This window comes from Netta rufina, assembly GCF_964035555.1.
Source record: "Netta rufina genome assembly, chromosome: 14".
Taxonomy (NCBI): Eukaryota; Metazoa; Chordata; class Aves; order Anseriformes; family Anatidae; genus Netta; species Netta rufina.
Genome location: NC_140137.1, coordinates 1,845,644 through 1,989,822, shown reverse-complemented (window position 1 = coordinate 1,989,822; position 144,179 = coordinate 1,845,644). Strand labels below are relative to the sequence as shown.

At 39.8% G+C, this 144,179-nt stretch overlaps 2 protein-coding genes across 2 annotated transcripts; both read left to right on the top strand.

Annotated features, from left to right (window-relative positions):
- Positions 1–4,494: 4,494 nt before the first annotated feature.
- On the top strand, positions 4,495–5,190 carry LOC311214684 (protein GVQW3-like; the record flags this gene model as incomplete). Its single annotated transcript, XM_084295410.1, has 1 exon — positions 4,495–5,190. One exon carries the CDS (start codon positions 4,495–4,497, stop codon positions 5,188–5,190), a length of 696 nt encoding a protein of 231 aa, XP_084151536.1.
- A 56,784-nt stretch (positions 5,191–61,974) lies between these two features.
- Positions 61,975–118,178, top strand: ATP10B (ATPase phospholipid transporting 10B (putative); the record flags this gene model as incomplete). The annotated part of the gene is made up of 24 exons (XM_084295409.1): positions 61,975–62,249; positions 63,162–63,356; positions 65,150–65,455; positions 75,718–75,922; positions 78,939–79,024; positions 81,959–82,065; positions 86,391–86,522; positions 88,776–88,903; positions 90,068–90,320; positions 93,774–94,009; positions 99,933–100,112; positions 100,678–101,263; positions 101,803–101,909; positions 102,604–102,730; positions 104,234–104,418; positions 108,007–108,319; positions 109,533–109,609; positions 109,982–110,107; positions 111,457–111,657; positions 112,484–112,564; positions 112,677–112,781; positions 113,214–113,401; positions 116,638–117,124; positions 118,059–118,178. 24 exons carry the CDS (start codon positions 61,975–61,977, stop codon positions 118,176–118,178), a joined length of 4,806 nt encoding a protein of 1,601 aa, XP_084151535.1.
- Between the last annotated feature and the right edge of the window lie 26,001 nt (positions 118,179–144,179).

The window sequence follows — 144,179 nt, the reverse complement described above, 5'->3', positions numbered from 1 at the left end:
TTTCCTTTTTTCCCCATTTGTTTGTTTTATGTTCAGTGAAAGATAATGAAACTTTTTCTAAGTATGTATCATTTTGTAGGTTCTCATTGCTACAATATTTAATTGCTGAAATATTTTAAATTAAATATTTTAGCTAAAAATTGCTCAAATATCTCATTGCTACGATATTTAATTGCTATTAATTGGAAAAAATTAATCTTGAAAATCTGATTTGCAAGGAAAATATGTTTATTTGGCATAGAAAGTACATATTGGGTTTAACTGAATTGGAAGCAACTTCTGTTGATAAGCAATATTTTATTGTTGGCTTCCTTTAACATACTAATATCTTGTATTAAGTCTTTACATTCCTCTGTATTGTAAGTTGCTTCAAATACCTATGCCTCATACTATGGAGAACTATTCTATTTTTCTCGTTTTAACAGCAGGTGTTAAAATTCTATTTTTCTAATTTTCTCAAAAATTCTATTTTTCTCATTTTAACACTAGAGGGGTGAATCTATCCCTCCAGAAGTAAAAGTTTTCCAAGGTCCTTAATGTCAGGCTTAAAGTTGTTTAAACAGGCTTGTGCTGTGAACTCAGATAAAGCTTGTCATCCATACATACATATATCTGTCATAGGTTTTAAAAGGACAGAAAGGTTCCCTGGGCTCAGTGGCTCAAATTTCATGTGGAAGAAGGCACGTGTATCAGATGGGTGAAATCAGCCAGCAGAGCCTTTGTATCAGAGTTCAGAGAAACATTACGGCAATGGAGTTCAGCTGTCGAAACTGGAGTTTCCATTGTTTCTTGTGACTAATCTAAATGGACTTTACTTCATGCTACCGTAACTGGAAGGAAGCTTTATTTCAGGCAAGTGCTGTCCACTTCAAGTAACACTCATAGAGAGCAAGGAAACAGCTGGTCAGCCATGTCTGTGTTCTGCCAGGCTCTCAGGAATACCAAGATATGAAAATAGTCCTCTAAAGACACTGAGACAACTTGGGTAGTAAGTAGCACTCTAACATGCATAACCAGGTACTGTCACAAGATGTGTCAGTAAACCAAAAGCAATCATCTCAGCAGCATTGTTTGATAATCCATATGTAATGGAGCTTAGTCCTTCCTATTTTGGTGCACTCAAAGACACAATAAATAGCATGCGAATTAGCCCTTCACCTCTTGAAAGTGCTACAGTTTCTCATCCCAAACAAAGTGATATTAGAATTGCAAATCATTTTGAATATCATCAAGCAATCAAAACCTAATATATACAGAGATAAACCTATATACAGAGATAAAGCAGATACTGCATTGTCTACATTTAGTGAAAAACATCTGTTACTTTTGTGGTTAGACTTGATCTATTTCTCAGGGTTCTTTATGATGAAAAATCTGAACACTATAGTTTATACTAAAAAAAAAAAAAAAAAGATTAGATGTTTTGTAAATATCTGTTACAAGTTGGTCACAGAAGTATCTCTGTTTAGAATCTGTTCCCCCCCCCCAAAAAAAAAAATATTGTATGCCAAACTTCCTTTTATATAATTTGTCCTAATTTAGAATTACTTATTAAACAACTCATACTGTTTTATTTTCTTTTTGTTTGTCATATTTCATGTCTCAAAAAAAAAAAAAAAAAGCTTCCTACATAACAGTAGAGATTTTTTTTTCATTATTTCTGAAATGGAAACAAAACAAAAACATTCTAAAGCTATTTTAACATAAGTACAGGTGTTCAAAAATAATAAGCCTCTAGGAAGCAAATGTTAGTGCCATATGAGGAATGAGCACCTGGCTATGCTATTAAAAATAAGTAAGTTAAATATTTGTTATTTATTGAGCCTCATTATTTTATAGTCATGTAAAAATTACTACCACTCTTTTACTCTTTCACAACAGAAAAAAAAATAAATATAAGTTGACACTGTATGTTGTTAACTCTGAATAACATTCTAGAAAAGTAAAATATTATCAGTTACCTGTTTCTGAAGTTGAGGAAAAAGGACTGCAAATGCATGAGATCTCAATGTTTTAACTGAACTTTCAGTCATGTTATTTTCATCAGTTAATATGTCCAGTTTACATATGTCTTTGTAAGCTATTTTTCTTGACCAGGTCCTTCACAATAACTTCTGAATAAGTTTAGTTTTTCAGACAGTTGCACTTACATTAGTGAAAATCATGGTATTATTAAATGATAACTACTCACTTAAGTTGTTTGTTACCGTTGCATATGTCCTCATCCCATTTCAAGCTAGCACATTACCATACATTGTCAGGCTGGTGCTCCTTTTACCAAGGGAATTGCTTTTCTTACCCATAAACCACTGTGTTTCTAGTCCTAAAGTGGTCTTGCCCCATTTTTTGAATATTTCTGTTTCTTAGTTTAGTAAAAAGCAGAATTCCCAGTAGGCCTCTCGCAAACTTTATTCTTTTTAATTTGTAGACTTCCATCAGAAATAACAGTTACAGACTTCTATACAAATAAATAAGGTGCCATAAGGTGCAACTGTGTTAGTATAGGTACCACTGTACTGTGAGAGTCTACAAATTCTAAGCCATAGTAATCAGTCATTTAGGGAATCATTTTCTGCTTGGAAATACTGAGGTTGTAGTATTTCTCTTATATAAATTAAAACCCAATCTTTCATTTTCATCTGCTTGCCAATTTGACAACCTTGTCTGAGATAAGGTCCTTGATAGGATTTCTGTGTGGCTGCCTTCTAAGTCTTTGTTTTCCTTGGGAAGCTTGGGAAGCTTCCTTTTTGGAGTACAGACCTAAAACACTTGTGTTGCTTAATCAAACTGGTTTGTGTTCATTTCTTGAGGAGTCTTTTCAAATATAAATGTACTATGGCTCTAGGCCACTATTATGGTGGTCACTAATATGGTCAGTAGTGGGGTTCCTCAAGGCTCCATTATAGGGCCAGTCCTCTTCAATGTTTTCATAAATGATTTGGATGTAGGACTAGAAGGTGTTCTGAGCAAATTTGCTGATGACACCAAATGGGAGGAGTTGTGGACTTGGATGAGGGTGGAAAGGCCTTGCAGAGAGATCTGGACAGATTGGAGAGCTGGGCGATCATCAACCATATGAAGTTTAACAAAAGCAAGTACCAGGTCCTGCACCTGGAATGGGGCAGCCCTGGCTTTACGTACAGACTAGGCGACAAGATGCTGGAGAGCAGCCCTGCAGGGAGGGATCTGGGGGTTGTGGTTGACAGCAAGTTGAATATGAGCCAGCTGTGTGCCCTGGTTACCAGGAGGGCCAACCGTTTCCTGGGATGCATCAAGCACGGCATTGCTAGTCGGTCGAGAGAGGTGATTGTCCCGCTCTGCTCCGCACTGGTGTGGCCTCACCTTGAGCACTGTGTGCAGTTCTGGGCACCACAGTACAAAAAGGACATTGAACTGTTGGAGAGTGTCCAGAGGAGGGCAACAAAAGATGGTGAAGGGCCTAGAGGGGAAGACGTATGACGAGTGGCTGAGGGCACTGGGCCTGTGCAGCCTAGGGAAGAGGAGGCTGAGGGGGGACCTCATCACAGTCTAAAACTTCCTCCTGAGGGGGAGTGGAGAGGCAGGTGACCTATTCTCTGTAATCACCAGTGATAGGACCTGCGGGAACGGTATTAAGCTGAGGCAGGGGAAGTTCAGGCTGGATACCAGGAAGAGGTCCTTCACCGAGCGGGTGGTTGCACATTGGAACAGGCTCCCCAGGGACGTAGTCACTGCACCAGGCCTGTCTGAATTTAAGAAGCAATTGGACTGTGTACTTAGGCACATGGTCTAAACTTTTGGGCAGACCTTTGTGGTGCCAGGAATTGGACTTGATGATCCTTATGGGTCCCTTCCAACTCGGGATATTATATGATTCTATGATTCTATGATAATAACTAATAGACAATATGAGTGTAGTCCCAATGAGAGATTTATATTTAAAGCTATTTGATCACTTAAACTTAAAACTTTTCCTGAACTGGTAGACAATAGGTAGTCTGATTCACTTCCACAGCAGGGAAATGTGTGTTAAAGTTGTGTTGAAGATTATAAGGGTATTGGTTTACATTAATTTGTGTGTTTACGGTGCTGTTAGATATCAAGGCCATAGAGGGTGAACAGTCCAGGTTCTGCAGGGAGGTAAAGGCCGTGACCAAGGAGCTCAAGAGTCAATTCTGGCCAAGATACAAGCTCCTGCCAAATGAGGAGCTTATGCTCCCCTCTCACAGCAACTGAGCCTCATTAGGGAGATGATACCAAGCAGATGAAGAAGCAAAGCAGATCCCTGCTTGTATGAGGAGAGAAAGGTCTGTTCTGAAAGTAGTAGGACTGGCTTTTTTCTGGGCGAATGGGCGGACGAGAGGCGGTCTGTGTGCACAGGATCGGTGGAGGGGGATATTGGGAACTCTGGGAAAAATCGGCAGTCGGCTGTTGGCCGTTGAAGAGAGCAGGTTGCTTGTACTGTGAACACCTGTCGAAACGCCTAGTCTCCATGACGCCTCGTCATGGAGAATCATGGAGCGTTTACTGGAGCAGCGATACACGATCAAATTTTGTGTAAAGCTTGGTAAAACGGGCAAAGAGACACACGACATGATTAAGGAGGCCTACGGTGATGCTGCCATGGGTAGATCATGTGTTTTTGAGTGGCACAAGCTTTTCCAAGAAGGTAGGGAAAGAGTGGAAGACGACGACCGCTCCGGACGCCCTTTGACCAGCAAGACCAACGAAAATGTGTCACGAGTGAAAAATGTACTGAACCGTGTTCGCAGGATGAGAATCAGAATGATTGCTGATGACTTGAGCATTCCTCAAACCCAAGTTTTTGAGATGGTGAAAGAAAACTTAGCCATGAGGAAAGTGTGCGCGAAGTTTGTGCCGCGAGTGTTGTCAGAGGAGCAAAAGGCCAACCGGAAAACAATCTGCCAGTATCTTCTTCATCATGTGAATGAGGAGCCCGACTTTTTGGACAATGTAGTGACCGGTGACAAGACGTGGGTGTTTGAATACGACACGGAGAGTAAGCGGCAGAGCACAGAATGGCACACCCCTGCTTCCCCACGCCCCCAGAAAGCACGAATGAGCAAATCCAAGCAAAAGTCCATGCTCATTTGCTTTTTTGATCGACATGGAGTCATCCACAATGAGTTTGTACCACCCGGACAAACAGTTAATGCAGTTTTTAACATGGAAGTCCTCACAAGACTGTGAAAACACATTGCTCGTGTCCGCCCAGCCATCGTCAACAATTGGCAGCTGCACCATGACAACGCACCGAGCCACACAGCGTACCGCGTAGTGGAGTATCTTGCCCAGCACAAGGTGGCAACACTGCCTCAGCCCTCCTACAGCCCCGACTTGGCCCCGCCAGACTTTTTTCTATTCCCGAGAATAAAATCAACACTCAAGGGGAAGCATCACGCATCGGTAGAGACGCTTCAAGAGGCCGTGATGAGGGAGCTAAACAGCATTCCGGTCCAGGCATTCGAAAACTGGAAAATTCGATGGCAGCAGTGTGTAGACGCGGAAGGGTGCTACTTTGAAAAAATTGTTTGTTCTATTCTCATGAATAATTTTTTTTTTTTTTAGATGAGTCCTACTACTTTCAGAACAGACCATGTATGTACAAAACAAAGAAAAAAGAAGGCATCAGGGAAATAACTTGAATTAAAAATAATATATTTAAATTATGGTTCTCTTCCATCTGTTTCAGGTCATAGCTTTTCCTTCTCCTTACATCCATCCATCATTGTGTTTCATCTTCTCAGCCTTTGAGCTATTCTTTGATTGTTACTCCTCAGTCTGGAATGCAGATGTAACGTTGTCATTTATTCTTATCCAAAGTGTTCTTTCAAGCTTTCTTGCTGTCCAGATTCACTGATGTGACTAGTTAAGCACTGTTTGCTTATCAGTTGACTGGGCACCAATCATCTGAGTGGCATTTTAAAGGATATGACTGATCTGAACTTTCTTAAAAGGGAAGCAGTGGCTGAAAGATATTTAATGTACTGTACAGTTGTAATGTAATGGAGATTAAATATCTGGTTTAGCGACAGTGATCAGTGAAGTCCAAGCCATGATGTTAATAAGCTTTAAACCACCTATTTCATTGCAATACCTGTCATATAGCTGGGAAATGGTTCTTGTTCTTCAATGAAAATGAGCACCTTCAGAAAGAGGAATAAAAGTGATCTGCTGTTGACAAACTTGGCTTGGGGATAAGCCTCTTATAGCACTGGAGAAGTAATTTCCTCACTATCCTTCTATATCCTTTTTTCTTACTCCATTATTGCTATTATTTTGTTCAGTGAAATTGTTTAGACACTCAAACACTAACTTTTTCTTATTTTCATAAGTTACACGTCTTGACACAAGAAAGATCTGATTGATGTAGTTCCTTGCAAAGAAACAACGGGCTTAACCACACACCATTATGTCATTGAATCTTGCACATGCATGTTCAGCATTGGACTTTCAAAATGCATGGCAAAAGTGTCATCTAATATGGCAGATGAATGGTCTTTCAGAAAATAAGTAAATGTAAAAGGTTCATGTTCTGACCAAACCAATACAAATTATGTTCTGTTTATTAAACATAAACTTGGTAGGCAAACTAAAATTTCCTGCAATTAAAAATCAAAAGAAAAAGATATATAGAGAGAATCATAGAATCTTTTAGGTTGGAAAAGACCTCTAAGAGCATCAAGTCCAACCGATAACCACTAAACCATGTTCCTAAGCTCCACATCTGCATGTCTTTCAAAGACCTCCAGGGATGACGACTTCCCTGGGCAGCCTCTGCCAATACTTCACAACCTTTTCTGTGAAGAAATTTTCCTAATATCCAACCTAAACCTCCCTTGACCTGACTTAAGGATATTTCCTATTGTCCTATTGTTTGTTGCCTGGGAGAAGAGACTGACTCACCACCTCACTACAACCTCCTTTGAGGTAGTTGTAGTAGTAGTAGTAGTAGTGTGTGTGCACGTGTGTGTATACACTAGTTGTGAATGTGTGTGTGCATATTATATACATATATATATATAAAATGAAGGCATTGCTGGCATCAGCAGTCTAGTTTTGTTGTTGGAGGTCTTTTTTGTTAGTTTGGGTTTTGTTTTAACCAGTTTGTTGACTCCACTTCTATCAGAACACAGTGACAGTGATGTTCTTTGAGGCCAGTGACTCAGGATGCTTGAGTATCTTTTCTCCCATAATAGCTGGAAGCTGCAAGAAATCCTGTAGTGACTAATTATGAAATTACCAGTCTCTAAGGAAAATTTCTTCTTAACTGCATGAGCTGGCTTATTCCCTGAAGGAAGAATGGTTTGTATTCCTCATGTAATTACACAAGGGAGCTTAGAAATTGCTGAAAGAAATACCTTTTTTTAAATAAGTGGATATAAGAAAATTATAAAATCCTTTTTCTGTTGAACAGTAGATGAAAAATAACTAATGTGGAAAGCAGATACAAGGTGGAAAAAAAAAATTCTTCTGCTTTTTTTTTTTATTTGCTGCTTTTATTTGAAAGTGTGGGTGTGGATTGAGTACTCTCTTTCAGAAACAGTTCATAAGACTGGGTTTCATACTGACTGCTGAGAACAATTTGGAAAATAAGACAGGCATTGCATGGCCTCTCCCATGCCTAGAACTACACTTACTTGGTGTAACCTGCTGTAGACTTGTACCAGCAGGACAAAAACCCTTTTCAGCTAATCTGAAACATGAGAGCTTTAAAAAAAAAAAAAAAGCCACAGATTTCTTCCAGCTATAAAAACTCTATTAAGTTTATAGACAGTAATATAAGTTAATTGAGCATTGCTGTCCCACAGAGACCATATAAAAGCATAACCAGAGTTGAGTCAAAGACCTTCTGTGGTTTTGAGCCTATCAGTTTGCATAGCATAGTTCATACCCTGAGGCTGGGCCACAGTTAATAATTGGTCTAATTAATCACCTACTAAAACTGTCCAGTTATGGCATGGGGCAGGGGGGAATATAAGCAGACAGGGCACAAACCAGTGTTTGACTCTGATCCTGAGAGGCCGCTATTAAAATTATAATAGGAAACCCTGCTTTGCTGGCCAGCACTGGCAAACCCTGAGAGAGAGCAAGCACTGTTTGGCCTCTGCAACAAGCAGCAGATGTTGAATGGAGTAAAATTTTCCAGCTGTTTCCATGCTTAACTTGATGCTACTTCTGTCTTTTTATTCCCTGGCCCCTTCCTTTGAGGTGACCCTGGGGTATGGTGAGAAGTTTAGTGCTGGAGCAGGGATGACGATGTGAATCTGGAGTATTTAGCTGGGTCTTGGTCTACAGCTGAAACCTGATCTTTGTCTCAAAGCCAAGGGAACCTGACTCATGAGCAACACTATACATGTGGGATGGAGGATTCATAAGGTTGTGACAGCCAGTCATAGCTGGGAACACCACAAGAGCTTGATAACTGCCTGCACTTGTCTGTAGGGGTACTTAGTCACTTTAGTTTGGCTTTCATGGGTCCTAGATGGTATTTTAAGAAGGTGATCAAGTGGATCAACCTTTCACATAGAGTAGAATATTTCAACAGGATGATGGAGGTCTGGGGGCCTTTCAGCACACCTCAGTTTTAAATATTCTGTGACTGTTCTGGCAGCAGTTACTATGATCAGACACTAGGAGCAGCATGCACACATCTGTTCAGAAGTGTCCTGCACAAGCAAGGTCAGAATGATGGACACCTTTGAAAACAGGATCAGTAAACAGCCTATTACTGACTGCAGACATGATGTTTATGATATGAAAGAGGTATGCTGTATTTAAAGTAGTAGAGTACATTTAACAACATTGTGGGGGTTTTTTGTTTTTGTTTTTATTAAATGTCATGCACAGCTTAGAACAGCTTTCACAATGTTTAAGTTATAACTATGATAACAACTAAGATTATAATGAAAAGGTGGAAGTCTTCACTAGGATTCAGCAACCACAGGGCTATCAAAATGTAGCTTTGCTTTGCAAAATGTTAAGTTGGCATACCTAAATTATTTAGATAATTTCTGAGCCAAATGTCTGCAAAGGTACTGAGGTTGCATATAAATTCTGAAACACAAGGGATACTGCTGGAGACAGGTACAGAGCAGTGGAGCGTAAGAAATGCAAACTGAATTGCATAGCATACAGGCAGCATTAAAGTAATGTATTTCAGCTTCTAGTCAGTGAACCCAAACATGTTGTACATTATGCAGACTGCTTAGCAATTTGCATAATTATAAACTCCCCTTGAAACAGTAAACATTACTGCAGAATTCAGAAATACAAAAAGCAACATTAATAAGCATTGCTGCTTTGACTTCTTAATATTTCTAGGGTCTTCAAAATCACCCAGGTTATTGAAGAGACAGAATAGAGTCTTTTTGAGTGACACATTGGAAAGAAATATAAAGAAGTATAAACCTTCAGTTTTAATACAGAAAACTTGCCTTGATGACTTTTGAGGCTAATGTTTCTGTTTTACATTTAAGATGCATACTTAGACTTCTCTGAAGAGTAATCCGTTAAACCACAGACTGCCAATATGCGACGGGGTTCAGAAAAGATCATCTTTATTGCTGTAGATAGCAGGCAATACGGTTATGTTAAGGTACTCTGCTGTGTGACTCTGAAGCAGAGGAACTGAATTAGCAGAATACTAATATTGGTAGTACTTCATGAAAGATGGTAGAAGAGCTCTTTCCAGGGAGATTCAGAAAGGCAATATAGAAGTTTAAATATGAAAATGATAGAATTCTCATCGAGGCATGAAAAGAAATTTAATCTTTTTGTTAAAAAAAAAAAAAAAAAAAAAGAAAAAAAAAGAAAAAAAAAAAAAAGAAGAGAATACTGCACTGGGAATTTTTGTGAACTTTATATCTGGTTCATATTTTAAAGAAAATCTGGTTTGGGAAGTAGTTAAGGAGGGGAGCTCATGCATTTGTGTGCATCGGCTGTTGTCCTGTTCATATTCCAGTATCATCTAAAATAGCTTCACATAAATATAGTTTCTCTTTTTTTTTTTTTTTTTTTTCTGATGGAGGGGGATGTGGTTGGAAAGTGGAGAGTAAGAGACCCCACTGATGCAAAGGCTGCAGGGTACATTCAGTCCCTGTGTTAGGCACCAAGTGTAACTGGGAGGCAGCCACAGGAAAGAGCCTTATGGTGGGGTCGCTCAGAGCAGTGTTTCACAGAGGTTGTCTCCTTATTCTGGTTTAAGAACTGAAAGATTAATTTTTAGAGAAAAAAATAATGCAGAGATGGACTTTTTGCCAAGCCTAAAAAAAAGAGTTCAAAAGAATGCACGGTATGTTAGTAATGCTGGTGCGTCAGCACTCTGCATATTCTTTTGCTCTCAGCTATTTCATTGCAGGGCTATTGTGTCAACTTTGAGAAGAGCAGTGATGTGTTTGCATTTACCTCTGTGAGCATGTTGAATCATTCTAATCATTCTTTGCCATTCCCCATTCCAGAGGAATAATATCCTTAACACTGGTCTTTTTTTTTTTTTTAATTATTTTTTTAATTTAATTTCTAAAAGCTTTTTTTTTTTTAAAAAAAAAAAAAAAGCTTTTAGAAATTAAATAAATAAAGCAAACTGTATCAATCAAACAAAACAAAAACTGTTAAGTGTCTCTGCAGAGGAAATAATTACCCAGCAAAGAAAGCTATCTCTAATCTCTTCTAGCAAGAAAATTGATATAACAATAAGTAATATGCAATCTTACTTGCTTTCTGTTTCTCGCAAAACAAAAAGCTGCTAGCTCAGGCAGAGAAGGATCTAGTTAATTTCCTATACCCTCGGGCCAATTAGACACGTTGAAAAATCAATCTCTGTCAGGCTTGTCTGTGGGTATAGGTTGTGGGGTGGAGGAGTGGTTGTGATGGCTAATGGTAATTTGCTTCAGAAAGATAAGTACGTTAATGCTATATTTTGTCCATCTCTGCAATAATATTATTAAGATTTCTGAAAGGTTCATTTTAAATACTGTTTTATAGTATCATGAGAGACTCTATTTGCTATTTGTTTCTCTTATCTCTTTACAATCTTCCTATTAATGTAACCGGTAATGAGGTTTACCTGCAGGTGATCACTAACTGGCTAAATCCACAGTGACACTTTATTTATATGGTAGTTTCAGGAGGATTTGTGTGGTGTGGACTAGGAACCTGTACCCATATTTGAATATTGTTGCATTTCTGAGAACTAAAATTGACCACTAGCACAGCTGATTGTTCTTCCCACATTTTGTTCCTTGCAAATCTTGTATGGGTTTTCTGAGCCATTGAGCACTGGTTAATGCAGATAGTGAAGCGGTAGGGTAGGGGCTACAAAGCTTCCTGACCCCAAGAACCATTTTCTAAATTATTTAATGTTACTAATAGCCATATCCTTTTTCTATCTTTTTTCTAAGTCTCTATGTCCCCTGTATTTCACAGACCAAGACCTTATACCCCGTGGTCTCTGCACCCATCACTGTTCTGAATCAAAGCTAATCTTGTCAGATTGCTGCTATTATATTTTATAATGGAGACCTCTGGGCTCTGTTGAGTGAGGTTTGGTTTGTTCGTTAATAAGCATACACGTTTTCTGCTGAAAAGCTTTTTCTTCCTATTTCAGAGATGTGCCAACATTGGGATAATGTTATTTTGGGAATTGCCTCTTCTCATTTCTTCAGCTTGTGCCAACCTCAGGTTCTGCAGCAAGTGCTCAATCTCCTGCCCTCCCACACCTCTGACTGCAAAGACCTTTGAGTTATTCTGTACTTTGGCAGGTTTTTCTCTGAAACTTTGCAGACAAGTATCTCCGTACAACTGCCCTAATTTGAGGTTATCTAATTCTGAGTGGTCTCAATAACTCTGGGAGCATGCTTTGAGTAGTTTTTCCTCCAATTACAAAATTGAAAGTAATCCAGCTTTTTTTTTTTTTTTCTACTTGTTTTTGTTAGCCACTTGCAAGGGCTAACAAAGGTGATACTCTACATACATTTGCTGGTACTCTACATACATAAGCAGAGATTACAAGCCTTAAATTTGCAGAACGACAAATGCTGTTTGTTCTTGGGAGGTGATGCATTTATTCCTGCCTTGAGTTCTGTGCAGCATCACTGCGAACAAACCAATCAACACCATTTTTCTTCTCAATTCTTGCTTTTGGTAAGCATTTTAGTTATTTGTGTAGACAGCCATATTGAGTAGTCCCAGTTGTTCAGAGGTGCAGAGCTGCACCTCTCTCTCCACTCGTGCATGTTGGGTTTGTGCTTGTCTATTCAGTTCTCAGAGGCATTCTTTAGGCAAGTTTAGAGCCTTTGCTAGGTACCCAGAGTCTCATTTAGAAATAAACTTTATGTAACGAGTAAACCAAAGGAGACTGTTTTTATTGGTTTAATAGAGTTTATGTGCCTCGATGAAACAATGTAATTAAGAAACAATTAAACAAAACTGGGTGTTTTCTTAAGCATTCTCTGGGGCACTGTCAACAAGTATATTTTGCTGCCTGCAATCTGCCTGTTACCAGTTGTTACCTTTTACCACAGGTATTCTTTTATTTCCCTGCCCATTGTTTTAGTTACTTCATGGATAAAGAGAATTTAATTTGCCTCAATCTCAAAGCTACTGCATTTTTAAGTAATTGCAACTGATGTGGGACTATCAGAGCTTAGTGTATTATAATATGTATTAGCTGCTCCAGACAGCTCCTGTAAACAACCTCTTTCAGTAATATTTCATTTCTATGCAGCTGGAGGTTTGCCTGAGCATGCAGCATACATATTTTAGCCTGGAATAGTTAAAAATACATTTAAAAAGCAGAAATTCATGTAGATAATACTTGCATAGACTGGGTAGTGTTAATGTTGCTGTCACACTGAAACAATTTTACAGCCTCTTATTTAAAATTAATTTGTGGATTTGAGTCCTGCAGGAAACTTGTAAATAGGCTATTCCAGATTAGACAGCAAACTGCTAACACTTACTGAAGAGATATTAAGGAACAGGTAAGGATGGAGTCTTTTTCCCAAGCCATAGTTCCTGTGTTTTGTCGTTCTGCATCTTGTCCTCCCTCCATGTGCAGTGAATCATTTCTTCATTAGCATGATTAGGAAGATGATTTATTGCTATCTTAAGAAGTGCTCTTTCCATGTGACATGTACAGGTTGTTGTTTGTAAAGTAAAATGTGCCTAGGTGGGTGATCCTCATTATTCCTTTTTACCAACTTAATATGTTACTTTGCCAAAAGGCTGCTAGGTAATTCTACTAGGAATTGCTTATAAAAGCAGCCAGTGCAGAGAGTAGAGAGATAATACAGTAATTTTCTACCTTGTCTGGAATTTAATTAGCCAGACAGAGGTTTGGGGAGTTCTGCAGCTTTCTGAGCAGCGTGGCCAGTAGAATCTGGGCATCTGTGTGTGTTAGCGTACATGGTTTCAGGCCAAACTCCTCTCTGATTTCTAGTCAGAATTTTTTTTTTCTGATTTTAAAGATGTGAGTTGGCAAGAGTTGCAAATATGAAGGCCAAATATCCTATTAAGTACATGCACCTCTTCTTTCTTAATTTAGCCTTTTGGCACATTGAATAAGCTTGTATCAAAGCACTTGAAGGACATGAATCACTACTTTTAGCCACCTTTGGGGAAAAGACGTATTACTCACAGCTGGAAATCTGACCTTAAATAGTTGTTAAAGTACATAAATCAAATAGGTACAGAAGCTGAAGGTGTTCTTATTGTAGTTTTGCAGGATCACAGCCTTTATTATTTGACTTACAGTTGTGCATTTGCTCTATGTACTTGCATGGTGTCTTGTCAGAAGCTCTCAATCATTCGCAAACATTAATTAAACTATTCACCTTTTTCAAGGTATGTGGAATTAAATTTGTTTTGTTGAAAAATGAACGTAAGCAGGAAAGAAATTAACACGATTTCCTATCAAACATAAGCTTATTGTTGTTGGAAGATCAGGTTACTGTATGTGCCTTAAAACTGCTCCTCTTTGACATTTTTTGGGGTTGTATCTTTTCCATATTCCTGTGTCAGGCCTGTCTGGGAGAGAAATGGGAACATGTAGGTCTTCTCTGCAGTGGTCCCTTTTTCTTCATTCTCCTTCTCTTGCATCTGCTGTGGTTGGCTAGCAGCTGGCAATTCGGACACCATTTTTCCCTGACATGAGAGAAAACGTAGGTGATGCGACAGCTATGTTACTCCCACAAGTGGTATGATGGTGCCAGGAAAAAAAAAAAAAAAAAAAAAAAGAGGAGTATTTTCCCTCACTTTGTAATATAATCTCATGAGACACAGGATCTGTAAGAAAAAAAAAAAAAAAAAAAAAAAAAAAAACTTAATGTTTTGACTATATTTATGAGGAATAGCAGTGTTGTAGCAGAAGTCTAGTCTGAGTATTTTGTTACTGCTTATTGTGAGCATGTTGTTAAGAGTGATCAAAACAATAGGAGACAAAACAGTCAGGTTAACGATGAGTTTAATAAAATATTTAAGAAGTCTTTGGTAGTGCAATCTGACCCTGAGGACTGAGTTTTCTAGAAGAGCATCCTTCATGTTCTGTACTCATAGGCTATACTATTTTGAGTTGTTTAATGTTTTTTGTACCCCAAAGACTAAATAAAATGACAAATACCTAAAGTTCTTGTATGGTGTGTTTTATTTGCTTTGCTATTTTGGTTAGCAGCAACTTGTGAATATCATTTCCTGTTAATGGGAGAAAAAAATATTTTTGGCTCAGTACTGTCTTAGGGCAACATTACTATTGAAACTGCCATGGTTTGTGCCCAGGGGCTCCAAGCAAGATAGGTTGAAATAGTGCCTGTGTTGCACTTGCTGTTGGTTAACTGTTTCCAACACTGTGAAGTAGTCAACAGGAAGAAAGAGAAGATAATTTCTTATAAAAAAGCTTGTCAGAGAAAATAATATTCAAGAATTACTCTTCCTAGCTTTTTTGGTCTTAATAAGTGAGGTAAGAGGGTCTTCTGAGAAAATTCTGCATTTCATATGCTTAGTAAAAGTCATGAAATAGTTTCCTGCAAAAGCACTTTCGAACTGTCTCCTTACAGTTGGATTTTTTCCTTACATTCTGATTCACAGTTAAAAGCGCAATAAAATCAATTCAATGAGATCAGAAGGTTTTTGTTTCTGGTTTATATGGTAGCGCTGAGAGAGAGAAAATACAACTCCCAAGCAAAGGTTTATCGATTCCTACCGCCCTAGAACTGATCTGTGACTTTTCACCTTAAATTCCGTGACAGTTGCTAAATAATCATTTTGCAGTATAAAGGAGAAAAGAGTTTGCCTTCTCTGGTAATAAAGCCAATATCTTCTTCAGACTATCTAAATATTATTAAAACCCTTTCTTTAATACTGGAGATACCCTCTTTCATCCCGCACTGCAGAAGCAAAACCAACCAGACAAAGACAAGAGAAGCAGAAGAAGGGAGCAGGAAAAGCTGTCCCAGACCCCTGCAGTAACACTGGTCTCTCACAAGCCAATTAAGACTATAACGCAAGCTACCACCAGCTCCTGTTTTAACTTGGAGCTACCTGAAGATCCTCTCAGCCAAGCTTTCTGCCTCTCTGTAAATGAAGCTTTTGGTAGCTGAGGGCATTCACGCTTGATGTGAAAAGATATTTATTTACTTATTTATTTTAAAGTACAGTCTGTTTGTCCCTAGTTTCTGCCTTCGCTACCTGTGAATCTCTTCAAGGAGTGGGGTGGTTTCTGAAGGTCCAGTTCCTGAACACAGTTGAAATCTCAGTGCTGTCCACAGCAACCAAGTAAGCCATACATAATTTAAATACCCAACCTATTTATCCTGCTACCGTACACGATCGTGCAGTCATTCTTGATAGATGAATGCTAGTGATTCTTGTTACATAAGTTTTAAAAGCTGCTAACCTCAGCTCTGGGTCACTGGAGGGTAAAGGAGTCAGAAGGGAGGCTCACTGATGCTGCCCCAGAGCAGTTTTCTGGTTGGAGCCAAGCCCTAAGCTGGTGCCCCAAGGCACTGGAGGTGTGGGCACAGGCTTGTGTTTGGTGATGAGGAGAGGTGGCCTCTGGCAGAAAAGCTAGGCAGAGAGCTCAGGGATGTGACCTGCTGAATCACGACTGCAAGATCTGCCAGTTTTCAATCAGTCTTCAGCTAAGATATGTGAGTAAAATTATTAAAGTACCTATTGTAATTTGGGACTTTTTCTCTGTGAAATCAATGGCACAGGTTCGTAAGAGGTTGCTGGTATGCCTTGGCTGGCATACAACTCAACATGAGTCCTGTCTGAGACAGAGGCTGCATCACAGCCATGTTAGCAGGCACTGAGTCCAGGCCATTAAATCTTGTGTCTCAAAGGGGCTCATTAGCTCAGGCTCAGTACTTCTAACCACAGATGCACAGCTTTCTGCTTTGGAGTTGATATACATCTAGTCAGCTCAAAATATGGGTTGAGTGAACTTCTGTCTGCAGATAAAATAGTAAGTAGGCAAACCACAGAGCCACATTGGCATGTCTGACAACATTCATCTTTGAGACTATGATGCTCTGATGACTTCAGTAAGAAAAAGTTACCAAGTCTGATAGTTCACTGCTGTTATCTATTTAAGCAAATATTGATTCTTAAAGTGAGACAATTATTTTTGGAGCTTTTCTTTGTATGTCCTAGGACTAAAGACTACTTAAATCACCCTAGACAACTTTAAAGAACATGCGGGTGATTCTCAGCTTTTTAACCAGAAAACTGTTCCCAAAATATTGATTGTCTGAAACCATAATAGTAAGATCCCAGCTAGAAAAACTTAAAAGACACTAGCAAGCTCTTAGACTTTGCAAGTTTTTAAATCCCTTCTCCAGTAACGTTTGGAAGTTGAAGGCGGGAAATTGTGCTTAACAGTAAAATTTCTTCTATTTCCACTCTGAGTTCATTGTCCTGTTTGTTTCTGTGGACTTAACTATGAACAATACACTTTTTTTTTTTAAGGAAATTGAAATATTTTCATTCAGTGTTTGGCAGTGGGATTCAGCAGGGGAACATCAGCTTTTATTGTCTCTGGAATGGTGACTATTGTGATTTTTAAAAACAAAGAATGCACTTTGCAATTGACATTTAATTTCTGTAAATAAAAGCCAGTCAGATGATGTTTTAAATGTTTCTTACCAAACTTCACTTCACTTCACTTACCAAAACTTTACTCTTGAAAACAAAACTGTGGTATTTTGACAGAAGCATTTCTAGATCAATTTTTTTTTTTTAAGGAAAAATTTGTTGCAATGCAGTGTTCTCAGCTAGCTCCTCCTTGTATTGCAGAGACTTTTTTTTCGGGTCGACTTACTCATTCTTCTTTGGGTGCTTGATAAAATATCTGTACTTATTTTATAAAATGCTTTTTTCAAAGGTACAGTACTTTGCAACAAAAGATATGAGGGATACTCTTTGCATTTCTGATTTCTTACGACAAAGATAGGGTAGTGAAAGACCCCATGCACCATTTAGGTTATTAATTAATCTCTATAAAATAGCCTTCACATTTGACAGCTTGTTTCAGTTACAGCTATAAAACCTTGCAGTTTTTAATCACTGTTTCAACCGCTTGGATCAGACAGAAAGAAAAGTTCCCCTCCTGCAAGAAGTTTTCCATTTACAGTCTTATTGTATGTCTTTGTTATAAGCAAAGAAAGGTTTTTAAATACTCGAAGTCCAGTTCATGGAAGCTGAGATGGAAATTCTTCTTCCTTTATAAAAACAAACTCTGATGAATATTTTTTTATCTGTTTCATCACATTTTCTTATTAAATAAGATTCTTTTTTATTTTAGTGCATTTTTTCTTTCTAGCTTAACATGCATTTGTGCCTCTAAAAATGGACTAAATTAACTTTCAGAACTACTTAAATATGTTGCCATGTGATATCTCTTTTGTTAATGATTTTTCAGCCTCTGTTTTCATGACATAGTCTTCACGCATTGTGGAGCTGGCTAGGGAGGCAGACCTTACACTTCAAGTCCAATACTCCAGACCACAAACTGAAAGGTGTGCTTGGCTGCTGCTTTGGCCCCACCATGGGAGCTTGGGAAAGGCAGTGGGGAAAGATTTGTGTTTGTGGTGGGGGATTCTCGTTGCTGAGTAGGAGGCAGTTCTTGTTTCTTCTCCATGCCTATTACTGCATGATCAGGGAGATGAGAGCTGATTTTGATGTGGTGAGATCACTGGGACTGGTTATTCAAAAAAAGACAGAGATACTTTCAGTTTGGAGCTGCAGTACATAGTCACATCTCAAATGTGTGAATACAGGTTAAAATAGTGTGAGAGATTGCATGTGTATACTGACATACATTCATGTACTGCTTTTTCTTTCCAGAAGGAAAAACAAAAAACAAAACAAGTTTCTGTAGCCTTCTGAATTCTAAGGGACCTCAGTTTTGATTGACAATATGCTACTATTATTATCAATATATATATTGATTATTTTCTGGCAAAAGTAAGCTACCTGAGGTTAGCCACAGACTTCAGTAAGTGTTACTTAATCCATTTCTCTGCAGTCAGGTTGGAGTAAGCAGTTGCCCTATGGTCTCCCATGACAGCCCAAGACTGATGAATCCCTTGGCATTACTTCAAGTCAAATGTTATAAACCTGATGATATTTATTCAAGGTCTGGTGGTTCAATTGAATACGGTATATCAGTCAACATAATGGGGTAATTAGGCAAATATTAAAACTAGAAGTTCCTCTTCCATTCCTACAGTGACATTTAGATGACCCTTCATCCAACAAGCCCTGTTGTAGTTCTTCACTAATGCTTTCCACAATTTTTCCTCATTTTCCCTTTCAAGCTGAGCATTTCCAATTTTGCAGCTAGCTTCCCACGTCTAGTTTTCGAAACATTCTGGAGCCTTTGTAATGCATCTTTCAGTTCACAGTATCTCCTCTGTCAGGCTGCTTTATAACCCAGTAATTCATAATTCACTTTGGAACACCTAGTACACAGAAACACTGTCTGAAACAAAACTTTATTCACTCTCCTGTTCAAGTAAATTAGCACAGCAAGCAATTTCTTCTTCTGCCCTTTATCACAGTTTGTGTGGGAACTTTTTTAAGGATTTATTGTCTTTTTCAACATAACTTGATGAAGGATGGAGACTAGACAAGCCTGTAATTTGTATACTATGTCAAGATGTCTTCATTTAAAAAAAAATAAAAATCTAACAAAGTAGGACTTGAAATGTTATAATTGAATGTGCTCAGAATGGCCTCTAAAAATGAGTACTGTAAAATATTAAAATATATTAAAATATATTAAATATATTCAATATATTAATATAAATGTAGAAAGTTTAAATGTAGATGAATATATTGCTGTTGGGAGGAAAAAAAAAGGAAAATAATTATGCTGACCCCTAAAAAAAAAAAAAGTTGGGAAGTCCTCAGGCATACTAAAAATTTATAGTTAACCTAGTTCCTCAAAAAACTTGTCATAGCGTTCATGTTGTTCTACTTTAATAAATAATTCAGTTTACAGAAAGTGATGATGGATACAGGATTTTTGAAAAATACAAAGTGTGTTTTATCCATCACCTGACAGTAAAGAGATGTTTAGCACAGTATGGAACAGAACTCAAGTCTCCATGATAGACACCTTGGGCATGTCCCTTGGGTAAAGAGGTAGGAGTGAGGTTGTCATGTCATGGTGAGGAAAGCAGTTAAAAGAAAATGAAAATGCCTGAGTAACTATTGAAAAGCTGCAAGCAAAGCTTGACTTAGCAAAAGGTTACATAGAAAGGAAGTTCAGGACTGTTGTAGGCAGTGTAAGAGTTAGAATATATTCTGAAAAGGAAGAGACACAGGGTTGCAAAGAGGTTCAAAAAAGGCTACAAACTCTTTCTTATCATTACACATTCAGTTTCCTGGAATGTTTGCAGTCCTTCAGATGGGCACATGGTACTTCAGTGCTGTGATTTAACCTAGCAGGCAGCTAAGCACCATGCAACCCTTCAGTCACTCCCTTCACCACACAGTAGGGTGGGAGAGAGAATCAAGACCCAAAAAAAAGGTAAAACTCGTAAGTTGAGATAAAGACAGTTCAATAGGACAGAAAAATAAGGGAAAATAATAATTATGACAAATGAAAATACAAACCAGGCAATGCACAAAGCAATTGCTCACTTCCCACTGACTGATGCCCAGTCAGACCCTGAGCAGCAGCCACTGCCTCACCCCAGCTCCCCCCAGTTTTACTGTCCTGCATGGTATGGGATGTCCCTGTGGGCAGCCTGGGCCAGCTGTCCTGATCCTGTCCCCTCCCAGCTCCTGGTGTACTCCCAGCCTCCTTGCTGACAGGGCAGCAGAGGAGCTGAAATACTCTCAGCTTTTTGCAACAGCTTAAACATCGGTGTGTTATCAGGATTACTCTCATCCTAAATCCAGAACACAGCACCATATCTAGCTACTGGGAAGAAAATTAACTCTATCTCAGCTGAAACGAGTACATTCAATAATGCACATAAGTCCATGATGAAATGAGGACAGGGTAAAATGGATGTAAGGTTATCTGCACAGAAAATGTGAAGATTTTCCTTTTTCAAGTAACAAGGAATCACAAAATCACAGAATTTCTAGGTTGGAAGAGACCTCAAGATCATCGAGTCCAACCTCTGACCTAACACTAACAATCCCCACTAAACCATATCCCTAAGCTCTACATCTAAACGTCTTTCGAAGACTTCCAGGGATGGTGACTCCACCACTTCCCTGGGCAGCCTGTTCCAATGTCTAACAACCCTTTTGGTAAAGAAGTTCTTCCTAACATCCAGCCTAAAACTCCCCTGGCACAACTTAAGCCCATTCCCCCTCGTTCTGTCACCAGGCACGTGGGAGAACAGACCAACCCCCACCTCGCTACAGCCTCCTTTGAGGTACCTATAGAGAGCAATAAGGTCGCCCCTGAGCCTCCTCTTCTCCAGGCTGAACAAGCCCAGCTCCCTCAGTCGCTTCTCATAGGCCTTGTTCTCCAGACCCCTCACCAGCTTCGTCGCCCTTCTCTGCACCTGCTCAAGCACCTCAATGTCCTTCTTGTAGCGAGGGGCCCAAAACTGAACACAGTACTCGAGGTGCGGCCTCACCAGAGCTGAGTACAGGGGGACGATCACCTCCCTAGCCCTGCTGGTCACGCTGTTCCTGATACAAGCCAGGATGCCGTTGGCCTTCTTGGCCACCTGAGCACACTGCTGGCTCATATTCAGCCGACTATCCACCATCACTCCCAGGTCCTTCTCTGCCTGGCAGCTTTCCAACCATTCCTCTCCCACCCTGTAGCTCTGCTTGGGGTTATTGCGTCCCAGGTGCAGGACCCGGCACTTGGCCTTGTTAAGCTTCATGCAGTTGACCTCAGCCCATCGGTGCAGCATATCCAGATCCTCCTGCAGAGCTTTCCTACCCTCGAGCAGATCGACACACGCACCTAGCTTGGTGTTATCTGCAAACTTACTGAGGGTGCACTCAATGCCCTCGTCCAGATCATCGATGAAGATATTAAAGAGGACCGGCCCCAGCACCGAGCCCTGGGGAACGCCACTAGTGACTGGCCTCCAACTGGACTTGACTCCATTTACCACGACTCTTTGGGCCCGGCTATCCAGCCAGTTTCTAACCCAACGAAGCGTGCATTCCCTTCAATGTCATAGCTGGATTACATGACTGCAGATCAATGCAAAACAAAATCACTGCTAGTCAGGAAGGTTTCTCTTGTTTTCCAGACTGAAATTAGCAAAATATATAATGCAGTTTGTCCTTCATGGCTCATTGCCTTGGTTGACTAGTTGTGTAGCATTATGTTTAGTGCAGAAAGCTTAATGACCCATGGTTCTAATTTATAAGCAAGGCATTAGTTTTTGAAAAAGGCAATCTGCAGAGCAGTCTTTAGATTTGCCTTCATAGACCTTCTACCAGTCACATCGTGATGGCATGTTCTGATACCACTTGTCACTATTTATTCATTTATGCAGTAGAAATACAATGCCAAGAATTATTAGCCCCGTAAACAGGAGTGCAGAAATGCTTGTATTCATTTCTGGCTCATGCAAAACGCATCCTTTAGTTGTGTACGTGCATGCATGTTTTCAAAAAGGAAAAAAAGATGACTTTTTTCAAATGCTCATTGACCCAATTCTTGATGTGTTAATAGGGGATGGAAAGTTCCACTCCAGTGAAAAAAATTCTGTACAATTATTATTAGCATTTGGATGAACTCCATTATTGCTCATGGTGGCAAGAAGCCAGAATCCATTCTATGCCACCATATTGCCTTTTGATTAATTGCTTTTAGTCTTACTAGTGTAAACATTATTCATTCGTCTTGATATTGTAATTGTTTTTACTGCACAAAGGAGCAGCTGCTATACAGACCTTAACACCATAACTGCATTTTGTATTGAATCTGCCTCATCAATATGTTGTTGATTGTGTTTTTTTCAACTGGAGCCAACTTTTAAACAGCCTCCATGTCAAAATAAATAAATAAATGGATAAGGATTGGTGCTTGTCTTTTTTTTTTTTTCCTAATGACATTTCACAGTTTTGTAATGATTTTTCATTAGTTGTGGGGCTTTTTTTTTTTTTTTTTCCTGGAACTACACAGATTTGGGGGATGTTTTCAAACCACTCAATTCCTGTGCTGTCCCCCATGATAAACATCTAAGACAGGTTACAAGAGTTTCTTCTCGCCAGGAGAAACATATTGTGTATTAAAACAAAGGTGTTGATATAGGCAGAAAAGATGTATTTATGTCAATCCAAGTCCTCCTCCACTGAATGTGAATGCATGAGTCTCAGCACCGTGACAGAATTAAGCTTTGAAAATAAAGGTAGTTAAATTGTCTGAACTCTAAAATAATTGAAAAAAAAAATCAGGTTTGTGTTGCTTTATGTATTTGTTTCCACTGATCCCTATAACTGGCTAAAATGATTGAATAAAAACATAGAAAATCCTGATTGAAACTTGCAAAATAGAAGGGGAGAAAATAGAATACCCTGTCCCACAAGGCCTTGTTGCTTTATGGAATAGCTCCTCTTCAGCACCCTCAGTGTTCAACCTACATTCAGTTAGTCATGCACATGTTTTTGTCAGTTACTTGTGCTGCAGAGACAGGATCTTAGATTTAGTTTTGTCTTTGATATCGACATTGACACTTGAGGCTATAGTCCTCCTGATTTCCAAATGCAGTTTTCATTAGCATGTAGATTGTAGGAACAAGGGTGTCTTTCTGCAAGATGAAAAAAGAGGGGTATTTCCAGAGTTGTTATACGTTTCAGTGTTCAATGCTTTCTCAAAGGCCTTTATATTTCTAAGGTTGTTTTGTTTTGTTTGCAAGAATAAATTATGAGTGAAATCTAAAATGTTGCTGGGGGCAGTAGCTAGGTTCCCTGTATCAAGAATGGAGAACTCTTCTATCATAGTATATTTCTTGGGTATGCTACACTGTTTGCTCATCATTGTCTAAAAACAGTTAACAGTGCTTGTCCTGTTCTGAGTTAACTGATGTTGTGTTAAACCAACTCTCTTTAAAAAAAAAATAAAAAAAAAATTAGTGCTTTCAGTCTTTTAAATACTGGAATTTTCATACAGGACTATCATATCAGACATAGAGCATGACTGATGTGTCTCCTTTTCCCACTGTTCATGATAATCATTTGCATGACTTAAGTACTATTTGGTCTTGCATTTTTCATATCCAAGGAGGATGGAGACAGCAACAACTCATAGCTCCTTTTGATATTTGAAAAAGTAGTGGCAATCTTTGGATCTAATTTAGTCCTTACATTATATTTATGTGTAGAAGTTATTTTAGTAGTTTAATATTTTTTCATTAGTTTCTGTCAATAAATCTTTTTGTTGCGTACTGATAATGAAAAGCAGCAATGTGCTGTACAGACAGTGGCAGTCCATTTGTCAAAATGCAAATAGCATCAAGAGCATACCCTTTAAAATTATGTATTGTAATTAGACATTGACACCTGGTATGGACTATGAACGCTTATTTGTACACATGCAGGCTATTTGATATGATGAGACCCAAAGTATCCGGAGAATTTGACTCTAGATGGAGTTTAGTGATTTAATTTAATATAGCAATTGTGTGCAGAATGTATTGAATTTGTAAGTATTGTAATATTTGCATGCCACATAGGTTCTGTGTTCCTAAAAGCAGTTCATTACATAAACAACGCTTTCCTCCTCCTGCTGATTTTCATAATTGACTGAAAAGTAAAGGGGTAAGCCTGGCAATATTAAAATCTTGGAGAGTGGAAAAAGTTTTATTGAAACCCACCTTGATTTATAATAACATTTTAGACTTAGAGAGGACTGAAATGGTTACCTATGAAGCAAATATATTGTACAGCATGCCTAAGGTATACGTGAGGAATCTCACATCAAACAGCCTAAGGATAGAGAAGTTCACTTAATATTCATAATTATTATAATGACCTTGTTTGTTCTGGAGTTCAGTTTAATGTGCAGACTTTAAATTAAAAAGAATTCCCATGCCTTGGCAAAATACTGTTTTAGCCTACTTTTAAATACTGAATGAAAGGATTACAGAATCATGAAGTTAAGGATTGCATTACCAGTTTGCTCTAGCAATATTCCAGAATGTGTGATTCAGTGTCATTCTGTACCACACTCCCGTATCAGAAAATTTCTCTCCTGAGAAATGAGGACCAGGAACAAGACTTCTGCCTTTTGTTAGTGGCTTCTCCTGTCTTAAGTCACACGTGTTCTCATTTTTCTCATTGTTGTATTGCTTTTAGGTAGAGGAAAAATCTGAAACTTGAAATGTGAGACAATTATGTACAAGGAAGAAGAATAAAAAGTTACTTTCTCCCAGAAATGCTACAACTTAAGTGGCGAGGGGTATTCATTGTCCTCATAAAGGACTTTGTTATAAGTTTTTTTTTAAACTTCCTTGTTGCACCCACTAATCTCAAGCATGTAGTCACTGGTGCTTCTCCTTCAGCTACTGCAGCCGTGCATGAAGAGGGAGCTCTGTGTAAGCAGCAGTGACTACTGGAGCTGTGTCACACTGCAAGACCCTTTCCCTCCTGGTGTGTACATACCCTGTGCAAAATCTGATACTTTGCTGCTCGGAGGGAGCCTGAAGCACTTTTACCTTGGAGTCTTAGTCCTCTGTATCTGATATGGACTTTGCATGTTTATTTACTCACCCATGGGCATCTGATTTTTTGGATTTGCAGAGCAACAACCTATATATCTGCAGTTCAAATGTATAACCTGTTTTCTAGCTTTGTATCATCTGGAAGGACTTATACCCGGTCTCTAGTTCACTTGCTTTTAGCTTCTTTATCAAGAAAAATCCATTTTACTTACAGACTCATTTGATTGAAGAAAAAAAAATACAGCACACATTGCAATAGTGTCATGAGTTTGTTACCGTGAAGTAATATGGCTGAACAAATGATTGGAATCTTGAAATAAAATTAGCATCAGCATTAGAGAAGTTGATACAGGTAGGAGAGACAAGAGTGGGACTGCAATAGTTAAAAAAAAAAAAAAAAAAAAAAAAAAAAGAAAGATTTGGAGGGACCCTAGTCTTGGCAGCATGTTCCGAGATGAAGAATTACCATCCCAGCAGATATGATCTACAGTTAATCATACATGCAAATGCTATATCATTGGTGAATTCTTTCTGTTTCATTTTCTTTGCCTACATGTTTATGAATGGTAAATACTTCCTTTCAGTTTCTTACCCTTTCTTCAATAGTGTTAGATTCTCCAGTTACATTGAATTAATTAATTAATGTGTCATGATCAAGATTTTCAGAATATTTTTTCCCCTGGAAATTTTGAAGACTACTGAAACAGTTGCAGTAATCAAGTAAGAAGGCTTTACTTGGCTGATGTGCTGAGAGAGGCTTTGCTTTGTATTCTGCAAGTCCACTGTGTTCTGCTGCCTTTGTAGAACTGCTGTCAAAGGAAATCAGCATAACAGAATTCAGTCCATTCTCCTTATTCAAATTATATGACTATCATTTCTTCATTTTCATATGATTGCCCTCTGCTATCTTTGTGACAACTATATGTCCTTGAGTATAATAATGGGAAATGAAATGTAAAAGTGCTTGTTTTCCTAACACAGAAGGAAACCGTTTCCTGTTTCCTAACAGATTGTCATTTGGCAAACAATGCTTTTAAGTATACTGCTGAGAAAATTAGTATTTTTGTCAATGAAAAATGTGGAAAAAAGAATTAATATAAACTCTGGTTTTATTTTTGTTTCCCAGCTACTGTATTTTATAATAGCATCAGAAAGAAGTGTTGGGCTTTCTCCTTTGAGTATTGATACAAATCGCCTCATCCATAGGAAAATAACACACCTATCACTATTAGTCTTTTGACCTCCTTGTTATATATCCTATATCTGCAGGAAGGAAGTGTAACAAGATTGGGAACTTAGGCCTTGTCTCATCATAGGTAGGATGATCCTCCCTACCCCCAGCAGAGGCCCTGACAGCTTCCTTCCAAGAACATTGCTCTTTTTCACTTTCTTCAATACCCTGAAATTTGGTCAGCTAATTGAGCAGTTTTAACAAGGTCAGTCAACTTGTTCTGTAGATCTGCCTGGGAAGAGTAGAGGTAGATGTAGGAGTGCAAGCTGGTATATATCTGATTTTGTTGAGTTTAGCCCTTGATTTATTGTTTGTTATTGTATAATTGGGTTTCAGTTTCTGTCAAACCAAGTGCTGTAAGCTAGAGCCACACATGTACGAGCAAAGCAGCATTTCAGAACCAATTGTACAAAATTCATCTGTCTTTCAGTTGTAACTCCTTCCTGGCATATCACACACTTATGGGTTAAATAATTGATTAATGAAGAAACATACCCATTTGAATAACTAAGAGAAATGCAGTATCCTGTTGCAAAAGCAAGTAACGAGCTACTGATAAAAAAGGAAGCCCTCTGTGATCTCTGGATATTGCTGTCTGTGATAACACAATATTAATTAAATGATGGTGGAATCATGGACAGCAACTGCTTATCAGAAAAAATTGTCTTTTCATTTCCAGTTGGCACTGAAGGGATTCAGAATGATTTGCTGTGCCATGAATGAGACGACAAATTTGCATCTCAGACATCCAAAAAGGGCAGAAACAGTTTTATTCATCTTGTATACAGTCTCCTTCTTGTACAAAGCAAGGCATATCTTTTGTCAGATAGGCTACCATATGGTATGGCCACAAGGATAGTCTTGTCTCATCATTTAATGTTATTAGTTTTGCTCATTTGTAAGTACAGGATACAAAAACGAATGGGCACCTTAACACCTGTCCATCATGGCTCATGAGAACCTGAAAAAATGCTTTTTAAATAGCCAAAAGTGCTTGAACACCACTTAGTTTCTTTTGTCAAGTTCTCCTGTCTGAGCTGAATACAGAATATGTTCAGAATAGAATAGAATATCAGAATAGAATATGACTATGGATACATAGAAGACGTTGATCTTAGTAATGAGAGATCAGAGAACACAGAACCAGCATAGAAGTAGGTGAGTCCTGTATGAAGCTAAGAGACAATAACTCTATGTGGCTGAAGTGAAATGCTATTTCTATATATTCCTTGGTAATAAAAGGTATAGTAGTGTCTCCTTTTGCCTTATCTTGGAACTTCTAGGGATCTCAAATTCATAATTTAACAGTATAGTGACATAAGAAAGGGTTAAACAAATATAAAAGTTTCAGCTAAGGGGCTGATCTGGTTCATGACAAAAATCTTTCCACCAAAAATATTGATTCAGTAGAGTATGTTAGCATAGGTGAAGTCTTCCAATATAGAGAGCGGACCAAATGTAAAGCATGGTTAAACCAGTTTCATAAACATCCGTGTAACTTCAGAAGGGAGATGTAATCAGAGCAGAGCTGCCCTGCAACATGCTAGATAAATGTTCAAAGCAGTAGAGAACAAGAGCTATAATCCAGAAAACCTCTCATTTTAATAGGAGAGTTGTCAAACAAAAAATGCAATGCTCATTGGTACATGGAAGAAGAGCAAAAAAGGAGGAATCTTGTTATAATTCATGATAAACTTAGAACGGATGTTCAGCAGTTAATGACTAGCTAAATTGTTTTTTATTTTTTTAATTCTAGAATTTTAAGGGAAGGGTTGCAGTAAGTGTATTTGTTATTAGTCCCTGTTGGCATACTTGGAATAGTAAGTCATGCCTAGATCTTACAATCTAGATGGATATCTTTAAAAACATGACAAAAGGATGCAGGTCATGTCACAAGCCTGTGGCAGAACGAAACCTAGAAAAGGTCTCCCAGACTGAACCCAGTGAAGATGTCCATTTTACACTGACTTTCCCACTGCTGCCAGGAGGTATGCATGAGAACAAGATGCCAGTAACAATGCATGTTTTCATGATTAGATTACCCCCTTGGGAACAGAAAAGACAAAGGAAACCTATACTTATCTATAAATCTTATAAACTTAATTATATTTTTCAAGTGTATTAATAAAAACCTAATTACAAATGCATTGCTTCTCCCTCCCATTGAACTGGAACTATATCAGAAAAATAAATAGGCTGGCAATGGGAACCCAGAGTTTAAAAATGATGTTATAGTCAATGGCTGTGAGAAGAAACCAAGTAAATTCTTGCTGCTGTTTTGTGTCTTTATTTTTCAGATCTCTTTTTTTCTTTTCTTTTTGTCAATCTTCCTATTCCCAATGATCAGTTCTGCACAGCAACTTTATTAATGTGTTTAGCATTTCATTTCAAAGACTAGACTTGTACCTTCTGTGTCGCTCTGCCTCCCCTGAGGGAGTCTGCCTTTCCGAGCCTAAATGCAGGCTTGTAGCTAATGTCAGCTTCAGCATCACTAGCAGCTTTGATAGTCTCTGGTTTCCTTCAGCTTCTGTAATACTGCACTTTTTTCACCCTCTGGGTTAGCAGTAGCTCTGAAGGGTCATGGTTGCTATAAAATAACTGGCTGGCCAGCTGAGTGCCTGCAGGTCAGTGATTTCTCCACAGGAGCATTGACCTATGGTGTATGCTACTGTGAGAACATGCGAAGCCTCTGGCTACCAGTAATGAAAAGTTCATTTATGTAATTGGCTAACATAATGTACTTTGTGTAGCTGTAAACCTGGGTTTGACTTGGGATTTATGGTCCTTGTGAGATAGAAATCCACCTTGTCTAACTTTATTGTGTGCTACGTCAGAGTACTGTTAAGTGTATACCTGTGTCAGTAGCTGCAAATTTGTGCTTTGGAGAAAAGATGCTTAACAGTTAAAATGTTTAACTCCTTCTCCTCCCTTTAAAATCCTGGTCAGGTGGGCAAATGGAAACTGACATGATTTACCCCAGAAATGTGCCATCTCGTCTCCTGTCTCCCTCACCAAGTAGTTCAAGGCCTCCATCAGTTTGGCATACTTTGGCAGGTAAATGGCCTGCATAACGTGTGTTTGTACAGGTCCTTTTTAAAGCTGAGCACAGCAGTGGGAAGGAGGGAAAAGGCGGCAAAGCCTCCCATGTTTTTTCTTGCTGTACTGTTGATCCCGTGAGTCAATCCACTCCTGCTTTCTAGGTAGTTCACCCTTTGTATGAGTTATCCTTCTGTGTCACTGAGTGATATTTCAGGAACCAAGTCAAACATTAAAAATAACTATTTCCTATCATTTAATTTTATGATTTTGTATTATTTTAGGCAGCAATTACTGGTTGACTCAGTCACTGTCAATGGAGAAATGTCATTTTAAGTAACTCAGGCCACGATTTGAACAAGAATGAGACTATTTGATAAGATGTCTACAAGTGAAGGTTGTAGCCTTGTCAGTGATGACATTACAAGTCCTATCATGTCCTGTGCAAACTGTCATAACCTCTAAATGGGGGCTTTGACAAGGTGAATCACTTCTGTCAAATGAAGGGATGGGTCAGAGCTAGGCTGTAATAATAAATGGAATGTTCAGTGGGCTTTTATTTTGTGGAGCCTTAAATTGACTTGAAGGATTTAATTAATAAATAAAAGATCTCATGAAAATTGTAGTGTAGCTTTTTTGACTAAAGAACCTGACTTCGGGCCTTGAAGACACATAGATAAAGACATAATTTTAATGGTTCTGTGTGCTGTGCAACTTGCCTTTAAAAGGCTGAAAATTCTAGATATCAATATAGTTCAATGCATGTTTCTGGACTGATTAAAAATGTCATTAGGTTATGGTAAAATGGGTAATGTTGTATACAGTTATAAAGGTAGAGAGAGTCACATCCTCCCTGTGTTCTCACTCTTCTTGTACTTGTTCTTGAATTGGCCCAAATGTCTTTATACTATAAAACACTTCTGCTGATGAAATAATTTCTCAGCTGACCCCACCAATCAATTATTTCTTCATATTTTGATCAGGCAGTAATGGCTGAAGTGCAAGCAGAAGTAAATGCATAAACAAATGGCCTGATTCATGTGTCTGATCTAAAGACAAAAAAAAAAAAAAAAAACAGTGCACCAGATGATAAAAGCCTTCTGCTTTGCAGAAAGGCAGTTGAACTTCACCCTCCGTGTTCACAAGGATGTTAAGTTGCAGACCTAAACCACCTCCAAAGTGAGTGGAATTGGCCTGAGGGAGGGTGCAGCCATGACATGAAAAGAAATGTGCAACAGCTTTCCGTAGAGGCAGAAGTCTTACAAGGAATGAGGAGCGGCTGAGGGAGCTGGGATTGTTCAGCCTGGAGAAAAGGAGGCTCAGGGGCAACCTTATTATTCTCTATAGGTGCATTAAAGGAGGCTGTAGCAAGGTGAGGATTGGTCTGTTCCCCCATGTGCCTGGCGACAGGACAAGGGGGAATGGGCTAAAGTTGCACCAGGGGAGGTTTAGGTTGGATATTAGGAAAAATTTCTTTACCGAAAGGGTTGTTAGGCATTAGAATGGGCTGCCCAGGGAAGTGGTGGAGTCACCATCCCTGGAGGACTTTAAAAGATGTTTACATGTAGAGCTTAGTGATATGGTTTAGTGGAGGACTGGTTAGTGTTAGGTCAGAGGTTGGACTTGGTGATCTTGGAGGTCTCTTCCAACCTAGACAATTCTGTGATCTTCTCTGAGCCATTTAAGTTCTACCTCAGAACCAAGCATTACCCAGGTATGTTCTGTGCAAAATAGTCTGTGAGAAGAACATAACTGAAAAAAAAAAAAAAACCATTGAGAAGCTGACAGGAAAAAGAGAACAAAAAATAACAAGGTGTGCACATTTAGCCAGAGCATAGGAGTTACAACAGCCATTCATTTGTAGCTGTTCATATACATACAGGTGACAACAGCTATTTACTGTCTTTGTTAACAGCTAGTGGGCTTTCACCTTTTTCCTGTAGAGTGAACCATTCTTTTGTAACTGTAGATGTGGTTTAATAAATTCTACGTCACTCAGATATCAGAATGGTATCTTATGTGCTTTACAAAGCATTCTCTTTACAAGGCTTTTAAAACCTGTTTTTATATTTGTTCTTTGATGTAAGAGACTTTTTTTCCACCTAGCTCATAATACATGAAAGGCAAAAAATATAACAATAATTACCAACTGAGAACATTCAACGGGAAACAACAGCTTCTTTCCCAAAAAGAATATGAAGTTTTTCATATGGATTTATACTAATGTCTTTTAACAGATCTGTCTTGTATTAAAGGTTTTAGAGGTAATATGTGTGTTATATCAGAATACGCTGTCAGACACTTTGAAAGGTTCTTGTCAAGTTATCATCACTTTGTGAAAAATAATAAAACAGATCTTTTTTGTTTCTTTCTCAAGGTATTTCATAAAAATGTCCACCTTGATAAATCTCCTATAGAGAAAGAGTCTTTAGTCAAGATAACAGTGACCAACTTCTGTGACAGTCACTCCAGGTGACACACACAAAAAGTGGAGAAATAGCTGGCAGTGCCCTAGTTAACAGTCCTTACAGCTATTGTTCACCTTTCCTGTCTGCTGTGCCTATTCTTTTTTTCTGGGATGTTATATTTTTCTTGAGGTGTCCTTTTTTCACTCCTACTAGCTGAAATCCATACTTGTCTTTATCTTTGGGCCACCCAACAATAGTTTTGATAGTTTTCAATGTTGTTGTCTTCCAAGCCTCATCTGAAGAATAGCTTCATGTTCTTAGGTCTCTCTCTGCCTTAAAGTTTATTACTTCTTTTTATGGTAGAGGAACTGAAATTAGCTGAAATTTATTATTCTTCTGCTGATGCTCCAGGGCAGAAGCACTAAATCTCACTCTCTCCAAAGCCTTCTGTTACACCTCCCTTGCTTCTGTTTTATCCCCTCCTGCACCTGGGGTAGCCTAACCATGGTCTGCGACCTTTGGCCAATGTCATTCTTTGCCTTTGTCATTGCCAATGTCATTCTAGTTTTGCCTTTGCTGCTCAGTCTCAAGAAGTTGTCAGATACCCTGATGAGGAATGAGGCAACAAGGTAGCCTGTTCTCCATGATCCTTTGGGAGGCCTCTCAGCAGTGGTCCTGAAATAATTGTGCTGCAGGAGAGGAATGTAGCTCTGGTTTGTGCTGATGGCATCTACCAGAACTGCTCCCTGCCCAGCATGACCAAAATGCGAGTGATGTACCCTCATACGATATGTCTAAACAATAGACTATGGAAGTTGCTCCATCTTAAATATTTGAGGGTCCAGAACAGCAAATATAATTGTTTTTTTTCCTCACATGGTTACCTGTGTGTCATACCTTGCATTCACTGACTGTACTATTTTATGTTAATAGAGTCCTTCTCCTCAAAAATGTCACTCAGGTGGGGATCTGGATCAACTAGTTGTTTAAGCCCTGTTGATATTTACTCCCTATTCCCAGTTGTGAGGGTGATTATCCTTTCCCCTTCCCAATACAGAAAATTTGCTGAGCTTTTGATGAAGGGTTACAATAGTGTCTGCAAAAAATGAAAATCAAAGAAAAGCTCCTTCCATAGGAACTCTTCCTGCCTCCCTGCCTTGTACATGCTCTCATCTGTCCTGCTCTTTGTAATAAGCCTCAGGCTAGTGAAATCCCAGGAGACTGGACTGCTCAGGTTGAGGTAATACTGCATAGTTTGCCAAATTAGTCTGTAATAATTACATTCTTAAACTGGTCTGTTCTCATGGTTAGTTTGGCTGGCAGAAAATGAAGAAGCTATTTTTGCAGCATATATACACCATATGAATATAATTGCTTGGAAGCACTGCAGACTCTAGGACAGAATGCTTTTTTATTTTTTTATTTAAAAATAAAAAAAAAGAAAGAAAGAAAGAAAGTATTTCTAATGAGCTTGAGGCACGCTGTGCTGTTGGCAGTTGCCTGGGTAACCACGACCAGACCTTTACCTGGATCATTCTGTGGAGGAATATACACTAATTCTGATATTTGGTTTCTACCCTATTTTATGGAGATAAGGTCAAAAATATATCTTTAAACATGCCCCTAGTGCATGCATCAGAGAAAATGATCAAGCTATTGATCCCTTACACAGGAGACCTGTGTGTGACTGGAATAGCAAGCAGCTAGTTCCCTTTGCTTCTGTATCTAATTGCAAATTCTGCCCTGCAAGGACAGAAACAAGTTACAGCATTGTGGGTGTCTGAACTGAGTCTGGATTTTCAGAAGCAGTTGTGAACCCCAAAGACGGGGATGGCAACATGTTTTTTCTCCCATCTACACAAGTCAAAAGGTCCATAGACCCCACAGTGGGAACCCAGGCTTTCATGGCCATCAGCCTGCGTTGCTGAATGGGGCTGACTCTGCAGAGCACTCGAAGATTTCAGTTAATGCAGACAATGTCTGTCTGCTTTCACAGTGCTGCTTCCTGCAGGGAACATATCATCTCTGTGCAATTCAATGAGCTGCCTGAAATTCCTAAATTACTTGTGTCCCTGTAACCTTGGAGACTACATTCCTCCTACTGCTACAGCAAAATTGTTGGAACCAAAGTTTAGCGGCCTTTGGAGCATGCTGCAAGGTTGATTTATCTGGAGGTTTGAAAAAGGGAGAAGGTTTGAAGGTGAAAATGGGAAGGTGGTACAGCAGTACCTCCTAGGTGTGGTAAATAGGAAGGCAAATTCAATCCCTGATGCTGAGATATATTGCTTAAGGCTTGTATAAATACAAAAGAGAGGTACTTGCAACTGGAGTTAGAACGTGCAGAGGATGGATTATCAAAAAATCCACCTTTTAGCAGGAGGCAGAAAATATGGCTAACAATTATAAGAAACAGTAAGGTAAACTTTAGCTTGTTCCTTTTTTGATAATTTTGTCTAAAATTAAGGGTAGAGTATTAATAATTATAAACATGCTGTTTTTCCTGTGGGATAGCATTCACAGGAAAATTATGTAATTAATGGTGGAATAGGTATGCTGCTACAGCTTGAAGACTAAATCTCCCTTGCTGCCAAATAGACACAGAAATCCTGAAGTTATTGCTGCCTCTTTCTGCTGTGGGATGTTTTGAAGTGGTCTAAAGATTAAGAATATAAAATGGATTTTAAAATACTTAATCTTTTAAATGGTGCAAGGGATGAACACAGAGCCTGAGACTTTTCTTCTGATTTAAGCCACGAGTTTTAAATCTGCTGCTTAAGAATAAGATCCCTTTTCTCTAAACAAATACAACAAACTGTAACTCTGAAACATCCTTATTTGCAGCCTCTCTAAACTGATCAGTCTGTCTTTTAACCTGTTATTTTTTTGTTAAGTGCCTTTTTCTAGCTGCACCTGTAAAACTGTGATTGTGTTTTTCAGATTATTTTAGTGAGGGAGCTTGAGGACAGTCGTGCCAGATAACAAGAAAAAAAATGTATTTTTTGCAGGAGGATGAACAGTGTCCATATGACATAAATCTACTGAGACACAAATCTTCATGTCAGAAAAACAAAGGAGCATCACTGCTGTCATCTTCCTTCCTACCTAAGAACATGCAATGGGGTTTTTGCTTAAAAAAAAAAAAAGGCTGTTAGTGAGCCTTGTATTAACACTTTTCAGATGAATATATATATATGTGTATGTGCAACACAGGAGCACAGATGAATACATCAACAGATGACCACAAAAATGAAGTGGCAACCGCTTGGAAGGCTATCCTGTTTGCAAGTTTGCTTTTATTGATCTGAAGTACCTTTTTCCTCTGATCTGCATCTGGAGAGCTTGAGTACTAAAGGAACTACTAGGGAGCACAGATTTCACAGAGAAAATAGGAAAAGGTCAGGAAAGCTGTTGCCATTCTGTATGTTAGTTTCTCATATCTGCTGGTTTCTGAAATCATTGGAGAAAACAGAAAGGAGTAAATTATGAATAATCCCTAACAGGTCATCAGTTCTCTGCTGAGTGTAACCTGGAAAAACTTCTGGAACCCAACCTCTTTCCTTTAACTTTTTTCTAAGCATATTTGGGCTGATCTCTGGTGGATGGTGGTGACTGACTAAGGGATTACAAATCTTTTCAGAAAAACTCTCTTCCTTGGGAAGCTAACAGACTGTCAGGAACTTGTTTTAGACTCCATTCTGGGCTCTTTTGAAAATCTGCCTGGTTTCTCAGCAAGAGTGACATGTTGCCAAGAACACTTGAAAACACAGCCTCAGCTATAGGTTGCTGGTCTCCTCAAATGCCTGGCTCTGCTGAAACCTGATTCACTACAACCAGTACAGCAGCCAAAGATAGGCCTTGAGATGCCCTGTGAGCTTCTCAAGCAGCTGTGAGGCTGACCTATGACATCTGGAGCTCATCCCCAGCACAGACTTCCGTCCGTGCCAAATGATGCTGCCATTTGGTGACCCAGTTCCCTAGGTTTGTAAACAAGAGCTTCTGTGCAGTCATGCTTACTGAGTGACCTAAGCAATATTTGACCCCTAGGGCTCTAGATAGCAAGTGCTAATATAGCGTTTTGTCCAGGGGCATTGATGGGGGGGGGGAGGAAGGGAGAGGAAGAAAAAAAAAAAAAAAAAAAGAAAAAGCTGCAAACCAAAACCAGAAATAACTGGAAAGTTTATCTTGCATTGCTACCAGCAATCCTTTGTTGTGTTTCAAACACATTGCTTGGCTGCAAGCCCTTCTTTCCATTTGAAAGCCCATAGAAAAAATCTAAAATGTTTAGCCTGACTTCTGTGACAGTCTTGGCTGCTAAATGAATATATTACTTTGCAATCAGAAGTCTGAAAAATGAAAATATCATATAATGTTTTGCTTCCTTCCACTTAGCCTGTCCTTTAAATAAAATCTAATAATAAATGACAGATGGGATGATTGATACAGAAAACCACATAAGAAAGTTTTCTACATGTATTTTTATTTTTTTCTTTCAGTGGCATGGACATTGCTGGTATTAGTGGACTTGATAGCAGTCCTTCCAGGCAAACAACGTAACATAACTGCTTTATGATGTTTTGCTGTCTTTAAACTTGGTCTGCCCTCATAGTTTTCAAATGTGGGCTTCCTTCAAAGAATAAAATAAATCATTTCAATCAGAGAGATGGTGGGCAGTGAGGAGATGGTGGTGCCTGGTTTCTGCTCAACTAGCTGGAATTGTCCAAGGAGCAAGGGAAAAGATTTCTGCCAGAAAATGACAAATGTACTGCTGCTGTAGTTCAAATAATTTATCTAATATTCATGAATGTATCTATGGTTCTTGTTTGCTGACAGTCAAATAACAGCTTAAAAAACTTCAAACTATTTACTGTGCACTTATGGGGGAGAGGGACGGGGAGGGTACTTCATTTTTAATCCTTATCCTTACTATGATCTCATAGGAACAGCTCACAACTGTAATACAGCTTAGAGCACTTATGCTGTAAGGCTCCCCTCAAGCTCCCCTTAGAGCTTTGGCATCTCTCTTGCAACACTTACCCAAAGCTCTCTGCTAAAGGTGGATGCCGTTGGTGTGACTGGAACTCCTCTAATCTTCTCTCATCAGGCCTGGACTCATCAGTCATCATTACAGGACCACAAAAATGTGGTACAACAGAAGAAGGTTCAGCCTCAAAATGTAGTCTTGACTTTTCTGACTGATTTTTTTCCAGTTTTGTCAGACCTGCACTCTACGTCAATCTGATTCTGATTGTATCCTGATCTGAGTATATAGTTTGAGATCTGTTGTATCCATTACCTGAGCTTTAGATTAAACTCAGAATTAAAAATTTAGCAGTCTCCTGCAAAAAGCAGAATCTTTTTAGTTAATTAAAATGAAAATGGTGTCAAATGAGGTGCACTAAAGACATTTCTGCAGCTAATTTCTGAATGAAAAGAAATATACTTTCCTGGTTGTTAATTTTTTACTGCATAAATCCTTGAATCCAACTAAACTGTGCTGAATCATTATGCTATAGCTTAACTACTTTGTGTTGGAAATAACCTAGGTGTTCCGTTTCTGATGCGGTAGCTAATTAAAGACATTCTGTCAAGGTTGACAGGCCTGAAATGTGTGTTGCACTGATAATTAAAAAGCAGAGCACCCTACCCATAATAAACTAGAGTCATGTTGCAATCTGGCTACAGAAATGTTTGCCCTGTAATCTGTGCTTCTCTGAAGCATGGAATGGATTCTCAATGCAGAGAGAAAAGTACCTTATTTTTCCTCATCTACTTTTTCTTCTACTTTGTCCAATTTTCTTTCACTCTAGTAAAAGTGCCTATAAGAGGATAACTTTCAGTTCATGCCCACCTCTCCCAGATCAGCCATATTTTGCAGTTTATGTTGTGTGTGACTAGCTTTGTTGTTTGAGGCAGAGAGGGCAATGTGTTGTTGGGGACATTTCTAAATATGTTCACCAGTGTCATCTCCGGACATTTATAGTGCTACAGTGATAGTCAAGGGTGCTACTTTTCCAAGGTTTTCTTGATATTTAAGAAATTGTTTTTTGTCTTTTGTACATTTGCACTTCCTAAACATACACTTAATTTAAAACATTTTGCTGGTAGGCTTATTTCCCTAGACAGCTTACATAATTAGAAGAGAAAGGCTTCTTGTATAGATTGTCTCAAATCAGCCTTTGCAGAACTCTCACCTTTCCTTTTAGCTAAAGGAAGATTAGAATCTGAGTTTAGGTATTTTGGCTGTATCTCCCTAGAGCTATTACAGTCACAGACAAGAATCACTATCCTTGTCAGATCTCTGGTTTGCAAGTCTTTGAATGTCTTAAATGTAAGTACAGCCTCTGTCCTTGGAAATATGCAGAGCTTGTGTGGACGAGGCCCTGAGTAACCTGATTTAACTCTGAAGTTGGCCCTGCTCTTCAGTGTGGGGTTTGGACCTTCAGGGGTCCTGTCCAATCTAAATTATTCCGTGAGTCTAAAAGTGACAGCAAAACCTTGCAAGAGATTCCAAAATTTTACTCTCTCAATTCAGACCCAGCTCATCCCATGAAAATCAAGGACATACAGAACGAATCATACAGATCTTATATTTTTATAAAGGAAGTGATTAGGAATCTCATTTAGTCATAAGAAAAGTGTTCCAAGTGTATTGTACCTTTTCTCTTATGAATCTCTGTTTTTCACAGAGCAGTCTTCAAACTCTAACCATTCCTTGAAAGATAAGATATTGAGAAAGCAGCAGAAATCACTTATACTGTGTCTAGTAAGTCAGTAGGGAAAATAGTTCAGGACCTGGGGAGGGTTTTACTTGCTGCACTTTCTACTATGTCGTTCTCTTCAAAATAGTGCTTGAACAGACTGGGTGAAAAGAACATCACTGAGTACAACACTAACTAGGTGAAGTGATCTGGATGGACTCTAAGGGCTTCTTTCCAACTCATCATGCTAGTATGGATAATATGCTTGTCTTCTGAAGTGAATAGCAGCATGGAAAATCCGGTAGTAGCAGGAAAACAGAATGTGAGCATGTGCCCAGAGGACTGTAGATGGCCCGTTAAGTGCAGAGAATGTAGCTTCAAGTGTGTCTTGTTGAAAAGATCCAATTCAGTTGGCACTTGTTTCCAGCTTCAGCAGCATGTCTGGAAACAGAAAGCTACTGTGAGCCAAAGCACAGATATAGGCTGATCAGAACAGAGAGGGGAAAGTACCCTGTCGGTCTGCTGGAGCTGTGTGAGGTTCCCCAGGGGCTATATAAATAAAGGAGCTGTCTGGGCGGGAGGCTTGAAAGGAAGCCAGATGGCTGCAGTTGCTTGCGAGAAAGTTGATATGCCAAATAACTTTTTACATATCTAATGTGTGAAAAAGGTTTTGCCCTTGACTTCAAAGTAGCAGAGAGTTTGTCACGATGCCTGATGCTTCTCTGTCTTTCTTCTTCCCAGACAGCAGGGTTTGCTATAACCATCCTACAAATAGCTCATGAGGTACCTAGTGGTTTATCTGTGATCGGCCTAGCAATTACTGCTGTTGTAAATTGTGGTGATGCAGTGTTACTGAGATTGGCAGCAAATGCAGAGTTTAGAGACTTGTGTGTATCTGGCTGAATTCCAAATGGATAATTACATTCTGCCTACCTAAAACCCCCCTTATGACTTCTCAAAATCCCTTGCTCAAAGCTGTTATTACAATGTTGCTATTGGCTCTTAATTGGTGACTACTTTCTACTCTACAGGAGACAGTTTTTCAGTGACAAGTGAGGTGACCTGCTATGTACTGCAGTTTCCCCATCATAAATCTATGTGGAAAAAATGTATTTTTTCACGCACCCCTCATCCCAGCTGCTCTCTCTCCAATGATACGTTTCTGCAAAGAGTACTTGTACTCACCTCCAGTTTACCTAGAAATATCCCCTTATCAGAGATTTACTACCATACAGTTACTTTGGGAAATAATTCTGTTACTTTATTATTATTATTATTATTATTGTTGTTGTTATTATTATTATTTCACTGTGCACAAGGCATCACTGACCTATGTCCCTTGTGGTTAAAGTGACCTGAAACTCAGCAATGAGAATTTGCCGAGGCGATCGGCTCCGGGGCAGACGCGTTCTGCAGCGGAGCGGGGGATCGGGCCAGGCAGGGCTAATTTTTTCCGGCATCGAGCCTACTTGAGGGAGCCGCCAGGACCCGGCAGCCCTCGTGAGGGAGGCTGACGAGGCGAAGGCGGAGCCAGCAGCGCCCCCTCCCCAGCCATTCAAAAGCTGCCCCTAGGGAGCGCGGCGAACAGGGCGGGCAAACAGGGCGTGGCGCGGCAGAAGGGAGTGGCGCGGCAGTTCGCGCAGGCAGGGCGCGCAGGAACGGCAGAGCGCTCCCCCTACACACAAACAACACCTCGTTAACAACAGCCGTAGCTAGGCGATAATGGTCGCCACCAGGCACGGCGCGCTCTCCAGGAAGTCGGTACACACGCAGACCGACTACCCGTTAAAAAATGCCGCAGTTCAGGTCACCGGATGCAAGGAGTGTCTGAGCCTGTTGCTACCATCGGCGGGAGGCAGAGAAACTGCGTGCGTGAGGTGCGAGCAGGTGGATGATCTGGTCCGCATGGTGGCGGAGCTCAAGGAGGAGGTGGAGAGGTTGAGGGCCATCAGGGAGTGTGAGCGGGAGATAGACTTCTGGAGTAACTCCCTGCAGGGCCTCAAGGGGAGGTGCCGAGGTGAGACTCCTGAAATGGGGGCGGACCCCCTGCCCTGTCCCCGTCGGGCAGAGGGAGGGGATCTGGGAGCTGAGGAGGAATGGAAACAGGTCCCTGCTCGACATCGCAGGCGATCCCCTCCCCTTCCGGCCCCACCTTCCCAGGTGCCCTTACGCAACAGGTTTGAGGCCCTAGAGATTGAGAGGCCGGTGTGTGAGGAAGAGGTAGCAAATGTTCCCAGGAGGATGCCTGGGGTGAGGAGGTCGACTCCGCGCCTCAGGACTGCCTCCACCAAGAAAGACAGGAGGGTTATTGTTGTTGGTGACTCGATTCTTAGGGGAACAGAGGGCCCTATTTGTCGGCCTGACCCTACCCGTAGGGAAGTCTGCTGTCTCCCTGGGGCCAGGGTCAGGGACGTTGCCAGGAAGCTTCCTAACCTGGTACGCCCCTCTGACTATTACCCCTTTTGATAGTCCAGGCGGGCAGTGATAACATCGAAGAGAGAAGCCTCAAGGCTATCAAAAGGGACTTTAGGGGACTGGGTCGGTTAGTGGATGGAGCAGGAGTGCAGGTGGTGTTTTCGTCCATCCCTACGGTGGCAGGGAGGGGTTCAGAGAGGACACGGAAAGCCCACCTGTTAAACACGTGGCTCCGGGACTGGTGCCAACGCAGAAATCTTGGGTTTTTTGATCATGGGGCACTTTACTCAGCACCTGGCCTGATGGCCGCAGACGGGTCCCTATCTTTTAGGGGAAAAAGGATCCTGGGCCAGGAACTGGCAGGGCTCATTGAGAGGGCTTTAAACTAGGTAGGAAGGGGGATGGGGCTGAGGCTAGGATTGTTGGGGCTGTGCCAGGGGGAACAATGGTAAGGCCGGAGGATAAGGCAATGGCCCAGCTGTAGTGCATCTACACCAATGCACGCAGCATGGGTAACAAACAGGAGGAGCTGGAAGCCATCGTGCGGCAGGCAGGCTACGACTTGGTTGCCATCACGGAGACGTGGTGGGACCAGTCTCATGACTGGAGTGCTGCAATGCCTGGCTATAAACTCTATAGAAGGGACAGGCAGCATAGAAGGGGTGGTGGTGTGGCTCTCTATATTAGAGAGTCTTTCGAGGTTGTAGAACTTGAGGTTGGGAATGACAAGGTCGAGTCCCTTTGGGTTAGGATCGGCAGGGACAACAAGGCTAGTGTCCTGGTCGGGGTCTGCTATAGACCGCCGAACCAGGATGAGGAGACGGATGAGGAATTCTACAGGCAGCTGACAGAGGTTGCAAAATCATCAGCTCTTGTACTCGTGGGGGACTTCAACTTCCCTGACATATCCTGGAAGCACAACACAGCCCTGAGAAAGCAGTCTAGGAGGTTTCTGGAGAGCGTGGAAGATAGCTTCCTGACGCAGCTGGTTAGTGAACCTACCAGGGGTGGTGCCCCGCTAGACCTTCTCTTCACAAACAGAGAAGGACTGGTGGAGGACGTGATCGTCGGGAGCTGTCTTGGGCAGAGTGATCACGCAATGGTGGAGTTCACTATTCTTGGCGAGGCAAGGAAGGGGACCAGTAAAACCGCTGTATTGGACTTTCGGAGGGCTGACTTTGAGCTGCTCAGGACACTAGTTGGTGGAGTCCCTTGGGAGGTGGTTCTGAAGGGCAGAGGGGTCCAGGAAGGCTGGGCGCTCTTCAAGAGGGAAGTCTTAATGGCGCAGGAACGGTCTGTCCCCACGTGCCCAAAGATGAGCTGGCGGGGAAGAAAACCGGCCTGGCTCAACAGAGAATTGTGGCTTGATCTTAGGAGGAAAAAGAGGGTTTATAAGCTTTGGAAAAGTGGGCAGGCCACTAAGGAGGACTTTAAAGAAGTAGCGAGGCTGTGCAGGGACAAAATTAGGAAGGCCAAAGCTCATCTGGAGCTCAATCTGGCTACTGCCGTTAAAGATAACAAAAAACGTTTCTATAAATACATCAACACAAAAAGGAGGACTAAGGAGAATCTCCATCCTTTACTGGATGCGGGGGGAAACTTAGTTACAAGAGATGAGGAAAAGGCGGAGGTGCTCAATGCCTTCTTTGCCTCAGTCTTTAGCAGCAATACCGGTTGTTCTCTGGATACTCAGTACCCTGAGCTGGTGGAAGGGGATGGGGAGCAGGATGCGGCCCTCATTATCCATGAAGAACTGGTTGGTGACCTGCTACGGCACTTGGATGTGCACAAGTCGATGGGGCCGGATGGGATCCACCCAAGGGTACTGAGGGAACTGGCAGAGGAGCTGGCCAAGCCACTATCCATCATTTATCAACAGTCCTGGCTATCAGGGGAGGTCCCAATCGACTGGCGGCTAGCAAACGTGACGCCCATCTACAAGAAGGGCCGGAGGGCAGACCCGGGAAACTACAGGCCTGTCAGTTTGACCTCAGTGCCAGGAAAGCTCATGGAGCAGATCCTCCTGAGAGTCATCATGCAGCACTTGCAGGGGAAGCAGGCGATCAGGCCCAGTCAGCATGGCTTTATGAAAGGCAGGTCATGCCTGACGAACCTGATCTCCTTCTATGACAGAGTGACGTGCTGGGTGGATGAGAGAAAGGCTGTGGATGTGGTCTACCTTGACTTCAGCAAGGCTTTTGACACCGTCTCCCACAGCATTCTCCTCAAGAAACTGGCTGCTCTTGGCTTGGACTGGCGCACGCTTCGTTGGGTTAGAAACTGGCTGGATAGCCGGGCCCAAAGAGTCGTGGTGAATGGAGCCAAGTCCAGTTGGAGGCCAGTCACTAGTGGCGTTCCCCAGGGCTCGGTGCTGGGGCCGGTCCTCTTTAATTATCTTCATCAATGATCTGGACGAGGGCATCGAGTGCACCCTCAGTAAGTTCGCAGATAACACCAAGTTAGGTGCGTGTGTCGATCTGCTTGAGGGTAGGAAAGCTCTGCAGGAGGATCTGGATAGGCTGCACCGATGGGCTGAGGTCAACTGCATGAAGTTTAACAAGGCCAAGTGCCGGGTCCTGCACCTGGGGAGCAATAACCCCAAGCAGAGCTACAGGGTGGGAGAGGAATGGTTGGAAAGCTGCCAGGCAGAGAAGGACCTGGGAGTGATGGTGGATAGTCGGCTGAATATGAGCCAGCAGTGTGCTCAGGTGGCCAAGAAGGCCAACGGCATCCTGGCTTGTATCAGGAACAGCGTGACCAGCAGGGCTAGGGAGGTGATCGTCCCCCTGTACTCAGCTCTGGTGAGGCCGCACCTCGAGTACTGTGTTCAGTTTTGGGCCCCTCGCTACAAGAAGGACATGGAGGTGCTTGAGCGGGTGCAGAGAAGGGCGACGAAGCTGGTGAGGGGCCTGGAGAACAAGTCCTATGAGGAGCGGCTGAGGGAGCTGGGCTTGTTCAGCCTGGAGAAGAGGAGGCTCAGGGGCGACCTTATCGCTCTTTTTAGGTACCTCAAGGGAGGCTGTAGCGAGGTGGGGGTTGGCCTGTTCTCCCACGTGCCTGGTGACAGGACAAGGGGGAATGGGCTTAAGTTGAGCCAGGGGAGTTTTAGGTTAGATGTTAGGAAGAACTTCTTCACTGAAAGGGTTGTGGGGCACTGGAACAGGCTGCCCAGGGAAGTGGTGGAGTCACCATCCCTGGAAGTCTTCAAAAGACGTTTAGATGTAGAGCTTAGGGATATGGTTTAGTGGGGACTGTTAGCGTTAGGTTGGAGGTTGGACTCGATGACCTTGAGGTCTCTTCCAACCTAGAAAATTCTGTGATTCTGTGATTCTGTGAGAAGAGGTGATTCAAGAGCTGCAGACCCCCTGGAGAAGTTACCACGCATCCAGAATTTGAACATAATACTGAATTGTACCGTCTAATCAGACATGAGGAAGAGGTACAGAAGTAGGTAGACGGTATCAGGATCTCTCATATTGTAGGGGATGTTATTAACTCAGTGGCTGTGCCTTCTGCATTATGTGTGAATGACATTTCCAGGGCCATTTGAAAGCTGATGCTCAGAGTGCTTATCAGAGGAATCTCTGAAGTGGCTAGTGCCAGCTGCAGGTAGTGAAGGCTGAATTATACATGTTCTCCTATATTTAACTGTAATTAAACAGACTACTTGAGCATCCACTCCTCGAGTTTGTGCTTTTTTACACTTGCCATCACTCACTATGCTTACTTTATTTTTCACTTAAGGTATGCACAGGGAACTAAAAATGTTAAGCTGCGCAAGGTAGATATTATATTATTGTTGCATAGATTTTTAAACTCTATGTGTTTAGATGCCATTTCCATCATTTTTCCTGAAGCCTCCTCTAAAATGAAAAGAAAACAAACAAACAACAACAACAACAACAAAAAACTCCATTTAGGAGAATGTGTTGCTCACTGGCAAAGAAAAGAAAGTGGAACAAAGCCTGTGGAGCACACTGGAGAGTTGCAGACTTGTTCTCACCTTTTGAAAACACCATAATGAGCCTCCCACTTACGGATCTGTAGCTGGGAGAGAAAAAAAAAAATAAAATAAAAATGTAATGTTCCTGCTAATAACACCACATTTCAGTAACCTGGATAATACCTGCATAGTGTTTACACTCTGAAGGCTTTGTAAAAACAAACAAGTCTTTGCTTGAGCAGTGTAACTTTTAAAGCCTAGTTTGCAAAAGAATAAGTCTGCTGGTTTTATCAGCCACTGTGGAGAAGGACCTGGGCTCCTGGTGGACACCAAGCTGACCACGAGCCAGCACTGGGCCCTTGTGGTCAAGAAGGCTGCTGGTATCCAAGGCTGTGTTAGGAAAAGCATGGCCATCGGGTCATGGAGGCGATCCTACCCCACCAGGCAGCCCTGCTGAGGCCTCGCTTGGAGTGTGGTACCAAGCTTTAGTGCCTCCAGTGTGAGGGGATGTGGAGCTCCTGGGGAGAGTCCAGCAGAGGGCAGCCTCACGTTGGCATGGGAGGTTCTCTCACATGAGGAGAGGCTGAGTGAGCTGGGCCTGTTCAGCCTGGAGGAGAGAAATCTCAGGGGGGTTCAGATCTATGTGTATAAGTACCTGAAATGAGGGTGTCAAGATGATGAGGCCAGGCTCTTTTTGGTGGTACCAGTGATGGTACAAGAAGCAACAGGGACAAACTGAAACACAGGAAGTTCCATCTCAGTGTGGGGAAAAACTGTGAGGGTGACAGAGAACTGGAACAGGTTGCCCAGGGAGGTTGCAGAGTCTCCTTCTCTGGAGAGATTCAAAATCTTCCTGTGCATCTGGAAATGATACTGTGCAATGTGCTGCAGGTGGGGGGCAGATGGGATGATTGAGCAGGCGGGTTGGACTAAATGATCTCCAGAGGTCTCTTCCAACCCCAACCATTCTGTGCTCCCGTGAGTAACATGACCACATGTGCATGGCAGCCTTTCATTCAGGGGAGGCTATCTTGGGTCTCTCTGTAGTCTGGCTGGTTGTTTTTGCAAAAGCTGTGGGGCATTGATGTCTTTGAATTTGAACTTAGCTGATCCAAATGTTCTTGCCAGGTAAGGAAAAAAGAAATGATAGACATCATAATTGCATATGCTTCCCTTTGCATTCAGACTGAAAGAAACATGGTGCCTATACCATAATCTTTCAAAGTTGAGCTGCATTGCCATTCTTGTGCATTCCTATGTTTGTTATGAGGAGTCCCATTTCTACTGTTTGTCCCTGTCCCCTTTAGAGTGTGATTTAGTCCAAAGGTGCAACTGCCTTTGCTTTAGACTGGAAGTCCAGGAAGATGCAGTGTTGAAAGAGATGAAAAATCACTGCAATATCTACACTCATCTTTGATAAGCTACTCTGTTATATTTTATATAATCTAAAATATTTTGTTCTTGACTCATTATTTTGTTGAACTTTGGTTTAAATATGGTATGTTCTTCAGACAAACTGAAAAAGGCAGTGAGTGGCAGTGCTCTCCCTGATTCCTGGCACAGGGAGCAGTTCACGTCAGTCATTCATATCTGCAAAACAAGCATGCTAGGAACAACACACATTCTCTCATAAGGCTGAGATATCTCTTTCAGCTCTACAGTTAGTGCTGTGGTCCAGCTGCCAAGTGACTTATTTATTTTTAAATCTGGACAGTTCAGCTAATTTCCCCTAGTGATGAATCAGTTGCTGTGAAGCCATCTGGGCTACAAGCGAATAACTGCCAGTTTGTTATTGTTCTTGTTCATATAATACTTAGATCATCTGACTCTTCTTATATTGCTAGCCTCAAAGCACAGCTATGGAATTATAAATATTATTAATAGTAATATGTTATTAAATATGATGGGGAAAATTATACATCAAAAAGGAACAGTGTACAGTACACTGCCCATTCAGTCCATATGTATTATCGAGATCTGAATTCTGGTCCAGTGCTTCAACACTGCTGTCATTTAATTATAACCGACTCTACTTTAGGTTTCATTTAGGTTGCGTTCAGATTTCTTTTATTTTTTCACTTGTTTATCCTATTGCCCTCCTTAGGGCCATTGGAGTTGTACTTGAACATGGGGAGAAGTAGTGGTGTTCAATCTTCCACGTTACTTATCTGTTCTCTGAGAGTGTATTTCTGCTGGCAGGCTGTTTGGTGAACCGGATTGTATGATTTAATATTTTGCAGGAACTGTAATAACAAAGTTAGCAGAAGGGGCCAAAATTGTGCATCTTCCATTTTGACCCATAGGTGAAGCCAAGGAGCTTTACTGCATGGAAATACTTCCATCCTGTCATTAATAAAACTAAAGGTTTGGGGTAGTACTGTGTGGTTATTTTTCAGTGTAAATTTATGAGGACACACTCAGGAAGAGTTGTTTTTCTTCACCTGGTTTTCTTTTCCTCTGAGTGAATGATGGTTGTGCTGCTTCTGGCTGCAAGGTGAGCAGAGAGCAAACAGTTCATAAATGTAACTGCCTCCAGGAGAGCTCTTCATGTGTACAGCAAAGTGCTCTAATAGAGGGAGCAGGCAGGCAGGGTGGTCAGGTTGTAAAATAAATACATCACTACTTAGAAAGTTGTCTTTGTTCAGTTTATACCTCACTTGCTGCCTGATACAGACTGAGTGGAAATATTTTCAGTGCAGGTATCTGGGAGCTTTTACTTAGACATTTCTTCTGCTTTTCTTTTATGTGCCATGTCAGCCATCTACTCCTTTTTTGCCTGTTCCGTTAACCTCTACAGTGCTGCATAATAAAAAAATGAATCTGGGCTTTGAGCAACTAATAAATTCATCAAAGATGTATCTAATTCTAATTCTCTGACATGCTGTATAAAAGGAAAAATTCTTACTATTTTTCATTTGTCTCAACACATTACAGGTCAGGAAATTTGTTTTGTTTTGTCCTTCTATAGTTCAGGAAGGGCTCCTGACAGTTCAATTAGGAAAAAAGGAAAGATGTTAATAAATTTATGTTCAAAACCTATGGCTTCTTTTTTTTTTTTTTTTTTACCGGGGGGGGGGGGAAGATGTTTGAACTAAATCACTTATTTGTTTCTAATAAATGGCACCGACCTTATTTAATGCTGTTATCTTTGTGACTGGGACAAAATAATATATTAATCTCTCTTTTAAAAAGGGAATGGCCTGAACAGCTAAAATCTATGCACACTGAGAAAATATATTATAGGGAATAGAACCTTGAATTCACATTCTCTGTGTTCTATTTGCCTTTAAAACATAGTGCTTTTTAGGAACGCAGCCCTGAATTTGCAGTTCTCTGTAATCTAGCTGATGTGAGTTAACCCAATGTATTCTACGTAATTCTACATTTATACAGGCAATTGCTTTGCATCTGTCTATTTACAGTGAAGTCCTGTTGGGATGTTGTTCCTGAAGTTTTGTTCTTGCCGTGACACTAACAGCCATTTTCCTATTTACAAAATGGGTGTCTCATTTACATCATCAAATCTTTACAACGGCTACCTAGTTAATGATTGCAAAATAGACGGAGGGCTTTAAAATAAGTAGTAAACTATTTCTTATTCTGTTCTTCTGTTGATCAGAGCCAGAATGCATTGTCTATGGCACTGTTTAAGATTTGACTACTCTGCCTGTTTGTTGGAACTGTCACTAGTTACCAGTTTAATTGTGGACTCATAATTCTAATCCAGTAACAGGCTCTCAGAGGCTTCATTTGATCAGGTACCCAAAATCACTGCTTCTCTTGTGACAGATATCTTGAGGAGAACTGCCTCATGTTGCATGACTACTCCCAAGAGCCACCGCCACCAGCTGGCAATGCTCTTCATTTGTTGTCTGCAAAAGGTGGAGCTTCCTACATAGTGGTCTTAAAATTGTGTTTGTTTTTTTCAAATTACTGTAGGAAATCTTCCAGAATGTATCCCATTATTTGTGTTATATACCCATATTTTATGAAATTAAAAACATAAAAAATATGTTTTTTGGGAAAAACATTATTTATTGGTGTTATCAAATCCAGAATTGCATTAAACACTGAATTTTACTCAATACAGGAACAACTCAATAAAAGTATTGGCCAATATTAATAGAAAATCAGGCTAAGTAATCTTATGGCTCAGATAGTTTCAAAACTGGAAACTTTGACACTTTATTTTAAAAACAACTCACTTTTCTCTTACCAAGGGAGATACAGCTCCTCATAAAGCTTCCTGATGTATATAAATTGTCTTTCATATTAGTATTCCCTTAAAAATGTGCTGAAATGTTACAGGTTAGTCTGTTGTATAATGGCAAGATTGACCAATTTGACCTGTGCGTTTTGGCCAAGGGCAGTTTATTCCTGAAAATCTTTTATCAAATGCAAACAATACCTAACACGCTATGTCTTGAAGCACTGAAGTACATTGATGAGTGAGATTATATGCTAACTTCAGAAATATATGGTTTTGCCAAAAGAATTTGTCTTGTAACTGCTAAGGAAAATGGTAAACTTGCTCTGCAGTAGCTTCTGGTTTAGGACAATGTATCCACAGATTGCAGTGGTTATGTTATAACCTTCATCCATTCAAGCAATGGTGTCAATTAAAGTAACTACGTGCAGCCTGTGAATGTCACACCTTTATTCTAGGAAATGCAACTTCCAGCATCCTATGATATTTAAAACTTCACCATATGCTGATGTAATAAAAGACAGGATCTACATGCGTGACACTCAAGATACAGAAAATACTTAAGAAATAGAAAATAAGAAGAAACACAACTTTGAATCCGTCTCTCTGAATTTGGAAGAAAATATTTTCCATTGATTTCAGCAGTAGACCAGCTGGGCTTATGGAAGATAATTAATAAATGAGCAAGATTCCAGGAAGATAGACTGACTACTTCATGGGCTGGTAGTATTGTGTGTTCAAAGCTAAGCTGATAAACAATTCCAGTTTCTATCATCCACATTAGAACTAAAAGTAGCTCAGTTAATAACTGGAGAAAGATGTCTGAGTCAAGTACCATGTGTAACAACAGGTTGTAATCAACTTCAGAGTGAAGATATAAATTTCATTCAGATGCTTTTAAAAGCAGAAAAAGTCAGCTTGAAATCACTAATGAGCAAGCTGACTGCTTTGACAAAAACAGTCTCTGGATGCAGTGGAGAAGCTCTTTCACACACTCTGCTGACAGTTGTAACATTTCAATTTTTGTTAAGAGTTGTTTGCAAGTCTCTGTTGAGCCAACAGTGTAGCAAGAGGAGGAAGGTAAAAACTTTTTGACCTCTGACTCAAAAACAGACTCATGATCTAACGCAATTTCAATGGAAATTATTGTATGTAAAAAGTCAAGAAGTGAAGTCATTTATACATCAGATTCAAACAGCCTTTATGCTTACTAACACTTTTTGTTGTGTTTGACTTTAAATGTCATCTACTTTGGGTTATAATGAAATAAATGGAGTGCTTTGAATAACCAGTCTTTCAATTTACATCAGAAATCAGCCACAGTCATACTTTAAAGGCAAGGAAAAAACTTTTTTTACTTTGGCTATAAATCATCGCAATGACTGTATACTTCATGTTCTGTTTTTTAATTACATAGTTTCATCAACCTGAATTTTATGCCAGTATTTATGATTGTATAAAGTTCTTACATACAACAATCAAATAGCCCTCAGGACAGGTGAACAAAACAGCCTTTCATGTGTTACAATTTAGATTCTAACAGTTTCTTGGGTAACAGTTTCTTGGAGAAAATAAATCAGTAATAATGGGAAAAATAAGTCATTTAAGGCATTTCTCCAGGAAGTCACAGTCTGATACATAACATTCTGCTTTACAGGTACATTTCAGACTTAGGCAATCTTCAGCAGAAATAAAATTTCCTCAGTTAAGTAGTAATTAGGAGCACAGGTGAATATAACTTAGTGTCTGATGTTGCAATTGGTAGCAGAAAGGTTTTACAAGGAGTGAAGTTCACCTTTGGAATTAGTTTTCTTAAATTTCTTGTGGTTTCAGTCTTCACACTTGCTGTTCTGACATCATTTGTATCCTGCTCTGCCTCTTATTTTTTTGGAATCAGTCAACTGATTGCTCATTATCATAATGATTTTGCAGAAGATGCAAAGCAACAAAAAAGCAAACCCCGGAAATCTTCAGGATGAATGTTTTTTTCATTGAGGTTTCACATGAGGTTTCAGAGTTTTCCACAGTCTACTGTTTATTTCTTTATACCAGATTTTGTGTTAAACCTTCCTAGAAGCATAGCACTTGAATGTAGATTGGGAAAGAACGTTTGTATTCTATGTCTGTGCTCCTGAGAGGTTTTGGCTAGGAAGTACCTGTACCCCAGCAAGAACAGATGCTCAGTCAGGATGCTTGCCTCAGTTATGCCCAAAGTAGTCACTGCATGGACTATTATGGCTTTACATTTCCTGTCAGCCCATTTTTCTTGACAAGTCTTTGCCTTGCCTAATTTTCAAAAACTGCACTGCAGAAAAGCAAACAGTTGCTTCATGGGGCTCATCACAGTTCTGCTTAATAGTGTTAATATTTAAATATAATCACCATTTTCTTTATATGTCTCCTAAGTAAATGGAATAAAATTCATTTTCTTTAATTTTTCAAGACTTCACTTTTATGTACATTTGAATCTCTATTTGTGCTATCTCACTACAGTACATCTGATATGCTGTAAATGTTTCTGAAGTGACTGGGTTCTTTTCTCTTGCTATGGGTATGTATTTTTCTGCAGGAGTACAATGTAAACTTTCCCAAGATTGCTTAATGATTGTTCCCTTGCAAAAGGTCTTGCTTGAGTCACAGTACAAATGTAATCTTCTTTCGTCTCCATGGAACATTGCCTGTAGGCCATTGCTTCCTGATTTCTTGCTTTGGAAAGAACCAGAATAATTTAACTCATTTTAGGCACCTGGAATAAATTGCATTGGCAGTGCAACGGTGGTTATTCCTTACCCTGTTCTCCACCATTTTCCCTCATCACTGTTGCCTATCAGAAGTGACTCATTTTCTTTGGGACAAGGGGGCATTTCCCAAGGTTGATGTTATATCACTGTAACCTGGCAGGAAGAGGAAAAGAAAAATCACAGAGGAAACGAACTGTAGATAAAACATCGTGGTTTGCTAAAAAGATACTGTTATTTAGTAAAAATAGCCTTGACTTGACATATTGTAAATTTTGGTCTTTTAGATTTTATTAACACAAGGTTGAAGGGAAATACCCCATAAAGTTAACTTTTGTATAATACTTTGTTGTGGTCTTATAAAAGTCATTGTATTATCCTATTCTACCTAGTTTAATTAAACGTAAGTTGTACGTATCAGCTACCTTAGTCTGGGGGAAGATGAAAGAGAATAGGGGAAAAAAAAAAAAAAAAACAAAAAAAAAAAAAAAAAAACAGAGAGAGAGAGAAGACTGAAAGGAATTTTAGTGCTGTTTTAAGAAAAGGAATTAATGTTTCCAAGGAGCATTTCAGAATGAGTAATGCCTATTATGCTCAGATTCTTGTATGGAAATTCATTCTTGTTTGAGGCCAAGGAAAGCTGTGCCTGAGCAGGAAAGGGAGATCGATTTCCTGCATCATAACACAGTGCCATCCTCCACTAGCTGGCATGGTTCCCTCAGTTCTCCTGATGCTCTTGACATGGTGCACTACTGCCAGGATTACTTTTTTAGACTGAGTGCATTTTCACATTTTTCTGTCCAAAAAAAAAGTCCTGAAAAGCATTATTCATAACTGAAAATGAACAACTTTATCCTGCATACACACCTGATTCACTAGCCAGGTGCCACTGGAAATTCCTTGAACAATCCTGTGTGATTAGATCCTGGTTAAGCTTTCCCTTGTTCTTTGATTGACGTGGAGCTGTGCCCTACTGCATTGGCAGTTGGTTTAGGCTTTCTGTTTTTTCTTTCCATTTTGTATAAATAAGTAACTATTCTCTTTGGGACACTTTAGTTTAATATTCAGATTTGGAAAACTGAAATTAGAGTCAGCACATTCTGACAAAAACATAGTTGCATAAAAGGTTTTTACATATAAAGGATCTTCTGGTCAGTTTCCAGTTTATCTTTATTTTTTTCTGCTTTTTTTTGGACTTTTTCAGCATTGCTGAGTTCCCACATGAACATCTGCAACATAATTTTGATCATAAGTGCTGTATAATCATATATGCTATAAATATTAGATTGTTTTTTAAAGGCCAATTCACTTTGATTTTGAATATTAAGTGGAACAAACAAAAAAATATATGTTATTCAGACAATTGCTCTAATTTCAATGTCCTCATTTCTGGGCTAAAATGCAAGTGAATTCTGCCATTGCCAGGGTTTGAAATGCATAGTCTTCTAATTAAGTAGTATGCAGAACCACTCGAAGAGCTAGCCGTAGAGGCATACAGAGGATTGAAACACATAGCAGACTCTTTTGCAACTGCAAAAGATTTCTGAATTAGGTGAGTGAGACTATAAGAGAGAATTTCCCTAGTTTGGGACAATTAGAATGTTTCTCATGTGATATATTCAGAAAAAGGAGAGACAGCTATGCAAAAAGCCCCCCTGACAAGTGTAGATGTGAATATTTGAAGTTTACCAAATAAGCCTTTTCTGATCAAGTGAGCTTCTAGTGGGTGTAAAATTTGCCTCACCTTACCTTACCCTAACCTTGACTTGCATCCTAGACCTAGCATACACATCTCTTGTTGCCCATTCATATTTTAAGTGCATTTTTGCCCAACACTTTATTTTTCTCCAGGAAAGCTGCTCTGGCTATGCCAAGTGCCACCTGGGTCGTGTGTGCCATGGAAGTTACTTTGCTAGCAGAGTTTCTGTAGTCATGCTTAATTTTATGTTTTAGAGGTCCTATTGCTGTCACATGGAGATGTCAGGTCCATTATTCCAATACTTTTTTATTACTAACTGCTGTGGGCCCAACAAGAAAATGAGTAACAGGGCACAGGATTCTTCAGTACTTTTTAAATCCTTGAAGACAAACTTTTCCCCACCATGGGCAGTCAGAATTGTAGGTGATAACAGGTTGCTGCTGATTTATCTGATTACTGGTACCATATTAGGACATAGTTGAGTGTTTTTATAGATAAATAAAGCAGTATGCAAGTAAGTATGTAAGAACTTACATAGAGGCTGCGTCCAAAGGACAGTGGTATGGGCACATATCTTTGTTTATTTTGTTTTGCATATAGTTCTGTTTATGCCAATGTATGGTCATACGGTATAGAATCTTTTTTTTTCTATTATTTAAAGTGAACTGTAATCTCGAGTAAGACTTTGTAGACTCTGTTTTTCGTAATTTCTGGATAAGAAGAATAAAGAAAAGATATTTTCTGATTTCAGAGAGCATCTGTATTTGATATGGTACCTTCATGTGTATCCTTAAAAACTACATACATGCTAAGATGTGTACTTCTAACCACTTTCACTTCAGCACTGGGCTGAAGCTTGCAGATTTGTGTCTCGTGCTTTTCAAGCAAGTAAATACATGCACCTAAAACATTTCTGGGAGATATAATGGTATTCACTGCCCATATCTGGGCACCAACTTGTAAGGGAAACCTCCAGAACATCTCTGAAGTCATGAAAACCACAGACCTGCCCTTTCAATCTGTTGTCTCCAAGTTAGACATTAGGGACTTGATATATAAAAAAAATATGTGCAGGTGTCTCTTTCCAGTACGTCCTAATCTGAAAGTGTGAGTGAACAGGGCAAACTTAATTAGAAGGTGGTAAAGATGCAGAATCTACCTCTGCGTACACTCATGGAAAGTGCAGTGGGCCCAAAAGTAATAAAAGTAAATCACTGTAGTGTTTCGGCATGCTGGCAGCAATGCTCGTTGTTCCAGTTAGACAGATAATTTCAGTCTAATTCTTCATTTAAATGAGCATGTAATATGGGGGACCAAAGCAAACTGCTTACTCATGGAGTGAAACTTAACACAGCATCCAGCATCACTATTTGCAAGTTGGCAAATTCCTTCTTGAATAACATCTGATAATCATCCTTGCCTATGTGACCTGTATGTCAGCATATGCAGAGAGCACATTTATTTTGAAACCAGTCTAAATAACACAGCTGCAGCCCTGGAGAAGATTGTGCTGCCTGAACATGCCTCTGCACTGCTCAAGCTAAAGGGAAGTTCTCCAGCAAGCAGTAAAATCTAGTCTGACCTGGGGAAAGAGTCATAATTAACCTATTATTGCAAGATTTTTGGATTTCTTCCCTAAGGAACGAATCTAGTTGAGACATGAAAAACGTGTCAATCTAATATAATAATAGAATAGTGAAGCTCTGTGGTCCAGTGATGCATTAGATTTATGAAAAGCTCTTTTCTGTTTATCCAATACAAACACAAACTTGCTCTCAAAAACATTATATAACTGTTAATCCATAATACGTTTATCTTGTCAGTTGAAAGAGTGGTCTGCAGTAAATAGCATTTTTTGGATGAAACAGGTCTTTATGGTTCTTTTTTCCATTTCTGGCAACTTTCTTTCATACTGCAAGCATTATTTCTCTGATATAAAATGTTACAGCATAATTTTAGGCTGTGGCCTATATCCTGCTAATCAATGTAATTGCCTTCCTTGTTCCTCCCCGTCTCCTTTCCTTTTTCCATCCATGTTAACCACAAAATATTTTCTCTGAACTGATGTGACTGAGCTGGAATTTCTGTACAGTATCACCATTAAAAAACAAACAAACAAACAAACAAAAAAACTTCCTGGCAGATAATTACAAAGCAGATAACGAACTTTGTGACTGAGATTTCCATAATACTCAGTTTACTTTGTAATGTTAATCTCCCCAGTCAAACCTTCCCTGGAATGGCTCTTTTCAGTGAATCAGTGAATTCCACATTGTCCATATAGGACATCAAGGAGAAAAATTCCTGCTTGCTGCTTTCAATTAGGGGAAAAAAAAAAAAAAAAAAAAAAAAAAGTTTTATAATAACAGAATTAAATAATTAAATATTAGAGGGGATTTGTGTTATTTGATGCCTCTTTGCCTGGCAGGCAATGTCAAAATGAAAATTTCAGGTGAAAATTTGGAAGGACATTTTCTTAGTTGTAGTTCTTGATAGGGCACATATCTGCATGTAAGTGCTACCACTACATTTTCTCACAATGCTGTTTTTCAGAAATAAGCTCTACCCTGTCTTAAATTTTGTGCTGAAGTCAAATTTTCAGAAATACACAACCAACTTTTGAAAACAAGGTATAGACCTCATCTTGCTTTGATAGTTCTGCAAGTTGCTGCTTTGTATTGATAACTTCTGAAGGCATTTTTTCACATATGCCTACAAGTAAGATATATATATAATTTTTTTTTTTATGGATCTATCATCTCCTTTAATATAAATTATGCAAGGTGAGATTGTGTAAAAGTTTCCTGTGCATAGGCCGGAAAGACAGGATTCCTGTCTCCAGCTTCAGAAGTCTGTAGCTAAACCTGTCACTTGGCAGGAATGAGGTAACTTCAAAAGAGAAAAAGTTGGTTTTTTATTGCTGACTTTCTGATGAGCTTTCTCTTGTAGTCAACAACACTTTTTTTTTTTTTTTCTATCTACACAAATCTTCAGGTGAAATAACATTTAAAAGAATACTACTAAACTATGTCACAGATAATCCATTAAGTGCATTGGCATGGCTCTCTAATGCAGTCTGTTTCTATCCTATAAAGATAGAATGAGTTTAAGCAATAACAGAGAGGTTGCTAGTAATATAGGCTGTCTATGAAAAACCAAGGGCAATTTTCCCATTGTCAGCAAAAGGATACAAGAGGAGAACACCTGCCATCTGTGGGCTGTAGCATCTCTTTTCCGGTAAAGGGAAATATTTCCCAAATGTTTTTGCTGGCTGCAATTGCAGCCCTCTCAAATAGAAGATAGACTTGAAACATGGAGGAAAAATGCCAAATTCTACCAACTGTGTGCTGGATGTTGGAGTGCCATCTTCCATCTTGTTTCTTTCTTGTTTTAGATATGTCTTTTTGTGGGAAAATTCACCTCTGATATAAGAATGCCTACATATTCCCACCATAGTATACTATATTTAAAAAAATAAGCATAGGTCTGCCTGAGAGGGCTTGATATAGATAAGTAAATGGTAGTTCATCTCAGGTACACTGAATCATTTGAACATGTTGAACTATGCACTTTGAAAGGACTCAGCAGCAATCCTTCGGTATCTGCCTTCCCAGGACAAATTTCAGATCTTCATTCCACCCAATAAAACATAACAAAAAAAAACCCATAATTATATTTTGAAAACATAATTATATTTTGAAATACTTTCAGATCCCTGGATACCTTACATTCTAGATACAAGATGTTAAATATAAGACAAGCTAGATACAAGCAAGGGCTGTCTCTCAATGCTTACCACAATATAGGCTAAATTGTGAGCACTCTTTGACTTCCCAGAATTTGTTTAGGACAGAAACATAGCACTAGTCTTAGCAATGGGGACAGGTTCATTCACTGACGAAATGCAGCAATAAAATAAATGAGCCTTTCAAAACATGAAGAGTAGCCTTAGGATGTATGAGATATAATTAATGGCTGCTTATTGTAATAAATACATCGCTGTAGTGTTTACAGCATATGTAAAATGCTCTTTCTGAGGCAGAAATAGTAAATAGCAGTAGCAGTCAATAGCATTTCACAAATAGTATCTTCTTCAGAGTACCATTACAAAGCCGTTAGGCAAAATACGTTTCTTTTCCATGAATACTGTGGAGCACTCTTTTTAATTACTAGAAGTTGGATATTTTAATCTATGTTCCAAATGGCAAGGAAAAAATATTTACTGACATTGTCCCTTTGAATCACCTGATAATGTTATCAAATTACACCACATACTGCAGAAAGATTATTATTTCAGTTTTCCTTTTGTAGCAAAGAAGTTCTGATTTTTTTCAAAGAAAAAAGAAGTCCTGATGACAGTGTGAATGATACCATTTCAATTTACGGGGTATTGTTCACTTCAGTCTTTCATCGAACATAAGAAACTTTCTCAAACTTACATTCTATCATATTTTTATAGGAGATGTGCAAAGGCTTTCATGCTTTGCTTAGTGCTTTACATGTTTCAGAAACTTTGAAGCAGGGCTGTGAAATAATGTGACCACTGTGTCTAACCTCCTATGTTAGCACCAGCTACGCATTTCTCATCTCACACCTGAATGTAACTTGTTGTCTGATTGACACATTTCTGTACGGTTGTTACCTTTGCTGTAAAAAGATTTTAGTGTAATCACTTATGTATTGCTTTCTGCCCTGTTTTTGTTTTTGTTTTTTTTCCAAATGCAGGAACTCAGAAACAGAGATATCTAAATATGCATTAACTTTTTGCATGTCTTTTGAGACCATAATGTCTCCATGTGAAGGTCAGAGTGGCAATAGTTCGGACTGTGGGAAGGAGTGCCATTCCTAAAAGGAAGAATAAGATAGGTAACAATTCATTATAATTTCATATAATGAATGTATGCCTGTAGCTGTGGGAACCTTGAATGGTATGTACACAAGGAGGGAGCAGATTTGTCCCTGGCTAGATTGCCCAATGTTTCCCCTGGAAAACTGTTTGGGAGTTATCAGGGTGAAAATGTGTTTGCCCCATTGAGAGCTGCCCACTGACACTATGAATAATGGAATGAAAAGGAAGAGGGAAAACAGCTTCTTAGGCCTCCACAGGAATGGTGGTAACAGTATTAGCAGACGGCAAGTTCAGAAAAGTCTGGATGATGAGACACTAAAACCTTATGCTGCTGTGATTATATAGCAATAAAGGCAATCTGTCATGGATATTCCTCTGTATTCCTGAACCATTTCTCCAGGCTCTAGCTTTGGGAATTTAAGGGCATGGTGGGATTCTTTAAGTCCCCTCGTTTCAAAGTCTGATAAGAACTGAGCTGAAGCAAAGCCATGTACTTTCCTTTTTCCTTGTATTTGTCATCACGTTACACCTTGAGCAACTGCAGCATAACTGAGCATAATGCAAAATTCTGCAGCTGTGGCCTGTGCTTCCCTGGCATTTCTGATCTCTATCTGTTGAAAAATGCCATTTGGAAATGAAGCTGGCCACTGGAATTTGCTAATTCCTTTTTAAAGGCAACTATTTCTGAAGTGGCTGACAAAAAAAAAAAAAAAAAAAAAAAAAGTTTCAGCAAAACAGTAATAGCTGTCAGATGCCAGCACCGGAGTTATCATTTCTTGTAATTGCTATGCTGGAGTGCAGTAGATGCCAAATCCCAAACGTAATGGTGATGGAAATGTCTACATCACCTTGATCTTTTGGGATGTGTGTTGCAGTACTCAGGCTTCACTACCTAGATGGAAGAAAACAAGTTGTTTCAGTAAATATATGTTGAAAAAATCCGCACTTCACAGATTCTTTCAGTGACAGCTGAAAAACATATATCATATGGGTGTGCACTTCTAAAATACTTAATTCTAGAAAAGATTCTGTTCTAGAGAAGGGATTTTATGAAGCTCATTTAGAAAGTGTTGGGACAGATACATTAGATATATTGCCAGGAGAATGCAATATTTTTAATGGATTTCCTACCATACAGAAAGTACCTGGTATAAAACATCAAAGTGCCATTAAGTTGCAAGATTCTTGTAAGCACCTGGCTGAGGTAAGAAAGCTGTTGTTTTACAGAATGCGTCTTTTTACTTCTTTCCTGCTGGGTCACAGCCTAACATTGATGACAATTTCAGGCTCCTTTATGTTCTTACTGATCCAAAATTCTAAGTATTATGTTTGATTCTCCTACTTTTTCATTGCCAGCACTGAAACTCATGTCAAGAAAGCCATCGACTTGCTGTTTTGCTCAGGAATCCAGCTACAGAATATACCCTCATATAACGGTTCCTTAATTTTGTGTGGATCGTGTTATGAATGTGATTTGTGAAGCTGTAGAAAAAGTTTTCCAGGGGAAGTTGTGGAAGACATGCTACTTTTTATGCGTAAAGCTACCTCAATTAATCTCCTTTTACTTTTAGTAATATGCCTGAAACTATTGCATTTTTAATTTGTAATTTGAAATGCGTTTTAACCCACTTTGATGTATCACAGGTACAGAAATAATTTGGTGCTCTGGCAGGTTATGTGTAGCTCATATATGCCACTGTTATATAAGTCTTAGTGTATATATATTATGTGGTTAAAAACATGTAGTACTGTGTGTATCTGAGCCACCACTTTACCATCCACTGTTCCGATCTCATTATCACAGTGGCAGCTGCTTTCCTGTTCAGCAGCTAATCTTTTCACAGATGACTACAGTTACCGCAAATACAGTGAAGTCATCTAAAATCAAGGAAGGGCTGAAGGTCCTTCCAGTATGTGATACACAGCGAGTTCTGTTAAAAACTCCTTTCCCTTGCTTGTTCTGAAATTTACCCTCCCTTGCATCTTTCCAGTAATTCGTAGTTTCATCATTCCCTATTAGGTATTTTCTATTCCTAATATCCATCATTCCCTATTAGGTGTTTTCATCATTCCCTATAGGTATTATTCCCTATATAATACCTAACATGGTATTAAGTCTGGATTCATTGAGTATTTGAAGTAATTAAGCCAGTGCATCCAAGTTTTGATAGATGGCAATTAACCTTTCTCCTCTTATCTGGATCCTAAGGCACTGCTGAGCAAGCTGTACTCTGCATTGGTTTTCTGAGCAGCTAGTGATAGTGCATAAACCTTGCTTGTTTCTTGCTGCTAAAACAGTGCACTTCAAGTGTGTTAGTGAAATTCATTAGTCTACTTTTTCCCCTTCTGTGACTAAACTGCATGCATCTTTTTAAATATGGTTTGTTTTTCAAAAGAAATCACATACTGCATACAGTAAAAAGAGGAAGAGGAAGAGGAAGCTGACAGCGAAAAGAAAAGGACCCACCTATAATAAAGGTGTAAACCATTTCAAAGTACATGTTTGAGATGGCTTCATTTAGCCTTGCACAAATGTCTACAGATCTTCTCAATCTGCTTCAAACATGGTTGCTATCAAATGAAGTTTAAACCAATTCTTTAGTGAATTAATCTAAATGTCCATTGTCCAAGCTTAAATAAAAAAAAAAAAAATGTTAGCTGCACAGCCTGGGTGAAGTAGGTTCAGTTCATGAGTTTTGTTTAGGGGAACTTTGAAGTTGCACAAGGTCAGTGTATTTGCTCTATCATATTTGCTGCCTCACCTTTATATGGCATCTTCTGGTTCACAAGTTCCTGCTTTTGAATTGGGATTTTATGGTGTTTAAAATTGAACATAATAACTTGCACACCTGTGCTGCTGGAGCCTGAGTGTCCTGGACACTGGATTGCAATTGCAGTTGTGAATGTGTGAACAAGTCAGAAGACGTGTTCAACAATAGAATTAATATTAGGAGGCTGAGTTCCTTTATCTTATGACCCAATAAAACACCCATTTTTTTGGTGGTATTTGGCATTTTTTTCATTTAAATCAGATTTCTATGGAGACTCTAGGAAACTGTTATGGGAATGTAAATGAGATTAAACTGATGTTGCAGTTCTTTATTATCTGAGCTGCTGAGATTCAACACCTGAGCCAGTCCCTTTGTAAGTAAGTGTGAACAGAAAAAGCAATATAAGAAAGTCTGAGACTTTAGAAGAAAAATACCCAAATAGATTTGGTGGCAGTTTATGACTGAAGAAAATGATACGGACTTTGTGGTAGAAAAGCCATTGTTCACATCCGTTAAATTGGCTTTATCTATATTAGTTTGCAGTTATAAAAAAAAATAAATAAAAAAATAGAGGTGGGCGCTTTTTTTTTTTCTTCCCAGAGATAGAAATAGATTTTTCCTTACTGAAGAGTTTATTGTGTCTTATTCTATGCATTCTCTGTAGAAAGTGAGGAGTTCAAAGACTGAACTTGTAAAGGACTGAACAGTAGTACCATTTGCTGCTTTAAACCTCTGCTAGTAAGACACAAAGTGAATTTTCCACTAGAATTGAATTGGTTTTCAGTCATTGTCATGTATTTGTCTTTCAGACTGACATCCCTGCTGTAAATGGCTTTGTCTGTGGACTCGGCTTTGTACCGTTGGCAGCGACTAGGAGCCAGAAGTCTCTCCCAGACTGTACCAGAATCAACCCCACTGCTATTTTCTGCCAGAGATAGATCAAAAGTCAGCTTTAACAAGTGGAGGGTTGTGTTTCCCAACAACGGGAGACAGCAGAGAGACTGGGACCAAGCTTCCAGGTTTTATTCTGGAAACAAGATACAGACAACAAAATACACCTGGTTTACTTTTTTGCCTAAAAAACTTTTTGAGCAATTTCACAGGTAAAAAAAATAAAAATAATAATCATTCAAGGATGCATGGCATATAAGAGTTGTCTCTGAAACAGTGATATTTGAGCATGACAGAGAAGGGCTGCTTTTGTAGGTGCCTTATTTTTAAAATTTAGGTGGTGATTCTTTGGAAACAAATGTCACCTGATTTATACTGAAATGAAGATTTAAAGCAAACAAATGCTAGGTGCCCTAACCTGTGCTGTGGACAGATTTACTGCTTAAATACAGTAAATCTGTAAACATTTTTTCTGTAAACATTTCAAGTTTCATTTCAAGATAAATGGTAGTGTCATATCCATCTCTAATTTTTAAAATCTTTGTATTAGATTTATACCTTCATAATTTGATCTTTCCATTTTCCACATGTGGAATCCTTCATGGATTCCTGATGCAGGATGTTCCACAATTTTGAATGTGTTTTCTATACCCATCCTTTTACATTGTTGGTGGTGGTTTTTTTGTGTGTGTTTTTGTTGTTGTTGTTGTTGTTGTTGTTTTGTATTGTTGTGTTTTTGTGGGGGGGGTGGAGTTTTTTAATTATCTCTTTTTAACTAGCTTTTGAATATGTGTTTATTTTCAAAATAAACATTTCAAAATGTTTAAATATTTAAATATTTTGAAACACATTTTTGAAACGTGTTTCAAAACATTTAAAATAAAAGTGTTTATAATGCATAGAAATTTGGATATATGTATAATATTATGAAAATATATAACAGCCTTTTCTAAAGAAAAAATAAGCATCTAAGTTAAATAACTGACTAATCCATTCTGGTAAAGGATGAGGAGGTTAGAGATGTGAAATGATTAATGTTCCTTTGACAAAAAATGGGGGAATTGCATTAAGAAAAATACAACTTCTCATTTCTGACCACTTTAATTTCTTTGGTATCTTTTCAGGCTAGCTAATCTTTATTTCCTCTTCCTATTGGTTGTAAACTGGTTCCCACAAACAGAAGTCTTCCACAGGGAGATTACTATGCTGCCTCTGATTGTGGTGCTGCTTGCCAGTGTGATTAAGGATGCTATTGAAAACTATGGAAAATACCAATTTGATAAACTGATAAACTCCTCTAAAACCAAGGTCTATGACAAGTAAGTATACTACACCAACTATTTTCCTTGTTTTTGATGTGGTGGAAAATGCTCGTCTTGATTTTGCAGCAGTTCCCTTACTGACTCTTCGGAGTACAGTAATTTTGGAAAAGGTGTTACAGAAGTGTTTCTGCTTTTGAAAGTGCCTCGTTTAACTCAATCAGAGTCATCCTGATATCACTGAAATTTTGTTTCATATCACAGTACTGTGTGCAATACACAGGTTTTCATTCCAAGTTTCCAAACCAGTCTGCCAACACACACAACATCCTCTCCAGGTTGCAGAAGGATCTGGAGGAAATATGATACATATCCAAGTCTGGAAAGGATCTCTGGGGCTGTTTAACACATTGAAAAAATGTCTTTCAGAAGTTTCCTGCTAAAATCATTAATACAAAAATTAATAATCAACTGCATTCAAGGTGAAGCATAACCAGGAACTGAAAAAAATTTATAGCATTTCCAGTAAACACAGGCGATCAATACAACACATTTTCACTCTGGAGATGGTACAACACCCACTTGCAATAAACTATGATGTTTGCCCAGTACTGACTCAGAAGGAAGAAATATTTTCATGCGCAATTCTTATTGCAACATTTTGATTTCATCAGAGTTTCTTGTCCAAGTAATAACTTCACATGAGACTGCCTAGCTTGCCACTACATATGCAATAGTACTTTGCTTTAAAAGAAGTTTAGATATTTGGGTGTCTTCCTTTTTTCACTTAAGCTCAAACCATAGGAGAAAAATTACTATGGCTAGTACACATTTATTAGCTCTCTTGGAAATTAAATCTCATCTAGGCTGACCACTTAATGTGGCAGTGGCATAGAGTCCAATGGGGAAAAAGAAATGAGAGGCTGGAAGGGTTTACTGGGTGAGAAAGGGACTCTTGGAAGTCCAGAGGTGGGTCTGTAGGAGAAGGATAAGGCTGTGGGGCAATCTAGGTAAACTGCCCTTACATCGCTTATGTATACTTATAATTCTCACAAGTAGGTTTGATTGGTCGAGCGGGGGAATGTGTTTGTTTTAATAATCCATATTATGGGTGTCAAAACAAATAGTAGATAGAGTAGGTGGAAGAGAGGAATACTGTCTGTACAGAGGCTTATAGTTGGCTTCTGTTGACTTCCGAAGGCAGAGCTCTGCTCATTACCTTTGAACTTCCTGGCAGCTCACAGGCTTACAAAGTGATTCAGAAACGCTTGGAGTGAACCGTGAAAATTGTATGTACAATTAGGCTCATCCCTGTTCTGTGTTAAAACAGAGACACTTCATGTGAGCAGACACATGATGCCAGGGAAATGCTCTGAATGGAGCCTCCAGGCATATTGTAACAGGAATAACAAAACATTCAGGATGCTTTTGTCGTGTATGACGTGCATGCTTCCCGGCAGGCTCTAGGACCCAGTGTAGCTGGGTCAGGATGATACCTGTCCCTGGGCAGGTGGAGGTTGGAGCTGAGTGAGAGGCAGCCCTGGGCTCCAGACAGCTTGACTCTTCTCTCTGCCATTTTGGACTTTATCTGCGCTATTGAACTCTTCTAACTTTTTTGGTATTTAACTTGAGGCTGCTTTTTGAGAGGAAAACAAGATGTCGAGGAAAAGTTTTCCAGGCTGCTTCTCTAGGATAATATGGAAAAAACACTTTTTCAAGGAAACATGCTGCCGATGTGCTGCTTCAGACACAGAAATCCAAAATGAAGGGCTGGAGAAGAGAGGAAAATTAAAGAAAAGAAAGAAGAAAAATGAAAATAAACGTGTGATCATCTCTAATTTGTCCTTTGGAAGTACAAAGTGGAAGGAAAATCCAAACAGATACTATGACTCCAATAAAATCAAGACAACAAAGTATACCATCTTGACTTTCTTCCCTAAAAACATCTATGAGCAGTTTCACCGCTTTGCCAATATTTATTTTGTGGTCATTGCGCTGCTGAATTTTGTGCCGGTGGTGAATGCTTTCCAACCAGAAGTTTCTATGATCCCGATTTGTGTTATAATGGCCATGACAGCCATTAAAGATGCTTGGGAGGACTTTCGGCGGTATAAACTAGACAAAGAAATCAATCATATGGGCTGTTACATTTACAGCAGGTGAGTTTTATACAGCTTTTATTCTGAAAAACGTTGGCTTAAGATCTTTTATCAATAGTGATTTTTTTGTTGTTTCAGACGATTAATAAATGCCTGCTGTAAAATCACAGTGATTAAGAAAATGGAGAAAAGTCTTAGTAACTAGATAACACCTGATATTTCATACAGGGAAAGATATTTCTGTTTTCTTTAAACTGGGTGTCCAGACTGGGAAGGAAAACTTGAGTTGCATGGTATTGGAGTGGCTATTGGCCTCTTAGACATAGTGTGCAATGAAAACAGTGCTTAAATAACTACCAAGCCCTGGATTTCTAAGAAATTTTCAAGAGGGCTTAATTCTATCAATATAACACAGAACAAGATCTGCACAATCAATATAGCACAAAGCAAGATCAATGTAGCACACAACAGTAGCAAAGAACAAGATCTGCCATGCCAGTGTGTCCTTATTTGCATCCTTATATGCCAAGAAACTTTTGAAAACTGTAGCCCTTTGAGCTACTTTGGATTTTATACTTCAAATTGTAGGCTTGCTTTCAGGTGTATTTCATTTATTAGGTTGTATGAAAATAAAAATTGCATATAAACACAGTTTAAAAACAGGAGATAGTAATATATGACTCTGGTCATCTCTAAAATAATTATCTTTAAGCATCTGTGCCTCCGTCTTCAAAATGTTTCATGACCTCTTTCTTTTAGGACATGAAGGAGTTTGAAAAATATGTTTTAATGTATCAACTGTTCTCTCTGCAAAGTAGAAAATTACTTCTTCCTGTTAAAATATCACAACAGTTTTTCAGAAGAGCAAAACTTTCCATTTCCCTGAATGTTGCTTGTCATCCCTCACATTAATCATCAGCATTTTATATAATGTACATTCTTACAAGCAGTATCTTGCAGAACTCTGGCTTTATGTCACCTACTTCTGTCATTACTGTTTGTTTCTCTTGCATGTGTTTGCTAGGGTTTTTTTGGTTTTATACAGAATCACAGAATCACAGAATTGTCTAGGTTGGAAGAGAACTCAAGATCATCCAGTCCAACCTCTGGCCTAACACTAACAAGTCCTCCACTAAACCATATCGCTAAGTTCAACATCTAAACTTCTTTTAAAGACCTCCAGGGATGGTGACTCCACCACTTCCCTGGACAGCTCATTCCAATTCCTCACAACCCTCTCAGTAAAGAAGTTCTTCCTAATATCCAACCTAATACCCTTCTGGTTAAACAGGGAAATAATGGATTTGTTTGTTCAGTGGCTAAACTTATCCCCACATATCGATAATGATTTCACAGAATTTGTCAGAAACAAAGTCTCTCCTCTTTTTGCAAACTAGTCTGGAAAAGCAGACATTCTCCAAGTTTCTAAATATTGTTCATCTACGATTTCTTTTCTGTTCTACCATGAAAACTACCAATAATTCTTGCTCTTTGGGTGCTAAAATTACCTCTTTGTCCTATATTTCAGTTTGCTATTATCTGCAATTTTTAATCTTTCCAGTGTTTCATTAATTCATGAGGCAATGGATTATTTGTTAACATTTTCTTATTAAGACCAGTATGACAGAGAATAGTAGGTGGTACAGTAGGTACTAATGAATGGATCTGCATGGGATTCTTATTGATTGTGCAGATATTGTTCTGTGTTATATTGATAGAATTAGGCCCTCTTGACATAAAGCAGCCATGTTCATTTATATCTAAAAGATTTTTACCATAGGAATGTGAGAAGTGGGGAATATGATAAAAAATATATTAATATAAGAGAAAAATGCCTATTATGAATTTACAATGTACATACAGATCCAGATTCAAGTTGTAGCCATGCATACTTTCATATGCAGAAACTTGACATGGCCCATCTTAAAACTGATCATCTGATTCCATAAAAAGGACTTTGATCTGTGAAGAAATATTGTTTAGTATCTTGCATTTTAACCAGTTTTATAGTCAAAACCAGTGCTGTAAGGGAAAGGAAAATAAGGAGGGCTTCAGACTGTACCATTTATGCTGTCTGGAAAAATTGTGGATAATTGCAGTTGCCATCACATCTGTAGTTACAGCTTATTATATCATGAATAATTTTAATCAGGCTTCTATAGTGCTTTGGGAAGCTGATATTTCTTGTTCTTCTTGCTAGCTGCAAAGTCATGGAAAAGTATGACGTCTTCTAATTTTCTTCCATGTGAATCATCTGCTGTAGGTAATTTTTTAACACAGGTGAAAGTCTGTTTCAAAGCACTGTGAATCTTGTTAATCTTGTGGCAGCTAAAAATTCTTTTTAATAAAACAACTAATCTTCCATCCTAAGATGGAAAATTAATTAGATTTGAAGTCTTGCAGAGTATATTTCAGTAACAAGCTCTGGTTCCTATTTCAAAAGAAATACAAAGGGAGAGCTCTCTTTTCTGAAGACTGCATGTTCTCCAAAAATTTCTTGAAGACTGGAGGAAATGCAGTAACTTGGCTTTCTTCAGCACAGAGAAAAGAAAATTGAATTCAAGTAGACTGCCCTGTAAACACATTACTTCTCATTTTCTTTTCACAGAGATCAGCTGGAATGGGTAATCTAGCCTGCTAGTTAAATGAAGGAAAAGACATTTCAAGTAGCATATTTAAAGAACGTTTAATTAAAAAAAGTGGAGACAGTAATATTAAAGTGTCTTAGGGAGATGCAGTAACTTAGATCTAGTGTTTGATTGTGGACTTTCTGAATCAAAGGTTTTTGGAAGCATAATAATTGTGTATAAACTGTTGTGCTGCCAAAATAAATCACACAATACCAAAAGAAGAGAACTAAAAATACAATTGTGGATGGTACAGACTTACATTTAATTGTTTCCTTTCTTCTGGTATCCTTTAAAATATAGTTGGTCTACTTTTAAATTTTCCTAGCAATGAGGTTTCCACTATTATGAAATGTGATTGTCAAAGCATCTTCTATGATATTCTGCTTTGTTATTCCTCTTTAATTGCTTTAAAATTCCTCGAGTGACCTGTCTTCATGCAACCCTAATTATTCTTCATCCATAACAATTATAGTCTTAATATATGTGTAATTTTTAACATGTTCGCTTTGTTACACCCAGACACTTTTTAGGTAAGATATGTATATAGATCACTCTTTTCATTTTGTCAGTCAGTCCCTCCAAACCTACTTTGGTTACTTTTCTCTGAATTCTCTCCGGTTTGTTATTAACTAACAGTAGGGACCAGCACTTAATGTAGTATACAAGCCTGTAAGTGACTAAAAGCCAACAGTTACTAAAAGCTATTATTTTATCCTTTCAAAGTTCTATAATGTTCAAGAATCTACTTGATATATAATTAACCTATAGTCTGGGGGTGATATACCTCTAGGATTAAGCCGTAATAATTTCCATATTCATAGCATCCAGACAGGATTGTAAACTGATTTCACGCTTATGGAAAACTAAACAAAGTCAGAAAGGCCAACAACTGGAAAGCTGAAAATGACTTGAGCTAGATTCATCAGTTTTAAAGAGAGTTAAAATACTGCAATTGATTTAAGTTTTATAACTCAGTATGGTAATTTATAAGGCAAATGTTTGATTCATTGTATAGGAAGCCTCTGACAGCACTGAAGACCTGCTTGTCTAGCAGTTACAATACATATAGTATACTTTATATTTTCTTAAATTTGGGGTAACTGAGTAGTAAAGAGGAAGGCTGCCTTCAACCTCCTTCATATGCTCTGATCAGCCTGACCTGAAAGGAGCAGAGATAGCACCTTTCCTGAATGCTACCCATGTCGGGAAAGAAGCTGAGGTTGGCCAGGGAAGCAACAACACAGAGGTCTGCAAGCGTAAGTATGGTCTGGGAGATAGCGGAGAATGGTAGGGAATGTGCTTGCAAACAGCAATAGACCTGCTGTCAAGTCCCAGAAGTGAAATAAAAAATGGCAACTTTTCTCTGGACCCAGGAAACATCATATGCAGCTCATTCAACCCAGGGTGAACCCAAAAGTTTTTTGAGAAGAAAGCATGATGAAAGGAAAACACCATCCTGCCAAGGGTACAGTAAGCAAAAAGAGGTTTGTTGCCAACACTTTCATTTGAAGTCTTGTTCAGCAGCACTGACTTTTCACTTGTTAAAGAACCTTTTCTTTATGTTTTATTATTTTTGTTTTCTAACAAAGCATAACTTTAAAGACTAGGAGCCTGCTGGAGGCTTTAGTCGGTTCATTTTATACACCAAAAAAAGAGAGTCTCAAGCCTGTGGTCTGCTTGAAGTCCTATCACCTTCCCTCAGGCAAAATTTCAATTGATTTTCTTGGGCACAGCAACATCAAGGCTTCTATACCTCAGTGGTGCCTCCTCTGAATGTTGGATGAATATAATCAACTGGAAGCTGAAGATTTGACTTCATATCCCATCTTCCGCATGGCTGAAGATGCATTCCTAAGACAGCAACACAGCAAGAACTTGATCAATTTAAACTTTTTTTTTTTCATATAAAAGTAGAAATATAAATAAGTTACAATAACTGCAGGATGACTGTCTGCTATATTACTGCAACTAACTTTCCTTCAGCAAAGATCCAATGCCATTCATTTGCTTAATGCCAAAAATGAGCATATCATTCTGGGGGGAGGAGGACCATCACTGGCAGCAGGCGTTCATTCTGTGTTCTGTCATCCATGTAGCTTCTATGTGTACTCCAAGTAGTATGGGATTTTTGTATCTAGTTTAACAGTGGATACCTGAATTAACAGCGGGTGTTACTGAAGGTAAAAACAGTGCCTTTTGTTTGTGCAGGCTGAGGCATTTCTCAGCTTCCAGTGACCTGAGAAACTGATCTCAGCTAAAAGGATGCTCCAGTTTGTTATATGCCACCATGCAACTGCTTGAAAACAGTGGTACCAAAATTGTAAGAAATACTTAAAACATGAGTTTGTCTTATGGTGAGCATGGTGATTGTGTAGTGAAGAGATGTGCGATGTAACAAGCTGACAAAATGCAAAATAAAAATGTCTAGTTTCCAAGACTAAGATAAAAGTTTCCTCAGAAACTAATGCTAGTGATTAGCAGTCTTTAAGTAACTGGTCAAAGAGCAGTGAGCTAGTGATTCTTATCAGTCACTGCATATTGCTACAGTGAGGATCCATGGGCTTTATGGAAGAAAATCCATAAATATGTAACTAATGTTACCACAGGTTTGTATATTGCTTTATCAGAGCTTTTTTTGAGGTCAAGGCATTTAAAGGTGCTTCACAGAAAAGATGCTCAATGGTTTAACCAAAAGCAGCTGAAGGTAATTACTAAAGACAAAGCAGAAATAAACAAGAATCTGTTGTTTTGGCTCAGATACCTGCAGAACCATGAGATTGTAGCATTAAGTCTTATCCTACCTATCTTAATTTTTAAAACACAATTAAATCCTGGAGAGAAGCTGGCTCCCACCATGTGATTTAAAGATGCTACATGGTTATGTAAGGAGATGTCTATTGGAAAAGCTGATTTAGGCTATGGTTTCCAGAAACTTGGTAAGGTAAAAGGAGTCCTCAGAAACCAATGCCAGTGATTACTGGTTTTTAAGTAACAGATCTTGGTTTTACCTATTCAATCCAGCTAGTGCCTACAGAATTGTAGTAACAGCACTTTGCTGTAGGAAATATTCAAAAAGAAAAAAAAAATAGATTTTCCTAAATACATTAATCAATAGATTAGTAAAAGAATGTAGTAGTCTAAGCAAATGTGTTCTCAAAATACTTTTGACTTCTACTTTATTGTATTTCTTCATTCGGTGTATGTCATTATAAAATCGAGATAGAGATGGAAAAAAAGTAAGTTAAAAGAAAGCCAGAGCATTGCGTATGAGCATGTAATACATTTCTAAGTTTCTGGCACTTAGTTCAGTTTGCTTTACTTTAGCATTCCATATAACTTGGAATGATTACAGAAGTTGAATATTGACTTCTTTTATCATTGAGATAATAACATCCATAGTAGGATGCTATCAACAGCTTTAACATAAAAAAGTTAGTATCTGTTGCTAGCATATAGGAATTCGTAACACCAAGCTGGTGTAATTAAAAAATGTATTTTTTTAGACTTTAGAAAAATTTAATTCCCATTATCTCTAAAAGATGCTCATTGCTATCTTACTGCATTACCGGAATCCTGAGGGAGTGTTGCACAGCTATGGAGAGGAAAGGTTATTACAGATTGCTAGGTCTTGTTACAGGACTGACTGCTGCTAAATGATGATTCATTGATGCTGCTAGGCTGATGTCCACATCACAAAATCAGCCTTTCTATCTACCATAAATGATAGTAACATGGCAGAAGACAGTGATGAATCTGCATGGACAAAACAATACTTCTGCTCAGATATAGTATTCCTCAGCTGGAGTTATTAATTCAAGCTGTGCTGTACTCTGGCCTAAGGGCAGGTTTCAGAATCAGTTTCCCTCCAGTCTAGTGCCTTGCTCAAGTCCCAGATCTGCTCCTTTGTTGTCCTTTTTTCAAAGTTTTATGGCAGTAGCTCCTAGCCTTGAGATCATGGCCATAAAGTGGTGCTAGAAAGCATGTTGTGGGGATTCCCATATAAAAGCTGTTGAAATCTTTGATAGTGTGTTCAATTTCTATTTGTAAAAATAATCTGTAAAGTATAAATTTCTGTGTAATTCTGTTTACTGTGTAACATTGAGAACATGAGAGCATTAGCATTTTTTGATAAAATGATACTTGAGAATATAACATTCTAGAGAATTTACATGCAATAAATACAATTCTTGAGAATTTACATACAATTGCAAACATACAATTGGCTTTGTCTATATGTGACAGTAATTTTTTTTTCGGAGTGGCTGATGTTATAATCTAGTGGCAATTTACAGGGTGAAAGGTAGAGCAAACAATGTCTTTGCTTCAAACTGCAAAAGAAACTCACATGCAACTTTTAGGAGTTCAAGGAAATAAAACTTACTGAACTAATTCGATGATATGATAGTTATGCATAATAAAGCTTTCTGAAGATCTTTCTCTCAGACAATCTAGGACTCATAGACATCCTGTGGGATGCACATCAAAAAATACCTTTATTTAATCTGCTCTGCAGAGCAGAACCATATTTCTTTATTTCCTCCTATTCACCATCCTGCTTGACCCAGTTTTTGTTTGAAGTTCATTTTTATTGAATTCAAGAAGGTGAAATGATATTTTTGACACAAAGTCAATAATTTATTCATGTTCCCCCGCAGTATCTAACTACATCAGACTTTCTTATATGATCCTTTCTTCCCAAAAATGCTTTCATAAAGTCCACTCAGTTCAGTCCTACTGGTCATACGTGATGAGTCCGACACCAAATTCTGGCAGACTGCAGTGACTATTCAAGGCTTTCTCTTTTTGTCTGCATTAGCCTGTGAGGGATATTGTCATGCTACCCATTATACCAGGAAGCAAGGGAACCATTTTTAAGTGTGTGGTTGATAAATTGCCTGGTAAAGGAAAGAAGGTAATGAGAAACTTTCATCCTAGATCATAAATCTGACGTCCCACAGCCCTGATGCCACGTGCAATAAGATTCAGGCTTTCAGCTCTCCACCTATAGAAAATCACCACGTTTTGTTTGGTTTATTGCATAAATGTGTTTGTCTTTTATATGATTCTCGTCAGACCATCTTAGATTTATGAAGCTCTTCTGTTTATTTAGCAACTGAAGCATGTGCTATGAACTTTAATCAAAGAACAGAGAAATGGGCAGAGTTCCCAGTTACAGGAGTTGCTGCAAGGAAACTGCTTCATTTGAAAAATCTTTCTAGGCAACTGGGCCAATGTTGCTGTGGGGTGTGAGAGATTCCTTGTGAAGTACTTTTTGTTCTTTTATTCATTGGTAATTCTTGGCAAAGTTTAAGAATACCTTTATAATGTAGGAAATTTACTCTCACAGTTCCAGCTAAATAGTTCTTTCAGGAAATATAGCTCTCTGCAAAGAAACTGTGCTTCTTTACTGAATTTGATGTTCCTTAGGAGAGAGGGGTGCTGTTCACCTGAATACAAGAATGGAATACTAGCAATTCCTGAACTTTATTCCCTGTGCTAAATAAAACTTCTTCTCTAATCTGAAAGAAGTCACTTGGCTTTTCTGACTCATTGTCTCCTCTGTAATTAGTGAATGGACAGAACCTGAAGCTGTGTGCATAATGTTAGGTTCATAGGGGATTATTGAAAAAATATTACAAATATATGGTTTCTGTGGATTATTTTTATTAACCTGTTTTTTGGTGTTGTTGTTTGTTTTTTTTTTAGGTTGATATATAAGATAGTCAGCTAGGCAAGACCTTTCTATAGCAAAAAGCAGTGAGCAGAAAAAATCAAAAGCGTGTTCCATAAATATCAGAATTGTGCAAGAGTTGACGTAGAGAGAAGTAGGATTGCCCTGCAGAAGTTCTAGCAAACAGTACATGTAAACTGTACGTGACATCCATATGTCTAGGGTAGCAAGGCAACCCATCTGCTTGTACTAAACTGCTCCTGTAATCTCAGAGTGTTTTATGTTTTAAACAAGCAAATTAAGTTCTCCTGGAAAATCATTTGATATGGAAAGGATTCCTAGTTGCTCAGTGGGTTTACTATATTAACATTATTGTCCACTTTGTAGAGCAATAAATATTCAACATGTACCTGCTTAAATATCTTTGAAATAGAAACTGGTCTGGAATTTTTATTTTTATTTTTTTTGAAAGAGCAGCAACATTAAATTAGCTTACAGCAGACTTCTGTTTCTCAGTGTGATCTTTTTATGTCTGTTGTTGAGCAAAAGAAACAATGACATGCATATAAATAAAGGCAGAAGAATGAACAATTCACTAATGAAAAATTAATGTAAAAAAGAAAAAGTATTTGTTACAATATTGCTTAGCAATATTTAAGTGCCTCTCACATCTACCACTAAATCAATTTATACAATTAGTTTGTTTGTTTTTTTTTTAATGTTTGTTTTTTCCACCACTGGGAAATGCACAGAATTTAACTGTACACATAACCTTTGCAGGAAGTTGTTATTTCATGTTGCTTTACAGATAAGGATGTCAGCCAACTGCAAGGGATTGCCTGACAGCATTAGGTCTGGCTCCCCTTTACAGAAGACCTGGAAAGTAGGTTAGCAGGAAGTATTGGCCTGACTCTGAAGCAATGCTTGGATGCGTGCCTTTGAATTGGAGCAAAACATTTTATCTTCTGTATCAATGCTCATGAAACAAACACTTAATTGAAAGACAGTATTCTTCAGGCAATAAATGAGGATGATTCAAAACAAGTAAAAATGAGACTGAGTCATTACAAAAAGCCTCTTACTGTGCATCTTGGGCATTTGTGTTATAAGCATTTTCGGTCTTACAGAGGGAAGACCTAAGATGATTCAATTATTTGTATTAAAAAATAATTTACTCTCAAAAGTTTAGAGTAACTGAGCTGTGGTTGCCTGTGCAGTTTACTCATTAACTAATTGTAATTAACTAATTGTAAAGCTTATTGTGCAGTTCTCAGTTTGCTTAGTTGATGAAGAGCAGTTGAAAGATTAATTATAGAAAAGGTAATGTCAAAAAATGCTATATCCCAAACCATTGAACAGTGGTTTGTTGATGTTGTTTGTTTCTTGCCCTTACATTTGCCATTAAACTTGAATTCTAGTTCTTTTGTTCGTTGTTTTTTTTTTTTCCTCTTAATATTAAGGAGCATTTGCATGCTGTTCTACCTTTTGAAGATTATTCTATGTCCTAAGCTCAAGACTCGAAATTAGCTTTTGAGAATTACAAATTGAAGAGACCTGAAGCAAATATAGCTGTGATACTGGATTATTTCTTTCAGGGTCTATATGTTGATGTTGGAAAATATCCGAGACATAGTCACAGTCAAAACCAATGAATACTGTTGGTGAAATGTCTGAATTTCTTGTATTAAGATACTTTAAAATACCTCTTAGTCTGAGCACCTTTCAAGTTTTACTGTGGAGAATGTAGGCCTAAAACTAGAACAAGAAATTTTGTTGTAGTTTTTTTTTGTTGTTGTTATTATTATTATTTCAGGTAGATATTTTATTTTGAATGAGAGATATGGTAAAGTAGTACTATGAAACTGTCTAAAGCAGTAATTTCTAGGTGTTTTGCTGTCTCTTTTAAAAAATTACAACAGTGTGCCACCACTGGCCTATTTTCTTTTATTGAAGCCCTGTTAACCAAGGGGCCTGCCTTCCTAACGTAAGCATTTACCCATGATGTTTCTTTAACCCAACAGGAAGGACCGTGCCTACGTTGAGAAGTGTTGGAAAGATGTACAAGTGGGGGATTTTGTGCAGCTGCAGTGTAATGAGACCATCCCAGCTGATATTCTCTTGCTGTACTCCTCTGATCAAAATGGGATCTGCCATTTGGAAACAGTGAACCTTGATGGGGAGACAAACCTTAAACAACGACGAGTCGTGATGGGGTTCTCTGGCCAGGTAAGTCTACTGAAAATGCAGCCCATGCAGACAAGGGTTGGTCTGAGCCCATCTGCACCACAGCTGCAGCCACAAAGTGCAGCAGTTTCGATGGGGTGGTTTCTTCAATACACCTGCAAAAATTTTTTGCTGTTACTGCTAATACCCTGGGCAGAAGGCAGCAGTTTGTCCCAAAAGCTCTCCGTTATTCTTAGACAGGGATAGCTGTATAAAAAGGAAAATTATCTCAGACAGTAGTTGCCTGCAGGAAACTGCATCAATGGATTTTTAAGAGACAATACACAGTACTCAGGTTTGCTACTGAAGCAAGTCTTTCCTATGCATAAGACATCCACACCCTGCAAGTAGTCAGAGCACATCCCATAGAAAAGCTGCTACTATTGAGTGAATTATTTCTGCATAGAAATTGGAAGACAGCTTGCACACCCCTTCCAGACTGGCTGTGTGCTTCTTTATGGATTTTGCTTCTCTGTTGCAGCTGATGTATTATTGCTCTTTCACCAGGCAGGTACACTTACAGCTAGGAATTGTTCTGGCTGTTCAACAGGCTGATTGTTCAGCTGGCTACTGCACCAATCTCACCTGGGCATTCTTTACATATGAGGTTTTCCATTTTTTTCTTTTAGAGGCTGTGCTGTTACACAAAATACAAACTTTTGCCTGTCATTTATAATATAAAGAAGTCTTTCAAATCAGAAAACACCCATGTGCTGTATTCAGACCAACTGTTCATGTTTGGTTTTTATATTGTTTTTTGTTTGTTTGTTTTTAAGTTTTGGAGTCATTATTTAGATAAACTGTGTGCCCAGAAGTGTTTATACGTATGAAGTCTTGTTACATAGGCAATGTGGAATGCATTTCTGACCATGGTGATATCCAGTGCTCAGGAAGGTCAGAGCTCAAATAATCATTTCTATTACCCTGTTATTTTAAATTATTAATGTAAACAGTATGTTTAAACAGAATGTTAAAAAAAAAAAAAAAAAAAAAAAAAAAAAAACAGTGTGCTAAATAGCATATGAACTGGTTTTAGTGTTCCTGTCTACTACTACTTCCTTGTTCTTTGAGCTTTGTTTAATCTTGTCATTTAAGTGCTCCATAAAACTTATCAGATTTAATTACATCTATAGAGTGTGACTCTTTAAGGAGTAATGAAACATGTATGAACTGAGGTTAGTTCTTTGGTTTAGGATATGCTTAGGAATACTGAATTCACATGCCTTTGAAAGATTGAGAGGAAGGAAGCTGTTTTGTTGTTTTTTTTCATTTCTTTTAAGCGATTTTCTAACTTGAATTTTCAATAGTAAAATTCTTGTCATCAGAAGAAAATGTGTTGAGAAGAATCATCTTTCTCTACCCCTTTCTAGCTAGAAACCTATTAGGTTGTTCAATGAGTAATGAGCTCTCCATATTCTTTTTGCATCTTGCCATTCTCCTGTTGTAGAAATATTTATAGGATAACCAAATAAGTATTGATTTTTCTCTTGACTTTACTGAGTTGAATAAGATTCAGCAATGATCTTAAAAGAGGCGGTAAAAATACTCAACTATGTGGGGCAGAAGGCATACAAAATGCCCTGATATTCATCAAGTTTTTATTTTTCCTCCAAAAATTATTTTTTAGATCAGATTCTCTATTTGTTTATACTTACGTTTTATTTTGTATGTATATGTATAATATCTATGTATTGCTCAGAAAAAGAAGAGCAGGAGAGAGAAAATAATTTAAGAATTAGAGCACATTAAAAAAAAATAAAGAGAGAGAAAGAGAGAGAGAGAGAGAGAGACTTGTGGACTAGCACTGTGAGGAATTGCTCTTGCAGTCCAGCAAAGCTTTTATGAATTTCAGTGAAGGATTCTTCAGATTTGATTTTCTGAAGGAGTCTAACTTCTGGAATTCCCTCTTACTTTAGAAGAAGATAGGGAAGCCCAGCAGCAGACCTGATTTCCAGTTCTGAATATCCTAATGGGAGGAGTTTAGATTCAAGTTGTTTTTAATTATCTTAACTTTTTTATTACACAGCAATAATGATCCTCTTTCATGTTTCTTGCATCCCATTTTTATTACACGTTCTTGATCTAAAATCAAAGTCTTCTGTATCTTTTCAGCTGAGAAAGAAAAAGTTATGGCAATCATGTACCTTTCCTGTTGTCAGCTTTCTGGACTGCTTCACGCAGCCAAAAAGCAAGCCTGTTTCCTTGAATAAGGGGGAAATCAAGCAAAAGTGTGTGTCTTACTTCAGCTCCCAGCTCTCCTGGTACATAGGACTCTTTCTACCCTCTTCCTTCTTTTTTTTTGTTTTTTTTTTTTTTTGTTTGTTTGTTTGTTTGTTTGTTTATTTGTTTTGCTGTTAGTCTGTTTTAGTTTTATTTATTTGACTATATTCAAATTATTCAAGTATGCGAGCTCTTATTTGTGACCATGTATTCCTTACCAGTAAAGCAACTTTTCTAATATATTTCAAAATCCGTATTAACATTGAAATTATTTTCAGCTGATCTTGCTTTTGGTTGAAGACTGTTTTGTTTCATAAAGAATTTGAACTTTGTTACATTTACCTTAAATGAAGACAGGTGTATTCACTAACCAGCATCTGTGTTTTCTTGTCCAATACACAGTAGTTTTAAATTTAATTTAATGATTTGTTAATCCAGCAAAGGAGATCTGCTATAGTGTGATAATGCCATTCTGAAAAAATAATAATAATAATAATTACATTATTTTTCAAAATTAAGTTTGCTTATGCTAAAATAGATTTTTGTTGACAAAAAAAAAAAAATTTATTTGTGTGCTATTTGAGAATTTAAAAATTAAAAATATAGGCAGCTATTGCTCTTGGCTGCACCATCTGGCTGTGTATGAATCCAAGGGCAGGGTTTTACCCTTTTTTATTTATTTTTTTATTTTTTTAATGTTTTTTTGTGAAGTGCATTTACAAGCCCATCTGTGTTAGTGTTTAGCATTTCAAATACTTTTTGTATTTAATGCTCACTCCCAGTGTGTTTTCTTTTGCAGAATACTTTATTTGAACCAGAATTTTTCCAAAACACCATCATCTGTGAAATGCCTAACAACGATCTCAATAAATTCAAAGGGTACATGTAAGTATCTGTAACCCACAAGTTCATTTTGTGCCTCAGCTTTAATATTTTACTTGGGGGAGATATGGAAGGAAGCAACATATTTTGCAGAAATTGATTGACAACACTGTTATCTATTCCTTAACTCAGAAGTCAATATAAAATGTAGACTGGAATCCAGGTTTTAAGGCAAGGCAGGACAGAGGCTTGACATTGAATTTGCAGTTGTTTTATAAAAATTGTTCTCACAAGGCTTCATCTCTTTTCAGAATTCAGATATAAGTGCATTTATATGACCTGAGGATTAGGCTAAGCTAGATGTTAAATCTAAATCCTTCTTTATGTTTAAAGATATCCGGCTGCATGGTTCTGATGTCTTCATATTTGTGGCCACAGGGAAAAGCTATCCAGGATCTAACAAACAAACCAGATTTTCTTCTGGATGGAACACAAAAGACATCACCAAAAAATCCTAATGAGCCAATGCATTAATCTAAAAAAAAAAAGTGCTTTTTTTTGAATGTAAACATAATTGTGTGAGGAAAAAGCTGCATCCTCTGTTCCTCATGTTCTTTCTTTCGTTAAATAATTTGGGATAGGCATAATGGGGAAATCTACACAATCAAATTCAGCAGATGTTTCCTAGGCTACAAGGTCAATTTGGCTCATGTCCTAAAGTTCTCTTACTTTCGATTACAGGGCAGCTGCTTCCCAAGGGCCTCTCCAGAATAGTCCTTGATCCATGCTGATTCCCACACCAGGGAATTGTCTGAAATAAGTTGCTGCCCCAGACCAAATGCATGTTCCACATCATGCAACAAATTTAAAGAATTTAACTTGTATGAATGTATCAGCATGCCTGTCCACACTCTGACTTTTTTAGGTTTACTAGTGGCTAAACTAATAGTTAATGTCTGCCAGGACGATGTAGAGAGTGTTGCACCTGGCATAGCTGCAAATGGCCAGATCCTCTGACACCAGTAAACCAGCAGATCCTCACACATTAGCCCTGACTGTTCCTAACCTGGTCTTGAGAATTTATGCCCTGTCAGAATGATGTGTCTAATAGCAATGTCATTCCCCTCTGCTATGATATCTTAAAATGTAAAAACAGGTCAAGTTTGTATTGATTGCTAGCTGTAGTTGCTGGCTTTGAGGACCGCTGGGCATAATCTAAATTGAAGCAATCCTTCCAATTAGCCTGCTGTAATACAGCACAAGAGCACTGAGATTATATAAATGTAGGCAATATGTCACAAGAAAACACACAAAAACACACCCTTAGGACCAAGGACTAGCTTCAAACTCTTCAAATCTCTGTTGAAAGCCTGTAACAGAAAACTCTTTTGGAAATGTGTATTATCTCACCTGCTTGGTGCAATAGAGGACCTTTCTCTCCCTGATTCGGGGATAGATGAAAGAATTTTCCATGGAAAATGTATTTTTTTTCTTTGGTCTGTTTTAATAAATTATTGATCATCTGTCTCCCTGCTATAAGCCTGTAGCAGTACAGAACTCTCTCTGCTAAAAATGGTAAGAACTTAATGATGTCCATCTGACATGTCCTGGCCACAGCAAATTCTGCTCAAGGGGATTCAGGAAGACTTCTGTTAAGTGATTTCATGAAAGCTAAATCTAGATTTCCAGAGAAAGATGTTTCTGGCATTATTTCTTAAAATGTGTTAACAAAGACAATTGAATTAATATTTATTAACTAATATATTAACTACTAGGGTACACATATACACATATAGGGTACTTAAATCTCATTGCACCAAAGCCTGGGTTTCATATACACAAAATACTCTGTAATCACTCCCATTGTGTTCAAATGCCAGTGAAGACAACCAAGCATCTGTAATTTGAAGGTGCTTTGGAAATCATACACTTCCACTCCAGTTTACAGCAGTGACCTTCTCCTGCTTTACCACTACAAGCCAGAGCTGCCTTACAATCTTCCTCTGCAGACTCTTTAAGCAAACCTATTATTCTACCAGCTTGTAGTTATTTGGCACCTCAACCTTTTTACTCCTCTTATTTTATGTCTAGTAGTCACGTGCAGCTGCAAGTAGACATAGGACTGTACATAGCCCTGAGAAAGCACCTTACCCCCATTTAAGTAACACTGCAATTTACTAGTAAATGCAATGGTAAATATCCAATAGAAAGTAGGAAAAGATACATATTCTGAAATAAATCTTTTCTTATGCTGGTACTTAAATAACAAAACCAGTTGGAGTGACTGAACTGAAAAATCTGTTTTGGTAGAGATCTCAGGAGAAGCCTACCAGAATGCATAAACAAAAAACTGTGATAAGTATCTTTCATTTTCAGAGGCAAGTAACAAGTTGCCTGCCTGATGGGGTGCTGGCCTTACAATTTCCATCAAGTTTTCATTTGTCTCTTCTACTAGCAGAAGGATCTGGGGTGTAATGGGACATCTTCAGCCAGGATGAAACAGCATGAGAATGAGGAAGAAAGTCTCAGCCTAGATACTCTTGAAGTGAACTGAGGTTCAAAGATGAGAAGCCCTGCAGTAGTAGATAGAGAGACAGAGGCTCTTGCAGGCTGCTGATACATTCATCTGAACTTTTACCAGCAGGCAAAAACTGCTCCACTTTCTGAAAGAATTCAAACTGAATTAGGTTGTACAATATATCTTGGCTTCATTTATGAGATACTGAATTCATCACATAAGGTACTAGGTGAAAGCCAAATTTCTTCCTATTGATATCGTAATACATACAAAATGTCAATGGGCTTTTAGAGATACTTAAACTTCTCTATAACATCTTACTGGAGTCATTATTGAAGCTGCGTGAAATACAAGCAATACAGGGCTTTCGCAGTTCCTTGTTTTCAACTTGAATTAGACATGCATGCAGAAATTTTGTTTAATACTGTTTCAGAACAGAAAATGACATAGCTTTATTTTACTTTTTTTTTTTTTCCTAGGGAAAAGCCAAATAACGAACGGATTGGTTTTAACATTGAAAGCCTTTTGCTTCGTGGATGTACAATCAGAAACACTGAGGTTGCAGTAGGAATTGTTATATATGCAGGTAAAAATTTGTAAAAAGTTCTTCCTATAGTATTCATAGAATTTCCTTGTAAATATCCTTAAGTAAATATGCGTAGTCTAGCATCACACCACAATTTAACATTTTAAGAACTGATGGTACAGAGGGAAGAATACATAACCTTTTGAAGTAAAGGTGTTACTCATCCATCTCCAAAGGCAACAAGTCCTGCACTGGGTCTCTGGCAAGTGACAGTATCCTTGCGTATATCAAGTATCTTGCTACATTTATGCCAAAATGTCTGGTCAAGTCAAATTTGATAAGGTGAGTTTAACTCTCAGCTCTGTAGCTCTGATTATAATGATAATTTCATTGGTTATAAAATCTATACTGCTGTCCTTAGAGGTGTCTCATTGGCTCCTCAGGGCAGAAACTGATGCAGTTTAAGAACCACCCAGCAAAAAAAAAAAAAAAAGGTTAGTTTTCATCATAAAGCCAACTAGTGCCAGTGCCAGCACATGGAAAGCAGTAGAAAAGCAGCTGGAGGTTACAGAAGAGGTGGCAGCCTCACAGGTTTGTGCTGACACAGACGGTGTGTGTCCTTGCAGTATTTCATGCAGTAATCTACATGAACCACGCAAGATGGTGTCAGTGCTCAGATCAAGCGCAGCAGTGCCAGGTTCAGCAGTGGGTCAGCTTATTTTTTTCTCAGCTTCTTTTGCTTTTGGAATGTTACCACCACTTCTATTCAGTGAGCATGATTTATCATTGACTTTGATGGCTGTGCCCTCTTCTGCTTCAGAAGCAGCCTATCAACTACCAGTGTATCAACTCTTTATACCCTCTTTATTTGTTGATGAAATAAAATCAGGTTAAAAACAATGATTAACATCACCATTGGTTATTTTTACCTTTCTGGAAGTCATGTCACCTGTTGTATGTCTAACCAGCAGCCTGGGAGGCCTCAAGGCTGAGCTACCTAAGAGAAATAAGTCACCATTTTTGCAAGAGTCATTTACCTTACGTTGACCTCCACAATTCATAATATTTTACCTAACAATCAGCCATTTTATGTCATTGCTATAGAAGTGGACTTTAAATGGCTATAGCTCCCAGATATTTCCAAAATAGCCTTCACCTTGCAGGTCTTTCAACGCCTGTCTTTCTGAACATCACAAGTAAGGATGGTACCTACCGGACTAAAGGAGGAGTGCCAGACAGAGGAGGATTCCAAACCTATCACTCATTTTTTTGGAGCTACTATATAAATTCTCTATAGGAAACATACCCTGTAGAATGGGAGTAACTTCACAGATTCAAAGAATGGTCTGAGTTAGAAGAGACCTTTAAATATCATCTAGTCCAGCCCCCCTGCCATGGGCAGGGAAATCTTTCACTAGATCAAGATACTCAAAGTCCTATCTGACCCAACTGTGAATACTTCTGGGACATAACTTCTCTGTCTCACCACCCTCACAATAAAAAATGTTCTTCCTTGCATCCAATCAAAATCCAACCTCTTTCAGTTTAAAACTATTGCCCCTTGTCCTGTCACTTCAGGCCCAGGTAAAAAGTCTTCCTCTATCTTCTAATAAGCTCTCTTTATATATTGAATGTATAACATGCAATATACATGTTATACATGCAATATATAAAATATATATATATGCATATATCTATTTAATATGTATTATATATATAGCAATACATATATTTTAATTTATTTACATATTTATATTGTTATATACTATAACATCTCCCTAGAGTCTTCTCTTCTCCAAGCTTAACACCAGCTCTCACAACTTTTCTTGCTGGGAGAGGTGTTCAAACCCTCTGTTCATTTCCATGGCCATCTTCTTGACCCATATCAACAGGTCTTTTCTTCTGTAAGGATTTCTATTTTTCTTCTCTTTGGTCAAGTCATTTTTCAGTATGCTCCTTTCAACATCAGCACAGATTCCAATGTGGGTCTCTGTTAATGTTGCTTAAGCTGCCAGCAGCAAAAGCTGGGAGTTTTAAAGTGATTCTCAAGATGTGATTTCATTGGTCTGAGTAAGTCTTCAACTCAATTTCCAGTTGTCATCTTATTGTTAATGTCAGTATAAAAGTTTATCCCTTTTCTTCTAAAATTAGACTCATTTGAGCCAGTACCTGCTTCATTTCTTGGTTTCTTTGACATTTATTATATTCTGGCTTTTAGTCATGGTCTCTGACCTTTTCTGAGTATCCAAGATCAGTCACATTACAACATGGCATGTTCTCTATTTTTATAACCCTATTATTCCTCAAACTTACTATCTAATGGAAGTCTTTGTGAAGAGCCAAGCCATCACTTGATGTGATTGTTTAGCCTGTGTAGTTCTCATCTGATCCAAGTATGATTTTGCTTTTCATGGTTACCCAAATGGTTCTACACAAAGCAATAGTGCTAATGCACCAAAACCTAATTACAGACCAACAGCCAACATAGTTTTCTCATTGCAATAAGGACAGCAGCAAGAATTATATGCTTTTCAAGTACTAAAGTACCAGAATGAAAAAAAGGTTTTAGATGAGCCTATTAGCATCCAGAAATTGAGAGATCATGTACCAGTGGGGTGATAGGTGAGGTGCTGCCTTACACGGCATACAAAACCATGAGGACTCTAGGAGAAAAAAAAAAAAGTTTCTCGTATTTCAGATATTACATTTCTTGCAAAGTGATATACTTACTAGAGGTGTGCAGAACACTCCGTTTCCTGTTGGTCAGCTGAAGTGGAAGGGAATAACAGAGGTGAAATTTGGAAATAAAGCTCCTCACATTTTCTTGCTGAAACAAATCCATCAATATTTGTTTGAGGACTTCTGCATGGACTAGCTGGCTTTGTCATGTTTTTTGTTCGCTTTTTTCAACACAAAAAACTCTATTAAACATGCTGTAAAAGAAAAGTGAGGAACAAGGTTCGCACAGCTGCTGGAGGAACAGAAGTGCAGGCAGTAGTACTCTCCACTTCTGTGTAACTTGGTGGCTAGAGCATTTGTTCACTGAAGGGAAGACTTGGCTTTCATTCTCAGTTCTGCCTACATGGGACTGAACACACACCTCCTGCTTCGCAAGTTGTATTCTGAATATCTGTGGAATAAGCAGGTTATACATGAGTTAGAAAGAGAGGAGCACTGATGGTATAAACTGGTCCCACTGACATAGCTCCGGGTTGTGTAAATAATTGAATGTTCATTGAAATAGGAAGCCAAGAGTCCCAGCTCTTGGGTGAATGTCCTGAACATAAGGCTGGAGGGTAATTTTCTGTCTTGTGGTCTCTCTCAGTTAATAACTTTTGATGTAAAGCTGGAATTAATCCAATAGGAGTGATTAAATCATACCTTACTCTCAGCTTTCAGTTAAAATTCTCTAGGAAAAGCCAAAAGTTAGATGGCAAACAGTACCTCTCACATGCTAAACACACATATAAAACACACACACACACAAAATAATAGTAAAATACAAGTCTGTATAGCCTGTATTTTCCAGGGAAAGGGCTATAGGAATAAACATAAAATATACTATTTAACATAAAATATACTATCTAATATAGCAACAGATGGTATCCAAATATGCTAATTGTGGAGCCACGGTTTAGATAATATTAATAAAATACATGTAGAAAATGTAGAAATGTAGAAAATTTTTGCTTGTTAGCTTCTTAAAGAACTCCTCTTTTCCATTACAAAATATACCAACTCAATTTTAATTCAGTAAGTTTTATGATTTGGGTGTGCTTTTTTATTATTATTTCTTGTCCTACTGTTTTGTTAGCACTTAACATCCACACGATTTAAAACTAAGCAATGTTAGTATCTTTCACTGCTGGATCTAATGTCAGATACTGTTTAAGTTAATGTAGGAAATATGTCTAGTGGCTTCTAAATAGCTGATGAAAAATATTTTAAATGTTTTTCAATTATAGGTGTTGGGAATCAGTATAGCACTTAATCATGTTGATTTTAAAATACCAAAATTCAATATTATTGCTGTTTTTCCTTCTATTCTCAGGGAGACTTGGCTATTATGTAGAAGCACATCTGTGCTTTTGAGTCTCAGAAGATTTGAATATTGATACAAACCTTTTGTTCTTGTTGAATCTGCTGTCTTTTGGGAAGTAAAATGTATGTTACAGCTGAAAGCTGTAATATAATGGAGGTCTTCTGTAACCCCCTTGATTTAGTCTATCATATGTTCTGATGTACAGTCAAATGAGAAGATGGTCAATAAAATTACTGAATGAAACCAGAGTTAAATTAGCATTAGTTGTGAGCATCCTGCTCCCACATTGTGAAATGCTTTAAAATATATATATTACATAAATATATCTATTTGTGTTTTGAAGGTCACGAAACTAAGGCCATGCTAAATAACAATGGTCCTCGTTATAAGCGCAGCAAGATAGAGCGACGGATGAATATGGATATTTTCTTATGTGTGGGACTCCTGTTCACAATGTGCCTTGTTGGAGCCATAGGTATGAAGCACTGATAAAAATCTTCTTTCTATTTGATTGTTTTTTTCTATATGGTGATTAAAACTGATCTTATATGAGCGAGATCAGATCTAGAGCTGAAGGCCCAACGCTTTTGGAGTCTTTAGGCTCTTTTGTCTTCCAATATACAAGTTAAAATGTCAAATCTGAACAATTCAGATGGAAGGAAAGTTGGCCATGGCTATAAATATTTCACATAAGACTTGTCTCCACTGTGGTAGAATTTGTGTAAAGCAAGGAAGTGAAAGCCGTTGGGTTAATGCATTATAGGAATCAGTGCTAACAAATTGAGATATGCTTCCTGAATGGATGTTTGTTCTCCATGTATAACTACAGAAGTAAAATGATGTAGCTTTACTTTCATTTTAGTAACATTCTCCTCTAATACATTCAGGGTGATATTAGCCAGAGGTATCCAATTTTCAATCTGTGAGCTGCACATGGGTAATTCATTCAGTTTACAATCTCCACAGCTACCTTCTTACCCAAAGGTCCCTTTAGAAGGCTGAGATGAATTAAGTGTTTAGTTAGGAACGGTCTGCATTTTTCTGGGGGCTTTACAGTGCCTCTTTTCATGTGAGCACACTTGAATATGGTAACTGGGTGGGCTGGGGTTATCTGACAGTAGTTTACTACATTGTAGATCTGAAAAACATTGTTTTCATTGCAGGTAAGCACCCTCTTGCCCTCCAACTCTGATTGCAGTCTGTCGCAGGCAGGTCAGAATTAATGGGATTTCTTAACCCTGAGGAAAAGGGCCAGAATTTAAACCCGCTGAGTTTTGAATGGGTCACTGCTTTAAAGACATAACAGAGGCTCCCACGAGCAATTTGTGTTCAAAGCCCCCCTTTTTTTTAATCGATTTAATCTCAGTGATAACTTACTTAGTGTTACTGCTTTCATTTAGTTTTGTAGAGACAAAGTCAAATCTGGTGCCCCTGTCAAGTTCTCATGAACCTTCCCCAAAGGCCTGTGATGTGACCCACTAGCCAGTCATCACTGTAACACCGTTAGAAATAAGGGCCATTCAAAAAAATGAACGATAGAACTGACTTAATCACTTTTTTAATTTTGCTGCTTCATGTTGCAGTGGGCTTTCTTGGCACAGAAATGGGATTTCAGTTTGACAACTAAGCTCTATGCGAGGGAGAGAGAGAGACTTTATTTTCATTGTTCCCTGGCTGCTGTCATGTCGATTTAGAAACTTGTCTTTTTCTTCTTTGTAGGGGCCCTTGAGTAATAAAGTCCTTTAACTTAAAATCTAAGGGAGTCTCAGATGAAAAAGCCAGCATTTAAAGAAAACAGTTTATATGCTCAGGTTAAAAAAATGAAATGGTCCCATAGCTCTGTCATGAGTTCTTGCTTTGCAATATTGTCTGAACATAAGGCAAGAAGAAAAGTTTCTCGTGGATCAATCAGTATTTTTCTTGTGTAGAGTGAAAAATGGGTGTAAGAAGTGACTTGTCAACTACAGTTGTCCTTCCTCCGTTGTGATTAAGGTCTCTAGCCATAAGATATTGCTGAAATAATCTTAATTCCTTTGGCAGCATATTAGTAGGCAGATGCTGCAGATGCTGCAGAACAACCACTAGTTTAATTGGTGCTAACTGAAGTTTTATCAGAACTGGGTATGCAAAGTGGAGGTTTTTGGCAGGAAAAAGGCATTGGGAGCAATGATGCACTGTGGGTTGTTTGTGCTAGCTAGGTGTCGTTTCTGAATATGTACATTTAGTAACATTCCTAAGCAAAGTTTATGTCAGTAAGAGCAATATGAAAGCTGGTAAAGTAGCCCAGGTGGGATGTTGGTAAGTCCTAAACTGGAAACTTTGCTGTAGTAGTGTAATGAAATCTACTGATATTTAATATACAGGGGAAGAAGCAGTTTGGGGGTGTGACCTAACTGATGGGAAATGGAGGAAATGTAAAAATAAGCTGCTTAGCTTGAGTTATAGGAAGCATGTGCTAACAAAGAGAGGTGGAAATTGAGAATGGTTGGGAAGGATGAAAAAGATTTCAGCTTCTCTCTATGAAAGTTATCATACTTTCTGTTAGAAAGTGGAATGGGAGTCTTCAACACTAAGGACTTTTAAAGCTAGGTGGCAGAGATGGAATCCTGCAGCAGCAAGAGGTAGAGTGAGAAGAGATGTATACAGAGCTAAGAGTCTTGTGGGACAGGTGGATGAAAATAATCACCTTCCTGCTCAGTGTATTTCAACATAATACGTATTCCAACAGGTCATGGCATCTGGGCTGGAAGCTTCTCAGAACATCCACCTTATGATGTCCCAGATGAGAATGGCAATTTTCTGTCTCCAGTTCTTGCTGGTTTCTACCTGTTCTTGACCATGATAATCCTACTGCAGGTAAAAGACAAACACTTCTCTGTTACCTTCAAGGAAGAAGCTATTCATAACTGACTACAGTCAACAATGAAAAATTAGTATCAAGTAATAGCTGTGCAGTACCTTCTTAATCCTATTTGAAAATATTGTAAGGAGCATTTCAAAACATTGAAGTGTGACATATATTACTTTTTTTTCTTTCAAAACACTTTTTTTTTTGGTGGTGTTGAAACGTCACAGGAATATAGATAAGAAGGACATGTATTATATCTTTAAATAGCTCCAGAATCTCTAGGATATGCACTAAAGAAGATGCTTACATCGAAATATCAGTTGTTGGGTTTTTCTTCTGCCTATGCCCATCATTCCTGAATAGGAATGCCACTTAATATCTCAGAAAGACAGTGAAAAAAAAAAAATGTTTCGCCGGTGGGGAATAATAGCTAGGTATGGCTCTGCTGGTTTAGTAAATAAGATAAATTAAAAGTAGGATACTCATATATGAGTCTGATTAAACCTAATCATGAAGAACAGTTTATGGTGTAGGGGAAAAAATCACGCTTTTCTGATTTCTTGATTTATCTGCTGAGATTTAAGTGAACAGAATTTCTTTAATATGAATGAAATATGAAAATAACTTTCTGAGTTGCTTAGAGATTCGTTACAGATTTATCCTTTATTACTTAAACAGAACATTTGTGCACCTTAAGAATTCAGGATTATTTCATGACAGGGAAGTTAGTGGATGGGAAGTGTTGCATGCAAAGTCATTGCTTTGGAAACTTTTTTACATTAAGAGTTAGCCTTTGCTAGTGCATCATCTCAGAGTTTCAGGAAGGAAGAACTGCATACCTTGACTTTGATGAACCTTGATGAAACTTGGACAAAAACATGTGCTTTGTAAGAGAGTCAAGAATCCAATTTCAGACTCATCAGCTCATCTTTGGATTTGGTTCAAATAATTTTGTCTTAAATTCATGACTTATTGTCCCTAGCTATCCGTTGCTATTGTGTGCAGATTTTTTGTTTGTTTGTTTGTTTTTAAATGTTATTATTTGGTCCTACAATACATCTCTAGGAAGAACTTTTTTTCTGAAAATGTTAGTATACTTGTGCCAGGAAACTTCTGACAGAAAGCAATAAGACTTGTCTAACACCTCACTGAGATTTTCATCTCTCTTTCAGGTTTTAATCCCCATTTCTCTTTATGTGTCTATTGAGTTGGTCAAGTTGGGCCAAGTCTTCTTAATTCACAATGACATTGACCTCTATGATGAAGAAGCAGATTTGCCCATTCAGTGCAGAGCCCTAAATATTACTGAAGATCTTGGACAAATTCAGTACATTTTCTCAGACAAAACTGGGACACTAACAGAAAACAAAATGGTATTCCGACGCTGTACAGTTGATGGACATGAGTTTTCACATCAGGAAAATGGTAGGAGATACTTTTTTAAACTTTCTTTTTTTTTTTTTCTCTGAGCTAGTAAATCTTATTAATTTAAATAATAACATTTAAACCTACTGAGCCTTCTGACTGAATTTATGGTTTTGTCTCCATTTTGTGAGGGACTCCTGTTATGGAGATTCCTAAAGTGAAGTTTTAACTGATTTGGAGGGCAGATAGGAAAGGTTTTCTGTTTCCTTCTGAATACATCTCAGGCATTGCCTTGCATTGAATACCCTCTTGAATACCCTCTTGTGCAAAAAGAGCATTTTCATTTCTAAATAAATGCCAGGCAATCTTCTATAGACTCACAAACTGAAAATAGTTATTAATCAAACTCAGTGGGTCCAAAAGTAATTGCCATAGACTTCTGTGTGATATGAAAGAAGGTGCATCTACATCTTCTAGAGTCAACCTTAGCTGCAGTCTGTATCTGAAGTCTTTTAGCATTCAGCGCCAAATCTGGACATTTTTACTCAGACCCCTTCTTGGTTGCTACTTTCTCTGTCTACATAGCACAAAGGATTTAATTTAGCAAGCAAGAAGCTGCTGTAAAGATGTTTGTGCTTTGTGACAGAGCGCATTAACAAATTTGTGAATTACCTTCCTTCTTTCTCGTATTCCAGACAACTACAAAATGCAACCCTTAGCATTTAGGAGAAATCTTTAAAAACAACTAATCACTTTGAAATGCATTTTTGATTTCATATGATAGTAAGCATTGCAGAGAGTGAGTTGCCAGAAAATAAAGTGGATCGTGGAGGTTTTTCTGATGATGGCTTTTGAGTTGTTTTAGCTTTGGGTTAGTATATTTCAGTTTTTTTCACACAGAATCACACAGGATTTCTAGGTTGGAAGAGACCTCAAGATCATCAAGTCCAACCTCTGACCTAACGCTAGCAGTCCTCACTAAACCATATCCCTAAGCTCTACATCTAAACGTCTTTTGAAGACTTCCAGGGATGGTGACTCCACCACTTCCCTGGGCAGCCTGTTCCAATGCCTCACAACCCTTTCAGTAAAGAAGTTCTTCCTAACATCTAACCTAAAACTCCCCTGGCTCAACTTAAGCCCATTCCCCCTCGTCCTGTCACCAGGCACGTGAGAGAACAGGCCAACCCCCACCTCGCTACAGCCTCCCTTGAGGTACCTATAGAGAGCAATAAGGTCGCCCCCGAGCCTCCTCTTCTCCAGGCTGAACAAGCCCAGCTCCCTCAGCCGCTCCTCGTAGACTTGTTCTCCAGGCCCCTCACCAGCTTCATCGCCCTTCTCTGCACCCGCTCAAGCACCTCGATGTCCTTCTTGTAGCGAGGGGCCCAAAACTGAACACAGTACTCGAGGTGCGGCCTCACCAGAGCTGAGTACAGGGGGACGATCACCTCCCTAGCCCTGCTGGTCACACTGTTCCTGATACAAGCCAGGATGCCGTTGGCCTTCTTGGCCACCTGAGCACACTGCTGGCTCATATTCAGCTGACTATCCACCATCACTCCCAGGTCCTTCTCTGCCTGGCAGCTCTCCAACCATTCCTCTCCCAGCCTGTAGCTCTGCTTGGGGTTATTGCGCCCCAGGTGCAGGACCCAGAACTTGGCCTTGTTGAACTTCATGCAGTTGACCTCAGCCCATCGGTGTAGCCTATCCAGATCCTTCTGCAGAGCTTTCCTACCCTTGAGCAGATTGACACACGCACCTAACTTGGTGTCATCTGCGAACTTATTGAGGGTGCACTCGATGCCCTCGTCCAGATCATCGATGAAGATAATTAAAGAGGACCGGCCCCAGCACCGAGCCCTGGGGGACGCCACTAGTGACTGGCCTCCAACTGGACTTGACTCCATTCACCACGACTCTTTGGGCCCGGCTATCCAGCCAGTTACTAACCCAACGAAGCGTGCGCCAGTCCAAGCCAAGAGCAGCCAGTTTCTTGAGGAGAATGCTGTGGGAGACGGTGTCAAAAGCCTTGCTGAAGTCAAGGTAGACCACATCCACAGCCTTTCCCTCATCCACCCAGCGCGTCACTTTGTCATAGAAGGAGATCAGGTTCGTCAAGCAGGACCTGCCTTTCATAAACCCATGCTGACTGGGCCTGATCACCTGCTTGCCCTGCAAGTGCTGCGTGATGACTCTCAGGAGGATCTGCTCCATGAGCTTCCCTGGTACTGAGGTCAAACTGACAGGCCTGTAGTTTCCCGGGTCTGCCCTCCGGCCCTTCTTGTAGATGGGCGTCACGTTTGCTAGCTGCCAGTCAACTGGGACCTCCCCTGATAGCCAGGACTGCTGATAAATGATGGACAGTGGCTTGGCCAGCTCCTCTGCCAGTTCCCTCAGTACCCTTGGGTGGATCCCATCCGGCCCCATCGACTTGTGCACATCCAAGTGCCGTAGCAGGTCACCAACCATTTCTTCGTGGATAGTGAGGGCCACATCCTGCTCCCCATCCCCTTCCACCAGCTCAGGGTACTGAGTATCCAGAGAACAACCGGTATTGCCGCTAAAGACTGAGGCAAAGAAGGCATTGAGCACCTCCGCCTTTTCCTCATCTCTTGTAACTAAGTTTCCCCCTGCATCCAGTAAAGGATGGAGATTCTCCTTAGTCCTCCTTTTTGTGTTGATGTATTTATAGAAACATTTTTTGTTATCTTTAACGGCAGTAGCCAGATTGAGCTCCAGATGAGCTTTGGCCTTCCTAATTTTGTCCCTGCACAGCCTCGCTACATCCTTAAAGTCGTCCCTAGTGGCCTGCCCACTTTTCCAAAGATTATAAACCCTCTTTTTTCTCCTAAGATCAAGCCACAATTCTCTGTTGAGCCAGGCTGGTCTTCTTCCCTGCCAGCTCGTCTTTGGGCACGTGGGGACAGACCGTTCCTGCGCCATTAAGATTTCCCTCTTGAAGAGCGCCCAGCCTTCCTGGACCCCTCTGCCCTTCAGAACCGCCTCCCAAGGGACTCCACCAACTAGTGTCCTGAGCAGCTCAAAGTCAGCCCTCCGAAAGTCCAATACAGCGGTTTTACTGGTCCCCTTCCTGGCCTCGCCAAGAATAGTGAACTCCACCATTTTGTGGTCACTCTGCCCAAGACAGCTCCCGACAATCACATCCTCCACCAGTCCTTCTCTGTTTGTGAAGAGAAGGTCTAGCGGGGCACCACCCCTGGTAGGTTCACTAACCAGCTGCGTCAGGAAGCTATCTTCCACGCTCTCCAGAAACCTCCTAGACTGCTTTCTCAGGGCTGTGTTGTGCTTCCAGGATATGTCAGGGAAGTTGAAGTCCCCCACGAGTACAAGAGCTGACGATTTCGCAACTTCTGTCAGCTGCCTGTAGAATTCCTCATCCGTCTCCTCATCCTGGTTCGGCGGTCTATAACAGACCAGAAAAGAACAAAGAACAGTATAAAATACAATGTTAATTATCTTTTAAAAGATAATGTTAATTTTCTCTATTTACAGCCAAGCGCCTGGAAACCCATAAGGAGTTGGATTTAGATTATGCAGATTTTGTAAAACTTCAACACTTCACACTTCCTTCCATGAACACTGCAAGACCAGGCACTTATAATCAAAGGACCATGAGACCCTTAAGGAGGTGCCAGAGTGCTAGAGCTCATTTTCAGGGGCATACACGGAATAGGTCACTTGGTCGTCGTGACAGCAACCGATCTCAAGTGGCATTCAGCAGCACCATTGTGAGTACAAACAGATCGAGCTGGCACATTTAACTACAAGATATGTAGTTGGCACAGAATGAGCTTTTTGTACTGTTTTGGTACCCTGGCATGGCAGGAAAGTGAGGTAGACTGCAATGGGGATTCTGGCTGGGGTTGTGCCAAGAGGAGTTGGGGCTGTGAGCAGAGATAGGAGCCTGGAGCCTGGCTTTGCAGAAAAGGGCAGTATAGGTCCTTCTGGAAGATGATGGTTGGGAAAAGGTTATGGGATTGAAGTCTGAGTCTGAACACAGTTCAGAATGCCATAAACTACTTTTGCTATCAGCACTGCAACATATTGTCTCCGATAAACAGTTTAGCCACCCATGAGCTGTGCATGCCGAATGCAAAAGCTGTGCTCTCCAGACCAGTTCTGTGTGATTTGTGACTTAGAAAAAGGTAAGTGGTGCACTTCTTTGAGATAAAAATAAAAAACAAAAATGCCAACATTTTTTACATAGAAAATATACATGTAAATGAAGCAAGAAAGGTTTATCAGATTACATTCTCAAACCCTGTGAGATGTTGAACAGATACTGAACAGCCTTGTCCCAATTCATTAGCTCGGTGGCCTCTGCCTCACCTCAAGTACTAACATGGAAGTTCGAGTCATCCTCATTGCACTTCTAGAAAAGCCTTAAACTCATCTGAATTTTAGATCTGAAACTTCCCAAAATCTAACACAACCTAATCAAGGTCAGTCTGTTTTTTAATCCTTGAAAGTTTGTTAAGAGACATTTCAGAAAAAGCTTTTATGCACTCCAGGAGAAGGTCAAACACTTTCAAAATCAGAATTACAATTAAAATTAATTAAAAAGCCCTTCCAAATCTTCATTGTAACAAATTCTAATAAATAGAGGATTCTCAGAACTTTATTTTCTGCAGTTGTTCTTCTTGGCAAAGTTTTTGACTTGCTGACTGGTTTTAGTTGATGTAAGCCTAGATTAATTCTAAGATTCTGCTTGTCTCATTCAGTTTCTCTGTTTTGTAGTAGATATTGGTCAGTGTTCCTCCTGTTCTTGGAATATGGGGGATTGTCAGTTGTCCTCACATTTTCCAGCCCAGTCCTCATGGAATATTGAGAACTTCTTTATATCTGTTCTATGGGTCTTGACTTTTGAAGTGTGATATAGGACTTCCTTGCCAGATATGTTTCCAGATAGTTTTTCTGCCAAGCCTCTTCAGTTTCTTTCAGAAATAAAATGCCATGTTTTCCTTTGCTTGTTTGCTTGTTTCCCCTCTGTAAAAGCATAATCTGAGGAACTAGTATGAAACATCTGCTTTTTAGAAGGAGGTTAAGCTGCTGTCCTGAAAATAAACCGCCTTAGCTGCTGTCACTCTATCCCAATAAATTGCTTAACCTCTGTGACAAATGAAAAAATGAAGACACTTAGGTATTTATTGCCCAGTATGTTGCCCCATATATTGGTATTTTTCAAATGATGCACAGTGGTATCTTTATTTACCAAACCAATTTCCTTTTTATGAAATAGGGATAGTAAAATTTTCTGTCTCTCTGTGTTTCCTGTCCTTTGGAATTTATATCACCTTGTCTGATGCATTTGTACATTGCTAAGAACAGCTGGAACATCTGTATAACAATGGGTATACAGATAGTATTGTGGGCTTGAATGGATCTCAGTAGTCAAAGTTTCTCATTAAAAATCCATCTTTTGTGTCTTCGCTCACACATTTAATATTCCTTAATTTAAGGCTTGCCGAGCCCTCCTGGATGAATGTCTCTGTTTAAATAAAAGCACTGAAGTATTCAGTGGCAGTCAACACTTGTCAAATGTGATGCTCACTATGAAATTGTGAGACTCAGCTTCTTCTCGTCATCAAAACACAAGAGAAAATAATGCCCTGCTTTCTACAATAAACAACACAAAGTTCAAAGGCCAGCATCTGGGATTACACAGTTTGTTGTTGTTGGCTTTTTTCTTAATAAATGCTGAGATTCCAAAGGTTGATGTACTAGCTAGATGAAAGCTACTCATGGAAACTGGTAGCCTCAGGTAATTAAAAAAAAAAAAAGAAGAACTTTGCACTGCTGAGAAGACAGTGATTTTTGGGTAAGGGTTAGTACAGCATCTTCTGTGAGCACCTGCATATCAGAACTGTTGCCAAGAAAAGCATTTTAAAGAAGGAGGGCTGTTACCTTAATAATATCCTACAAAATGTAGAATTTAATTGGAAAATAACTATGCCAAACAAACAATAATCATTCACTAATGTCAAATTTATATATGAACAGTTTTTAAAAGAGCATTATCTGTGCAATGATCACAAAATTCTCTCGTCAATCAACCTTATGCAAATCAGTGGTAACCAGGTTGCATATGGTATTTTAAGTGCATTTGTACTGTGGTAATTGATTGTGCCTGCAAATCAGCATGTTTCAGACTTGGTTTCAGTATTCTGAGCAGTTCTGCAATTAGAAAGCTCCTCAGCTACAAAATGTATTTCAACCTGCCTGCTTGTGAGAGCATTCTCTGCTCAACTAGTTTTGGTGTTTTCCTGAAATTTAAAAAGCTTTTATTAATTAACATGTTCATCTTACTGCATCTCTGAGCTTGAGATGAGGATGATGTGTAATTCATGGCATTTGATAAAGTTAATTAAACTGGAGACTGCAGATCCTACAAGAATAGCTAAATAGCACTGCTTTTCTGCTTTTCTTTTCTGGAATAAAAATAGTGTAGCTTTTATGCAGAACCTAAATCCTAGGACTTACTTTCTGTTTTTATCCCCTCCAATATTTTTGTCTTAGTCCTTGTGATCCCTGAGAGTTTGGGGAGCCTCCTTGTATGTGATTTATGCAGTTCATAAGATAAGATGAATCCTGTGTCCAGCTACAGCCCCCTAAAATTCAGTATTAAAGTCTGGTCAGTGGGAAAGAGCATGACAAGGTCCTGGACAATGGAAAAGCAAATTCCTAACTTTTGTTAGCACTCATCTTGCTATCTTGAGATGCAAATACAAAAAGATAGAAGTCAACCTATTAACAGTTACACTCAGAAAATAAGACTGAGCTGGACGAATCCATCTCAACTCATATTCACGCTATAACCAAAGTCTGTAGTTGAGAACTGTTGACAATTATGTGTGGTATCACATATGTGGTATAATATCAGTATTATGCTGGTATCATAAAAAAGTGTAATGTATGTGTATGTTTTAGGTTTTTTGTGGAATGGAAAGGACAGAAGAACAGTGTAGTCTTTACTTCAGAAATCTCTGAAGAAGTCTGAGAAAGAAATATAGTGACTGATTTATTCCTTTCATAAACATTTATTAGAAATCTGGAGGGAGAAGGATATGTCTATACAGCTAATGCAACTGGGAAAAGAACAGACTCACCTGTTCTTTCACACCTCTTATGAAAATGGAAACCAATTTTTATCCTGTCTGTCTGGCCCTCTAGAGGACAGCCTTCAGCCAAAGAAGAGGATACCAGGTCACTTCAGAGCCTTGAAGGTGGCATTGGCCACCTTACCGGTTTCTTTGGGTACCTCAAATGAGACAATGCCAGTTGACTTTATTAATTTGATTTGTTGTGGCTGCTGCAACTTCTCAGAGGAAAAATTAAAACAATGTACTATAAACAATGGAGATATGGTTGACAGCAAGACTTCAGGGAAATTTAAAAGAGTAGGAAAAATATAAAATGATAATCAAATTTGGAACAAGATAGGGCATTAGCATTTATTCTGTCTACCTGTAGATGTTCTTATGAAGTAAGATCTTGACAGCACGTTTTCTTCTAGATTTAATAATTGCAATAAACAGTGCCCTGCTATTAGAAATATTTCATGAAGATTTCAATTGTCCTATTATCATCAGGTTTTAGAGCCATCAAGTAGAAGAAATGCTATCAAACTAATACAGAGATCTTAACAACTGAATTGCAGTAGCCATTTTATAACATCAACATTTTACTAACATAGCATTTAAAGTATGGTAAATTTAATTGATTGTCATCAATGCTGTTTTGTTTCATTTTCTGTTTTATTCATTCAGTTTTATTCAGGCCAGTCAATGAACAGACTTGTTTGTGTGAATTCTTTTATCTGCTGGTATTCCATAAGGCTGAAACTAGAGAAATAGGGAAATTCAGGTCAGCCCTGCTTTCACTGAATGTGAAAAGAAAAAGAGATAAAAATATTGATCTCTGTATAAATTTTATGTTTAAAACTTGTTTCTGAGGCCACAGTTGACCTGAAAATTTTCCATTTTTCCAAAGGAAATTTTTTAGTTCAGAAAGTTTCAGTTGAAATGGAATGCCTACGTGTGTGTTGTTATTTTTGGCACAAGTTAGAGGCAGATATTGTGGATATATATGTGCAAACAAAACTGAGTGGGATGGTGATGAATAGGAGAGGTTGAGATCCATGTGTAATGATCTGTGGTTGGTGAGGTTCATTCTAATGGTGGCAATGCATGAGGAAATTATATGAATAGCTGGGCAAACAGAATTTCTAATTGTTAATGTTTTGAATTGAATATAATTCCCAACATCACTGTTTTGAGAGTTATGTCTGTACATAATATGTTCTACATGGGAATTGTCCAGTTCAGCTATTTGTGATTGCTCTAAGTAGTGAGCACAGTAGGCAACAGGCACACAGGTACCTATCAGCTGCTGCAGCAAGACATTGTGAAACGATTTCTAAAGAATGAGCACTTTAATTTTTCAATGTCTGATTCCTTTTAAGAGGCTTGAGAAGATACCTGAAAATCAGGCTTTTCCTCAGTATATGTCGATTTGCTAGAGGAGGGACTGCATCTGCACTTAAAATTTTTGCCCACATGCAAAAGAAAAAAAGAATGAAAACACTGAGCCAGAGGAACCAGAACCTCCTCTTGCAGAGAGTGCATTATCTGGTTCTGTCTTTGAATCTCAGCTGAATTCTGTGCTGCAGAATGAGCAAGAGATTTATTTTCAATTATTGGGATAATTTAAGGACCAGTTTTCATGTTAGCAAGCAGGAGTTACAACATAACATATTCAGCTTAGCACTGCACAGTCATGAAGGTGGTTAATTGATAGCTGTTGCATATTTAGGGAACTTAAGAAAACTGTGCCAAATTGAAGGAGGAGAGTGTAGTAGTTGAGATAAACTAGAAGCAGCTAATTCACTGGAAATTCCTTAAAGAAGGCATCCAAAAGTGCTGGCTTGCAGAAGATGTCTTTTAAATTGGGAAGCTCTAGTTGAATATGGCCCTGAATTAAATCCAAACCTAATTCTGCTAACATGAAATTTCCATTAAAAGTCATATTTCCGTAGCCCTACATTAGATTAAATTGTAGATAAGTAACATTGTTAAGTAGTTTGGCTTGTGAATTTAGATTTGATTAGAGAAATTGTGGTAGTAGATTACAGTACTGTTTCAGGAACAAATGCAGAATGTATGCATTTACCTGTTTATTGTAAAGCTGAGGAAGAGCAATTTGAGACAGCTTCTCTTTCAGGTACAAAGCAAAATGATTCTGAAAACACTTTTTTGTTGTAACCAAACTATAAACACAAGCTGTCTTCTCTGTTGAAATAGCATTGCTGCTCCATCACTGAAATGGGTGATCCCAAATCCACTTCCACCTGGAATGACCTTAGTCAGCAGTTTCAAAGTTTGGGGACACAGTATAGATTATTCTTGAGATAGATCTCAAAATAAATAAAACTCTGAAAACTCCTCCTATTTTAAGGTAAGTTTCTTCCTAATAATCTAGTTATGCAGCCTTTAGAAATATATCTGTTTTCCCCAGATTGAAAGTACAAAAGGCATTTATCTTACATAATCCTAGGTGTGAACTCAATAAGACGCAACAGAAGACTATTGAGTTGAGAGCTCTTCCTTGAGCACAGTTATAAATGGGAATAATTCTCCTTAATTTTTCTTACAGGAAAAGGATGTGACTCCAGACAGCAGGCTGCTGAGAAGAGTGAGAGAAGCTGCACTCCAGACTGAAAATCTCTCTCCTTTTATACATATGCAGACTGCCACATCCCTTACTGACTTTTTTCTTGCCCTTGCCATCTGCAATACAGTCGTGGTCTCCACAGCTACTGAGCCAAGACAGAGGGTAATCTAATTTTGTTTAAACTAAGTATTCAAGGAAATTGATCGTGCTTACAATAACAACACAGAGCACTGTTCAGGGAAACCTGAAGTGGTGAGAAATGGTTTTGTACTGGAGCTCTCCTCTAGTTCTTTTATCTTTTATGTAATGTCTACTGTTCCACTGCCTGTGTATATCCCTACCTAACAAGGCTCTTTATGTTTGATGAATAGATAGGGCTACCGCAGTATCTCTGCTTTTCCTTTTAGATTTAATAATATATTTACTGTAAGAAATATGTCGAATATACGGGGTTTTCTCTGATCTCTCAGGCCATTTTCAGAATTACAAGGGCCTTGATTTCATCTGTGTTTCAGAAGCAGAGACACAAATCACCATCAAATTCAGATGCCAATTTTCCAATGACTCCTCTACTGAATTCTCTTAACATGGTTAAAGAGAAAAAAAATATTGCTGCATTTTTTATTATTGTCATTTAGAAAAGAAAAATAATGAGGCTTTGGAAAGTATCTTGTAGCTCACATTCATTTATTTTTAACCATAACCCAAGGTTTTCTCATATTTCTAGGTTATAGTCCCACCACCAATAAAACCTTCAGGAATCACTTTGGAGAAGATTCATCAGATATTTCATCGGCTGAAGTTAGCAAGCCTCAGCCAGTCTTTTTCATCATCTCAGTCTAGTTCAGAGCTAGGAGCTAGCTTCAGTGCAAAGAACACCGGGGAGCACCTTGCTGCGTTGGATTGCTGTGACGAGGACAATGACTGCTGTGACAGCAATAGGGGCGCTGGGCTCCAGGACAAGGGCAGCACAGATATAGGCAGTGCTTCCTTGGATGAAGTTTTTAAGTCTGTTACTCATGGTTCTTTGCCAACAGACTTCTGTTACGAGGCTGAGAGCCCAGATGAGGCAGCACTTGTCTATGCTGCCCAGGCATACAGTTTTACTTTAGTGTCCCGGACTCCTGAGCAGGTGACTGTACAGTTGCCACAAGGCACACTCTTGACTTTTGATATCCTCTACACTTTGGGATTTGACTCAGTAAGAAAAAGGATGTCTGTAGTGGTAAGACACCCTCTAACCAAGGAGATCATTGTCTACACAAAAGGAGCTGACTCTGTTATAATGGACTTGCTGGAAGACTCTGGCAAAGGTAATAAGCCAATGAGCTATTCCTGTTGTGTCTCCTACAATGAGGCACAAGAAGTTTGCAGTACTCTCTTCTGCATGAAATATAATATCTAGGCATCAGGAGTATAAAGATAAGGAACAAGCTCTCCGTAGTGTTATCCTTGCAGATCAGAACTGAGGTATTTGTTTAACTTGAGTAGTGCTGAGAATATGGAATGGGCTAATTAAAATTCACTGACAGCACTAACCCACGTGGGTTGTGTACTCTGCAGTAATACTTTCATACGTGCCTGACCATGGTATTTCAGCTTGTCAGCAAGAGTGCTGTACCCTTAAATACAACAGCAACAATAACAACAAGAAAAAGTAATATCATCATAAAGGAAACAAGAACCTTTACCAATCTTCAGTTTATGCAACACACAGTGAACACTTTGAAAGGGATTGCTATTACAATGGAATCCAATTTTCACTCAGTTGCCCATTCTTTTTTAATCTTAGGTCATTAGGTCTGAAATGATCTGTGAATAAGATGTGGAATCTTTCTCTTGTATTTCATAGCTGACACTTACGCAGAGAGGAGAAGGAAAAGAATAAAAGACAGAACACAGAAACATCTGGACTACTATGCCCGAGATGGCCTCCGAACTCTGTGCATAGCTAAGAAGGTAGGAGGACACTATCCTAATGTTGTTTACAGCTTTGCTCTATATATATCAATATATTTATTGGAAACAATGCAATGGTTATAAAACCCTGTACTTCAGAGGACAAGACAGATACAGACCATCTTTCTGTCCCTCTATTTGATTGTTTTGTAGTCTTTTTCTCCTCTCTTTCTGCAGTTTTTCAGTTTGAACAAATGATGGGTTCTTCATCAAGCTCAAAATATTGATTTCTGTTTTTCCAATGACAGCTCTGGCTTACTCTCTTTATAGTGATTTCAGGAAAGACATAGAAAGCCAACTTTCTGTTTTGCTTTGCATTCAGCTTTCAAAATCCTAACTACAGCCTGGGATAGTGCATTTTAGCCTGATATATTAGTGCAGAAATGGTGAGACACCCTGCAGAGCAACTTTCAGAAACTGTGCTCCAGTACACACTCCCAGCTAAAGGCTGTGGGACTGAGTTTCTCTAGGCCATGTTTTTAATTCTCAGCCTCCACAAACAGGAAGGCACATCTTTTTTTTCTCATTGCTACCAGCTCCTGCAGTCTTCTCATGGAAAAAGATCTGTTGTTTTAAAGGCATCACAGTACTTTATCAATCCAGATAGGAGTTAAGCCTCTGTGATCCAGAATGTTGGCATTCTTCTCCTCTTATTTAAATTTAAAAAGAGCTCTTTTAAAATTATTTTATGCAGGTCTTGAATGAGGATGACTTTCAAAAATGGGCCAATTTTCGTCGAGAGGCAGAAGCTGCAATTGACAACAGAGAGGATCTGTTAATGGAGACGGCACAGCATCTGGAGACCAAACTCACCTTGCTGGGTAGCTAAAATAAGAATTGTCATTGCATGAAGTATCACTTGCTCTCCTGTGATATTCTTGGCAATCAGATAAACACCTTATATTAAATTATATCAAAAAGGCTTCCTCTGAGGTTTGAAAATCTCAGGGCAAGTGTACACAGTCCAATGATGGTGCTTAAACAATTTATAGTGCATTTTGAGCAGCAGTAACTTTGAAAAAGTGTATCAAAACTTTCATGTGCCATGAGCAAAGAACATGTGCATCAGCTGTTAACTGCAGCTCAGCTGACATGGTAGATAATGAAGTTCCCATAATTCAGTCACATATCTGTGTCCTTAGACAAACCCATAAAACAATATATTTTCACTTCAATTTTGAGCACAAATTCCAAGGGAATTTCTGTTATAGAACTGTATTATAAAAAGCAGTAACTACAATTGTTGTCCTCTTTCTTGCTAGTGAATTCCTGCTCCTGTTACACTGTCATGTTTGCTTTCTGTATTTTGTAAAAGGTTGATATTTCATATTAAAACTTACCTCTTTGGTATTTGCACATCATCCATCACCATAGTATCTAACAATACTATTCTGTTAAATTACAGAGGGCTTCAGTGCTTTCTTTTCTATTTTGTTTTGAAATGTTTTGCTATTTAAGACTGTTTCTCAGATTCATCCCGTTCTCATCTTTCTGTGAATACAATCTGTGACCATATTTTGTTATCCTGAATTTCTATGATTGCAAGCTATTAGCATTATGGTTTCTCATCATCTATGCAATGATTTAAAAAATTAGAGTAATAACAGTAAATACCATAAGCAAAGGCATATAAGAAATAACATAGATCTTGTTAGAATGTTATCTTTGCCAACTCTTAAGGCACTGCATGCATTCACACTTCATTTCACAAAAACTGTTATTTTAGCTAAAATTAATATCTATCTCTAATGTACCACATTTACAGCATCTTCAAACTGACCTCTAGTGGAAGAGATAAGGAGTATTATAATATTCGGGTGGTGACTTACGTCCATCTGTTTTTAAGTTGGCACATTTTAAAAAAGAATGCTTCCTGTATGTTTTCTTCTCCTTTTGATGAGTTTTGCCAACCATCTAACTTGGCAATACGATAGCATTCATTTAAATAGTCAAAGTTCATCTTTTCTGGTTGCTTTGATGGGACTTGATGCAGTACTTTAAAAATGCATATGGTATAATTCCTCTGCCAGTACATTGTCATTTTAGATTATTAGGAAGAAATGAAATGCATTGTTCTAGCATCAAGGAAAACGAAGAGTCAGAATTTGATTGACAACAGATTTCGGTCTTAATCCAAATGCAGATTTTGTGCCCGTGTGTTTATCTGCTGGACAATACCTTGGCACAATTCTTGATAAGCTCATGACTGGAAGTCAAAGACCTTTTCTTAAAAAATAAATAAATAAATAAAGCTGGCAAGATGATTTCCAAATATTTCCAAATGAAAGAAAACTAGTTCACATTGTCTTTTCCTGTTTACCCAGGGGCAACAGGGATTGAAGATCGGCTGCAAGATGGAGTGCCTGACACTATTGCAGCTCTTCGAGAATCTGGGATACAGATCTGGGTGTTGACAGGAGACAAACAGGAAACAGCAGTTAACATTGCATATTCCTGTAAGCTCCTGAACCAAAGGGACACTGTCTTCACCATAAACACAGAAAATAAGGTGAGTACAGGGGGATGCACAGAATTTTCCATCTTTCCCTTTCTTCACAGCTTTTAGCTTGACACTGATTTGCTTTAGGCTGTATTCACCACAAGACACAGCTAACCAAACTTCCACATAGCAACATCAGGCCGTAAATTCTTTAGACCACATGTAACAGGATGAATTTGAACACAAGACAGTTATGTAGAATTTTATTCAATTAGAATACAAGTTTCCACGTTAAAATAAACTTTTTTTTTAATGACCTTACTAGTGAGCTTTAGCAAAAAGATAATATGCAATTTATATGCCTGATTCCTTAATAATATTGGTATTTGGCTTTTTCACTTGCAATGGAAATTTCAGTTGGTATGATATGGTATTGTAAATCCAGGTGATATCTGTAGGAAGACATTTGGAAAGTATTATATGAGTCAGTCTGGAATAAAATGCAGGTGTAGATTTAATTAAATTCAGAACTTTCTAGTTGCACGTTCCCAAATAGGATTAGGCTCAATCAGAAATTTATTAGTGTGAACAATTTAACCTGGTGTCGTTTTGTGTAAGCAGCATTTCACCTTCTCAGAAACCTAAATATAGCTCCTGTGGGCTCGTTAAAAATGCAGTCACATTCTTGACACTCCATGGTGGCCTACATAGTGGTGGATGTGCACAGATATTCCCTGAATTTCTGTAGGCAACAAGAAGGTCAGGTGGTAAATAAAGCAAACATACTCCAAAATGAAAATAATCACTTGAGGGGCATCTTTGTCAGCTCCTATGACTCACAAAATTCAGTGAACAATCTGTGGTGTAATCCATGGCTATTCTTGAAACCATCTGAACAGACGGGAGAAACAAACTTTCAAAGAAGGTAAATGCCATTAAGGATGGCGAAGACAAAAAAGCTTTAAAAAAGCAACATCGGCTTTTGCAGATTGTGAAGCAACATGGTGCCAGAGAAACCATGCCTTGCTCTCAGAAAGTGGAATGTCCGCTGTAGCAAACTGCTTCACGTAGCATTGCTCCAGACATCCTGGTAGCACAGATGACTTTATGAGACAGTTTTAGGGCAGTGCAAGTTTGGGCATCACAGCTCAATGCATTTGAAAGAAGTCAACGTACCTGACGTCCAAAACGTCAGCTGAGCTGTCCTCTTTTTTGTTTTGTTGTCAGTGCCATCTTACTGTACAGCCCCAAGTGGCCCTGAGGTCACCAGGGTGCTGCTCTGTTCTCTTTTTGCAGTGCACACTTGTGACCTGTACTCAGCAGTAATGGGGGAGCTGTCATGAGAAGACCCTTTCTGTAGGTAGATGGGAGGTTGAGGGGGGAAGGCTGGGCCTCTTTCTGGGACTAGGCAAGTCACCTGTCTCAGTTGCCTCCATTTTTCTCCCCATTACAAGCTTGTCTTTCTCTATAAAACTATTGTGAGGATTAATTAAGTAATGTTAAAATACTGACTGTTTTTCTTTCAATAGGCAGTGGTATAGAGCAGTCAGATGGCCTACTTTCTAGCTTCTTTTGTCTGCAGCTAGTAGCTCTCCAAACAGGAATAATATGCTATTCAAATGTCTCTGTCTTTTAATAGGGAAATAGGGAAACATGCAAAGATGATATGGAATTCAGCACGGAATACGTTCCTTGCTCCGATGTGTAATTTCATTTGATACGCATATCTGCTTTAATGGGAGGCAGAATGAGTATATTTAGGATGGAAATTAGAAGATGGTCCCTGTTAGAGAAGTGATGCTACAGGCAGGACCACCCTGACTCCAGGAAACACAGGCATACATGCTCACCTACAGCACCCTATGTGGCCGTCAGTCTGGACTCAGGTGCACACAGCATGTATATAGGTGCTTCTGTGAATGCATGTCATTTGGTGGGCATTAGATTTATATTTCAATGCCGTTTAGCTCCCTCCCTTTCAAGGTGAAGCCAAGGACGCTGGTTGTGAAGAGTCCCCAAGTGGCTGCAGTGAGGGAAAACAAATAATACAAAAGGTTTCTCCTTTCATAAAAGCCCATTAATTTTGACAAAGTTAACTCTTAAACTAAATATCCATTGAAGGATAAAGCCTTTGACAGAGGGTTAATAAAGGGTAATAGCTAACAAAGTGGATCCAGGTGGGAAACACCACAGTGTTTCTTTGCACCTATGGTTAAGTTTGCTTTCTGTTAGTTATTCATCTTCACTCATGGCCACGTATTGAGCATGGTACAGTTCTTAATTCAAGTCACTGAAATATTTTAGTGTCTTTACCTGTTTTTCGTTTTGCTGTCCAACTCAATTTTCAGCACTGTATTAAGAAATCGCAATCTTTTCTTCCATCCCCAATATTTTTACCCAACCTCTTCCAGCGCTGAGGAGGAGATGAAGCTCAAAAACAGGAGGAAACAATTGTAAGGGCAGCAGTTAGGGAACTATGGTGGCTGGCTTCAGTGGGAAAGGACTCTTTCCACTCCTGAGCAGAGCAGCTTATTGAAATGCTGGAAATCATGAACCTTCCAGAAAGAGACAACACAAGTAGGTAGTCTGGAGGGATTTATTTAAAAATGCAAGCCTGGAATTTCCAATACAATTTTTGTTTTGTTCACAGAAAGATATTGCTGCTTCAATATTTTTTGGAGGTTTTCAGTGTGCAGGCTTGATGCAGCTTTCTATTAGGTGTTAGAGGTACATTTGATTCCAGAACCTCCCACTGAAGTGTAATTTAAATCTTCCAAACATCCTACACATGTACCTTATGCAACATAAAGTGAAAATAACATTTCAGAACTGAATCATCACTCAATAAGGCTGACAGAAAAGGTAGAAAAAGGAGTGATTAGCTCCTCAGGTATTCAGTGCCATGCTACAGAAAGAGGACTTTTAGTACGAACAGGCAGCAAAATAACTTTTAGATCATTCTAGGTTTTGTTTGATAGTGGTGTGCCAATTTAGGAGATCTGTATGGGACAGGTAAAAGTGCCCCTCTCAAATCTCTGTGTGATATTAAGGTTACTTTCATCCAAAATGAGGCAAATTTGCTAATAAGGAAAGGTTTAGTGTGTGCTTGAAGCACTGCGCTGGGCAATATGAAGCTTTAGTTATGTCCCTGTGACACACACCTGATCTGTGACCTAGAAAAGGCCAAACCCTCAAAGTTACTAATTTTGGAAATCTGAACCTCTTGTTTCTCTACTGTAATTTATTTCCAAGGGAAGCAAAGGCTGTAATATCTCACATCATTCATACCAGAGGTAGTTTTTTTAATGTACTTTAGCAAAAAAAGTTTTGTGTTTTTTTTTTTCTTCTGAACTTTTAGCACTGCAAATACAAGTATATCCTCCTGAAGTGAGGCTTTTTTTTTTCCTTTGAAACAATTTCTTAATGCAGCTAACTAGCTGATAAAATGTGCGTTGTTTTCACTGAAGGATTTGATGTTGTCATTGAAATAATCTCCAGTCTGACGAATTAGTGCCTTTCTCAGTCAGTTTTCCCCAATGTTCATCTGATAGGCTTCAACCCACTGGCATGATTATACAAACATACGCTTTGAAAGGTGCTGTGCTGTAAAGGGAGATGGAGAAAACTATTTCTAGAACCACTTCTGTTTTCTCACAGGAAACTTGTGAATCACTCTTGAATTTAACCTTGGAAGAAGTGAGAAAGAATTACGAGGTTGAAAAACCACGGAGGAAATTTTTTGACTTTATCCCAACATCTTTACCAGCCTCTGAGGTGCCCAGTCCTGAGTTTGGACTGGTGATTGATGGCAGGACGCTGAGTGTCATCTTCCAGGGGGGCCTGGAGGAGAAATTCCTGGAGCTGACGAGGCACTGCCGCTCGGTGCTGTGCTGCCGTTCCACCCCCCTCCAGAAGAGCATGGTGGTCAAGCTCGTTCGGAGGCAGCTAAAAGTGATGACCCTGTCGATAGGTACCTCTCTTTTGAATTTTACAGGAGAAATAGGCAGCAGGCTCTTTCAATGTGAGTTTTAAAAATCTATGGAATATATACATTGTATGAGCTATTTATTACACCTCCTCTTAGATACATACAGTGAAAAACTAGTATTGAATAGTCTTTCCTAACCAACAACCATATTAAAGTCCTCCTTCAGCTTTCAGTGAGCAAATCTGCCCCCCCCATTTAAATAAGATGAAGATGCTCCACATTCAGTATCTCCCAGTAGTCCCTTTCAAGCACACAAGTACAAACACATGTACATGTTCCCTCTAGAATCCCCTCACTTAGGGAAGGAAAGCAGTCGATAGTAGTTACTGTTCTGTGTTTTCATAAGCCCTTTTCCTGTCAGATTTTCCCAATGGGTAGAACCAGAGTTATCCCCAGAGTAGCATTAAGCACCAGCTCCTTTGCTTTTTCCCTCCAAATACTGTGAAATGCTTTGAGTTTCCAGCTCACTGTTGTTAAGCGATCCCAGTAAAATCCTTGCAGAATTGATTTTTGTTACTTAAAACTAAAAAATACGTTTATGTGGACCAAACAAGGCATATCAGAAAAGGAAGAGTCTGATGCATTAAATTTCTTCCTTTGCCTCAGAGTTGAAAACATAAACTCACAGCCTTGTGCTTCATTTGTTTTGCTTTACCAGTTAACCTAGTTCAGAATCTCCGTGTTGCAGGCAACCATGATGGTTCTTTCCATGGAAATTTTTTTATTTATTCAACATATTGCTAAAAGTTGAAAGGAGCAGAATAAGTCCTAAAATTGGATTGCTACATTGTCAATTGCAATAAAATTTATCACATAATTCGGAGAGTTCAGTGAAGTAGGATTCTGCAAAGCATGTTGTTGAGCATATGAGGTTGACCAAGCAGAAATGTACAAAATAGTGCAGATGTGGATAGTGTCAGGGTGTCTATGCCACCAGCCAACTGGATCCAATGCCAGGCTTAGTGGTGGATCCAGGTCTTCTGAGAAGGAGGATGTTCCAATCAAAATCAGAGCCTAGAGGTCATGGTTGTTCAATGCTGACTATCAGTTACCCTAACTGAGATGCATGGTACAGCAGAATAGCCCATGCTTAACAGCACAGCTGCATACTTTTTATTTTTTTAAGTTCTAGTATAAGCATGTTAACCACCCTTTCTTGCGTCTTTATTGTTCATTTCTGTCTTATGCTTTCTAGGTGATGGTGCAAATGATGTAAGTATGATTCAAGCAGCTGATGTTGGGATTGGAATATCTGGCCAAGAAGGCATGCAGGTATCATTTCAGTTTAGTTCCACTCCTCTTTTGTCACATGATTTCTTTCTGCTTTATAAGTTTCACAGCAGCTGTATAGCCTGAGTATCAACTTAAAGAGGCCGGTTGGCATCATTACTGTCATAAAAGAATATGCAGTCCATAATTAGGGGACCAGCCAAAAGGGAGTGTTTGACCCATCAATTAGCATGCGTGGACAAATGAGTGTTTGCTCATAAGTATGGAAAAAGATGTCTGTCCACTGTAGAAAGTTTCTTTTTTTTCCCTACAATATGCAATAGTAGAAAATTGCTTCAATGTCCATGTTCAAATTCCATCATACTAAGTGGGGAAAAAGAAATTGTAAAGTAACTTGTGTTCTTTTTACTGAAGGCTGTGATGGCTAGTGACTTTGCAGTATCCCGATTTAAGCATCTCAAAAAACTACTTCTCGTCCATGGACATTGGTGTTACACTCGCCTGGCAAAGATGGTGATATACTTTTTCTACAAAAATGTGGTAAGATGATTAAAATTATGGAAGCTTTCATCCTAGCAAGAGCTAAAATCAGGACAGTTGTTTTTTTTTTCCTGAGTTTTGTTCCTTATGCTCTCTTACTTTTTTATGAAACTGCAGTTCCTGTTTCTGCACTTTGCAAGTTTGCTACCTCCTTAGTAATGCACTGCATAAAGCATTGAGGAAAATATGGGATCTAAACATCTTTTGAAATAGCATTATCCTGGAGGGAAAAGGGACTGAAGGTTTAGTAACTTTTTATATGGTAGTTCTAGAAACTTTGTTAATAATACCCATGAGTCTCAAAATAAAATTTGCATTAGGAGCATCAGAATATTAGTGCTAGAATACAGAATACGACTCCACACAAAGAAATGGTTGTCAGTGAAACCTGCTTTTTTGCATTTAATTTGATAGGAGCCACTTGCAATCAACGATGCAGTCATATCTGGCATTTGTATTAAAAATGTGATGTATATGCAAATGAGCATATGCATTGAAGAATAGCATAAAGTGGATAAAACTGATAGCACTAGTGTCTGCAAGACTGTGCAAACAAGTCAATTTGACGTGAAATATACTCAGAGCACGGAAGACTATTTACTTAGAATTCAAAGTGTCCGTATTCTATATTTTTATATAATTTTGAATAAGGATTATATCTTATCCGTGTTAACATTTGTAATAGAAATTGAAACTTTTCTTTTTCTTTTTACTAACCGGCATCCTTTCAGAGTTCAAAGAATATTTATTTGCAGTATGAAATAGCTCTCCAGACTGGGATGCTGCTGTTCTATTATCTCCCTGGTACCATTAGGGAGCAGGAGGCCTTTGATTCCACACTGACAGCAAACCTGTAAAAGGATTTTAAAAATCTGCTGCTCAGAGCTGTGAACAATTTGTTTACTTATTCTGTTATATTTTCTTAAAGTAGCCTAACAATTTTTATGCAGCTGTATCACAGTAGATCAGTGGGAAGCAGTCCCTTAAGATATACTGCTTTATGGAACAACATGTCTACTGAAAGTACCTTTAACCAAAATAATGGATTCTTGTGAAACTGTGTTAATAACCAATGTACTGCAGAAATTTATTAGATGAAACTAAGGGAATCACAAACTATCTATGCATTCCAAACTGAAGGGTCCACATCAGCTTTCATAATAGGGAACGATGTGGTGAAGGAGGGAAGAGGACATAAAGGAGAAGCCACAGGAAACGTGTGGCTCCACAGCCTGCACAACCCAAACAGAGATCACATCAGCATGAGGGATGTGCTTTTGCACATATGGGGAACAACAGTTCAGCCTGTAACACAACATGCAATATGTTTGTATTTGCTTCTCCCACAGAGCTACGTCAACCTGCTCTTCTGGTACCAGTTCTTCTGTGGGTTCTCAGGCAACACAATGATAGATTATTGGCAGATGATTTTTTTCAATCTTTTCTTCACCTCAATGCCACCTCTGGTCTTTGGAATCCTGGATAGAGATGTTTCTGCAGAAACACTTCTGGGTTTGCCTGAGTTGTACAAGAATGGGCAAAATTCAGAGGTATGTCTTGACTGCTGAAGTAACCACTTGGTAAGACCACACGGTATTTGGGTTTGTGAGGAGGAAGGAAAGAGAAGAGTTTCAGACTCACCTGAAACCAAATGATCTATTTATGGTTTCTAGTTTGCTGATGTCCACAAAAAGAAGGTTTAATTGTTTTTGTTCACATCATGTTTAGTCACGTTTTGAAAAATCTATTCAAAGCAGTGCAAAATTTGAGGATTCTCTGCAGGACTTTCCATCCCTTTTCTTGAACCTCACAGGTTCAAGGAGCTCTTGAACCTCACATATATGTTCTTTATCATTTTGAAGAAGTCATTTTTGCTGCTTTGGCATTATGTCTACAGTGAAACCACAGGAGCCCACCCTTCTGTCACTCCTGTAATGTTTCTCCTCCACCAGAGCTGTGGCATCACAGGTCTCTGGATAAGTTTTTTTGTTTATTTGTTTGTTTTTACTGAAAAAAAAAAAATTAAAAGAAATAAATTTTTCCCAACCCTGTTAGCCCCAGGAAGATCTGTGTTTGAAAAAGAATTTGAGGAATGAGGTCCTTTGGGTATGGACAGAGGCATTTGTGACATTGAGCTTTACAATCCCTAGCTAGTGGGCTAATCTTCCCAGAAATCTTACTGTCTTTAGGTAACTCATGCCTATTCTGGGTTAAGTGTTCTAAATCAGCTGTTCAAGGGGCTTTTGTTCATGAAGAGAGGCTAGTTAGCTATAATGAGTAGTCTGAGCAGAAGAAAAACAAACAACAAATATGTCTGCAGGACAGATCAGAGATGTGTGTGCCATCATAATGACTGTGATCTGTAAACTCCTACAGATATACAAGCTGTCAACGTTCATTATTACAATGTTCGATGCCTTCTATCAGAGCCTTATTTGCTTCTTTGTCCCCTATTTGGTAAGTAAGGTGGTCATTCATATTCTCATTCTCCAATCCTCTTTAAAAAAATAGAAAAAAAATCACTTCTGAGTAGTCAAGGTTCATCACAGTCTATCTGCCTGTTTTCTAGATGTACAAGGACTCCGACATAGATGTGTTTTCCTTTGGAAACCCCATCAATACCATTTCCCTCCTGACCATCCTCTTGCACCAGGCTCTAGAAATGAAAACATGGGTATGTGTTTTGCCTGTCCCATTCACATAACTTTTTTCTTTTCTGCACATATCATACCATATAGCCATAGAGTTTTCTTTCAGAATCATTTACCTTAATTGTGGGTAGTACATGCAGTGAGATTTCACAATATGTTAGAATTTATTATTAGCCTCAGGGTAATAGCTTCATGAGCACAGAAACAAAATTTGCTCCTATTGTGCCTTTGGACTGGGCAGTACACAACTTTTACATACTTCAGTATATGAGCAGAACATATTACCTCAAGAACTGTATTCACTGTCACTGTTGGTTTGTAAGTTAATTTCCAGGTATTTCTCCAGCTGCACTCTTCAGTAACATGGATCCATTGGATACCTCCTTTCTAGTTATTCTTTCTATCCTGCACCCAGAGTCAGGGCCTCAGTCATTTTGTACTCTTGGTGCTTACAGACATTGTTCCACTGGATCACGATAATTGGGAGTGTGGTGATTTATTTCGTCTTCTCTCTGATCTACAATGCTGCCTGCGTGGTCTGCAACCCTCCCACCAACCCCTACTGGATCATGGAGAAACAGCTTTCAGAACCCACCTTCTACTTACTCTGTCTTATTACTCCAGTCATCGCACTCTTGCCAAGGTTTGTGCAAAGCACTGTTTTCCTCAGTTTTTGTTTGGGGAATTTGTAGGTGTTTGAGGGAAATAACAGTAATAATCATAGAATCATAGAATCATAGAATATCCCGAGTTGGAAGGGACCCATAAGGATCATCAAGTCCAACTCCTGGCACCGCACAGGTCTACCCAGAAGTTTATACCATGTGACTAAGTGCACAGTCCAATCGCTTCTTAAATTCAGACAGGCTTGGTGCAGTGACCACTTCCCTGGGGAGCCTGTTCCAATGTGCAACCACCCGCTCGGTGAAGAACCTCTTCCTGGTGTCCAGCCTGAACTTCCCCTGCCTCAGCTTAATACCGTTCCCGCAGCTCCTATCACTGGTGATTACAGAGAATAGGTCACCTGCCTCTCCACTCCCCCTCAGGAGGAAGTTTTAGACTGTGATGAGGTCCCCCCTCAGCCTCCTCTTCCCTGGGCTGAACAGGCCCAGTGCCCTCAGCCACTCCTCATACGTCTTCCCCTCTAGGCCCTTCACCATCTTTGTCGCCCTCCTCTGGACACTCTCCAACAGTTCAATGTCCTTCTTGTACTGTGGTGCCCAGAACTGCACACAGATATGTCAGGCACATACATGTATGTTGTGCAGAGATCAGGCTGGAAGTCTGGGTTCAATTTTCCTGTTCACGAATCATTAGTTTATTTGGTCGTATAACCCTAGTTAAGTCTCTATACATATATTGCCTTTGTTTTCCAATCAGAAAAAAACTTTCTTTGTGGGGTGTTTCAAAGTTTAAATCCTTTATGTAAATGTTCGCTATGAAAAACACAATGTAGTAGAGCAGATCAAAACCAGAAAGCTAGTCTTTGAAATACGCCTGTATGATTTAAAAGTTACAAAACATATTCTGTTTCTTCAGTACATTATAGTGTATTATTAAGCCAAATTTAAGAACACCTCTATATCAAATACTTTTCTACATCTAGAGTCTTGGTTTTACTCTTTGTGATCAATCAGGTATGTTAATAATAAGTTTAACTGAGACTAAATGATATTTGGGGGAGAGATAATTGTTCTGGTAGCTTCCTGAGAAAATTTGGTTTGAAAAACATGATCCTGTTCGCATATATGTATGTAGTAACCTCACTACTTCAGTGCTTAACACCTCATTCATTCTTTCAGCAGGTATGCTTTGTCTGACTTGCACCAATTTTAAAATTTAAATTTAAAAATTTAAAATTTTATTTCTGCTTCGACAATTAAAGAAATGATTCTGTTTGACTAACTTGCTAGTCTCATTCTCATCTTAATTGTCATGAAGTAGTACAGCATGCTGACATTGAAAGAATCAGGAAAATATTTTCATCATCTGATTTTGTAAATGCTTTTAAGTATTGTAATTTGAGCCTTAGCTTTGTCTAAAAAGTAATTTTTCAAGACCAACTAATATTTCTCTTCAAATTATTTTTATTGCCCCAGTTGAGATTTCTTTGTGATTTCACGTTAGATTATATAACTTCAGGTCAGAATAAACAACACATGGTTCAGTGAGGTCTCATGTCTTCTAGGCAGAACATTGTTTTTCCAGATTTTTTTCTTCCTTTCAGCCCACATTCCCAGTGTCATTTTTGACCCTGAGTTTTCTACTCAGGGCTGCATCAAATATGTGGTTAAGAATTCAGAATTCCATCTTGGGAATTCATCAAGGTGAAGATTGTTGGTGCCACAACAAGATAGTGAGCTTACAGATTTGTATCTTGATATGTTCAAAGTTGGAGAAATGCTGTTCCACCATGTAGGTAACTCAGACTATTTTCTGCTGAGTCCTTCGTTCAAAGAATACCCAGCCTCCAGTTTCTGCTACTGTGTAAGGCTGACAGTTTCTGGCTGTGTCAGCATATGATAGCAATGGTGAAACCACCCTTTGTTAAATATAGTCCTGCACTTAAAACTGGGTTTCAGCTAGTTCATCTCACCACACTCCCTGTTCCTCATTTCCCTTAGAAAGCAGTTGGAGCCTTGAGATTCTGTTTTTTTTTTTCTAAGAGGTTTTGTTAAAATCCTTGCTGTCCTCAGTTCTTCCTTTTACAACTGCCTCCTGCACTAGCTGACATTTCTGAGACACTGCAGGTGCCCGTGTGGCTTGTTTACACCCTGCCTACATGCATGCTTGTCCCGAAGCACTGTCTGGCAGCACTTTGCAGTGTGCATCTGCATCTGAACATTGCAAGGAATGCCCAGAGTCCCAACAGGTTGCAAGGCTGAGGGAAGGGTGGGAGCAAGCAAGAGCAGTTTATGAGATGGAAGATGGAAGTTTATGGGAAGTTCTCCTTCCTTTCTCTGTGGATGGCCTTGAGTTCTCAGTAGTTGTGCTCTGCTGCCCAGCTGTAACTAGCAACAGTACAGCTCCCAGTCCTGGGTCCAACCAGCCTGAGCATGGACACAGTAAATATATGTTTTTCCATTCCTCTTTACACAGGTAGACCTGAGAAGTCCATTCCTTTAAAAGCCCATTCTGTGTTCAGTATAGCTTATTAGTGTTTTTGATGTTATCATGCTTATTTATGCATATATTTAGCAGCTAGATGTGAAGATGACACCTTTATTAGTGCAATTTCAGAGAGAAATTAAAACAAATTTCATGTTTATTTTAAATATTTATAAAGGCTATGTAGGTAAAGGTCAAACCCTATTAGAAATGGTGCCTGAAAAAGGCTTTCCTTTTCAGATAAGACAGACATGACATGGAGCGAAGGTTTGTAGTCGCTCACTGCACAATATATATAGTTATATAAGTTCTCTGTCCTGCATTGGCAAGTTGGACATATTTTTTTAATGCTTCTTGAGCAAAGACAATGTTTTTAATTTTTTTGTGTATGTGTTTTCTATCAAATTAAGGTCCCTTCTTTAGTCTGTTCCAGCAGTATAATCTCAATCTCCACAAATACAGAACCTCTCAGTGAGCTTCTATGTATCTTTCCTGCACTGATCAGCAATCAAATAGTTCTATTAACATTCATTTAGCATTTATTTGCTTGTAGTTGACTCGATGAGGTCAAGGTAAGTGTGTTGTTACATGTTGCATTAACATCCAAGAGCCAACTTCCACCTACAAGCCATAAGTATCTATAATAAGTATCTATATCATATCTATCAGATGCCTTTAGAGTACTGGAAAATTAGCAACACGATTTGTGTCATATGATGCACAAGGAGGAACCCACTGCTAAGACAATCCATTCTCTCCCTCTTTCATTAGGTTCTTTATTTTCGCTCTGCAAGGAACCTTTGGAACATCTCTGATACTGAAAGCTCAGCAGCTAGATAAGCTTCCGAAAGAGCAACAGGATCTTGAAATCCAGAAACTGAGGTCAAGAAAACAAACAACTTCTGATGCACCTATAGCATCACCAGCATCTAACGATGATCTTGACCAAAACATCAGCCACTTATGTTTGTCACCATTTTTACATCCAGCAGAAGCAACTGTATCTCCCAGGGACACAAAAAGTCAGGGACTTTCCACCTCTGAAGTGAATCCTCTCAAGAAATGGACACCTGAAGAAGGCTACTATTTCTTTAATAGGTGGGCAGAGGAAGAAGACACTGCTACAGAATCTTCAGCAGGACCTTTCTCTGGTCATTGCCCCCTAGTACCCAGTAGGGTAACATCTCCTGGACAGGACAGTGGCAAATCAACTAAAGATAAAGGTAAAAAAAATAACCATGGAAGCCATCGACGCTCTGTGAGTGCAGTGACACTCTGAAAAAGCATTCAGAAGTGGTTCATTTTCTGGATATGGTATCTCTGCTGTGCAGCCCATATGGAGAAAGATAGCATAGGGAAAACAAAAAATCCATTTATACTTAATCATGATGCTCACTACAAAAGGAGAGAGGCATTTGGATTTACAAACCTGCTGGAGTAGTGCAATAAGATGTCTAATATACAACTTCTATCGTTGGGGTTTGTCATTCAATGACTTTTTGATCTTCCTGGTTTTGTGTCATTAGAGAAAAGATACCTAAGCTTCATAGAATTGCTGAGAGATCCACAATTACTTTCTTTCATCCGGGAGTATTTTTCTTTCACAGTAATAGTGAATAATTGCACTAGTGATGTTTCAATGTTGTTATGGTATTGAGGTAATAGAAAGAGAATCCATTCAACATTAAGCCAAGTCTTAGAGCAACACATCCTACTCTAACTTTTAATATCAAAGTCTTAATATGATACTGCTAATTTAAAAATTACAATCCTGCCAAGAAAAAAAATAAAAGTCTTCTGGTGCCACAGGTAGTTGCAGAATCACAGCATCTGAAAGAGACTACAGAATGTTCCATTTTTTAATACGTAGGCTTTATTCACATAACAATATCAAACAACATCATGTCTATAGTTTGCTTTCCCTGCACACTAAACTCTGTGTTTTTATGCAGGCAGTGTTCTGACCTAATACTTTTAAGAAAACGAGAAAGCAGTTTATGAAATAGAATGCAAATACAGGACTACAAGAACTGGCAGGATAACTTAAGGATAAGTGGAGTCTAATTCTTCACCTTCAAAAGCAGACAGATATAACAAGTCTGATTTGAGTATTTATGTTCCAGATTTCTAAAATTCTCCTTGATTTTTCATCTGGAAATCAGCTTCTTCGTTTCATTTCCTACATTATCTAGAACGTGCTGCTGCATTCAATCAAGTATAAATATGCTCTTCCCCACAATGAGTTACAATCAGTAGTTGATGGAGATCCCAATGACAGTTATTTTAACAAGCAGTTAATGAAGGTTCACTAATCGCATTGCAGTAAGTACATGGTGTAGAATGACCAAAATATGCATAACATGTTCATCCTTTTCATTATCACAGGACAACAAGGTTCCAAAAAAAATAAAAAAAAAAAATTAAACGTCACCCTTACCACTACCTATTGCAATGCAATTATTAAAGGTGACTTTAGTATTTCTTATAGAAATGTTGACTGCTATGATCATATCCCAGGTTTTTCTCCACAATGTGGGGTAAAATCTTAGCCATGTTTTAAACTCAAGCCATCTGTATTTTTGTGAGTCTACCACTGGTTCTGATTTAAGTATGTGTTTAGCTTTTTATATGTATGTTATTTTAGCTATTTGCCACCTATCATAATGTGTGAAGTTTGTTTAATATCCTATTTAGCAAATACTAATTTACCTTCTGTATGCTTCAATACCGTGACTAGAGTCCTCAAGATGTTACTTTAAAGCAACTCAGGCAAGACTGTGTAGCGTATCCACCACTGGGATTTCTGGTAGCCAGAGCTACACATAAAACTATAATTGATAAAGTATTAATTGTCAGCTGTAAAGCAATTTAGAAAAAGATTTTTGCATTATGTACAAATGAAGGGAATTAGGCATAGCTGAGATTATTGTTAATGGGGTGTGAGATTGCTCAAATGTTTGCTCACTAGCTGGTAATGAACGTTGGGTGACATGACTTAAGATCAAGTCTTTATGATTCGCAGCCATGTTTTTACATAAAATGGTCCATTTCATCTGAAATTAAAGAAGATGCCTGTTTCTTATTATATATTTTATTACAAAATGTGAAGGTTTTTTATCATAATAAAATGTAACATGGTTTGACTTGGTGTGTTGTTGGGAGTGAGACTTACACTAAAACAGAAGCAGAGAAGTAGTCTTCCTCTTGTCACCCAGAAGTGGCAAGACAATGTTTCAATCAGGACTCCTCTATCTACTAGGCCATGCTGTAGGGGTGCTTATCAAAAAGCAAGAGGACTGAACATAAATGGAAAGGGGCCATGGGCAGACAGGTTATGTTTAATCACATCTGGAAGACCTGTAGAGGTTCCTGAAATCAAAGCTGAGAATTAATTTCATGTTTTCTTAACACTGCTTCTGCAAAATTATTCTGCTATGCATTTTGCCTAAACAGCTGGTCTTACATTCAGAAATAGTGTATAACTGAGGGTGTTTCCTCTTTAGAAATAAGGGGAAGGAAGGAAGGATTGCTTGTGGTCTCCATCAGAACAGTCCCTGAAAGCCCTAAGCAATGGAGTCTGTGCTGTTTCAAGTGATGAACAAAGTGGAAGATAGTCCACCTCTAAGTAGCTTCTAGGCTACAAGCAAAAATATTTACTTCAGGCAAAAGATGGAAAGGAGCAAAATTTGAATAGATGCCTCAAGTAGTTTTACAGATGGATGGACAGCTTCTTACTTCTGTTGTGTGGTTGATGATAACAAAATGGTCCAATAGATTCATTCACCTGCAGAGTTTGCAACACAGAGGAAACACATCCCTGATCCCCAAGGAGGGAGAAATCTGAAACAACCAGAAGCAAAGACAGCATCAGGGAAGACCTGGCCTCTGCATCCCATCTGGTTCTGCAGCTTTGTAAAGCTCTCACCTAATACATCTGCTGGGTGACAATGTGTAGTGGGTTTACGTGGCAAGGTTTTGGTAGCAGGGAGCCATAGGGGTGGTTTCTGTGAGAAAGATCTAGAAGCTGCCCCATGTTTGGGAAGGGCCCCATTGTTTTCCAGATCCGAGCCAATAAGCGATGTTGTTTTGCGCCTCTGTGAGAGCATATTTAAGACAGGGAAAAAACGCTGCGCCACACAGCAGCCGGGAGAGTGAGAGGAGTGAGGAACAGCCTTGCGCCAAGGTCAGTGTAGAAGGAGGGGGAGAGGTGCTCCAGGCGCCGGAGCAGAAGTCCCCTGCGGCCTGTGGTGAGGACCATGGTGAAGCAGGATGTCCCCCTGCAGCCCATGGAGTACCACGGTGGAGCAGGGTTCCACGCTGCAGCCCGTGGAGGAGACCACGGTGGAGCAGGTGGCCCTGCACCGATGGAGGCTGCCGCCTGTGGAAGACCCCTGCCGGAGCAGTTTCTGGGCCGGACCTGTAGCCCGTGGAGAGGAGCCCACGCAGGAGCAGGTGATCTGGCAGGAGCTGCTGCCCGTAGGGGAGCCAGGTTGGAGCAGTTTTCTCCTGAGGGATGGACCCCGTGGTACGGACCCATATCTGGAGCAGTTCTGGAAGAGCTGCTGCCTGTGGGAAGCCCACGCCGGATCAGTTCATCAAGGACTGCATCCCGTGGGTGGGACCCCACAGCACAGGGGACGAGAGTGACCGAGAAGGAGCGGCAGAGAAGAAGTGCTGTAGACTGACCATAACCCCCATTCCCCGTTCCCCTGCGCCGCTCGGGGGGAGGAGGTGGAAGAGGGTGGATGGGGGGGGAAGGTGCTTTTGGTTTTTTTTTTCTTTGTTTTCTCACTTGTCGTGGTTTAACCCGACCGGCAGCTAAACACCACGCAGCCGTTCGCTCACCCTCCCCCCTCCCTCTCTGGGACGGGGGAGAGAAATGGAAAGTGAAGCCCGTGAGTTGAGATAAAGACAGTTTAATACGACAGGAAAAAAAAAATAACAAAAATAATAATAACAATAATAATAATGATGATACAATGGGGATAATACGAAAGTAATAATAGTATGTACAAACAAGTGATGCACAATGCAATTGCTCACCACCCGCTGACCGATGCCCAGCCTAACCCCGAGCAGTCCGGCCCCCTCCCCCCGGCTAGCCACCCCTATATATTGTTTAGCATGACGTCAGATGGTATGGAATACCCCTTTGGCTAGTTTGGGTCACCTGTCCTGGGTCTGTCCCCTCCCAGCTCTTACTGCACCCTCCAGCCTGCCCGTTGGCAGGACAGAGCAAAGGCTGAGATGTCCTTGGCTTAGTATAAGCACTGCTCTGCAACAATTAAAGCATCGGGGTGTTATCAGCACTCTTCTCATTCTAAGCCAAAACACAGCATTCCACCAGCTACTAGGAAGAAAATTAATTCTGTGCTAACTGAAACCAGGACATCACTTCTCTCGCTTGTTAGTGGTAGGCAATAAATCTTACTATCTCCTTATGCCGAGTCTGTTTTGCCCGTTACAATAATTATTGCATGATTTTCTCGTCCTTATCTCAATCCTTGAGCCCTTTTCACATATTTTCTCCCCATTCCTCTTTGAGGAGGGGGAGTGAGAGAGCGGCTGTGGTGGAGCTCGGCTGCCCACCTGAGTAAAACCACCACAGTCTTTTTTGGCGCCCAACGTGGGGCTCGAGGAATTTGAGATAAGGATGATAGTTAGTAGAAGTAACGGGCAAAAATATGTGCAGGATGATTGTTAGGAATGTACAAGTTGTGAAGAATTTAAGAGAGCAGTAACTGTGAGATGTTAGTGTGGTGAAGGGACGAGGGGTGGTGTGTGTGTGTAAAATGTCCACCTTGTCGGTGCTGTGATGATGTTATGTTTATTTTGGTGTGGTGAATTCTTTTTCTTTTTGATTTAAGTGAATTTTGTGAAGGTTGTTGTGATAATTGTAAAGTAAGAGTATGTTGTGAGTAGTCTTAAATATGCTTTTAACAGAGGCGAGGGGTGGAATGTAGTGGGTTTACGTGGCAAGGTTTTGGTAGCAGGGAGCCATAGGGGTGGTTTCTGTGAGAAAGATCTAGAAGCTGCCCCATGTTTGGGAAGGGCCCCATTGTTTTCCAGATCCGAGCCAATAAGCGATGTTGTTTTGCGCCTCTGTGAGAGCATATTTAAGACAGGGAAAAAACGCTGCGCCACACAGCAGCCGGGAGAGTGAGAGGAGTGAGGAACAGCCTTGCGCCAAGGTCAGTGTAGAAGGAGGGGGAGAGGTGCTCCAGGCGCCGGAGCAGAAGTCCCCTGCGGCCTGTGGTGAGGACCATGGTGAAGCAGGATGTCCCCCTGCAGCCCATGGAGTACCACGGTGGAGCAGGGTTCCACGCTGCAGCCCGTGGAGGAGACCACGGTGGAGCAGGTGGCCCTGCACCGATGGAGGCTGCCGCCTGTGGAAGACCCCTGCCGGAGCAGTTTCTGGGCCGGACCTGTAGCCCGTGGAGAGGAGCCCACGCAGGAGCAGGTGATCTGGCAGGAGCTGCTGCCCGTAGGGGAGCCAGGTTGGAGCAGTTTTCTCCTGAGGGATGGACCCCGTGGTACGGACCCATATCTGGAGCAGTTCTGGAAGAGCTGCTGCCTGTGGGAAGCCCACGCCGGATCAGTTCATCAAGGACTGCATCCCGTGGGTGGGACCCCACAGCACAGGGGACGAGAGTGACCGAGAAGGAGCGGCAGAGAAGAAGTGCTGTAGACTGACCATAACCCCCATTCCCCGTTCCCCTGCGCCGCTCGGGGGGAGGAGGTGGAAGAGGGTGGATGGGGGGGGAAGGTGCTTTTGGTTTTTTTTTTCTTTGTTTTCTCACTTCTCTCGCTTGTTAGTGGTAGGCAATAAATCTTACTATCTCCTTATGCCGAGTCTGTTTTGCCCGTTACAATAATTATTGCATGATTTTCTCGTCCTTATCTCAATCCTTGAGCCCTTTTCACATATTTTCTCCCCATTCCTCTTTGAGGAGGGGGAGTGAGAGAGCGGCTGTGGTGGAGCTCGGCTGCCCACTCGAGCGGAACCACGACACAATGCTACCAGTCCTCCTCTGAAGCAGGTACTGCCGTAGTTCAAGACCTGTATTCACTGCTAAATAGTGTGATCTCTCCTACGCTTTTGGGTAAGCAGTGATGGTGAACTGTCATGTGTTAGGAAGAGAGTGAACAGGCACATCCCTTTGATCATGAGGTAAATTAGCTGAGATTATCATTCCCTTTGGGGAGTGGCATCTAGATATAAAATACTATATATTTTTTTCAATTAATGCAAGCCTACTATGAGAAACCAAGTCCTCCAATGTATTTGTTTGCAAGAGAGGAAGTGTGTTTACTAAATGGGTTATTTAGACCTAACTGGTTTAAATATCTATTTCAAGATAGCTTTTTATTTCAGATGCATTTAGTATTACTGTCAAGATACATGTTTCATTAGTTTTAATGTGAATGCTTCACAATAGAACAAGTGTCTTGCATTTTAATACACGTTCTGGTGATATTCAATGTTCCATATGCTTGGACTTCAAAATACTAAAATCAGTGTATTTTGTGAAATCAGTGCATACTTTTTGTATTTTGATCTATCACATTATCATAATAATGATGCTGAACAGTGCTTTGAGCTATACAGAGCTATACCTATATGACAAACTGAAGGTGACATCTCTTATAGAGGTGAACAGGAGTAACATGCAATCCCAGGCTCCTTGCCTGGGATTCAGTGTAGAGTCATCCATCATGTTCTCAACAGAGGTGAGTTGTTTGTTTTAATACAAGGAGTAAGAAATGAACACCTATCTCTACACTTTGTTCATTTCTGTTTTAGCACAGCAAGGTGGATATTTGGTCCTTGACAGTTACAACCGGTATCCATTTGACATCAACAATATCTTCAGTCTAAAATCAAGAATTAATCAGGTGAAGTAGGGGGATGGATCTATTTTGTTCTCTTATATGTCTCAAAAATAATAATAATAATAATAATAATAATAATAATAAAAAGCCTTTAACACTCTGTAACACTGAGGCAGATGTGCATAATGCTGCAGCACAAAAAAAAGAAAAATCTTTTCCCAGGGATGAATTATGTATATTTTGCCACTTTGTTGGCTGATGCTACACTGTTTAAATTCATTTGATTGCAGTTTGAGGTTGTGTGCAAGTACTGAGCTATTCACTTTAGGCATAAGGTGACTGCAGGCAGGACGTGGCATGATTAGGTACTTGTGAGTAGCACTGATGAATGAGGCTGAGCGCAGAAACAAGAGACACTTGAAGATAATGATCACAGAGGGTGGGATTTAGAGAGCTGACCAAATAACACTGAAGATCTGTAAAGTACTTTTGACATTGCCAGTGATTGGAACTTGCTGCAATTATCAGGACATGAGACAACTGTGAACAGAACTTGCTGCCTGGCTCTTGTAATGTAACACCTGATAATTCTCAGCTACATAAACAAGACTGAGACTGAATACAGATTCTGAATAGTTATTTTTCCAAAAACACTGGAGGGGCAGCTGTCTGCTGTCTGAAGGCATTGAAGATGATGGATATCCACCTTCCCCAGTGCAGCTACTGAAATAAACTCCCACCTGCAGGCATACTTTGTAGGTTTCTTTCCACATTAGTGCCCAAAGATCTTGTGTGGTTATTCTGTACTTAAACAGGTGAACAGAGCTCTGTAAATGGTCATCACTGTAACTAAAAGATCAAGTTTGGGCTCCCCTGAAGCTGAGTTGTGCAGTTGACTTCACAGAAACCAAGTTATTTGCTGCTTTTTTGTTGTTGCCATCGGTTCAACTCCACAAAGCTAAATCTGAGATCTCTACGGGATTTGGGAGCAGCAATTTAACACCCCATTGCTCTCAGCCCTGGGTGCTATTTCACTGCTGCAGTTTATTGCTTTCATCATGAGGGCAGCACAGCAAACACAAACAATCTCTTCAACTGCTTCAGATAACCCTGACAAGAAACTTAAATCAGAGACCTCAGTTATGCTTTCAGCCGTTCAGATCTTGTTCTCTGTGCATACAGTCCCTACAGGGGAGTTACAAGAGTTTGAAGCTAACCAGAAAGCAAAGCTGGACTCTGATGTTGAACGTATTGGTTTAATCGCTGCTATACATATGGTCTGTACCAGATATTTTAGTCTTCAAGGGCATCATTCTTTGTGTGTGATGGTGGACATCTGTGACACACCAGTGGTTTGGGGGGGGCATCCAAGATTTCTTTTAGATTCCAGGATTAATTAAGTAATCACTCTTAAACGTAAATTGAGTAAAAACAGGGAAGAAAGGGGAAAAAATGTATACTTGGAAAGCAAAGATAAAAGGATTGTTCTATTCTTCTCTACTGCACTTGGATCAGTAGTTGCAATTGATTGACTGTTTAAGACCTTACAATTGATTCTTAAAGGCCTCAGTGTCTCTAAGACCTTAATAACACCGGTGCGTGGATTATCGCTTGCTCCTATTTCCTGTGAGCCAGCCAGCCCTCTGGTAAGTTTTCCCCACCCTCGAGCTGAATGTAATCTTCCTGGCAGTTAGTACCAGGGGCATCACTGTTGATGGCTGGGTTGTTGGTCTGCTGGCCAGCTGATGGTGAGTCTGAGTCCACACCAAGAATACATGGCTGCTTCTTTTGTGCCTTTCCTTATGCCCTGTTGTCAGTCCTGTCAAACAAATTAAACATAGCTTTGGTGCTGGTGATAAGCTCATGCTCAGCTCACATTCCCATTAGTTGCTAGCATATATCACCATCCGTGAGTTTGTACAACACTTGCATTCATGCACTCCCTTTATCTCTGTGTGCCGAGTCTGCATTGTCATTCATATTTCAAAAAAATTTATCGGGTGAAGGGTGAAACCATCAGGCCATAGTCTGTCATGGTAGGACATGTGTCAACCTATACAGTGTAGTAATTCGTCGTGATGTAGCCGTGAATTCTGCCCTGTGAGAGCACCCTAGAGGCAGCTCCTTCTTGATGGGCTATACCTACTTGAGTTCTACCCTTGCCGGTGCAGCACCTGTCAACATCCACAGAAACTCAAATGGAAACAAGTTCTTATTCCAGAACACTGAAATATAAAATAAAATAAAATAAAATAAAACAAAACAAAACAAAACAAAACAAAACAAAACAAAACAAAACAAAATAAAATAAAATAAAATAAAATAAAATAAAATAAAATAAAATAAAATAAAATAAAAAGTAGCTGATACATTGGAAGATGAATACAGACACAGCTGGTGCCTTCCTTTTGTATGCTGATATTGCTCCATATTATATTATCATTCTGTTTAACCTCAGACAGACCAGCTTGGAAACTCCTGTATATTTATTAGTTTTATTCAAGGAAGCACAGATGCAAATCAGTAGGCTGCAAACAGGTCAATAGAGCTCACTTAAAATCAGCTGGATTCAACTGCAGTTTTATTAAAGACCATCTTGTTTTGTTAATACTTTAATTGTAAGGACTTTTACCAGGAAAAATAAACATCTACATGTGCTTCATCTGAATGGTTCCTCTTTCACAATGTTTAGGCAGCCTATGCCCAGCAATGTCATGGTCTAAAGGAACATCTGAAGAGGAGAGCACATTCGACAGAGCAGGAGATGGGCTCCTAAGTACCAAATTAGGAATGCATCCTAGTGACAAAGGAGGAACATGAACATGTCTAGGGTCTTCAGGAGACTTCCAAAGTCCTTAAACGACTTTTAGGCATTTTTCAGAGGTTTCTCATGTCTTGAGTGTCTGTCTAGCATACCTTGCGAGTAAAATGTGTAAAGTATGCATCTGTGTATGTTTGGGATGTGTGGAAGACTGTGAAGAATCACCCCAAATTTGTAGTAGGCTAAAATGTTTCTGCTTTTAATCTTGTCTTGAGAAGAGATAATGTAAAGGTTGAAATATGACCTCTCAAAAATTTTGAGCATATATATTACGGGAATTTTTTACAGTTTTACAGTAAGCAGGGAATATAGCCCAAAAAACATCACAGAGCCACAACTGTGCTTGCAGATCTTAACTCTTAGATTAAATAAGGAAAAAAAAAAAAAAAAAGTACAGCTCAAAGCACACACCACATAAATGTTTAGAATCCTAATACTGATTTGGAAGGCAACTTGTGCACCAGGTGCACATTTGACTTTTAAAACAGACTGGTTTGCAGCTTCTTGAGATTATTCCACATAACCGGTTAGTTGTAATATTTCATAGTTTCACAGAAATGTTGGACAGGAGAGCACCTCAAGAGAGAACCTGATCTCTTTGCACTAAGGAGGTGTAGACAATCTACATCACATATTTGTCTACCCAAGCCTTCATTTAAATAATATTTTTTTTTAAGTGCAAGAAATTAGGTTAAAACTACAATGGGGCTTCCTTGAAGAGAACCTGCTCACTGGACTTTTGAAGATTCATCTACCATCAGTCATCAAAGTAAAGCTTTTAGTTATTTCTACTGTATAGAAATGTATCACAGAGTAATGGATAGGGATCCAGAGCAACCTCACATTATGATAAATGACAAGACTTCCATGGTGTTCAAAGCAATATCACAATCCATTTCATACCTCATCTGTTATTATAAGCATAAAATGTGCAAATGTTCTCCACTGTTGTAAATGTCAGTATGCTGGGGGCAAATGCTTTGATTTTCTATCAGCAAATAATGTTAAATTACATAGTGTTTAATCATGCTTAGTGAGAGTGATGAACTTTAAAGAACAAATTTCTTTCAAATCACTCCATCTTCAGTTCTCCTGGAAATGGACATCATCATTTATAAAATGTTAAAGATAATTTCCCCAGCCTTGAGGTTTCATGGTGGCTCAAGGCAGATGGCAGTGCACTAAAATACAAAACCACTTAGACATCAAAATTATTTTGACTGAGGCCAATAGGTATTTGAGCATATAATTTTAAGGTTAACTTTGAAAAGCAGAACTCTCAGACAAAATAATTCTGTCATCTTTAGGTGAAGTTATTTGCATTTACAGAAGAGTTTACATTACCTAGTATGACACAAGCTCAAAGCCATAAGTGCTAAATAAAGCTGTTATATTCACCAGGCCAGATTGTAAGTGGTTGTAAGGTAGGAGTGCTCCAACGGAGTAACCGGGTGTCTGTGTCTTTCTATCAGTGGAGAAGCTCACCTACACTCGCCACCTGATATTTTTGAAAAGAAAGGTGCAGCTAAAGGTATGGGTGCAATACATGGAGGAGACTTTTACAGGGGGTAAGGGAATGTAAACCTTCAAATCCCAAAGATGTAGTGAAAAGCAGTGCTGCTAGTATCTTAGCAACAGAAGAAACTAGAAGACGAGCTGTACAGGGAAATCAGCTATAGGCCATCTTTAAGAGACATCTCAGGTTTACACTTATTAGGTGTTTCTGAGATCTTTAACCACAGCATCTGAAAATACAGGATTTTTTCCTCATATGGCCCTTCATTTTTGCTTTTTGCTGATGTGGGTCATGTTTTTATATTTGGATTGGTAATCACTAATTTATTAGAACAATATTATTAGCACATACTAGGCTCACACTGCAGGTTGGAAGAGACAACAGAGAGGTTGATCCTCTGGGATCTTTGCTCCTCTGGGATCAATCGCAAAGCTCCTACTGCCTTCAGTGGCGAAGAGATAGGTCTTAACATGTACTAAGAACTGGGAACATCCGAGATTTTTCACAATTTTTCTAATTAATTTCACTACTATTAATTTCAACTACTATGTTGAAAGTATGTCTTTAGCTATGCTTTGCTTGTTACGTATAATAATGTTTTATTCTCATACTGGAAAGCTATAGTCACCCAAGAAAAGCAGGAAAAGTGCAGGTTAGTTGTATTTGATAAAAAGCAGATAGTCAAAGGCTTACTGGCAAACCACTGTTTCGCAATTTATTTTTTTCATCTCTGCTGTTCAGTGAATAAAAATCCTTTTAAAGGTTGAGAAGGGATAGGAAATTATTCAGAATCCCCTAAATGCTCAGATATAAGAAACATTTTGTCTTCTTAATAGTATTTACCCAGCTCTAATCAATTGCCTGTCAGCATCAAAAGGATTCTTTCAGCTCACAATAGGCAAAACATAAAATTTATTATAAAAATACTGTTATAAGCTTGCAACTCGTTCTTTGTTAAGCTGGTGATAGTTCGACTCTGCTAAATAATCAGATATTTGGGAAGAAGAAACCAAACAATTCCCCTGCATTTCTGAAAAAAAGAAATTGTACTTAAGTGGTTTTAAATAAGTTTCAGTAAGACTTAAGTTTTATATATGGAAACTGCCTGCCTGCCACCAACAGTAAGGTCTTAATAGAGGTTTTCTTATTTACTGAGCATCCCTCCCCAGACCTTTTGAGGCCTTTTGTTTTGTTACCTGACTTGGAGCTGACTCAAGGGCATATTTTAATCACTGTCCTGAGGTTAAGAAGGCACTTTCTGGCTGCCCAGGCTTTCCTGAGCCAGTCCCTAGGGATGCTCTTCCCTTAAAGCAGAGTTCCCTGGGTCAGAATGATGCAGGAGCCAATAGCAAAATGGATAATGTGCTGCTAAAACAGGAAGAAAATAGACTATGTGGTAATGTGTATTTTTCCAGACCTAGCTGTGAAACAGAGGGTATAACAGCCCCTCCCCTCTGCTTTAAGAGGTGACAGACAACCTGTTCCTTGGCCTTGTGAGACTGCTTGAAGCACGCAACCAAAGCCTTCCTTATTCTTACTGCCCAAGGAGGGTACCAATAATCCTGTCGTGCTGTCGGTATGAAACAGCATTCTTAAACAAAACCAAAACACACAAATAAACAGCCTGAGTGAGGCTGCCTCCCAACTGATTCTGCCCCTGGGAAGCTCTTAATCCAGAAAATAAATGTATTGCTTTGGGGTTTGTCAGCTGCTTGGGGATGCTTGGGTGCTGCTTGGGGATGCTGACAAACATCTTGCTGACAAACATCTTGAAGGATGTGTGGGGCAGCCTCTGTGGCTGCACACCCAGTCTGTAAGTGGAAACCATAATCCTTTGCCCTACCTCACACAAGTGACATGAGAGTAAGAATGCTTTACATTGTGATGCTGGCAAAAGTGGGGGAGTCAGGAGGGAGCAGGACATTTTGGTGCCAGATGTAGGGAGGACACAACTGAGCTTTTTCAGTACAAGTCCCTGCTATGGTATGGTGGCTCCTTGTGAGAACTAATGGTCATTTGAAAGGGAAATCTGAGCATATTCACAAATTGTAGGTTTTAAACTACCAATTTCGGTAGTTAACACCTCAAAAAAATCAACTGGAATTAGCTTCCCATAGAAATACAAATATTTATCATCAGTGCTTCATGTCCTGCCAGTCTAGCAGCTGACATTCATGACATTCAGACTCTTTTAAGTATTGCCAGTCAATATTAATGAGACACTAAATGCTCAGATTGCACCTGTCCATTAGAATAAGTTGACTAATTTATTGTCTTAACAGTCTTTTGAAGAGTGATAAGCATAGCTTTGAACAACTTCTTGGAGAAGATTTCTTGATTATAGCCTTTGAGTATGTTCTGGGGAGGCGGGTAACAGCTGTCCTTTCTGGTTTGGAAACAATCAAATTAGACTGGCTGCGAAGAGATGATGCTGCTCAGAGAAAAAGTTTATGCTATATGATAGCAGATGATGCCTTGATCGCTTTTTCGAACTGCAAGGCAAAGATTGACAGGAGAAATTAGCAGGAGGGAGAAGTGCTGTGTTAATACCTGGAGACCCATTAATAGCAGAGAGTGAACTACTTGGTATGACCTGAGATGTTCTTAATATAGAAACCGGTCTTCATTTTAAATAATTCTCCTGAGCTTCCACTCAAGGCAATAGGCAAGCAAACAACAGGTGTAATTCAAATGAGCGTGCTGATTTGGCACAGTTGGAGACATCCCTCTCTCCTACAGGGAAACATTGAAGAGTCCTATTTTTCAGGCATTAAGGAGCGAGTGTTTGGGGTGAGAATCGCAGCCCTGGCATGCAGGGTGGAAAAGGTTGTTTTCTGATGGGTTTGGCTGTGAAAGGAGATGCTCATTAATCGAGAGTTTAGTTTGTAAAGTAATGAGAGCTATTCCCCATTCTTTTTAGTTCTATCTAGGTGCCATTTTTTTATTTTATTTTTTTCAGAGCAAGTGACTTTCTGCAGACTTCTGCAGCTCTTAACATGCACAAGCAGAGATTTTTACCTGCTCACTTGGGAAAAATAAATAAATAAATAAATACAGAAAGGGAATTCTTGTCAGGCAGCCAGCCAGGCAAAAGCAGTGTTTCATCTTGTTCAGAAGCTAATGGCAAATATGTATGTATTCTGCTTGGACGGGAAAAAAAAAAAAAAAAAAAAAAAAAAAAAAAGCCACATAATGTGGGGTTAATATCCCCAAATAAAAGTAATCCTAGCCCTTCTGAGCCCACAGAAAAGTCAGTCTAGACTCAGCAACAACCCCAATGAGTATTGAGAGCGAGCTCTGCTACTTCCTAAGCCAGGACCTGTCGTAGGGGAAGATGAGGTAGGAACTTCACAGATGAGCTTGCAGTGGCCGTGAGCAAGGGATCCCTGTGTGAATGGAATGTAGGTGTGCCTCAGAGGGAAAGACAGTACCAACTTTTGCACCTTGCCCTGAATTTTTACAGATGTCTCTTTCTGGGTCACTGTTCCTCACACAGATGCAGTCCAACTTTATATAAGCTTTGGGAAATGAGGTCTCTCCTCATTAATTTTTCAGTTGCAATCCCCATCCATTTCCTTTTCTTTGCTTTCTGATTCTTCTGCTTAGATGTTTTCCTTCTGCTCCTTATTTCTGAAGGAGGTATCTAGACATGAAAGGCAAGAACAGAACAGAGCTGAGCTAATTAGCAGCTGCTTTAAGCTATTGTTTACCCTGCATAGGAACACATCTCGAATCAATGCCAATTTGGATCACAAAAATATTGCTAGAGAGAGCCAAGCCAAAACCTTGAATGCCCATCAACAGTCCCTTTTCAAACTCACAATTTCACTGCAGACAAGCCCCACTGAGAGACATTTCCCAGCTCGGTAGGTTTCTACCTGCAGTGAAATTGTTACAAACAATTCTCACCAATCCCACGTAAATGGAAACACCTTGTGAACACTTCGAGTCACTGTGGCATCACTTCAAAACAGGGAGGAAAGAAACTGGAAATTGTTTTTTTGTTTGCTTGCTTGCTTGTTTTAGGAAAAAAAACAAATGAAAAGAAGGAAAATTATATGAAACTATAAGAGGGTGTTGGCTGTTTTCATCCTCTTGCCTACCATAAAGCTGTACCATTTATTATTATGGTCCCAGCTCCTTGCCAGGAGCTGGGAGAAATTATGCTTGATCTGATCAAGGAACTGTGATGTCAGAGTTGACTCCCCAGGCCTGTGTTCACAAGCACATAAGTGCACACATATGCCTCTGCTTTGCGTGCAGGACCTTGGGTCGACTGTACTTGTTGCTTTAACTAGTCTTCCTCAACACTGAGGGCAGACTGAGCTGTTCAGGACACTGGTTGGACGAGTCCTTTGGGAGGTGGTTCTGAAGGGCAGAGGAGTCCAAGAAGGCTGGGCACTCCTCAAGAAGGAAATCTTAACAGCTCAGGAGTGGTCTGTCCCCATGTGCCCAAAGACGAGCCGGTGTGGAAGACCAGCCTGGCGGAACAGAGAGTTGTAGCTATGGCTTAGGAAAGAAAAAAGGGTTTATGATCTTTGGAAAAGAGGGCAGGCCACTCAGAAGGATTATAAGGATGTTGTAAGGATGTGTAGGGACAAAATTAGAAAGGCCAAAGCTCATCTGGAGCTCAAACTGGCTACTGCCATTGAAGATAAAAAAAATGTTTTCATAAATATATTAACACAAAAAGGAGGACTAAGGAGAATCTCCATCCTTTACTGGATGTGGGGGAAACTTAGTTACAAGGGACGAGGAAAAGACTGAGGTGCTTAATGCCTTCTTTGCCTCAGTCTTTAGTGGCAACACCAGTTGTTCTCTGGATACCCAGTTCCCTGAGCTGGTGGAAGGGAATCGGGGGGCAGAATGTGGTCCTCACAATCCACGAGGAAATGGTTGGTGACCTGCTACAGAACTTAGATGTATGCAACTCAATGAGGCTGGATGGGATACACTCAAGGATACTGAGAGAACTGGCAGAAGAGCTGGCCAAGCTGCTTTCCATCATTTATCAGCACTCATGGCTATCAGGAGAGGTCCCAGTCGACTGGCAGCTAGCAAACACGATGCCCATCTACAAGAAGGGCCAGAGGGTAGTCCCAGGGAACTATAGGCCTGTCAGTTTGACCTCAGTGCCAGGGAAGCTCATGGAGCAGATTATCCTGAGTGTCATCATGCTTACACAGCACTTACAGGGCAACCAGGCAATCAACCCCAGTCTGGGTTTATGAAAGGCAGGTCCTCCTTGATGAACCTGATCTCCTATGACAAAGTGACGCCCTTGGTGGATGAGGGAAAGGCTGTGGATGTGGTCTACCTTGATTTCAGCAAGGCTTTTGACACTGTTTCCCACAGCATTCTCCTCAAGAAACTGGCTGCTTATGGCTTGGACTGGCGTACGCTTCACTGGGTTAGAAATGCCAGGCCCAAAGAGTTGTGGTGAATGGAGTTAAATCCAGCTGGAGGCTGGTCACTACTAGCATCCCCCAGGGCTCGGTACTAGGACCGGTCCTCTTTAATATCTTTATCAATGATCTGGATGAGGGGATCGAGTGCACTCTCAGTAAGTTTGCAGACGACACCAAGTTAGGTGTGTGTGTCGATCTGCTCAAGGGTAGGAAGGCTCTGCAGGAGGATCTGGATAGGCTGCACCGATGGGCTGAGGTCAACTGCATGAAGTTCAACAAGGCCAAGTGCTGGGTCCTGCACCTGGGGCACAACAACCCCAAGCAGAGCTACAGGCTGGGAGATGAGTGGTTGGAAAGCTGCCAGGCAGAGAAGGACCTGGGAGCATTGGTGGATAGTCGGCTGAATATGAGCCAGCAGTGTGCTCAGGTGGCCAAGAAGGCCAACGGCATCCTGGCTTGTATAAGAAACAGTGTGACCAGCAGGGCTAGGGAGGTGATCGTCCCCCTGTACTCAGCTCTGGTGAGGCCGCACCTCGAGTACTGTGTTCAGTTTTGGGCCCCTCGCTACAAGAAGGACATCGAGGTGCTTGAGCGGGTGCAGAGAAGGGCAACAAAGCTGGTGAGGGGCCTGGAGAACAAGTCCTACGAGGAGCGGCTGAGGGAGCTGGGCTTGTTCAGCCTGGAGAAGAGGAGGCTCAGGGGCGACCTTATTGCTCTCTACAGGTACCTTAAAGGAGGCTGTAGCAAGGTGGGGGTTGGTCTATTCTCCCACGTGCCTGGTGACAGGATGAGAGGGAAGGGGCTAAAGTTGCACCAGGGGAGGTTTAGGTTGGATATTAGGATTTACTGAAAGGGTTGTTAGGCGCTGGAATAGGCTGCCCAGGGAAGTGGTTGAGTCACCATCCCTGGAGGTCTTTAAAAGACGTTTAGATGTACAGCTTAATGATATGGTTTAGTGGAGGACTGGTTAATGTTAGGTCAGAGGTTGGACTAGGTGATCTTGGAGGTCTCTTCCAATCTAGACAATCTGTGATTCTGTGGTTCTGTAACATGAATGAGCATTACAAAGATGATATGTTCTTCAGGTCATTTGTACCACTTTTCCAGTGCAGACAGGAAAACAAGGAATTAGCAACATTGTCAATAAATGCAATTCAAGTTAGGTAGTATGAAAACTTTGTTGTTGTTGTTGTTGTTTTGGTGGAATTCTTGTTTGTTTGTTTGCTTTTTCTGGAATGGGCTATGAATATTGTGCTTATGCAAATATTTGACTTTGCTTTGATTTCTATAAAAACAACATGGAAAGATTTTCATTAACTTTATGGACCCATTTAGTTATGAACTAAGTCATAACTGGTGAAAAGGGTAATTTGAGCTTGTTTGCAGTTCACAACAAACCTACAAAGATTAAAAAAAAAAAAAAAAAAAAAAAAAACTATCAAAATGAAAGCAGAATGTTTGGTTAATGTCGCTGCATCAACATTACAAGCTCTTATTTTTTCATCAGACTGAGGTATGACACTGTCACCTAGCAACTTTTCAAAGGCATTTAGATTTGATGGTGCTGACCTCTACAGAGAAGTCTACAAATAAATTAATTTATAAATTAGTACTGTTTATAAGTGTCAAAAGCATCATATTTGACATTAAGAAATTAACACTATATAGGAGGAAAATAATTCTCATCCTGTCTGTTATATGTTGCGAGGATTTAAGCTGTCACGAAATGCTGTAACCCTTGGAAGCAATGGTGTGCATTTCCACTATCTTTGCTTTGGCATATATACATACATACATGTAAGATTAATATACATATATGTATGAATTTACACATATTTATCTATGTATATGTTATACTTTAATACTATTATACTATTATTATACTTTTTGGTAAGTTCCATGTTTTTCTAGTTTTTTACGTTAACAGAGAGGAAAGATTCCTATATTATGTTTCACCAATACTATTTAATGTTTCTTAGTATGTACAACTCCTTATTCTTCAGTAAGTTCACCTGCCCTGCTCTGCCAGACCACCTGTAGCCTGAGGCATGAAGCTGCATGGTGCACCATAGCCTGCCTTAATTCTGACTCTACTGCCTGCACCCAAGAGCTGTGTGATGTATTGTGAGTTAAGACAGTCACAAAAACATTAAAGTATATCCTTCTATTTGAGCTGCTTTGCCATAAACTCTCAATTCAGCTAGAGGAGCTGGATTCTACTTCTCTTTCATTCTTTTTCTGCCATCATTCTACACCAAAACTCCATTATACTTCTGTGAATGCTGACCACAGTCCCTAATTCCAGCTGTAGCCACTAGCAGCAGTATGCATCTTCCTACAAACAGCTCCATTTCTCTAGTGTTGAAATGCAGTAACTTCATATTGAAATACTGCTGCCAAAGTGCCTGGATGGAGCATATCTTTCTCTGTACATGGAAGAGCTTAACCAGAATTATTAGGAAGGATAGTCAGCAAAACTTAGTCTAATTTCAGCTAATACATTGGCTGTGGGCAGCATCATGTCAATCAGCCAGTGCCTTTGGTGTATACATTAAAATTAGGAAAAACCAAAATAATAAAAGCTAAATTAGACCTAATAATTTATAAGGAAGAGTCTTGAGCAGTCTAACCTCATAGAAGGAGGCCTAGGCCCTCCATGGCACAGCTGAAAATAGTGTCCCTTGCAGTGGGTTTCTAGGTTGTATTTGACTTCATAGAATAGAATATCCCAAGCTGGAAGGGACCCACAAGGATCATGGAGTCCTACTCTTGGCTCCACAGAGCACTACCTAAAAATCAACCGTATTTCTGATTTCTGATAGCACTGTCCAAACAGTTCTTGAAGTCCAGCAGGCTTGGTGCTGTGACAACAGCCACAGGGAGTCTGTTCCAGTGCCCGACAACCCTCTCAGTGCTTTTTCTAACATCCAGCCTGACGCTCCCCTGTCCCAGCTCCATGCTGTTCCCTCGGGTCCTGTCACTGTCCCCAGAGAGCAGAGCTCAGCGCCTGCCCCTCTGCTCCCCTCGTGAGGGAGCTGCAGGCCGCCATGAGGCCTCCCCTCAGCCTGCTCTGCTCTGGGCCAAACAAATCAAGAGACCTCAGCCGCTCCTCATATGCTTTCCCCTCCAGACCCTTCACCAGCTTTGAATGCTCTCTAATAGTTTTATAGTTCTATGCTGTGGTGCCCAAAACTGCACACAGTATTCGAGGTGAGGCTGCACCAGCATGGGACAATCCCTTCCCTCAACAGGCTAGCAATGCCATTCTTCATGCACCCCAGGACACAGCTGCCCTCATTACAAGCTTTCAAAGAAAGAAAAATGTTAGTAAGTAGATGAGGAACTTTTCAAAGGATTATCAGGCATGTAATGTATCGTCACATTTGCTAAAAGTAAGGGAAATAGATGTTGTAAACATCCTAGAAAAAGTGATGAGGGGGCACATATGCAGTGCACTGCCTAGTCATTTGTATTTTGTCTTTACCTACATGGCCTCTGTGGGTGAGCCCGTTGGGCCCTACGTGGGTACTCACAGCTGCAGGCTCTGCCTGTCTCAGCTCCAGCCCTGCAAGTCACATGAAGGCTTCACAAGGTGGGGGAAGAGTGGGTGCTAATGGGATCTGCCTGGAGGCTTGTCTGAACCAGCTAATCCAAAACTGATCTAACAGCACTTTAAATCAAATCTAAGCCTGGAAAAGAGGAATTGCTTTGAGTGTTAAAGAAAAAAATGACTTTAATAGCAGTGAGAGTGGTAAAAAATATTTTACAGAAATTTGGTAATGGTTCTACCCCACAAACCTTTAATTTCTCTTTTCCTCATCTCCTGTGATTCTTAGGCTTAACCTGCTTTAAAACTGAGCTTCAGCAGGCTGGATGCGTTGCTGTTGGAGAGCAGTGCGTGCACGCACACACACACAGACACACACAGACACACACACACATGGACACACACACACAGACACACACAGACACACACACAGACACACACATACGCACACACACACCCTGGGGCCAGCAGCACCCCTTGTTTGCACCCAATGGAGACACAAGTAACATCCTTGCTGCCTTGTTTTTCAGAGGCATATCTCTGGTTGATACCAGGGCAAACAACTCCCCCTGCTCCCTTCCCAGTATGGTGGTGATGCCATGGAGAGAGGGAAGGGGCAGGCAGGTCGGTGCATATATACGGGTCACAAACCAGGCAAGTGCAGAACTTAACTTTTTCTTAAATTTTGTTTTTTGATCTTCATGGATACCTCAATTGTGTATCTGTGGGGCAGGATGGGTGTCTGCTGGCTAGCCTGGCACCAACCAACTTCTTTTCTATATGTTGATAAAGCACATGTCCCAGTCAGTTTTTTCCCTTCCTTTCCCTTTGAGTGTAAGAGGAAGAAGCTTCCAGTTACCTGGGCAGAACTGCCAGCAGGAACAGCCAGAAAGCCTGACCATGATGTAGGTCAGGCAGTGAGACTTTCTTCTGCTTCTGGGAGGGCTGTAGTTTCTTCAGCCTCCAAGAAAAACAGAGGTGCTAGGTGACCTAAGACCTGGCTGGATATCTGGCTTGGGCTGCTCAGCCAGGACAGAGGGACAGGTGGTTACCTTTGGTGTTTGCTGTCACAGGACAGACAGACATTTTGTTAAACATCACAACAGGCAGCACAGCTAGCCCTCTCTCAGCAGCCTGAAATAAATGTCAGATTTCATGGTTTCTTCTCTAGCATTCAGGCACTCATTGTGCTGGGCTCCTCCAGCTCCCACAGGGGTGAGTGCATCTGACAGGACCAGGAAGAAGGGCAGAAAAAAGAAAGGACAGACCGAGGAGCTGATTCCTGTGAGAGACTTACATGCCATGTCTTGGTTGCACGCTGCGTTGCAAAGCTGCAGCATGAATGCAGCCAGGAGCACAAGCCCAAGCTCACAGCAGGACTTTCTCAGAGCAAGCTGCCCCCGACAGCCGCTTGTGGAGCCATAAAAAAGCCAGTGACGCTTCACACCTGAGCCTGCTGTGCAGGGGAAACAGGGCTTTGTGCATCCTTCATAAACCCAGCAGGCTGCCTCACCATTCCTTCTTCTACAGGAGGGCCAGCAGCACTACACTTCTTGCAGATTTTACTCCCAAATTCATTCAAACAAACATAAGTGAAGACATTGTATATTCTCTGAGTGTTATATCATTTGCATTTCTGTCTTGATCACTCTTTCTCATTGCAACCAAGTGATGAGCAGAGTTGAGACACCACATCCAGCACAGTGTGGCAGGTTTGATGGCACACGGGTATGTGCCAGCTCTGCATGTCAGGTCTGCACAGTGGGTTAGTGTCAGTGTGCAGTAGGTGTCTAAAATAAAAACACTGTTACTGCTACAGTAGTTAAATATGAATTGTTTCCCCCTTAAGAAGACATGTCATGTGCCATGAGGTCCAACACCATTTATTTATGCTCCAGAGTTCCCATAGCTTCATGAAACAAGAATTTTATTGAGTTTTTCTTATGCTGGCTATATAACAAACATATATAATGACTGATGGTAATTAAAAGCTATTGAATTCTGGCTCTGCTGCAGCCAGTCAGAACATTTTCTACTCCACAGGCTAGGGTGAAACCAAGCCAGATCAGAGAGGCTATTCATGCTCATAATGGTGCTTTCTCTCTCTCCCTTCTTTCCTAGCTCCCTTCCAGACACAAGATATTTTTAATGAGCGAGAAGGAGTAACTCATTTTGTCCTAACATCACCGAACAATGCAGATTGCAGTGCAAAGAACTGAACAGCAATAGTCTTGTTGCCTCAGTACAGAGTGTAATAAAAGGTAAAGTGATCATGTCCCATAACGATAGCTGTTCCCCATAGGCAGTGAGTTTTTTTTTGTTATCATCTCTTTGCACTCTTGTTAGGCAGAAGCAGCCTGAGACTGAACAGAGGGCAAGAGAACAAAGTAGATTGAGACAGACAGCAGCAGAGACTTCCCCTTGGGATTGCCAAGAGCATAATATGGGATCTAGCAAAAGAAACAGTGAAAAACACAGTTTGATTCATTTTTTTTCCTGAAAACCTAATTAATCTCTGAGGGAATCTATCTGTATGGCATTTGATCTGGCTTTCCAGAGTTTTCAGTTCCACCTTCCATCTGTAATAGAAAATATCCCTATCATCAAAAAAAAAAAAAAAAAAAATCCCTTTCTTAATTCAGCCCTCTTTCACTGACACAATTAAGTACAATTTCCTACTTTTTTATCCACTAACTGTGGATAAAAGTGATGCTGAAGCAAAGCTGGGAGGGTTCCACTTGGGAGCCAAAAGGCTTCACTTTGGAGGAAAATACTTCAATTTGTTGTATTACTACTTTACAGTCCATAGGTTGATGAGATTACATAGGTTACAGGCTCTTCAGGAGGGACAGGCAGGGTAGGCGAGGTGGTGGGATGGCGATGTATGTGAAGCAGGGGCTAGACTGTGTGGAACTTCAGGTCGGCGATGGCAAAGTTGAGAGCCTCTGGGTAAGGATCAAGGGACGAACGAATAAAGGGGATGTCGTTGTGGGAGTCTATTACAGACCGCCTGGCCAGGACGATAGCGCCGATAAATTATTCTTTACAGAACTAAGAGAGGCCTCGAGATTAACTCCCCTTGTCCTTATGGGGGACTTCAACTTGCCGGACATTAACTGGGAGTGCCACACGGCTGACACGAGCAAGTCCAGGAGGTTCATGAAGCACCTAGATGATAACTTCTTGGTGCAGGTGCTAACAGAGCCAACTAGGAAAGGTGCCCTCCTAGACCTGTTGCTAGAAAACAGAGAGGGTCTGGTGGGAGATGTGGTGATTGGTGGCCGCCTCGGTCATAGCGACCATGAAGTGGTTGAGTTAAAAATTTGTGGTGACAGAAGGAAAAGTGCCACCAAAACCTCATCCCTAGATATGGGGAAAGCGGACTTCAGGCTGCTCAGGGAACTAGTCAGCAAGGTCCCCTGGGAAACTGCTCTTGAAGGCCTCGATGTCCACCAGTGCTGGTCACTCTTTAAGCGATGCCTCCTAGAAGCACAAGATCAGGCAATTCCTAAATATCGCAAGTCAGGCAGGCGGGGCAGGAGGCCGGCGTGGCTGACCAGGAACGTTCTAATGGAGATTAGGCGGAAACAGAGAGTGTTTCGCTACTGGAAGGAGGGCCAGGTGTCATGGAAAGAATACAGGGATGCTGTTCGTGTTTGTAGGGAGAAAGTTCGTGTGGCCAAAGCACAGCTAGAGTTGAAGCTGGCTGTGTCTGTGAGAGAAAATAAAAAGGGATTTTTTAGATATGTAAATGGAAAAAGGAGAACTAAAGAATACATAGGGCCGCTCCTTGATAGGGAAGGTCTCCTCACAGACAATGACATAGGCAAAGCAGAGACGCTTAACGCCTTCTTTGCCTCTGTCTTCAATGCCGATGATGGGCTTCGGGACCCAGGGTGCCCTGAGCTGGAGGACCGGGATGGTGGGGATGACAAACTCCCAACTGACCCTGAGCATGTGCGGGATTTGCTACTCCACCTGGATCCCTACAAGTCCATGGGTCCAGATGGGATTCATCCCCAGGTGCTGAAAGAGCTGGCGGACGTCATCGCGGAACCTCTTTCAATTATTTTTCAACGATCCTGGGAATTTGGAGAGGTCCCGGTAGACTGGAAGCTGGCAAATGTTGTGCCGATTTTCAAGAAGGGTCAGAAAGAAGACCCTAGCAATTACAGGCCTGTCAGTCTCACGTCAGTGCCTGGTAAAATCATGGAGAAGTTGGTTCTCGAACTTATTGAGGCGCACCTGGGGGACAAAGCAGTCATTGGTCCCAGCCAGCATAGGTTTGTGAAGGGTAGGTCCTGCCTAACTAACCTGATTTCCTCTTATGATAAGATCACCTGTATGGTGGACCAAGGGAAACCAGCTGATGTGATTTTTTTGGACTTCAGCAAGGCTTTTGACACGGTTTCCCATAGGATCCTACTGGACAAAATGTCCACCATACAGCTAAATAAAAACATCATACGATGGGTGAGCAATTGGCTAACGGGCAGGGCCCAAAGGGTTATGGTAAATGGGGCTGCGTCAGGCTGGCGGGCGGTCACCAGTGGGGTCCCTCAAGGCTCCATTTTAGGGCCGGTACTTTTCAATATTTTTATAAACGATCTGGATGTAGGAATAGAAGGTATTTTGAGCAAGTTTGCTGATGACACCAAACTTGGAGGAGTTGTGGACTCAAATGAGGGCGTAAAGGCCTTACAGAGGGATCTGGACAGGTTGGAGAGCTGGGCGATCACCAACCGCATGAAGTTCAATAAGAGCAAGTGCCGGGTCCTGCACCTGGGACGGGGAAACCCTGGCTGCATGTACAGACTGGGCGATGAGACGCTGGAGAGCAGCCTAGAAGAGAGGGATCTGGGGGTCGTGGTAGACAGCAAGTTGAATATGAGCCAGCAGTGTGCCCTGGCAGCCAGGAGGGCCAATCGTGTCCTGGGGTGCATCAAGCACGGCATCGCTAGTAGGTCAAGGGAGGTGATTGTCCCGCTCTACTCTGCGCTGGTGCGGCCTCACCTCGAGCACTGTGTGCAGTTCTGGGCACCACAGTATAAAAAGGACATGAAACTGTTGGAGAGTGTCCAGGGGAGGGCTACGAAGATGGTGAAAGGCCTGGAGGGGAAGACGTACGAGGAACGGCTGAGGTCACTGGGCCTGTTCAGCCTGGAGAAGAGGAGGCTGAGGGGAGACCTCATCACAGTCTACAACTTCCTCGTAAGGGGGTGTCGAGAGGCAGGAGACCTTTTCTCCATTAACACCAGTGACAGGACCCGCGGGAACGGGGTTAAGCTGAGGCAGGGGAAATTTAGGCTGGACGTCAGGAGGGGGTTCTTCACAGAGAGGGTGGTTGCACACTGGAACAGGCTCCCAGGGAAGTGGTCACTGCACCGAGCCTGTCTGAATTTAAGAAGAGATTGGACTGTGCACTTAGGCACATGGTCTGAACTTTTGGGTAGACCTGTGCGGTGTCAAGAGTTGGACTTGATGATCCTTAAGGGTCCCTTCCAACTCAGGATATTCTATGATTCTATGATTCTATGAGATTATGAGTTCCAGTTTAATATTTCTTTAGTGATTATGTCACAGCAACAGGTATTTATATTTCATCTTATCAATAGGAGAAAAGTAGCAAGCATGCTAAGAAAATATAACATTATTAGAATGATTGCTTGTGAGTGGGAAATGCACAGAAACACCCTGAATTATATTGAGGTGATTGCATAGTCACATATCTTCCTGTGTTCTGACATGCTGCACTGACACACGAGATCCACAGTGGGGATAGAGATGTCTGGAAGGCAAAAGAAAGCCTGACATCACTTTGTCCCCAAGTGTGTGCACAACAGCAACAGAAAATCTGTTCTAAATGGATAAAAACTCTTTGTATTAATTAAATCAATGCAAATTATGTAATTTAGATGACTGGTGGTTGTAATGGCCTGCAAAAAGATATTCTGCCAGCTTAACTTGAATTGGAAAGGCAATCAACCCTCAGAGCTGAAGAAACAGCTCACAGCTAAGGTTAAAAACACACAAAAGTAGAAAAATTCTCATTGAATATCTCCAGGCTAACAGCAGGGTGGGGGGAGGAAGGGGAATTGTGGGGGAGGAGTGGGGGGGAGTATTAAGTTTTTTTTCCAAAAGAGGCCTGCTATTGATGTGCCTCCACTTCTGCTTGCCAGCTGCAGGGCCATACTTCTGGCATCTAGTGGCTCAGATCAATTCACAGCCCCTGATAAACTTGGCTGCAGTGGCAAAAAATGCTACTCCCTTGTACACCATCCAAATCCATCACCCCAAGATTAAACATACATGATCTGAAGTATCTCGGCCACAAGCTTATTCACAGCATGTCTGCTAACATGCTGACATTGCGTTATTGATGCCAGGCTGGAGTTTAAGTCAGGTAAGACAGCTGCAGAGAAGGAGAACCAGCAGCAAAGCACCCAGGAGAAGGAGTTTCTCTTCGCAGCTATTCCTGCACTCCTCTGGGCAAAGTCACACCGGCTGATTTAAGCTGCCAATGACAATGATCAAGCTCTTCCTTTGACTTTGTTCTGAAATAGGCTATGTCCTCCTTTGGGCTATTTATAATACACGCAGAGGTATTCCTCTTCTTAATTAGTCTCCTAACAGTGTGAGTCACTCAGTGGATAAGTAGAGCTCATACTGCAGACTACAGGATAAGCAGCTACTCCAGCTCCCATGTTTCTTTACCTTCCCGGCCGTGTACATTGAAGTACGGACTAAGGGTCTTTTGGAATCACTGTGCCTCCCAGGAGGATGTAACCACCCCTGGGATTTAACACATGGATAGATGGAAGTGAATGGCAATACTTAATAATTTGGCTGAGATGGGAGATAAGTGGAAAGGGAGAGAGGGGCTGAATGCAACACCAGTGCAGAAGAAAGATCACTACAGTTGGACACTTGCATGGCAGTGAGCAGTCTTTTTATTTTGTCCTGGCAAAGAGGACTCCCACTGTGTTCTGCATTAGGTAGCTGCTGGGGATGAAAAGCTGTGATAAATTATTATGTTATGCCAGAAGAGTTATTACTTCTTTAGGTGCTATCCCCATCACATAGTGTAAGGTACAGAGATGGACCTTGTTCCCTGTGTGACTCAGGGCGGTGACTGTGATACCCTGAAGTCTTGTTTGGCTCAAATTTTGTTGATTCAAGGATGTCCAT